At 39.5% G+C, this 119,166-nt stretch overlaps 3 protein-coding genes and 1 pseudogene across 6 annotated transcripts; 3 read left to right on the top strand and 1 right to left on the bottom strand.

Moving 5' to 3' along the window:
- Positions 1-794: 794 nt before the first annotated feature.
- On the top strand, positions 795-1,584 carry LOC126761431 (uncharacterized; annotated as a pseudogene).
- A 1,339-nt stretch (positions 1,585-2,923) lies between these two features.
- Positions 2,924-10,038, bottom strand: LOC126761425 (uncharacterized). Of its 3 annotated transcripts, none has more exons than XM_050477562.1 (3): positions 9,854-10,038; positions 3,774-3,979; positions 2,924-3,551 (listed from the first exon to the last, which is right to left on the bottom strand). In XM_050477562.1, the coding sequence occupies exons 2-3, from the start codon at positions 3,928-3,930 to the stop codon at positions 3,076-3,078; spliced, it is 633 nt and encodes a 210-aa protein (XP_050333519.1). In that variant the 5' UTR covers positions 3,931-3,979; positions 9,854-10,038; the 3' UTR covers positions 2,924-3,075. The 3 variants fall into 3 exon arrangements, with proteins under 3 accessions (XP_050333519.1, XP_050333518.1, XP_050333521.1); XM_050477561.1 differs by having other exon boundaries at positions 9,920-10,038; XM_050477564.1 differs by having other exon boundaries at positions 9,827-9,926.
- On the top strand, positions 5,259-7,231 carry LOC126761430 (uncharacterized). The gene is made up of 2 exons (XM_050477569.1): positions 5,259-6,672; positions 6,759-7,231. The coding sequence occupies exons 1-2, from the start codon at positions 6,555-6,557 to the stop codon at positions 7,145-7,147; spliced, it is 507 nt and encodes a 168-aa protein (XP_050333526.1). The 5' UTR covers positions 5,259-6,554; the 3' UTR covers positions 7,148-7,231.
- Positions 10,039-42,491: 32,453 nt separating the features above from the next.
- Positions 42,492-88,372, top strand: LOC126761404 (uncharacterized). 2 transcript variants are annotated; one of them, XM_050477531.1, is made up of 3 exons: positions 42,492-44,992; positions 85,767-86,006; positions 88,030-88,372. In XM_050477531.1, the coding sequence occupies exons 1-3, from the start codon at positions 42,748-42,750 to the stop codon at positions 88,146-88,148; spliced, it is 2,604 nt and encodes an 867-aa protein (XP_050333488.1). In that variant the 5' UTR covers positions 42,492-42,747; the 3' UTR covers positions 88,149-88,372. The 2 variants fall into 2 exon arrangements, with proteins under 2 accessions (XP_050333488.1, XP_050333487.1); XM_050477530.1 differs by lacking the exon at positions 85,767-86,006.
- Positions 88,373-119,166: the final 30,794 nt, after the last annotated feature.

Raw genomic sequence — 119,166 nt, 5'->3', positions numbered from 1 at the left:
GGCTATATTAAGTTTGCAACACACAAAAGGAACGTCGCAGACCTTATGAAATGTACTAGTCTATAAGTGATCACCATGACGAGTTGAGCCCCTCAGTTTTTGAGATATTAAGCTGAAATTTTGCATACGTCTATTTCTCTCCAAGAAGCTGCTTATTTGCCGAAAAAGCCGAAATCGAACCACTCTAGCATATAGCTGTCATACAAACTGAGCGTTAGAAATCATGTCCTTGTATGGAAAACTTTTTTATTTGACGAGTTACCTTCACGAAACTTGGGAAGGATTATTCTTTAAGGATACGGTACGATCTCCGAAGAAATTGTTCAGATCGGTCGACTATAGTATACAGCTGTCATACAAACTGAGCCATAAAAATCTTATCTTTGTATGAAAAACTTTTCTATTTGACGAGTTATCCCCACGAAATTTCACATAGATTATTATTCAAGGCAAAGTTACAATCTCCTAAGAAATTGTTCAGATCGGACCAGAATAACATATAGTTGTCATACAAACATAGCAATACAAATCTTATCTTTGTATGAAAAACTTTTTTATTTGACGAGTTACCTTCAGAAAATTTCGCACAGATTATTATTCAAGGCAAAGCTACAATGTCCAAAAAAATAATCCAAATCGGAACACTATAACATATAGCTGCCATACAAACTGACCGCTCAAAATCAAGATTTTGTACATGTGTAGGATATTATAGCTTCGGTGCAACCGCAGTTAAGGGGGTTTCTTGTTACAGATCATTTTGCTGATAACCTACGCTCATTTTGCACTATAGCAACAGTTTAGTAGCTGTATTTGCTGAGTTAGGCGGTCTTTTGGCAGCTCGTATATTTTTTACTCTTCGTGCTGGCGATAACAGCGATTCAAGTGCAAAGTTTGTAATGTCGCATCACTTTCAAACACTTTGCACCATTTTGGCTGCGTTACACTGTCTCACTGCGGCCAAATCTTTGCCCGCCATTTCCTACATAGATGACGTGCAACTTTCATATGAAAATGGTAAGCCACTATTTAAATAAAATTTATAACTACTACATAATTATGTATATAATTCACAGGCACTTGGCAATGCGATCACATAACTTGTAAACATGCTGTCCATAGCTGTAAAATTTCGATACGTAACAATCCGGAACACGAAAATGAGTTGATTCGCTGAAATGCCTGCTATTCCGTAGATGGCACCGCTACTCGGGAGCTGAACCAAACACAACGCATGCTGAAACCAAAAACCGTCAATGTCGATATAGATTCTTATATTGGCGCGCAATCGCTATATACGACGGGCTACAGCTTGAGCTGGCAGGAATTGAAGGGCACCGTAGCCGCTGAGGATTGGGCTAGTGTGCAGCAGACCACCAGAAATAATATATGAAAGCGGTCGATGAGTCCAATAGCTCTTTGAAGATGCGCTGATACCAGCTGCGGGTAAATTGGCATGCAAGCAAAACCAATTTCAGCAAGATAAGGAAAATAATGTTAATGTTAGGCGCATGCGATTTATTTTCAATTGAATTTAGCTAAAAAATATACGAATTTATGCATATGTTCATATGTATGTAAGTATATACACGTGTATATAAGAAAACAAGACAAAACGTTAATTTCTGCTCCATCGAAGCTATAATACGCTTCACAGGTGCATTTCATATAGCAAAAGTATATACCATGAATAGATCTTTACCATTATTTTGTTCGTTCAGTTTGTATGGCAGCTATATGCTATAGTAGTCCGAACTGAAAAATTTTTTTGGATATTGTACCGTTGCCTTGGTTAATAATGTCTGCCAAATTTTGTGAAGATACCTCGCCTAATACGAAAGTTTTCCATACAGAGACTTGATTTCGCTCGTTCAGTTTATATGGCAGCTAAATGCTACAATGGTCCGATCTAAATAATTTCTTGGAAGATTGTAGCGATGCCTAGGATAATGATTCGTGCCTAATTTCGTGAAGATATCTCGTCAAATACAAAATTTTTCTATACATAGACTTGATTTTTAGGACGCAGTTTGTATGGCAGCTATATGCTATAGTAGTCCGATCTGAATAATTTTTTCGGAGATTGTACCATTACCTTAGGCAATAATCCGTGCCAAATTTCGTAAATATGTCTCTTCAAATAAAAAGGTTTTCTATACAAGGATTTGATTTTGATCGTTCAGTTTGTATGGCAGCTATGCGTTATAATCGTCCGATCTAAAAAACTTCTTCAAATATTGTAGCAATGCTTTCAATAATAATTTATGTCAAATTTAGTGTAGATAGGTTATCAAATACAAAAGTTTTCCATACAAGGCTTTGATTTTTAGGGCTCAGTTTGTAGGGCAGCTATATGCTATAGTATATATAGTAGCCCGATCTAAATGATATCTACGAAGATTGTAGCAGTGACTTAGATGATAATGTATGCCAAATTTTGTGAAGATATGTCGTGAAATAAAAAAGTTGTCCATACAAGGGCGTGAATTTGATCGATCAGTTTGTATGGCAGCTATATGCTATAGTAGTTCGATCTGTATAATTTCTTCAGAGATTGTACCGTTGTCTTGGTTAATAATTCATGCCAAATTTAGTGAAGATATCTCGTCTAATACAAAAGTTTTCCGTACAAGAACTTAAATTCGATCGTTCGAGACCTTAGTGTACCCAAAGACGGTCGAAATTCATGTGAACCCGTATGTGGACGCCTCAGCAACTTGGGTTACTGTCTACAATACGGAATTCCATACGGCGAATGCAACTATCTACGCCGTTTCATGGCACAAGTTGTAGCAGCAGACGAGGGAAAGTATTAAGAGTACCCAGATAATGCCATACTACTAAATACTAAATAAATAACCAGCGACAGAAAATTCTTTTATTAAAATTTTGTCAGAAAATCTTTCAAAAATCGCAAAAAAGCTTAACAATTTTTTAACATTTTTTTATTACATCCATAACGGTTGTACATAGATACATACATATATAAGGTATTATTATTTCACAGCATTTATTTTCGGGTATTAATTTTTAGCGTCCTCCCAGGCCAAGCTCACTGCCATCCGCAATGTTTCCTCATTTCCTCCAAAGGCCTGCGCTACGGAATGTTTCTTTTAAGTCTTGTTGAACTGTATCAAGGCTTCTTCTCACTTCTTCACCGATCTGCTGGAGAGTTCTGGCAATTTGACGATTAATATGGGCCGTATTCGCAGCAGCATTGGCCACAGCATCCGCAGTAGCTTTTTCAGCAGCTTTTGAGACAGCATCTGTATTAACAGATGAACTCGAATAAGACGTGCCTGTATAGGTATTGGAGTAGGAGTAGTCTTGTAGCACAGACGAACCGCTGCTGCTCACAATCAGTTTGAAATTGATGTCTTCATTGGATTTTATTGGCTCAGTAACCGACTCATCGACAAGCTGCTGTTTGTTGGCTGACAAACAGATATTTCTTCGTATAAGATCTCTTGGTTCTGTTGGCGACCTAGACTTCGTCACCACGCATTGATCTGTGCCGGCGGGACATAAGACGAGATCGCAACGCCAGTAAGCTACAAAATAAAGAAAATATTGTAGACTAATCTTAAATACTGAATTACAACCAGTGGCGGATCCATGTGAAGCTTTTAGAACCACCCAAAGTCTAAGATTTTAATTCAAATTCGGTAGAATTTATGAAGTAACATCTATTTTGAAAATATGTTGGTGTTAAAATCCCTAAGTAATTTTGGCTCCGCCACTGTTTCCAACAAACGTTATTTATATCTACTTACTGGCATTCAGGTAAACAAGGACATCGCCGGCTATAGTTTGGCTAAATGTATCGGTGACCACCTGACTGAGAGCGCTAGTAGGATCATTTAGACTAAAACAAACGAGCCCAATAAGTAGAACGTGAAGCTGGAGTGATTGTTTTCCGAATCGTTGCATATTGTCCGTTATAACGGTGCTCTTGCGGGATCAACTTAGGGTGTTTGTGCTGAAATGTTTTCAAAATCACGATGCTGAATAATATTATAAATATGCGGCTATATGAATAACAGTCCCTATCTTGTAGCTTTATTAATAGAAGTCCGATTTCCACGCGATCAATGGTTTTTGCGTGGACTTAGTATGCCTTCTTGTGGGGCGGTTAAAGACCAACAAAGGTACTGATGAAGTTCATGCAATGAGATGAATGAATTGGTCGATGAAAAGATAGGAAAAAAAACGTTAACCTAACAAATCCAAAAGATTCTTTATAAGAACTGTTTGCATGGCAACATGATTTAGAGATCCGATCTCAACAATTTCTTCGGAGTTTTCACCATTGCCTTAAGTATTAGGTAGGTTGATAGTTGGAGTGGCTGTTTGAGGACGCACCTAGATCTTTAAGCTATCCACTGTGATACCACTGGCCATAACGTCGCTTCATTCTATTGTCTCCTCTCAGAACCATCCCGGGTTTCTGATGAAGTTCATCAGTACGAAAAGTTGTATCTATGCAACCTCAGGAATATCATCAAGAAACCCTCGACCGATAGTTGCGATTATTTTTTTTATATAAAACCTTACGTTCGCTTAGAATAGATAGGCTCCTCTTCTTCTACCTGCCGACAGCTTCTACAACAGCCGTTCTTTGGTATCCCCTGTCTGCTAGCATGTCTGTTAATAAGGCAGTGACCTGTTAGAACTCCTACCAGATTTGGCATATGATTTCTCTCGAATTTTAGTAGTCGGTATGTACGTTTGTCTGATTGTTGAGCATATTAGAGATTGTTTCCATCGAGACTTAGTTATATCTATAATATGGATCCAGCTCTGAGAGTAATCGACGCAGTACACGACGGGGGAAGCAGAGGCAGGCGAAGATCTTCACTCCGTTTAAAATACCAGGTGGAGAAGGACCTGGCTACAATAGGAATCTCCAATTGGACAGTGAAAAGGAAGGACGACTGGCGCGCTGTTGTAAACTCGGCTATAACCGCGTAAGCGGTGTCTACGTCAGTAAAGAAGAAGAACTTTAGGGTAGTGCCCGCTCTGTCTAGCTCATCTGCTTCACAGTTTCACAGTAATCAGAATATCACTATGTTCTGGAATCATTGCAGTTTTATCGTGAAACAGGTTGTTAGATCCACTAACAGATCTTGGCATACTTTCACTATCTTCGAAGAAACTCTTAAAGACTTTAGTGGTTTAAAAGCTGCTTGGCTATCTGTATATATAAATATATTCCCTGTCAGCACAAGAAGACTTTTTCATTGCTGTGACCTTCGCTTGGCAGGAAGGCGTTTTTGGCATCTAATTTTGCAGAAAAGACACCACTTTCCACCTATATCTAGTTCAGCTCGTCCATTTCCCACTCTTTTCTGCTCGGAAAGGCAAGGTCTGTTAAACGGAAGGCGATTTTGGTATTTAATTTGGGTGAAAATACACCACTTCCGCCTTATATTTAGTTGGAGCCATCCGTATAGATGCTAATCTCTGCATCCCTGTCCAGCTCGCCCATTTTTCACAATTTTTTGGTCGGGAAGGCAATATTGGGGACCGAATTTAAGTTGAATTCTACAGGATTTCGAAAATTCGTCGTATTGGGTAGAAACGGAAGTTTACTAAGTATCATAGAACGCTCGTTATTACAGGCGACTAAGAGGGAGGACTCTGTATACAAGTACCGATTCCGATCAATGCTTTCAGATATATGCTATTGTGGTGCGATAACGGCGATACTGAAAAATGAGCAGCTTCTTGGAAAGAAAAGAACGTGAACTCTTGGTCTTCTTGAAAAGAAAAGGAGATGAGCAAAATATCAGATCAGTATCTCAAAAACTGTGGGACTAGTTCGCGTATATACAGACAGACGAACGTCGCTAGTATATATATTAGAGGGTCTCCGACGTTTCCTTCTTGATGTTCAGGGTATAAGAATTAAGAGCAACCAAAAGACTATAATAAAAAAGTCGGAAATGCCTAATCATCTAATTGATTTTCGGTTGGTGGCCAATATCGATAAAAAATAGCCAATAGTAGGTGCTTATTAGTTAAACTTATCAACGGCGGACGATTCGGTCATTGGCGCAAAGCAGACCCAATAAAAAAGCTTCGTAAAAGTATTATTTTGTTAACAAATCTCAAGTGGGTCCGCATTTAATTTATAGAACCATCGAAGGCCAGAGATAACGGGTTGCATGAATGACTAAGTATGAGTCACAATTGCTTGTTTCACAATGCATTGCTTCTTAGATCCATCGATTAGCTTATGGCAGATAATAAATGTTTACGATTATTTATACCGTTTGGACAAGCTGAAGTGGTGGCTATCTGATTTTGGAGCGTGCAAAGTTTTAGGTGCCTTTCTTATCACAAATTCTATTGCGAAAAACTCGCTTATAAAAGCAATTGGCGAAAGTGAAGAAGGCATCAGTTAAAGTGTTGAGCAAACATCCGAAGAAAGGTTGTTTGCATTTTAACGATTTTTGACGATTTCGACGATTTCGACGATTTCAAAATCATTTTAAAGTTACGGAGGATTCAGTACGATCTTGTTCTATACTCTTATCACATAGAACATAACAATGACCGAAATAATTAAGATTGCAAGCATCGCTTTCTTGGCCTTTTGTTGCCTAGTTCAAGCGAAGTATGTGCCCGGTGTTTCCTACATAGAGAATGTAGAACTCGCCTACGACAATGGTGAGCTCTCTGAGATGTTTTTGGTTAAACGAGTATTTTTTCTAATACTTTAACTTTTTTAATACTTTAAAACATTTTTTTTTCAGTGACGGACATTTGGCGTTGCGACCAACTCGTTTGTCCCACCGGCACACACGGCTGTAAAATCATAAAGCGCAACAATCCCAACAAAGCAGACGAATTGATTTGTAACAATATTTGTGTTGACAAGCTGGGCGCGAATTTGCTGAAGTTCACACATACCGAGTCCATGGTGCAAGCGCAGACGACTGATATTTATGTAAACTCTTATGTGGGCGGCGATATATCGCAGTGGAGCGCGGGTTACAGTCTGTCGTGGCAAGGCGTAAATGCCACTATCGCACCCCAAGATTGGCCCAGTGTACAGGAAAGTATGAGATCTCTTATAAAGATGTTTGACGACTCATATGGCTCTTCGCAGAGAGTAATTAGCACATTTAAGGGCGCTCATTAAGAAACTTATTTTCAATTTACTTTTCCTTTATGAAAATAAATATATAAAGCTTAAAGGAATAGTGTACAAAGCCTACATTTTTAAGTCGAACTTTTGTGTCATTGTAAGTTTAGGACACTAAAACACATTTTAATTTGAACTCAACGAAACATTTTAAGATTGACTATGTCGGCAAACTGGTACCATTTTAATAGATCAATTGAAAAGTCTCTGGCTCACAGATGGCGCTATTAGAATTAAATCCATCGGATTTTTAGTTAGTCCTAACCTTCAAAATATTGTTTTTTGAATGGTCAAGTACAGTTACAACAGAACCTTCCTGTGATGTCAAGTTTCCGGAAACTGCCCTAGGAAATCAATCATCAAGGATTGGTATGCTAAGTTTAGACGTGGTGAAATGAGCATCGAAGACGATGAACGCAGTGGCCGCCCAAAAGGGTTGGTTACCGACGAAAGCATGAAAAAAGTCCACAAAACAATTTTGCATGCCCGTAAAGTGATGTTGTACGAGAGAGCTGAGATTTTCAAGATAGAGCTCAGAATCCATCAAAACAAAAACGAATTGATGATTCTGTGAAATGTTTGAAGCTCTTTAATCGTAATTAAGCCGAAATTTTGCTCCGATATGTGACAATGAATGAAGCATGTCTCCATCATTTCACACTGTAGTCCAATCGACAGTCAGCCGAGTGAACTGCATACTATGAACCCGCACCAAAGCATGAAAAAACGAGACAGTCGGCAGGCAAGGTTATGGAGTTTGAACTTTGAGATGCGCATGGAATAATTTTTACTCACTACCTTGAAAAAGGAAGGGCCATCAACAGCGACTATTACATAACGTTATTGGACCATTCAAAGGACGAAATCGCCGAAAAAGTGATGTTTCATCGAAACGATGGCAAAAATCCATGAAATGGCCTTCGAACCATATCGGCAGATTCTTCAGATCTCGACCACCATCGACTATTTACTGTTCTCAGATCTTAAAAGAATGCTAATTGGGAAGAAATTTTCGTCGCATGAAAAGGTGATCGCCGAAATTGAGGTCTTTATGGTATCGAAAAGTTAGAGGGTCGCTATAATCAGTGTGAAGCGAACTATGTTGAATGAAACAAACGAATCAAAAAAATGTCTTTTCAATTGACCTATTAGAAAAGTAGCAGAGACCCAGTGACGCTCAGCAGTGTCGAAATAAAAGAGCTTGTGCATTTCCCTGCTGGGTTGCGTTAGAACAAGTTTCTTTATTTAGTATTAAGCTCACTTACAACGGAGAAAACTTAATTGGTCTGCGGTTGAACAGTATTTTCATAACCTATGTGCATACATATGTGATTTATGATGAATTTATAAAACAAAGCTCGAGCAACGAGTGATTTGTTATTTCCGAAGAAAATGCATTTTTCTCATGTATTGATATTAGGTGTAAACGGAGATTTGCATGAGAATACTAAAGTCGTTAATAAGACACAATAATAATAGCGATGATGGAGGTGTGGACAACAAAATTCATCTTCTGTGAACTACCAACTTTCTTACGAAAACGAAATATACTGATAAAGTCGTACAAATATATTTTTTATTGGTCTTCTTCTCACAGGTGCTATGTACTTGCACTTATATATACATATATATATATGTATATATATACAAATGCATTGTGTGCTCAACGCTGTTGAGAAGATAAAATATACATATAAATGAGCACCTCGATGCATTTGAATAGATAAATCGTATTTATTGATACAATTTCACGATAATTTGTTCTGACGAAAAACATTTTGCACTTTCGCTCACACACTACATTCATTCACTTAACTATGTATGTGAGTATTTACATCAGAGCGGGTCGATTTACAGGGAGTCATAAAACAAAAAAATCGCGTATGCGGTAAATGTCATTCTGAAGACCTTTCCCTCGGACACTAAGAGACTATGGGTCTAAATGTCATTCTGAAGACCTTTCACTAGAAGACTAGGAGACTATGGGTCTAAAATGTCATTCTGAAGACCTTTCGAGCCGACTAAAACGATTTTTAAGGCGAAGTATTTACCCATTATAAAATTTTGTTGTTCAGTTTTTGAGATATCCGAATGAAATTTAAGCCATAGATGCATTTTGATACCGTATTGAACATTTCTCGCATTCGGTCAGATTGGACAACTTTTTCACACAGCTTCCACACAACCGATTATTCAGATTTTCTAAACTTCGTCTTCAAAATCGCTGGCTCGAAACCTGTTTTGGAACCATAACCACCTTGGAAAAGTTGTTCATAATGATGCGTCGAAAATTTGCCGCATACGCGATTTTAAAGACAAAAATCGAACCGCTCTAATGTACATAAATATTTATATGCCGGCGAATATTTGAATATTTTTTTTTGATATTCTTTTGATCAGTTGAAAAAATCGATCAGTTCGGACAACTATGTACATATATCACACAGCTCCCACACAACCGATTATTCAGATTTCTTGAACTTCGTTTTAAAAAATTCTAGCTTGAAATCTGTTTTAGACCCATGGTCTCTTGGAACCATAGCCTCTTAGGCAAAGTTGTTCATAATGATACGTAGAACATTTTTAGAAAAAAATCGACCCGATCTAATGTAAATACATATGTATGTATATGCCGGCGAATATTTGATTGTTTTTTTGGTTTGCGAAATAACTCACAAATCTTCTTTGAATGCACACACTCACTCTAGTATCAAAAGTCAAAAAAGTCTTAATTTCGAACTCTAAACTAAACTCTAATGAAATAGTTACAATAATCAGTTAATTTCTGCGGCACTGAGTATGTAAGCTTTGTATTTGTTTTTATGCGCGCGTTGCAAACTTTGCGACAAGTCGTTATCGTATCTCTGCTGTGACTGAGCTCGCGACTGGGTGGCTTGCCGCGAAATTGTGTAGAAAACCCCAGCAATTTCAATAGAATTCAAAACAAATAATAATAAAAATGGCACGAAACTGCAAAGAATTTCAATAAACACGTATGCACTATATTAGACTTATATAGACAAGTATGTACATATGTATATTTGTCTGTCTGTAGGTCTGGTTCATTAATTTTAACGGCGACGTAGAGCATCGCGTAGTTTACAAGTGCGGCGAGTGGCGAGAGACAGGTGAACGGTTTGTATTTCACTTTTAATTATTTTCTATTGTCTATTCTATACAGTCTGTACTACAAGCGAACATATTTACATATATTTTATTTAAATATTATAGTTGCTAAACTAAAGACCAATGATATTATTGTAATTAGTGTAATGATTACGTAATTTCTTAGATTCTAGGAAATTTTAACGGCGACAACTTTAACTGGAAGAACTTAGAACAGTCAAAATGCATTAGGTTCGGTTGGAACGTCGCTATAATACCCTTCACAGATAAAATAGTTTTTCACAGAAAGAATTGATTTTGATCAATCAATTTGTATGGCAGCTATATGCTATAGTAGTCCGATCCGAATAATTTCTGCGGAAATTATACTATTGCTTTGAAAAATAATCCATGTCAAATTTCGTGAAGAAAAGTCTTCAAATAAAAAAGTTTTTCAAACAAAGACTTGAGTTTGATCTTTCAGTTTGTATGACAGCTATATACTATAGTTGTCCGATAGCGACGGTTCAAACAAATGAGCAACAGCTACGAAAGAAAAGAGACGGTGCAAAATTTCAGATCGATATCTCAAGAACTGAGCGACCATTCGCGTACATATAGACAGATGAACCGACGGATATGGCTAAATCAATTCAGCTCGTCACACTGATCCTTTATATATAATTTATAGGGTCACCAATACGAGGATGTTGTTTCCTTTTCATTGGGACTGGTTTAAACGTAGCGAGTCTCTTACCCAGCGCACAACTTTCTGTGATTAGTATGAAGCTTTATACACATTTATATAGCGAGCTGCTTGCTTCAAGACCGACGCCTGTTCGTAGCCGCACCTCTTGCGAACAGATGCTGCAATTAGACTTCAGCGAACCCTTAAACAGAATATGTCGGAGTAGGTCCGCTGAAGCTTCCTCTCTTTTAGCCGTGACCCCAGGCTAGTTACCCATGTTTCCAGGGTGCGCGGAGAGAACGTAAGAGTAGGAACTAGATATAGTCCTACAATTGTAACTGCTTGCCCAGAGGCATAACTATACCCCATTACACCCCCTTTGCGCATTGGCAATGGCGAGTATCGCAGTCGATGGACCGATGAGCTGTACGAGATATAAGGCAACATTGACAGAGTTCAGCGAATCAAGAGCCAGCGGCTCCGCTGGCTAAATCACGTTGTCCGAATGAATGAAAATACTCCAGATCTGAGAATAATCGACGCAGTTCCCGCCGGGGGAAGCAATGGCAGAGGAAGGCCTCTACTCCGTTGCAGAGATCAGGTGGGGAAGGACCTGGCTGTACTTGGTATCTCGAATTGATTCTAAACAGGGAAAATAGGACTTGACTGGCGCGCTGTTGTTAACTCATGTATACCCGCGTATGCGGTGTCTACGCCAATAAAGAAGAGGAAAAATATTTTCTTCTGTGTATTACAAACTTCGTGACAGAAATCATTTAAAGTTTTCAATGTTTTGAGGCTGGATTGGCGCTCATAATCAGGTTTGTGTTATTATTTCATATTTTCAAAGTTTTCAGCACATTCTGCCCATAAATTTAGCTTAATATATGGTGTGATAATATGGGTAAATTACCGTACGAGCTTTAATCTTTTGTTGTCAATGTTTTGTTATTCAACTAAAAATGTGCTAGAACAATAAAGTAAATATATCAAGTCTTTACTTACTAAAAAAATTGAAATTTTGCTTAATGAGATAACCCAAATTGCTTTTTGAACTACTAGCACTCGTCCGCTACTATTGAGCTACTCACTTTCGTTGCTATAAATTAGATAAGATGCTTAAGTTTTTCTTCAAAATCTATGACGTACCCCTTGGCCTAAATACTTTATTGTTCTATTCTTGAAACAGTTTTTAAAGAAAATTTCCGGAATAGCCTGCAATGCGATTCACGTTTAATGTCTTCAATTGACTTCTCCGGAGCGGTCGTTTGAGTTTGGTGATATTAGTTGAAAATTTGGCGAAAAACTCACGAAGAATCAATGCAGTATGCGACGGTGCATTATCGTGGTGCAAACCAAGAGTTATCGGCCAATATTCCGTCCTCTTTCCACAAAAAGCTTCGCGCAAACGACGCTTAACACTCAAATAGTATTCCTTGTTGACATTTTCGCCGGTCGTTAGCAATTGGGATCTCACTACACCTCGATAATCGAAGGAAACTGTCACACAGCCTTGATTTTTGACCCGCTTTGACGTGTTTTTTCGCCTTCGGCTCATCTTTGGAACGATATTCTGCCGCTTGATCGTCTATAGATCCAAGTTCCGTCGCCAGCAATACTACGCTTCAGGACATACCGGTGGTCCAAAAGTATTGTTTTACAGACGCTAATGCGACACTGTTTTTCAAAAAAATAAAGTGATTGTGGAACCAATCGTGCTTTCACTTTTCTTAGGCCCAAATGATATTTTAGAATGGTTTTCACTGAGCCTTCCGATATTCCTACTATGTCGGTAAGATATCTGACTGTTAATCGTCGATTCTCAAGCATCAATTCTTTAATTTGATTGACGTATTGATCATCAGTTGTTGTTCATGACTGTTCTCCTGAACGTGGTTCATCGTCAACGCCTTCTCGACCCTCTTTGAATAATTTGTACTAATCAAAAACACTTGCTCGCGGCAACTTTTCCTGGACCTACTTAATAAACCTTAGTTTTTGTCTCAAACTACTTTGGCCTTATCTTCTTCGCTACTTAGCATTTGGTTATAAATTTTCAACTGTTCGAAACTTTTTGTTAAAATTGTATCTTGAGCATCCTCTTGACTGTTCCTCTTGATTGTTCCTGGTGGACACGATATTAACTTCTCTTCGGTTTTGTTTAGCGCGGCCCCTAACTTGGCCTACTCGTCTGTTTTTTCGTTACCGAAAATGTTCCTGTGACCGAGAACCCAAATTATGAGCAAGTGGAGTTGGCATGGCAGTGAGCTTAAAGTATTCCTACATTTGTTGCCATAGCTGGCATTAATCTTTGGCGATGAAAAGTTTAACGATGCCGCCTGGTTATCTGTGTATATGGTTGCTTGCTGTATCCTGCCGTTGCTTTTCAGTTGAACTCCACAGGCTTTGTCTATGCATAGTCATTTCGTTTGGCAGTTACTAGCTGACTCTGAGAGAGATATATCAAGTTGATCGGCGTATACCCTGGTTCTACTCCGCAGTGTATTATGATCGCTGCGGTATAGATTGATACGGTGTTCTCCTCCTCTACTACACCTCTGCTCCATCCACTAAACATTTCAGAACTACTGAACTTGGTAGCAAGCAGTCTGCTTTCTTTTGATTTATTTTGAGCGTTTGAGTTCAGCATATCGCTATGTTCATTATGTCCACCGTGCCAGGGTTAATTGTTAAGCGTGTGCTACGTCATCAATACAAGCGGTAGCTAAAAATTTGGAATTCCTACTGTACGATTAATAAATTGCCGATTAAAGCAGCGTGAGAACAGCGCCGCCGGTAATGAATTATTCCTTTTGAAACACACAAATCGAAAATGAATTATTCATAAAAAATGTGTTTGTTTGCTGTGTTTCTGTGCGCTAACATTTGCTAACAATTGCGACAATGAACATGAAAGTTATATAAATAACTAAAATATATGAATAACATTATTAAAAATAACGCTAAAAGCCAAAAATAAATTTTTAAAAGAAACATGAAGAAATCTGTAAAAAAAATTATTTAAAAAAAAATTATATTAAATAAAAAAATTAATTTAATTTTAATTAAAAAAAAAATAAATTTTTTAATTTTTTTAAATTTTTTTTTTATTTTTTATATATATTTAAAAATAATTTTATTTTTATTTTTATTAAAAATTATTATTTTTTTTTAATATAAATAAAATAAAATTATAATTTAAAATATATTATAATCAAAATGATCTATTGCTAGCTTCTGCTAATTCAGTGGAAATTCACAAACTGGTTGCCGTTCTTAAATATGTTTGTCTGTGTGTATGTGTTGTATAAATGCGGATTTTAATTTATTCCGATTGAGTGAAGATTTATTCAATTTGATTATGGCATCATTTATAGGACGGAATTAGTGCTGGTCGCACATGAGTTGATTGATATTTGCAGTAGCCCTAGATGACAGTTATTAGAGCTGTAAACAACTGTGCAATGTATTTTATTTATTTTTGTAATGGCATATTCTATTAAATCTTATATAGATATCAATCGGTGCCACATGAAGTAGTGCTGCTTGCCTTTTATTTATTGTCATTTATTGCTCATATAATAATTAAACAGACTCGAACACTTCGCTTCATATCACAGTACGTTACAAAAATGCGTATATCATATGATTTTAGATTAGATAATGTGATATCATAACGTAAGCATATTAAACTACATGTCAGCATATGATGTCGCACCTTAAGAAATAATACGACTTCAAATTATCACATGATAATAAATAATATTCCTACGCTTCGCTTCAGGTAGCAATATAATATGTTTAATGGTGTTACATCAGATAATATCACATCGTAAGCATATTATTACTAAAACGCATAACTTTTTGTTGAAAAAAACGTATTAGGTGACATAACATCATATGATTCCACATCACAAATATGTATAAAACACACCATATAATGTTCCTTAACATCATTTGATATCACATCGTAATATATATTATTACCACAACGCATCCCATGACGTCATATATCATCATATGATGCCACAGAATAAAAAAAATTATTGCATAACACTGTATATCGCTTTAAATCATCACTTTCATCAAATTTCAATGCTTCGCTTCATATCAGTTCACATCACCAAAATATGTATTAGCCATCACATGACGTGATGAAACATCATATGATCGCAAATAATGTTAATTTATATTATCGGTTTGCATCAATTCTTGATATTATATAATATATATATGACGATAAATTACATAATGTGCTCTTACATCACATGATATGAACACATGAGATTTTAGAAATATTACATCATATGGTAACATGTCACTTGGTTAAACTCATATTATGCACATATCACATGACATTGCATCACAACTTAGTACATCCTATCTTAACAGGTAGCAGACAATAAGACGGAAAATCACATATATCGGGTGATTTTTTACGGGCTTGATAACTTTTTTTTAAAAAAAAACGCATAAAATTTGCAAAATCTCATCGGTTCTTTATTTGAAACGTTAGATTGGTTCATGACATTTACTTTTTGAAGATAATTTCATTTAAATGTTGACCGCGGCTGCGTCTTAACTTTTTCGAGCATTTCGGCCGGAATAGCCCGAATTTCTTCGGAAATGTTGTCTTCCAAAGCTGGAATAGTTGCTGGCTTATTTCTGTAGACTTTATTATTAAAAATAGTCTAAAGGCGTTAAATCCCATGATCTTGGTGGCCAACTTACGGGTCCATTTCTTGAGATGAATTGTTCTCCGAAGTTTTCCCTCAAAATGGCCATAGAATCGCAAGCTGTGTGGCATGTAGCGCCATCTTGTTGAAACCACATGTCAACCAAGTTCAGTTCTTCCATTTTTGGCAACAAAAAGTTTGTTAGCATCGAACGATAGCGATCGCCATTCACCGTAACGATGCGTCCAACAGCATCTTTGAAAAAATACGGTCCAATGATTCCACCAGCGTACAAACCACACCAAACAGTGCATTTTTCGGGATGCATGGGCAGTTCTTGAACGGCTTCTGGTTGCTCTTCACCCCAAATGCGGCAATTTTGCTTATTTATGTAGCCATTCAACCAGAAATGAGCCTCATAATGGATTTTCTGCCAACTTTTCTAGGGCCCATTCACTTAAAATTCGACGTGGCAGATCGTTCGGCTTCAGTTCTTGCACGAGCTGTATTTTATACGGTTTTACACCAAGATCTTTGCGTAAAATCTTCCATGTGGTCGAATAACACAAACCCAATTGCTGCGAACGGCGACGAATCGACATTTCACGGTCTTCAGCCACACTCTCAGAAACAGACGCAATATTCTCTTCTGTACGCACTGTACGCATTCGTGTGGTTGGTTTAATGTCCAATAAAGTAAACTGAGTGCGAAACTTGGTCACAATCGCATTAATTGTTTGCTCACTTGGTCGATTATGTAGACCATAAATCGGACGTAAAGCGCGAAACACATTTCGAACCGAACACTGATTTTGGTAATAAAATTCAATGATTTGCAAGCGTTGCTCGTTAGTAAGTCTATTCATGATGAAATGTCAAAGCATACTGAGCATCTTTCTCTTTGACACCATGTCTGAAATCCCACGTGATCTGTCAAATACTAATGCATGAAAATCCTAACCTCAAAAAAATCACCCGATAGTAGATATATGTACTCATTAGTTCAGACAATTAAATAATGTTTAATTCCATCAGATTTGCAATATATATATTATTTATTTGCGGTCAAAAGGCCTGTATCAAGCAAAATAATCAATTTACTTGGAATTCTGCTATCTCACTCGATCGTAGCACTGGGTTGTGTGCTTATTATAGTTATATATTATAGTTAGTTATTTATAGTTTCCAAACCGTAGTCGCAACAAATATACTATAATATCAATAAACTGTAATTATAAGAAATTATATGAGAGTTGACTATACTGGACCAGAGTTGGGCAAAACCAGATAGAACGTGATACCTGGATGTAAAACTGCAAAAGCCATGTGCAAAATGGTAGATCGGAAGTACAAAAAATTCCTAATGACACAACATTCAATAGAAGAGACTGTAGGAACATGATGGGAATACTAACTGGTCACTGTCTGGTGGCGACACACGCACGCAGGATGTGACTGACAGATCGAAAAGACTGTAGGAAATGTCTATAGCAGGGCACCGTGTAAATAATGGGCAATGGCAAGACTACGCTGTAAGCATCTGAGGTCCCCACGATATGATACACTGGAGGAGGTATCGATAGTGATGCCGCAGAGTATGTTAAAAATTGCGGAAAGCGCAGGCATCCTAAAGGATGATTACTCCTCTTGGACCTAGCAACTGAACTCCATCTGGTATCGATCAAAAATGGCCAAAGCATGGCTTATTAGCCTACCAGATTAACATAACTATACTGAAGCTCAGGAAAATGAATTTTTGATTGCGTCTAAGTTAATTCAATTTAACATCTTTTCACTTTCTGCGCTCTTGCCCGGCTTTTGTCAGACTGAGTTTGGAAAACTGCAGAAGACATTCCTTTAGCGAAGCTAGGGAAGTGGCTGGGACTGATATTGAAGACATTAATGAATTTCTGTTGAGCTCAAACGCTTTGTTGATATATTAAGTGATATACTGTAGGAAGCTTTTTGATAACACAAAGCATCCATCGGTTTCTGGTTCAACCCTATGACCTAACCTACCCTTGTATAATTAATTAACTAGCGTTTTCTTTCATAATCCGCGAATTTCTCTCCTAAAATTTTCAGTTCACTTATCTCTAATGTGTACAAGCAAACCTAAGTCTAAATACACTAAGTCTTCATTGCACCACAAAATGACCAAGTTTCCGTTTAGAATCTAAAACAGTTTGGCATTTAGTAAAATCCACAAGACATTTGTTAGTGTGACTTTAGTGAGTTATATAAGCGCCGATAAATTCCCTACTTCATGGTGCATAAGTTACGCTAATCACCCTTCGGCGGCGCCCGCCCTCGGCTGGACGCGCAGACTTGATGCCGTCAAATGTAAGAGCACTTTGGCTGACTGCCAGCTCAGGCGGCGAATCGATGTAACAAAAGTGCAAAAATGCATTAAACGACACCTTAGCGCTGCGACTAAAGTAACAGCAACAGCAAGAACAACAATAATAGCAACGAATGTGGCAGCAATAGCATGAGCTTCTGATTGGCGAAGTAACGTAAGTTCTAAAGGGTGATGCAGTTCGAAGTTCCGTACTTTTTTTTATAAGGAAAAAATGGAGGAATGTTTATTATCATTCGAAAGCAAATCCTTTGACAAATATTTTTTGAAAATGTTGGCCTCGGCTACATCTCAGCTGGTCCATCCGTCGAGTCCAATTTTCGATGACTCGTTCGAGCATTTCGACTGGTAACTGGCGAATGACACTCGCGATGTTTTGCTCTAAGATCTGAATCGAAGCAGGATGGTTCGCATAGACTTTAAACTTTATATATTCTCACAGAAAAATCTATCTGCAGCATCAATCAACCGTTCTCTCAATAAATCCATTGATGTGTGGGAAGTGGCGCCGTCTTGTTGTAACCAAATGTCGCCGAGATCACGAGATACAATTTCAGGCATGAAATAGTCGGTTCTCATGGCGCGATATTGGTTGCCATTGACGGATACATTCTCACCGGCATAATTTTTGAAGAAATATGAACCAATGATTCCACCGGCCCACAAACCACACCAAACCGTAGTTTTTTCTGGATGTAATGACAGCTTTTGAATCTCTTTAGGTTGCTCTTCGTCCCAGATGCGACAATTTTGCTTTTTTACATACCCATTGAGCCAGAAATGGGACTCATCGCTGAAAAAAATTTGGCTCGAACAAGTCGGATCTTCATTCAACTTTTCAAAAGCCCATAGAGCGATGCGATGTAGCTTGGGAAGGTCGCGCGGCGTCAGTTCTTGCACAAGCAAGCAAAGTCGGATCTTCATTCAACTTTTCAAAAGCCCATAGAGCGAAGCGATGTAGCTTGGGAAGGTCGCGCGGCGTCAGTTTTTGCACACGCAAGCAACGTCGGATCTTCTTTTAACTTTTTCAAAGCCCATAGAGCGAAGCGTTGTCGCTTTGGAAGGTCACGCGGCTTCAGATCTTGCTGAAACTGCCAATTTAAGATCTCGATGTCTTTCCATATGCCATTCTGAGTAGCTGCGAACGGGGCCTAATCGACCCTCCACGGTCTTCATGTACACTCTCAGCTACGGCTGCTATATTTACTTCACTCTGTGCTAGGCGTGGTTTATTCGGTCGAATATTATGCTATAATGAATGCTTTTAAAAAAAGTGCCCCCACTTGGATCACCCGTTACAAGCGCACACACACACCGAAATCGTGTTATGTAAATGGCTTGGCTTGTCAATGGCGCTATGTGTGTGTGGGGAGGTGTGCGCGTATAGGCTCAGTATTACATATAAAGGTAGATAATTTTATAGTAGTAATAACAACAACATAAATTCGCATTTGATATGAAATTATGTGGCAGGCAGCATAAAAAATCATAAATTACGGATTTTTATTAAGGTGCCAGTGTAGCATGCGTCGCTGCGGCATGCCACAGCAGCGGCGACATTTCGCGAGGTGTGAATCGTGCTTAAAAGTGCTTGTGGCAAAGTGCGGACGGTACTAAAACTTAACGGCTAACATTTGTAGTTGAGGTGTAAGTACATATTTATCGCTCCCACACACACACACACACACAACACTTGAGCTGGCTATTTATTAAACACATATTTACATTTTCACGCGTATTTGCAATTGACTTCGCACTGAGTGAGCCGGTGGTCTCGCTAGTCGCTGGCCGTTGATGTTATAAATTGGCATTAGTTAACGATTTAATGCATTCTTGGAATTTCAATTGTTGCGCGCACGTTTAGTTACGACAATTTCTAAGTGATGCCGAATACATAACCGCGCAGCTTTTCGTGCCAGGGCCACACGCCAGCTAATTAAGGGTATCTGTAGGGAAACGTTGGTAGGCTTGGTTGCAATTATCATTATTACTTGAAGCAGTGTAGGTGTTGGAGCTAGAAGCTTCTGCGTCGTAACCTACCATATGAAATGCAGTTATTGTTTTGAGTTGGTAATAAGCATAGATTAGTCTTGGTAAGCCATAGACCAGTTTTGGTCTTTAGCGATACCAGTTAAAGTGTCGTTACATAGTCCATGACCAGAAGTTATCCTTTAAAATGACTGATCTTGAAGCGACTTACAGTTTTCCTCCTTTGGTTTTCATGATTATGGCGGCAATTTCAGACTCCGCATTCCACTTATCTTTGGTTTGAACCATTTGGTCTACTAAGTTGTTTGCTTTTCTTGGTCGAATTGCGGACAGTGGCACTTTCTTAAATGTATCGCTTAAGTAAAAATCTATGTTCATATCGACAGACTTCCCATTGTCTTTCCTAGATTTTCACCGTCTTTGCTCGCGCATTTTCTTTTAGGGTTCTGAGTATTGCATGCGTTACAGGCTTCCTCATCTCTTTGGTTAAAAAATCTAAACGCGACATTAGCGATCTAAGACCAACTCGATCTACTGGAGAGATAGAGATCGAAGCTCAAAATTACAAGGACAACATACCCTGAGTACACAAATGGCGTAAATGAAAAAAAGATTTTATTTCTAGTGCTTTTTCCCACACTCCAGCTTCGCGACAGACTTCAAAACTCCGGACAGGAGCCTTCTACTATTTTACTTTGTTCCACAGGTATTAAGCATCAATTTCACATCATCATTTGAAGTTTGAATATTCGGTAATACGGCCCAAGTATATATCCCTGTGGTACACCATCGGTGACTTATATTCCTTATAGACTTTGCTTTTGTAATAGTTAAGAATTATTTGCTTGAATTATATAATAACAATTATTTTATAAAGTTATAGATCCAAGAACCTGAGTTAGCAACAGTTTTGACGTCAAAGGTAACAGTATTGTTAGGTGCCGTCCATACACCGTTTTTTTCTAATAGCCCTTACAGTCAGTGCCTTTTCTATGCTCACCGCTTCGATTGTGGTTCTTGCATTCCTTAATTCGAATTTGTTCGAGGTTGGGCAGCCGGCGGTATATAATCCGCTCGTGGACTTCTCCAGCTGAAACATGCAGAGTGACCGAAAATGAGGCGGATCTGTCAAAAGCACTTCGTCGTGTGTTTAGAAGTACATATGTGCTTACTAAATTTTACGTAAGTTTTTATATATAAGTATGTACAAGTATATGCCTACAGATTACAATAACTAAGCGCATTTTTATAATTCCTAAATGTACGAGTGCATATCTCCATGTGCTGACAGTTTTAATCCACGGCAGCTGCGGCTGCGCATGTCATCGTGTCACCCACCAGATTCGGCGTTGACAAAGCCCAATTATACTTGCAACGCGACATATTGCTGTGAGTAGCAGTAATGTGCAGCTGATGTTGGTGGTCACGGAGGCCTATTCAAAGCATATATAGAAACTATTGACTTTCATGCTTTGTTGTTGGGGTAGTATAAATGCGAGCAGAAAGCGTTAATTTTTCAACAACAAATGGATTTTTTATCAGCAAGCGGATGGGATTTGTCAAAATATTTAATTTTGAGTGCATTATGGCTGAAGTATTGGGTATCCACGAAATGAGAATTAATACTATGGAAAACTATATCCGTGCTTGGAGGTATTCTTTTGGCATACCTTGACACGTTTTCTTAGAATTCTCATTGAAAAAATTAAGTACCTAATGGTATGCATTGCCTACAAAGCAAGCTTAGAAACTTACTATTGATAGCACTAAAGTAGCTCAGTAAGACACACCACGACCAGACTCTAGGTAGCCGGAACGTACTTGGATTTTTTCCGTACAAGCAGTATCAACTTGCCTCCACTTTGGCTTTACTACAGCAAAACCACACCAAATTAGAAGATTTTTGCGACGCCACTGGAAATGTCAAAAATATTTTGGGACAAAGGCAAGCTTTAATGGTAAAAAATATTCTAAGATCCGCTGTCGCAATTGGCTAACCCCAATTATGATACATTAGTTCTCCACCACTATGGATCCCACAAATCTATCTACACAAAAGCCAAAGTCGTTGGAACACATCAGTCAAGGAAAGATGGACGCACCGATTAAGCGGAGAAGGCTGAAACGAAAGCATGGCTGGAACGAAAGCACGGCAAAACAGATATTTATTTGATGGCACGGTTTTTACAGAGAGTACCAGCAAAGTATGGTCATAACATTGGAGTAACTTGTACCTTTTTTGATAGTAGTAGACTCAAAGTTTACAAAAGAGCGGACGAAATGATTCTTAGCCAGAAATTACTCTTTTCTATATGGCTCAAGCAGCTCACGACTTCCGGTCCTCCACTAAGTATCCTCTGGATAGCCAAAAAAAAAAAAAAACATCCGTTTAAGGGCGAGCTAAAGTGAGAACCCGAAACATTCCTCCCCAGGGTTGTGCGCTAGATTGGAACCCGCCACGTAAAAAACAACTCCAATGAAAAGAAGAAAACAGCCTCGGATGTGAGACTCCTCTTTTGATGACGATCACTGCAAACAATTTAAGGGCAAGCACCTAGAATGTCCGGTCCCTTAATTGGAAAGGTGTCGCTTTTCAGCTGATTGATGCCGTCGTTAGACTAAAGGCTGACATCACCGCCGTCCAAGAAGTGCGATGGACGGAACAACGACTGAGAATAGTAGGTCATTGTGGCATTTACTACAGTGGCCATATTAAGGAGAGCAAAATCGGTGTGGAGTTTGTGGTGGGAGAAAGACTCCGTCGCCGAGTCCAGGCATTCACTGTGGATGGATGAACGTCTAGCCATAATCCGCATCAAAGCGAAGTTCTTCAACATATCGCTCATTCGCGCCCACGGGCCGACGGAAGAGAAGAACGTTGTGGCAAAAGATATATGTAAATCGTACAGTATTTATAGAAGATGTCCCATTATGAAAACAAAAAAAGGAGGTAGTATCTATACCTAATCTTGTTTTCAACCTTCATATTGCAAAATCTGCTTTGAACTCTTCATCGAATTAATGAAGCTTCCACTAAGCAAAAAATGAACTAAAGGATCTAAAAGTATCTATTCAGACTGTTCAGAGAGCAATGGAGCTGCTTGTACTTTTCATTGTCATGTAGATGGATCGCTTGCACAAATAAAGCTAATTTAACCGCCACAACGTCTAATTTACTAAACATTTTTGTCTACTTGCTGCTCGACTCCGTCCAAAGGAGTAACCCATAGTGCGCGAAGATCTGCCATGCCGCTGCCATCCACACTTCATAAATTCCACATACGGCTCAATCGTGTCTACTGTTTGTCTGCCCAGCTGTCATAATGTACAACCCGCCGTCAACAGAATGCCGCTGTCGCTGCGGCAGCCGCCGAAGGCTCGGCGGAGGGAGACGTGGAACCGCGGCGTGCTGGACACATTGCAAGATTCACAAAGCGGTAAACGCCCATTAGCACTTTGGCACTCAATCGATCGTGTTTGCAGCATAAAATTTAAAATGTTGAATTACTATGTGCAATAATAATAACAACAACAACCACAATAATAGACGTAATAGCAACACACCCAGATGGCAGAAGGCAACACCAAAGCGACATGCCACAGATACCTACTCATCTGCCCCCAACGCAAGGAAGGCAGAAAGTAAGGAAGGCGGCACGCAAGGAAAGAGCCGCAAGAACGCGAAGCAGGTTGACGCTGGAAGTGTTGCAGAAAATACTGTCTCACAGCCGAAGCCACACGTAACTAACAATTTATTTAATGCGACGTACGTGCGCGCTTTGATGTTACGGACCAATGCGACAGAACGGATGAACGGACGGACGGATAAATGCGCGGACGGCTAGCTCAGACACACAGGCGGACAGACAGCGCAGCAGATGCGCACAGTGTGAAGAGATGGGCTGCGGAGGGCCAGCAGACTGTTATGAGGTATGAGCTGTTTGCAAGCCAAACAGTATCCTTCTGCGTTGGAACACAAGTTCGCGCTTGCGCAGACACTGTGGCGAATTGCGTGCATCTTCGACTCCGACGCCGACTTGCATAAGGTGCGCGGGTGTTGCAACGCTTGCCGGCAAAGGCGTTGCACTAATGAAGCCATAAAGGCACGTCTTCGTTATGTCGTCATCATTGTCGCGGCCAATGCCACACCGCAATTAGTTAGTCAGTCGGGCGAAACGTCATTCTTTGGCGTACACGAAATTAAATAAAACCGTGTAGCAACGCCCACACAAACGCTCACGGGCGTATGACAACAGCTTGCAAACACAAAGTGTTTATTTATATTTGGCGTTAAGTTTGAGTAGCTTTCGAGAAATGCTTGGTAAGTATTGGGAAGCGCTCTTCTAAGGCGCTGAGGCTGCGGTTAACCGGTAAAGGGTCCCACGTAGAGACTAAACTATGGCAGGTAGTGTTCGAGACCCCTTGAAGGGTTTGCGAATGAGTCGTTCGGTCCATATATGCGCGGGCTTTATTCTCCATTCGTCTCCCTTTGGTCCTGTGCGAGTCTAGTGTTAACATTGATCTTTAAGGGGTATACCTCATAGAAAGGGCCCTTGACACTTCCGCCAAGATGGATAAAAAATGCACACTTCAATCTCCCCTTTTACGGGGTAGAACTATTGCACTCTCGAAGTCTGTCAAATATAATATGTCGGAGGTATCTTAGATAAAAATCTTTTCTAGAGTGAACACATTGAGAGCAGAGCTTCGAAGGCTTTTCGAATCTGGAACTCCTGCAGAAGAGCCATTGCTCTAGAAACAGGTTTACGACCGCACATAGCCTATTGGCTCCACACAAGTGTCATCCGTCTCATACTAACATGGGTGGTGTGGTGAATCGTATTATCGAAAGAGTCATGTATCAAACCCCTGGAATAAGTGCAACAATCCTGATTGATAGGGAATAAGGGCGCTATGGAAACTGCGCCAACTTAAAATCTGGATGGTTATCCTCGACATGCGGCCAATACATATTCAAATGAAGTATGATGTAATGGTTATAGCCAGCCAGCTCATGATTTTATGACATGGGAGTCAGACTTGGCATCACTACGGGCATGATATCATACTGGACCTAGTTAGGGAATTCGGGTTAAATTGACAATGCGACCGAGAGAAGGAGACCAATGAGGACTTAAGCACAACGTTTTCATTCCCCTGTACAGTAGAATCGACCATTGGTTCTGTGAGCGACAGTTCTAACGACGAAATATAACAATTTATCGACGTATCAAAGTGTAAAATAGGAATGGGAGCGGGACTCCTCTGTATTAATACATACGCAGATGGTAGCTTCAAACTACATGATTTCAGTCTTTCGGACCAAAATTGTGAAAATAACAGAAGGCGTCAAGTGGATTTCAGCTCTAACCAGCAAGTCCGTAAACCAGCTAGTGGAGAGCCAAGCGGCAATTAAAGCTCTCCGTAGAGCTAAGACTAAGTCTGAATTCGTAAGCAGCAATGAGTAAACTCACAGTTAGTAACTCGGTTAATATCATCTAAGTACTCAGTCATATAAGTCATATAAGGATAGAAGGAAAAGGTAGATGAGCTGGCTCGCTTGGAGGCAGCTAGGAATACAACTCTCCTAAGTTCCTCCAGACCATTCAGCTTTCTCAAGGCTGGTTTGAAGCAAGCCAGTCATATAAGGATAGAAGGAAAAGGTAGACGAATTGTCTCGCTTGGGGGCAGCTGGGAACACAGTTTCTCTAAGTTGCCTCAGGTCATCCAGTTACTTCAAGGATTGTTTGAAGCAATGGATCCTAGAAGAACTCATCAGGTCTTTGAACACTAACAAAATAGGGCACAACACAAAGTTACTTTGGAATAGTGTTGTTGGTGGACAGACCAAAAAGCTGCTACTTCAAGGCAAAACGAAAACTTAGTAATATTGAAGGGATTATCACGGGACATCGAAGATTCTGCCTACACAAAATTATAAAAGTGAATTCGACGGAATGCAGAGCATGAGTGACGCTGGAATATTATTTTTGCGAGTGCCCAGCGTTCAACCGTATGAGACGGGATATATTCCACTGCTCCTAATGCTCCAACTTAAGAGACGAAATGGGCAGTGGGGTTGGAAAAAAATCGAACCGACTAAGTTGTTGTATAAGGATTAATTTGGTTATACCACTCAGGAGCACCATGGGCCTAATGATGGCCTAAGTGCTTTCGGTCCATGGCTCAAGCGCATCCCTTCTGAATCAACCTATCAAGTATTTTTCGGGTACTAGTAGTAGATTTCGGAGTTTCTAAACTCTCAATGACCACACAAAAAACAATTTTAAAGCCTTTTTCGTAAATGTGGAGCGTGAAATGGTTTGTGCGCGTACTCATACACACATATACATATATATTGAATGTGTTTGGCTATATGCGTTGCTCTCCTAACGAGGTGTCAGTATCAGTGAATTCTAATCGCCGACACAATGGACCGATGCGACCTTTTTTAGAAGCGCACCAACATAAACTTAAGCGAATCACCGTAAATCAGCGAACTTGGCCTTTGTCTTGCGCAGGCGCGCTGCATAGGCTGTGATCCACGTAATAAGTGGAAAATAAACTTCCAAATATACTGGTTAAAATAAAAGCACGTTGTGTGCCTGAAATAGCAATAGCAATAGCAAATGCAACAATAACAATAACAATTGTTCGAGCGTAGCGAAAGAAGGATTCCTTTGGTGATGTGCGCGCAGTGATTAAAGCGTACAGCTGGCTGGCCAAATACAAAAAAAAAAACATACACACACACACATATGCACACAAAAGCGATATGGTGCCGCTTAAAATGCCAAGTTCGCTTCACGCATGCGTGCGCATTGCCCGCTAACCAGCGCGAGCGGCGACGGCAAACTGCCCTTTTCCACCAGCCGTTTGTTTTGGCGCTGTTTAGCCTGCGCTTGTGGTTGCTATTGATATGGTTTTTGTTTTTCTTGTTGTTGTTATTTCTGTTGTTGTTGTTATTGATATAGTTTTCGCTGTTGCTGTTGCTTTTGTTGTTGTTGCTGTTTGCCTCGTCGTTTCGCTGATTTACAACGATTCATTGGAGTTTTATGCACAAGGCTTTATTTTTTGCTGTTGTTTTTGTTTTTGTACTTGTTGTTGCGATTTAAATGCATCGATATTGACACCTTGTTAGACCGCCGCGTCCAAATCGCGCGCATTATGCTTTGGAAAATTCTTGAGCTGCTTCGATTTTTCCTCCTTTTTCTACTTCTTTACTTCCCTGCTTTGCTCGTCACTATGCTCGCCCGTCGCTGTCGCTTGTTTTGCTCGTGTAATCGCGTAAAAAGTGCAATTTCGTGATTAACGTTGAATGATAAAACGTTCGCGCGCACTTTTATGACTTTATTGAAAAAAGCCAAAGGTGAAAGTACTAAAGTATTTGCTTGCAGCCAATTGTGGCATTGTTAAGCTGCGCTTTAGCTATACTTTGGCTTTGCTTTGTGCTGAGAGCCAGCTTATGCGTGTGTGTGTGTCTATGTATATGAAAGTTGGTGAATTTGCAAGTGATGGAAAGGAATATATCTTTCCAATAGTAAAATTAACCACTTTGTTTTTGCACATTAGGGTGGGTGAAATTATAGAAAACGCTAAAGAAACTCCTTGGAACATTAGGGCCGCAGCGCCTCCTGGAAGCTTGTGCAAGGCGCAGCACGCAATTACGGAGGGCAAGTCAGGTGAGACTGTTCTCAATACACTGGAATTCAATTTCGAAAGGGCTCTTGAATATAAGCAATATGCTCGTTTTGCATTACTGGACATTTCTGGATTATTCAATGTCTCTATGTAATCTATTCTGAATAGCATCCAGTCAATAGATGTGGATCCTGCTATACAACGCTGAATCAGAAGGCTTTTGACCTCTAGACGGATAAGAGCAGAATGAAAACAACGCTAAAATGACCAAGGAAGTCTGTAGCGATACTTCTCAATGTGGAGTGCTATCTCCGCTTCCCCTAAGCCCCTAAGATAGTGGCATATATGGACGACATTACCATCTTAATAACGTGTAGGTGCCTACAGATCATTAACAGGCATCGCAGGCCGGGGTTGAACCCGGAGAAAACGGATCTGCTTGTCTTCACAAGAATGCAAAAAATTCCTTTATGAAGGTTCGCTTCTATAAATGGGACGCAACTCTCTCTCTCTCACGGACAGGACCAAACCTTAGGGTAGTCTGTAGAAGCACAACGTGGAAGAAAGAGTGACGAAAGCCACCAATGCTTTATATGCGTGTAAGCAGATGCTCGATACAACCTGGAGTCTCTCTTCCTCTCTCATACACTCGTGCTACACAGCCATTGATAGACCAATTCTGCTCTACGGTGCAGTAGTATGGTGGACAGGCATACGGAAATCCATCTAACGGATGCCAATGGGAAGGGTTCAGAGGCTCGCTGCGCTGTGCATAGCGGGAGCTTTAAAAGCAACTACAATGGTGGCTCTTGAACTTGTATTAAAGCTGCCACCAATATACCGCTTTGCTGAAAACTGCGCAGCAAAATCGGCGGGACGACTACTGGCTGCAAGAGAATTTATATATAGAACTTTCGATGGCCCGAAAATGGATGATGAAGTTGGTGTTGGTCTATACTGTGCAGAGTTCGGATCACTTCAGTATATTTTAAGCTGAGCTCTTTGCTATTGCGAAAGCTGTAGAGCTGGCCTCTAATGCACCTGCAGCGCAGCCAAATCCAGAGTCAACATCTACGTAGAAAGCTAAGCAGCAATCATGGCAGTAACCTAGAAAATAAAAAAAAAGCAACCAGGCAAGGGGTCAAGCTGAAAACTTGTCAATTACTTAGTGAACCACCCAATTAAACAACTCTTGTTGACGTCCAAGCAAGCTTTTACCACATTGATTGAATCAACTCCAGCAAAGTGTTGTAACAGATCATGACACAGTCAGGATTGCGGTAAAGCAAAGGTTATGAAAACACAACAAGCTTAATCCTTGAATAGTTTCTCTACACTGTTTAGTAGGCGAGAATTGTATATCATCCTATCTATTGTTGTGGCAAAGGTGATATCACTAGCTTTCCTAGTCATAAGTCGTGGTCCCTGCGTTCGAAAGTAATGTAATATGAGTAAATAGTGTTTAAGTTAAACGCTGCCCCTTTTCATGAATGTTAATAAATTAAAAATGCCATAAATGGTTCAAAACCTTAAGGCATTGTGGGCACTTGGTGTGGCACATCCGCAAGTGCAGTGATAATTACCACATCTATGCACAACAACATGAAAACTGTGTAAATGTGCTTCCGGCTTAGAAAATGGCGAGAAAATTTGCTTCCTCAAAATGCATAAAGTTTAATTATACCCTATACAGGGTATTTGACATTTGCCACGAAGTTTGTAACAGTCAGCAGGAAATATCGAAGACTCTATAAAATATATGTATATATAAATGATTAGCTGGTTTGATTTAGCCGATTTAGTCCTTAATTTTTAAGATATTGATCTAAACTTTTGCACACCTGCTTTTCTCTCCAAGAAGCTGCATATATGTCGGAGCCGCAGATATGGGACAACTAAAGCATATAGCCACCATACAAACTGAACGATCCAAGTCAAGTTCTTGTATGGATAACTTTTTTATGTGTTGAGATATCTTCATAAAATTTCGTACAGGTTATTATCCAAAGTAACGCTGTAGTATCTGAAGAAATTGTTCAGATCGGTCGACTATAGCATATCGCTGTCATAGAAACTGAAACGTCAAGGTCATGTCTTTGTACGGAAAGCTTTTTTATTTGATGAGATATCTTCACGCAATTTGGCATGGATTATATTCCAAAGCATCGCTACAATTTCCGAGCAAATTGTTCAGATCGAACAATTATAGCATATAGCTACCATACAAACCGATCGATCAAAATTAAGTCCTTATATGGAAAAGTTTTTCATTTGACAAAATATCGTCACAAAATTTGGCAGGAATAATTATTTGCAACAACAGTATAATCTCCGAAAAAAAATTTCAGATCGGCCGCCTATAGCATATAGCTGCCATATAAACTGAACGCACAAATGCAACTCCTTATATGGAAACTTTTTTGATTTGACGAGATATCTTCACAAAACATGACTCAAATTATTTCCACAGGCATCGCTATAAGCACGAAAGAATTTGTTCAAATCGGACCACTATAACATATAGCTGCCATATAAAGTGATCAATCAAACTCAAGTTCTTATATGAGATCTTTTGTATATGTAAAGGGTATTATAGATTCGCATAATTTTTTCACATTTTTAATAAACACAAAATATGAATTCAAGCATTTACAACTAAAAACCAGCAATTAAATGCGTACAAAACACAAATATCAAAGCAAACAAAACAAAAGACTTAAGCAACGAACGCCGCAATTTGCTTTCAGCGCTCCAATTGATTACACTGCGTCCATTTGTTGATTGCTGCAGTCTTTAAGCTATTGTTGCTTTGTTGTTTTTGCTTTCGATCCATAACAATCAAAGCGTTTCTCAATTACTTTCATTTTCGCAGCAAGACAAAGGCGCTTACAAAGCTTACAAAACAAATGAAGACACGGCCGTGTTAACAAATTACTAAAATGTGTGAATAAATATTTATGAATATGTATAAATGTATGTATAAATTAAAAGAAAAATAAACCTAAGTATCAAATGAAAACAAGTAAAGCTTCAAATCGCAGCTGAGACAATACCAAAATGCGGTCGCTTCAGCGTTAATCGGCACAAAGCGTGCGATAATGCTGCCGTTTGCCGCTGCCAATGTTTTAGCGAGCGCTACGAACCGTTTGCGAACGCATACCTTCGGCATTTTGCAGAGCATCCGCATACAATGGCTGCGTGATTGTGGCAGTTAGTTGAGATAAAAAGCAGATGAATGGCGAGCAATTAGTTAATAGTTTAATTAAGTGTACCATTAAAGCGTCTGGACTAACTTGCGTTAACTGTAAGTTTTATTTGATTTTGGCTGGAGGCTGTAGGCTTTCGAGGAATGCTTTGAGATCTGTTGATTGAATTGTATTTGCAATCCAGTGTGATCATGAAATGCGCTCTTTCTTGAAACTAACGTGATCTTGACGCTAGGAATTTGCAGAAAAAGATACTTTTTGGTTTGATTACAAATTGATTTCTAAATTAAAACAAACGAACTAGTCCAAAATGTAGCACGCAGGCTTCGAGATTTCATAGATGATTTGAGCGCCTTTAGTTCAAAAAATTTCCGATATTAAGTTTGAAACATGCAAGATCATCTACGATGTTGAAAACACCCAAAAGGAAATGCTCGAGGCGCCTTAAAATATATATACAAATGATCAGAATGATGAGCTGATCTGATCTGAAACTTTTCACACCTTTTCTCCCCATGCAGCTGCTCACTTGTCGGAACCGCCGAAATCGGATTACTTCAGCTGTCATACAGCTGAATGCTGTACGGAAAGATATTTTATTTGACGAGATGCCTTCAAGAAACTTGCACTAGATTATTGCCTAAAACAGTTGCGCATCATCCGCAAAAATTGTTCAGTTCGGAAACTAATCAATATCAATATCAAAATCTTAACATGTCAAGTCTCAAAAGTTCCCGGCCTATCAGATAGATGGCGCTACTAGAATTAAATTCATATGCTTTTTAGTTAGCTCTAACTTTCAAAAGGCGCGTTTATAAATTTGACTGCTTTCGGATCTTTGGCTTGTGAATTAAATCATTTTGAGCGAAGCTACTTTTTTATTGTGAAAAAACGTAGCGCGCTTAAAGGTGAGGCCTCTGACTCCGAATTTTGGTTGTAAATTGTAATAACTTCGAGTCATTGTTAGATCGTATATATTTCCATGATGAAATAGCAAAGATTACTCGTTTGCTGTCCCTATCGGTCTTCTTTTGTCAAGCGTCCCTATTGAAAACCCATAACAATCGACATTCATCCGAACGCATCAGTCGGCTAGGAGGGTTATTGCATCTGTATATGTCTGTTGATGTTGACTTTAAGCTAGAGGTATTCTCAAATCTCATTTTTGCTTTAGATATCTACATTTCGGTAACTGTTCATCGAAATTTGTTCACAATTCACAAAGCAAATTGCTCTCCAGTTTGCGTCCATTGTTGTCTACACGCACACACATACACAGTCTGTGAGAGTTTTTGTACTTTAACTCAAGTTTATGCACACATAATTCCTACAAATGCGGCTTGTGCCAATTTGCCTGCTCCATATTTCTGCTTTGATGGATTTTTGGTGATTTTTTTCTCGTCTCACTTTATTAGCATTTTTTCGTGGCCAAGAACAAGAAGATTGTCGGCGCAGCAAGCAAATTTCGCTGGCCCAACGCGGCGCCAAGCCATGTCAGCACAAGCGTTGCCGCCGTTGTGGGAAGCGACGGTCAAGCAGCGCCAGTTCCTGGCGTATATAAGTATACGGAATGTTTGCTTAAAATTCGCTTAGCAAAAATCATAAATTAAAAGCAACAAATGTTCTAAGTTCGCAACCGCCGCGCACCCGCACGCTAGTTGTGCGCGCTGTTGGCGGTGTGGCTTTCTATTGTTGCTTTTATGGTTTATTCCTTGCGCTGCGCGTGGCTCATCTCCGGCTTTGCTGGCGTCGTGCGCGCTGCGTTGGCATGGCGTCCTCTTCGGCGGCGAATGTCGTCGCTGTGGGACATCATGAACTGTTAATTTATTTTATACTCGACCGCTATTCATTTAGTGCGCTGCGAAGCGCTTTGGCCTTACTCACGCGCACCCTCCCGCCGCAATGCGCTCCATGCGCGCATTAGACTTAGAAAAGCGAAAAAAGAAAGTCACCGAAATTGTTAACGAAAAAATTCCCTTCGCGGGTAAAAATAGAAATGAGGCAGAGGGTCAGATGTCAGCTTGTTTTCTCGGCCGCATTGTCGCCTTTCGGCGCATTTCACCCACTCGCCGGACAATGTTGCCGCCAATTGTTCTGCATATTGTTGTTGCTGTTGTTGTTTCACGGCGCTAGAGCGCCAAGCGGCCTGCGGCATTTGTAACTTTCCAATTCTTAATTTGTTTTGCCCTGGCAATTTGCGCTCAAACAAAAACGATTAAAATTCATTTTTCCCGAACAAATGCGCACAATCGATCGTTCTTCATCGTTCGTATGCTTCCTCGTTGTTTTCGCATAAACGTTGTTGTTACTTCATTACGGTTGTCGTTTGGGTGCAAGTTATGACATCAAAGACGGCAAAATTTATAGAAATTACGTTTGAGTATTTATAGCTGCGCGCATAATTGATTTCGAGTACTGACTTCCCTCTTGAGTTGTTCTCACAATGCATACTCGTATGTGCTTTATGGTTTCGTGTAAAAACGGTACTAAAGGAAATGTGTGCTGGAATTTAATTTATTAATGAAAGCGACGATGCATAACGGTTCGCTAGAAATATTGCTTACTAGAAATACTGGTACTTACTGAGGTCACCTAACAGTTATGTGGTATGAGCGACGTTCAGCTTGGTAGTTTCTTCTCAGCATTACCTAGTACAGGTGCATGTCTTGGCTAAATTTGCATTATGTGGTATGTAACTTGACTAAGTTTAACAGTGCTGATGATACTTTATGAGGAATATTAAAAAAATAATGGTTTCGTTTGTGTTATTCTAAATTTCAAAAACTCGGGACCATGTGAGCCACAATTCTGTAAGCTCAAAGCCTTGTGAGCATACTTGCAGTACTGAAAGCTCACCAATCGCACCAAACAGTCAGCGTACTTCACTTCCAATCCAGCTGAACCAAAACAACTCCCAGCTTGAGGGCGTATACGAGTAACTGCGAACAGTGAGTGCACAGAGCTTAAGATGTAGGAGCTTGACCCCATGATTTCATCAAAAGTTAGGACAGCAAACAAATGAGTTCAAGCCCGGCGCAAGCCTCTGTATAGACAAAAATGGAAACCTGACAACAGACATCCAGAGTTCCACTGCTGGCCATTGCTAAATGGCGAAAGCAATGCTGAGACGGATGAAGGAGAGTCCGCACCAATAATAAATATACCGTGACAACATTATCGTTCTGCCACTCGACTAGCGCGAGATGAAAATAGCTCTAAGGCGGCTTAAGAATAACAAGGAACCCAGGAACGAACGGATTACCAGCTGAGCTGTTTAAGGGCGTATGTTCTAGTACTCATTGATGGTAATTATCGCTGGATCAGCCTTCCTAATATTGCATACAAGGGAGTATTGTGTGGAAGACTTAAGCTCATTGTAAATAAAACGATTCAACTTTGTCAGTGTGGCGTATGGCCTGACTAGTCCACCATAAAAAAAGAAATTCACATTTACTGGAGAAGACCGTCGACTAACAGAGCGACACCCATTAACTGTTTGTCGATTTCAAAGTGTCTTTTGACAATAGTGACAGGAGTTGCCTCCTCGATACCATGCCTAAATTTGGTATCCCCTCGAAACTCTTTCATTATTTAGAATGATGTTGAGCACAACCATTATATCCGATATCGTAGGACTTAACAGCAAAGCCGTCTGTGCATCCTCTTCTAGCCTAGAAAAAGGAGCAAAGGAGGTTGGTCTTGAGGGTAAGAAAAAGTACCTAGAGGCCACACACAAATATTCGTTGCATCTCAGGAACTCAGTTACTGTAGGCAGCTATAAATTTGAAACAGTTAAGGACTCCGTATATCTCATAACCAGTTTAACTAGAGATTATGGCAGAAAACAAGTCCCAACAGGTGCTATAATGGGATCGTTAGGCAATTGAGAAAGCCTAACCCTCTCTTGACGATTAAAAATTACGCTACATAAGTCTATCGACACTTCTGTTCTATTGTACAACGCAGCAACATGGGCGATGACGAACCGAGATGAGAAAACAATTGGAAAATTTGAAAGAACCGGTGTCCGTAACGTATTTGGAGCCATCCAAGTGAGTAATGAATATCGAAACAGCAAGATTCATGAAGTAATGATCTTTAGGACGCCTTAAATATAATTAAGCTCGTAGAAATCCAATGAATTCGATGGTTGGGCTATGTTGTTCTTGGAAGATTATGCTCCAGCAAACAGTTCCATCGATTCAAGATTCATGGTGGACAACGGAAGTAAGGGCGCTCACGCACCCAATGAAAGGACTAAGTATTTATCACTTAGGATGTAGAACTGGTGTGGCCTCGTGGCGCTTGTAGTGCCAAAGAAGAATTTGAGCTTTAGGTAGTAGAGACCTACAAGATCGCTGACTATTGTCAAATAAGCTCAGCAAGTTCATTAACCTTCAAAGCCAACATGCAGATAAACAAACTCGAAAGCATGGAAAGATCGCTTCATCTCAAGTACCGTAAAGAACAAAACCAATTGTTTCATTAAAATGTTGTTAACCTTCTGCTCTAATTATGACACAACAACAAAGACACAATATAAACAATGAAATTGTTTTATTATTAATTTACTTTACGCGTCAAAGCAAACACTTGGCTTTTTACACACACACACACACATAAAAAATGTACTGTTAATTGTGTGGTCATCCATGGTAAATTGTGATCATCAAAGCACTCGGCCTCTGCCCACATAAAGTCTAGACAAGACTAAAATGAGCAACACTACCCTGCCACCCCGCAACATTTATCAACTGTGCGTAGACAATATGCTTTCTTTACAAGCGTTGGCATTCTAGCCACTTGTCTCTCCGCATATGCTGAAGATATGTGAGCCAACCCGCTAGGAAAATTTCAACTTAAATTATGAATTTTTGTGTTTTTTTTAGAGTTGGACACCGCGCTGTCATATTTGCAACAAATGTGCAATGCGAGTGTGAATTTTTTCAGCAAAAAGTGCAGTTCTCACCAGATTTATAAAAATAGTTAGTGAATATTTTGCTTTTAATGTATATTTTATTGCTTAAAAAATAGAAAAAATTCTCATCAATGACGTATTTCCACGCTTGAAGAGTTCCATAAGGTCCTCTGTTCACATTATTCATCGCTGTCATGACACCACGAAGAAAACTGTTTCAAATTCCTACAGGGACACTACATGTGTGTGCTTACATAGCGAATTCCATGGAACAAACACATTTGCTACGCCGATAATTTATCAAAAATATCTCGTTTTACATTCGTACGCATTTTGCGGTAAATTCACTGCGGGGTAACCCCGCCTTGTGTAACTGTCGTGATTATTGATTATTATACCCTGAACAGGGTATAACATATTATTTAAATTTGCTAAGAAGTTTGATGCATTTGGAAAAAAATATCGGAACAAAATTTACTATATAAAAAATATATACATATAAATGATCAGCATGAAGAGCTGAGTCTCTTTAGCCATGTCCCTCTGTGTGTCTCCCTATCTGTATATACGCTCAATAGTCCCTCTTTTTTGAGGTATTGTTCTCAAATTTTGCACACGTTCTTTTTTCCTTAAGCAGATGATTATTTCTCGGAAGCGTCGATATCTGACCACTATAGCATATAGTTGCCATACAAACTGAACGATCAAAATTAAGTACTTGTATGGAAAGCTACTTTATTTCACGAGATATCTTCATGAAATTTGGTATACATAATAATCTCAAACAAAGTTATAATTTCTGAAGAACTTGTTTAGATCGAATGGCTATAGCATATTGCTACCATACAAACTGCACGATCAAAATCAAGTTCTTGTAAGAAAAACTGTTTTACTTGTCGAGATATCATCACGAAGTTTGACAGAAATTATTATCTGAGGCAATACAAGAACTATTGAATAAATCGTTCAGATCGGATTACTATAGCATGTAGCTGTCATACAAACTGGTCGATCTCAATTAAGTTACTTTATGGAAAGCATCTTTATTTCACGAGATATCTTTGTGAAATTTTGTATGTGTTATAAAACCAAACAATGGTATTATTCTTGAAAATTTTTTTTAGATCGGACCATTATAGGATATAGCTGTCCATACAAACTGATCGACCGCAATTAAGTTGCTACAAGGAAAACTATTCTACTTGTCGAGATATCTGCATGAAATTTGGCACGAATTGATATCTGAAGCAATTGTACAATTACTGAATAATTTATTCAGATTCGACTACTATAACATATAGCTGCCATACAAACTTAACGATCAGATTTAAGTCCTTGTATAGAAAGCTTCTTTGTTTCTCCAAGTATCTTCGTGAAATTCGGTGTGCAATATTATCACAAACATTGGTATAATTCCCGAAGAAATTTTTCAAATCGGATCACTATAGCATATAGTTGCCATACAAACTGAACGATCAAATTTAAGTCCTTTTAGGGAAAACTCTTTTATTTGTCAATATATCTTCACGAAATTTGGCATGCATTCTAGTCCAAAACAACGGTATAAGCTTGAAGCAATTATTTTCAGATCGGGTCGATATAACACATACATAGCTGCCATACAAACGGAATGATCAAATCAAGTTCTTGTAAGGAACTTTTATATTTGTGTAGGGTATACGCAGTTTCGGAGTCAATATTTTTCCTTGTTTCTATTTTAAATATTGATTGTTCTATATTAATTTCATTAGCGTTAGTTTGCTTTGATTAATGGTTTTAAGGCAACTGAAATCTTATACTCAAACAAGCTTTAGATAAGAAGAAAACTAATTTTATAGTCTAAATTATATAATTTTTATTACAATAGAGTGAAATGTTTCAATTATTTCTTGACATATATATACTCGTGTAAATATTGCGCATGACATATGCGCATTTGCGCTTCAGCAGCAATTATAAGCAATTTTTATATCTCTCAAATAAATTTGCTTGGCATATCATGTTTGCGCTATGCCCGCGGCCCTTGACTTCCTAGACAGCCCATTAAATTGGAAAATTACCTGCACACTAATCCCGTAATCCCTGACTTTGCCGCCAGCGCCTTGCCATCGCGCAAGCGTTTGTAGCTGCGCAGCCGTCAGGCAGTAATTTCAACAATGTCTTATTTGCGCATAAATTTTCATTTGGCTTCACAGCTGGGCGTACAAGTAATAACTACATTTTCTAACTTTTGCTTACTTTTCTCACTTTTCCATGCCTTGCGCTCATTTGAGGCAAGCCTGCGTGCGAATAATTGTGTGTCTCAAAGTTAAGCACTTTTAATTGCTTCGCATATTTTGCTATGGCAATATGTGTTAGTTTGGATTAGAATTTGCATTTGATAATGGAATGGGATTCTTTTAAGCATATTGGCATAACAGAAGGCTTGCAATGAAGTACAGCGTTTTTACTACTATTTGTTGGCTTAATATTAATCGATAATAAATATAAGTTAATAATGAATAATAAGTAAAGAGCTTAACCAACAAATGTAGTGTCCATTTTTAGCAAGCAATTTGCCAATCTTGCCTTGGAATGTTATAAAAGAGTCGTAAATTTCCGTCGCAAATATTTAAATTAATATGCAACAACAATAAATTTGACTTTATTGTTTCGTTAATTTTGTCAAACTACTAATTTATTTCAGCTAGTAGCTGTTACAAAGCCTTTACTCAACCAATTATTGCAAAATGAAACATTTGGCCACGCAAGTTCGTTGCTTAAGTCTTTTGATCTCCTTTAATTAGTGCAACTTTTGTGCGCGAGACAAAAGCTTTATTTCACAAATTCGTTCATAAAGACAGTGTGCAAGCATAAACACAGTATAAAGCTTTATTTGTAATGTTAAGTATCCTTTGCAAACAACAAATTTGCATATAAATGCTAAAACAAATGTTTGAATTCAAATAAGAAAGGCGAGAAATAGAAAAAAATTGTAACTAAAATAGTTGTGAGCTCAAGCTAAAGGGAATTTGTGATATATAGCTACAGGTGATAACAATATCATTATATAAAATTAAAAATAAATTAGTGATAGGCTAAACCAATCGTAATGACTTAAGCGGACAGGTGAGCAAACCAGAAACCAGAAGGAAATACACGCGAACTAGTGCTTTAGTTTTTGAGATATCGAAATGAGATTTTGTAAAAGTTCTTTTCTTTCAAAGAAGCTGCTTATTTGTCGGAATCGCTGATATCGGTTCAAAATAGCATATGGCTGCCATATGAACTGAACGATCACAATCAGGGCTGTGTATGAAAAACTTTTTTATTTGATGAGCTATCTTTACGAAATTTAGCATGGATTATTACCTTAGACTATGCTACAATCTCTAAAGGAATGGTTCCGAACGGATTACTATAACATAAAGCTGCCTTACAAACTGAATGTTTAAAATCAAGTTCTTGTATGGAAAACTTTTTTTATTTGATCAGATATCTTCACGAAATTTGACACAGATTACTGCCTAAGACAAGTTCGTAATCTGCCAAAAAAAATTGCAAAACGGATCACTATAGCATATAGCTGCCATACAAACTTAACGATCAAAATCAAGGCTTTGTATGGAAAACTTTTTTATTTAATACACTATCTTCATGAAATTCGATAGGAACCATTATATAAAGCAACCTTGTAATCTGCTAAAAAATTATTCAAATCGGAACACTATGGCATATAGCTGCCATACATACTGAACGAGCAAAATTTAGTTCTGATATGCAAAGTTGATTTATTTGTGCAGCTTTATTGTTTTTTGTTTGTCTCTAAAGTGGCATTTTTTCAGTTCAGTAGAATTCCAAAAAAAAAAATAATTTATTTTTGCAAGTTTTCCTCCATTCACTCTGTATTACAACTGTTTCTTTGAAGATTCCAATTTTTTCCTTTTCCCTTTTTGCATACTTTTGTTCTTTGTTATTGCCTTACACATGCTCTTCGGCGTTGTTATTTGCATTTTAATTATTCGCAAGCGATTTCGATCAATTTTCACATGAATTGATGAGTGACTGTTTCGATTCACAAACTTATAATGCCGCTATGTGACTCGGCTAGCTGCCACCTGCGCACGTGCTGCCTTAGCACGCGTTGTGCTGCAGAGTACATTCAACTTCCGAAATGTCTACTGCACGCACATATAAATATTGACTCACATTCGTGCATACATACAAGTATTACACAACTTCACTAAGTGCTTTATTGCTTAAAGTGCTTCTGTTATGTCAGCTAATCATGATCAAATGTCTTATATAAGACGCAAGTACTTATGTAATGCAGCAGGAACGTCTCATCAAATTCTCTCAACACTGTTGGATTGGCATATGCTGGCGCGCAGCAGCGATTTTGCGCTGACATGCGGCGGCGGTGTCATTGCCATGGCCATCGGCGTGCCTGGCGTTCATCATAATCACGAGCGTCATTATCATCACCTCCGCACTTGCTCGTACTCAACACACATAAACCACAACATTTTACCACCTGGCGTGGGACATTGCCATTGCTACCGGCAACGTCAACGCCCAACGCCGTAGTAGCGTTAGCACGTAGCGCTGAGCGACCGACCGACCGTCAAGACGGCCACCTGCTTTGGCGGCAAAACTTATGCGTGCGACTTGCGTGCTGCAACGTTTTTTGCTTTTTTCCTACGCTTGGCCACACGCTAAGCGTCCGTTTACTGTTTGTTCTTGCTGTTTGTAGTACGCCAGTCGAGCGCTTACTTGCTTCATTTAAATTTTTGGTAAATTTGTGTTTGCCTCCGCATATTTACGTACCGATCTATATGTTTGTATGAGTGTGCGCGCTGTGTCTGTAATGAATCAGCTAAGCGCTAACGTATGTCCCTATAATTACAGTACATATTGTGCCATTGGTTTTGCACTGCTTTCTCGTTGTTTTTGTTGTTCTTATTTGTGGTTGTTGCTGTTGTTTATACGCCGCTGGTGTCGACTTCAAGTACACGCTCGCTTATTGCTGCGCTGTGTGGCTTGCGCGCGCGCTTATTCTAGTTTGCCAGCGTCTTTCGCGTCGCCAATTTTCGCCAATTCATGCTTTGCCCGGCTTTTAACAGTTATTAATTGCTTGTAGCCAATAAATTGTGTACATGCAAATTCCGCAATGTCTTTGCTCGCTCCTATCTCCTGCGCGCGGTCGACGTACGTCCACAGTTAACATTTGCAATTCGTTTAGTGCGCGGTGTTCTGGCAAATTTACGGTTGGTGACGATCTTTATTTGGTCGCCGCTGTGCCAAATTGCGTGTTCTTCATACCCAAACGGCAAACATTGTGAGGTCATTAAAATTTTGATTCATTATGGATTCAAGCACATTAGATTCGTTGCTATTTTTGACGCGGAAACGTAAGTAAGACACGGCGCTCCACGCGGGGCGTTTACATATTTATGGGGATCATAGCGAGACTCAAGTAAATTGAAGTGTTGTGCAGTTCTAAGAAGGGATTGTGAAGTATTGAATGCGTTGTAAGTGAACAAGGTACGGGTTCGAGAAACAATGTAGGATGAGCTTCGGATCCCCAAAAATAAAAAATACCGTTTACAAGTGCATTTCTTATAGCATAAAAGGGTATAAAAATATCTTTACCTCGATTTTGAGCTATACGCTATAGTAATCCGATTTGAAGAATTTTTTTTTTGAGATTGTAACATTGCTTTGGATAATCATCTATGGTGAATTTCGAGAACCTATCTTGACAAATACGAAACTTTTCCTTACAAGGACATGATTCAGACAAGTAATTTTGTATGGCAGCTATATGCTAATGACTTCCGATCTGAACAATTTCTTCTGAGTTTATACCGTTAGATCGGATAATATTGCACACCAAAGTTTGTGCTCCTTTATTGACAAATAAAAAAGTTTTCCTTACAAGGACATGTCTTTGACCGTTCATTTTGTATAGCAGCTATATGCTAAAGTAGTCCGATCTAAATAGTTTTCTGGAAGATTGCACCATTAGTATAGAAAATAGCAAATGCCAAATTTGGAGAAGATTCGTAGTCAAATAAAAAAGTTTTCCATACAAGGGCTTGATTCCGATCGGTCAGTTTGTACGGCAGCTATATGTTGTAGTGGTCCGATACTCGCATTTCCGACATATGATTAGCTCCATGAGAACAAAAGAACGTGTGCAAAATTTCCGATCGATATCTCAAAAACTAAGAGACTAGTTCGCGTATGTACTGACTTGCGGAGATGGGTAAATCGACTCAGTTCATAATGATCATTCGGAGTATAAAAATAACTCTGCTTTTTAGAAGTTTTAAGGTTAATTTAGGTTAAACTGGTAGGTCAATAAACCAGGAAATATAACAGTTTTGGTCCTTTGCGACACCAAATTTAGTTGAGTTCCTAGGAATAGTCATCAGTTAGGACCTCATAGATCACCGAAGCGTTTTGAGCTCACCACAAATTTATTAAGTCGGTCAATTTCAACGCAGCCACTTCGAATTATAATATAAACTCTGCATAAATATTACAACATCAATTAGGACTCATTAGCTACAAACTGTTTTCCAGTCGAATTTCAAAAGAAACCACAGCAACAACCCAAACGTTATGAAACTTGGTTCGAAACAGCCAACTGCAACACCATACAAGTTGCAACACAATTGGCCAAACACCAAGTTTCGACGACAAGACACCAAAGTTGCTGGCCACAGTGCAGTCGTCCAAACGCGCACAACACGCAGACAGTCTGCGGCAGTCGAGCGAAGTGAACGGACGTGTTAAGCGGATTGCGTACGAACGTTGGCGGTTAGAGCGCAAGCAATTTGAACGCGAACAAGTAACGAGTGAAGTTAAATCAAGTTAAACGGTGCGATTTACGAAAAATAAACGAGCGTTAAAGTAAAAAGAAAAAAATTTATTCTAATTGAGTTGGCAAGCGAATTTAGTAGCTGACAACCGAAACATAATATTTTCTTAATAAAAAGTAGTGTAGTTCAATTGGGCTGTGTCGCTTTGTATGCATGCAACCGATGCAACGACAGACTGTGTGCGCACGCAGCAACAGTTGGGCATGCTCCGTCGAGTGGCACGGTCGTTAAACGGCTGCCAGCACGAGAACCTGAGTGAAAAGCCAACGCCGAGCGCGTATGTGAATGTGCCAAAAGAAAATGTGTGCAAAACCGCGCGGCATGCCATAAAGAAGAAAGTGACTAGCCGCCAGACGGTTGAAACGACAAAGCTTAAGATGATGCACGCGATAAATGTGGTTCCGCAACGCGGCTCATGGAAGCGCGCCATATGGCCCATGACCTTGCTGTGCTGGTGTTTTATTATAATAGTCAACGCGCCAGCAAATGGGCTGAACTACGTCGATGACACGACCGCGAGCGCTGAGTTGAACACGCAAGCCGGGGCTCGAGCCATGGGCCTCTATGGGGCACGCGAACCGCGTTTCGGTGATCGTTTGCTGCCGTTGCGTAAAAAGTCCGGTGCGATAGCGAATGTGGCGGCGCCCAGCCAAAGGCAAGTGAATAGTATTTTGAGTAAAAGTAATTATGTGGTCAGTTACGCGAGTGCTAATACAAATAACGCGGCTACAAGTGCGAAAGTTATGGCACGTGCCGCAAACACAAACACGACTGGCGAAGTGAATGTTGCGCGTAATAACAAAGTTGATGTGAGTGTTAGTGTTGAGCCCAAAACTGATTTGTATACCATGGAGGTGCACCAAGCTGACTACACAGCACCGCCAGTGACCGCAGAACGTCGCGCCAAACAGCTGAGTCGACGCGAGGATACCAACATCGCAGGGCTGTTGCTAGACTCGACTACTTTCAGCAGTAAGGACACGAACATTTCGAAAGCAGATCGCCTGGTAGTCATGTCCACCGAGTTCTTCGTAGTGCCAACAAGCACACCACTACCAAGCAACGCGCATCCAACTAGAGCGCCAGCACGCACGGGCGCTAAGGCAGCAGTACTGCCTGACTATATACAGCCACCGCCTGCAGGTGTACCGACTGCTGGACCACGTTCGGTTTTAATCGTAGCGCCGCGGCCGTTGAATACCTCGAATGCAGCGAATAGCGTCAGCGCGGGTTTCCCACCATCCATAGTGCCCACACATCTGCCATTCACTGGGCTGCGGAAGGAGCCTTGGGTGGTGCCCGTCCTGGTGTTGGCCGCACTCACAATGCTAATGATGACAGCTTTTGAGATTTTTGTGCTGTTCAAGGCGTGGCGTACATCACCTTCGCGCCGTCATCTGTTTCTCGGACAGATGCTACTGTTGGGACTGTTTGCTTGTGCCGGGCTGGGTGCTGTACTAACAGCGCAGCCCTCATTGCTCAGCTGTGGTGCAATACGTTTTGGCGTGGGTGTTGCCTATGCGCTTGTCTTTGCCGCGCTACTCGTCAAATGCGTCTTCCTCATTAGTCTCAATGGTGGCGTGTACCTACCGGCACCCTATCAAGGTTTACTGTTGCTCTTCGCCGTACTCATACAAGTCGCCATAGGCACACAGTGGCTACTCACACAACCGCCGGAGATCTATACGCAAAGTGTACCCATACTTGGTAATAGTCTGTTGGCACCTACCGTAGCTTCCAGTAGCGCCACATCTGCGGCGCATACTTTCGCAGCGCTTTTCCAGCCACACAGCGCTACACCCAACAATGGGCCGTCCGCAGCAGCGCTCGGCTCCAGTCTCGGCTCGGATTTGTATGCACGTATTACTGCAGCCGGTACGATGCTGATACCGTTATGCAAAACACAATTTTCGGAGCTGCTCTTTTCGCTCATCTACATTGTCTTTCTAATTGTGTTCGTCGCCGTGTTGGCCATCAAATCGCGCGGCATACGCGACAATTATCGCGAGGCCACCTACATTGGTTTGGCTATTGGCGGCGCTATACCCATTTGGCTGGGCTGGATGCTATGCGGTTTGGCGGTGGCGGATCGCCATAAGGATGCTTGTATTGCTTTCGGACTGATAGCGACATCAGCAACTGTCTTTCTAGTTATGTTTATGCCGAAAGGTCGTCAATTGGCGGCTATGGGCAAGGAGGGCCTCTATGTGGAGGATCGTGAGGAGCAGTTCAGCTCGCTGAGTCGTGCTGGCTCCGGTTACTCACCCTCATTCTTCCACTTTAAGCCGATCAAGTACGGAGTAATGGGCGGCGGCATGCAGAATTCGGCAACAAATACGGGGAACGGCGCCAGCATGAAGCACTGCTCGAATGGTCTGGGCGGAGGCGGCGGAGGTGAGTGATATGTGCAGTAGCAAATTTTTAGTTTAAGTGTAGTTAATTATGTGTTTTGGGAGCACGAGACTCATCACAGCAGTACGTGTGTTTGGAGCATACAAACAATATTTTATTTTACTTTTAATGTAAAGAGTAGTAAGTGGTTGTCTCACGGGTTGGGTTAGGTTAAGTAAGGTTATGCGGTCGATCCTAACAGGAATTTCATAGAACGCCGGTCAGTGTTTCCTCTAAAAGGGTAAGGTGAGGTTAAGAGGTGACAGGGATTTCATAGAATGCCGGTCCGTACGTTTCCTCTACTAGGTTATGTTAGGTTAGATGAGGTTAAGAGGTCGATCCAAAGAGGGATTTCATAGAACGTCGGTCCGTGTGTTTTCTCTACTAGGTTAGGGTAGGGCAGGTTAAGAGGTCGATCATAACAGGGATTTCATAGAATGCCGATACGTGTATTTCCTCTACTAGGTTAGGATAGGTTAGGACAGGTTAATCGGCTGGTTCTAACTGGAATTTCGCCAGTCCACAAAAGCTAATGTCTGTTTTGGCTATGTCTCCTGGTTCTTTGAAGGGAAGACTGCCGACAGGTCTCAACCTCAGCCTTCCAAAGGCAGTTCAATGAAGTATAAAGTGATTGAATGTTTCCACCTCAGCTTCCTCTATATAATTTTGATAACTAGGATCCAAGAAGTTTTTGGCCTACTGGACTAAGTTCAGTAGGAACCCCAACTACTGCGGTAAGATGAATTTTGCTAAGCGCAAATAGTTCAGAAGGTTTTCTGCGTTCAACTTTACACCAAAAAGGTATGTTGTCGTACTGGAACTGGGCGTGGACAGCCAATTCGGTACCATACTGATGTAAGCGAGATAAGGGTGCTCTCATTGGCGAGCTCATCGACTTTGCAGTTGCCAGAGATTTCGTTATAACCAGACGTCCAAACGAGTCTGACGATGAAATAGCTTGATGGTATTTCTATTGAGAACAGACACTCCTTGACTAGCTTTGAGCACACTTTTAGCGAGTTAGCTGTCTACTAGTTTAAAGGAATGTTCTCAGTAATAATTCGTTAGCTTTCGGCGCTATGCGGCTTGAGGGAGAGAGATCATAGGTGAGGAGTAGAGGACCACAGTAACCGCCTGTTGGTTTTACCATAATTATTTTCATACTCTTAGCTTTCCGGACATAAGTACAGCGAAGTGAAAAATGTGAAAAATGAAAGTGCGAGCAGATCTTTACTTTCCAACAGTAAATCGCATTAGCGGAAAATGATTTTAACATACAATGCTTTCGCGTAAGTGGCACGTACTCGCCGCAAATCTACAAACTACCGAGCAAAGCCTAAAAAACAACGCGAAGCTATGAATGCAAAGCAAAACAAAACTTAAAAAAAATAATCAAAAGCAATAATAACAACAAAACAAAATATTTGCAAATTGCATGGCGCATTTTTTTGCTGCCCCTTTTGGCCTAACTGCAGCTTTACTTAATTCCGCTGATGCTTGCATTATTCAAATGCGCCGCGCGCATAGGAAACATGTCACTCACATGTTGCGTCTACGTCACAGCGTAGCGTCGGGCGCCTCGTCAAACGAGAGATTTTGCTGTCGGCAAGACGGCAAGTCAGCAAGCAACAAATGGTTTTGTTGTTGTTGTAGGCGCATGCATGCGTTTTATTTACATGTGTCTTTGATACACACACTGCTGTTGTTGTTGACTGAATGCCGCGTTGCCAGCGCACCGAAGCATGGCCGAGCGGTAAATGCCTGCGCATACGCGTGTGTGTGTGTAGTCACAGCAGTGTGTAATTTGTATGCGTGCCTGCGTTGCCTGGAAATGCGCGCTTTTCCGCATTTTAAAGCGTTTTCCCACTCCACACACACGCCCATGCACGCTCCAACGAGGCTCAGTGTGTTTGACAAAACCATTGCCAAGACGCTGAGTAAGTATATACATATGTATCTATTTATCTAACATATGCTTTGCTTGCATTCAAAGCGCGTCATTTCAATTCCGCACACAAATGTACCACTCTCCACTTGCCTTTCAGTCCGTTGCTTGGCGTGCGTACAAGCCAATTGCGCATGCGCAGTAACCTTTAATTATAATAAATGAAAGTATATACATATGTATGTACGTGTACATGTGGCTAGAAAAGAAAATGATTTATTTTTTTCTATGCGTATTTAACTAGCGTTTTGTGCGCGCAAACATGACAGCTGTCATGTTGTTAGCCGTTTGTTTTAAATTTTTTTCTTGCTTTTTAGCATCACTCTTTCAATAAACTTACGCTTTTTGTGCATTTTTAAGCTTAAAATAAATATAAATTAGAAAATCTACTTATTTTATCAACGTTCTATATGCAGCTTGTGTTGTGCGTAAGATAAACTGCGTTGTTGTTGACTTTTCTTGTTTTCTTGTTATTGCCAACTGCCTAAGCCCGGTTAATGAGTCAAAGACACGCATGAATACCAGAAAAGCAGCAAACTATGTATGCGTATATCAAAATGGGATTTACATATGTATGATTGTGCAACAAAATAAAAAGACGGCGCTTAAGCTTTGTGTTGCGCTTGTTTGCTGTCTCATTATCTGATTAAGCTCAGAAGCTATAATATGCCTCAAAAATAAAATGGTTTCCCTACAAGCGCTTGATTTTGATTGGTGAGTTTATATGGTAGCTATATGCTATAGTGAACCGATCTGGATAATTTCTTCGTAGATTGTACCGTTATCTCAGAAAATAATTCATGCCAATTTTCTTGAAGATAACTCGTCAAATAAGAAAGTTTTCCATACAAGGATTTGATTGCGATTGTTCAATTTGTGTGGCAGCTATATGCTATAGTCGTCTGATATCGATTGTTTCAATAAATAAGCAGTTTCTTGGGAAGAAAAGGACGTGTGAAAAATTTCAGATGGATATCTCAAAAACTAACGGACCAGTTCGCGTATGCACACACGGACAGGCATACAAATGGACATGGCTAAACGGAAATAGTAATTAAATTCCCCGGGTAAATGATATTTCAAAAAAACAAAGGAATTTCGCTGACTTGGTAGGACTATCCTTAATTACTATCTAAAATATGAGCTGTTAGCCAGTTTTGTTTACAGCAGCTGCTTAAGTCCGTATGCCTCAGTTGCGATTTTTAAAATAGATAAAAATTTCGAAGAAAGAATTTATCTCAATTTTTGTATTCCTAACCAATTTCGTGTGCGAATGTTGTAATAGGCATACGGTTAATCAGTTTTGTCAAAAACACAAGTCTACGAGTGGCACAAAGCCTTCAAGGACGGTTAGAGAAATCGTTGAAGACATGTCTCGTTTAGGACGACCTTCGACCTCTTGAACTGAAGAAAATATTAAAAAAAAGGAAAGGATATGGTGCTTGAAAATCGTCAGGCAAAAGCTAGAGTGATGGCAAGGGAACTCGACATCTTTCATGACTCCGTTTGTATGATTTTGGTGCATATTTTGTGTATAAAACGCGTTCTTGCTAAACTCCTCCAAATAAAGCTGAGTTTTTTTCAAAAAGTGCACCGTAAAAAGGTTCCTTTGGTTTGCTTGATCGTACGAATTCCGATCCCACATTCATGCAGAGCATTATAAGTGTTGATGAGACATGGTTTTATGAGTTTGATATGCAAACAGGTCAACAATCATCGAAATAAAGGGAAAAAGGAGTCAAACCCAAAAAAACCAAGACAAAACGCTCAAAAATCAAGGTGATGCTAATTGTTTTTTCTATATTTGTGGTTTGGTGTATTATGAATTTGCTCCGGGGGGCAAGACGATCAATAAGGAGTTCTATTTCGCCGTATTGAGGCGTTTGCTTGAGAACATCCGTTGAAAACGACCGGAATTATAGAAGAGCAATTCATGGATTTTACACCATGATAACGCACCATAGCGTTGAGCCGCGATTATGGCCGAATCAAAGCCAAAAACGCAATGAATACCATCGATCAAGAATCGTATTCACCAAATTGGCGCCGCGTGATTTTTTCTTGTTCCCCAAACTGAAATTGCCGCACCGTGGAACCCGTTTTCAGTCGATCGAAGAGATAAACAAAAATTCCAAATGCCATCCCAAAAAGTGCTTATGAAAAGCGTTTCGAGGACTGCAAAATCGTCGGCATAAGTCCTTCACATCTGGTGGGGATTACTGTGAAGGCAACAAAATAAATATTGATGAATAATTAAATATTTTGCGTTTTATTTACAAATTCCTGGTACGTTTTTGTCACAATACATATTTTAGGTATGATAAAGATTCTAAGCTGTCCAAGTACGATTCACGTTAGCATCGACCTCTTAACTTAACCTTAGCTAACTTAACGTAACCTAAAAGCACGCTCTCTCTGTATGAACAACGGAGCTATGTTCAGAGCTATGTAAGCAAGGTCTTTGCTAGGATCGATCGTTCTCTTAACATTACCTCATATAACCTCACCTAACCCAACGACCTCTCTTTAGTTTTAAGCTCAAAGTGAATTTTTCAATTTATGAAGGTCTCATGAACAATTACATAAATTATATATGATTTTTAGTTATCATAAAGATTCTAAGTCTCGTGAGATCCCTGGAGGTATCGACCTTTTAACCAAACCTCACCTCACTTAACCTAACATAACGTCATCTATTTAGCTACATTTGAACAAATCACAAAGCTATGTGCACAACGGAGCAGTGTTCTCAGTTATCCAAGAAAACTCTCTGCTAGGATCGTCTTCTTAACATAACCTCACCTAACTCAAACTAAATTTTTCTCTTAAGCTCGATTTGAAGCTTTGTACGAAATTGTTAAAAAAAAAATAAATAAAAAAAAAATTAAATTGGGCACGACTTCAATTGAAAGAGTAGAACTGGCGCTAAGCAATTTCACAGCTTTTGATTTATTGCCAAAGCCGCTTGAATTGACTTGCTGACCTTGAAGTGAAAATGGTGCAACAACTCAAAAATTCCAAAAAAAAAATATACAAAATAAAACAATTCAAAATAAATACTGTTATGAATCGCTAACACTGCTTTATGTCGAAATAACTGCGGCACAAAGGCTTAAACAATGCAGCGCGCTTATCTGGCAACAACAATCGTCAGCGTCGCTTCTTCGCTGTCAAATTAAACATTAATTGCTATTCTCCATTGACTACAAACTTCAACTTCAGCTTCAGCGCACACAAAGTGAAACGCGCGCTGAGCTACATGGCGTGGCGCCTGTGAAAGTGAAAACTGCATTCGTTCAAGCGCTCACTCGGCGCGCAGAATTCGTGCAGTCGGCATGTAGCATGCGGCCAGCAGCTAAAATTGAAAATGTGCTGTGAAGAGTTAGCCGCCAAGCCGCAAAACGCTTAGAAATCAGACGCATTCATTGACCCACTTTTCACGCCTCACCAAGTAGGAATTTCGAAAATTGCACGCTTTGTCAGAAACGTATTAAAAACCGCGCGCGCATAAAGGGTGTAAAGCGTTACTTCTTCGCTTCGCCAAGTTTATTGATTATGTTTTCGATTTTATTGCTTTACATACAATGCTTGAGTTTCTTTGCTAACAATGCCGTGACGCACGCAAACACAACAATAACAATAGGACTGCGACTGCGACTGCTGGCTAAGACAGCTTTCTGATTGGCACGCTAATCCCATGGCACTTTTCAATTCACAATTCACGCCAAACAATGAACAATGCGCAGAAAATAATAAATTAAAAGCACAGACAAAGGTTTTATGTTGCGCCCGTGTGGGTTTGTGCGAGCTAATGATGTTATATTACTTGTTGTTATTATTGCGCTGGCGTCTTTATGTGCAAATCGTGCAAATGTTTTCTTTGCAAACAAGGAATGTGACAAATCGCTGGAGATGAGAGCACTTTCTTTTGTTGCTTCGCTAAAAAAATGAGATCTAATGAGTCTATTTGAAGTGAAGTAAGTCTAGGACGAATTAACTGTAATTTTGGTGGGAGCTTAATTAGCACAGCTCCAGCTTAGGTTGGGGTCTAATCCAGGAAGCTTAGTTGCTGTGCGCGTTCCAAGAGTTGAGGCGAAAATTAAGCACCACTTAAGCTGATTTCAGAACAAACTGCGTGGTAAACTTAAAGTACCATGTTCAGGATATAAAATTTCAAATTTCAGATTTTTCCGAAGAATACTTGATGCATGCTGATGGTTCAAAATATCATTTACAACAAGTAAAAAATTCTTTGCTCCAACTAAATAAGCTGGACTCAAGCAGCGCTGCTAGAAGCAAATCCAATTTTGTTCAGCAAGCACAAGGACTTGCTCTCGCTCTACTTTTAGCCAGTTTAAGCGGGTATTCTACACTGGAAAAAATAAATAATTTATTTTTCATGTTATAAAAGCTTAGATCTCCAAGAGTTTTCAAAACACAAATTATTTTCGTAGTTTCATATTATATAAAATTGTTCATAAGACCCTCACAAATCGACAAAAGTATTTTGAGCTTTGAAACTTCGGTTAAAGAGCGCCGTGGCCCAATGTTGGTTACATAATTGTTATGTATTTAAATTTTAAATTATAAATTTATGATTATTTTGTAAAACTCTAAGTCAACAACAGTAATAGTCTAATTAACGCAAATAAAGCACACCTTGACCCCACAGTTTTGTAAGCTGAGCATAAATTATTTAACTTTCAGAAAAGATAATTTCAACGCGGAGTTATTAAAATTATTAAAATAACTTAAAAATTCGACAAACCTTCGCAGCAACTCATAACAGACAATTTATTTTATGATGCTTTTAAGTTGGCGATTTGAGGAAATAATAAACCGAGCTCCAAGCAAAAGTGTTGAAAAGGCGCGTTCGCTATCTTTTCACAGCAACCACAAGTAGGAAATTGCTTGATCTCTAGCAGCAAGCCTTTGCGAAACTGCTTTTGTTTAGTAAATGTGTATGTTTTTATGTTTTTTTGTTGTTTCATATACCCTGAACAGTGTATTTTAAGTTTGCCACACAAAGAAGGAAACGTTGGAGACCCTATAAATTATATATAGCCACACGAACAAGTCACTCAGTTTTTGAGATATCGATCTGAAATTTTGAACACGTATTTTACTGATCAAGAAGCTGCTCATTTGCCGGAACTGCCGATAACGGACTACTATAGCATATAGCTGTCATATAAACAGCCCGCTCAAAAGCCAGCTCTTGTAAGGAAAACTTTTTTATTTGTCGAGATATTTGCACGAAATTTGGTCTAAATTATTATCTTATGTTGTGGTACCATCTTTGAAGAAATTGTTCAAATCGGATCACTACAGCATATAGCTGTCATATAAAGTGGCCGATTACAAACCAGTCCTTGTTAGGAAAACTTTTTTGTTTGATGAGATATCTTCACAAAATTTGGTATATATTATTATCTTAAGCAGCGGTACAATCTCTGAAGAAATTGTTCATATCGAATTACAAAAACATATAGCTGTCATACAAACTGAACAATCTAAATCCAGCCCATGTATGAAAAACTTTTTTATTTGTCGAGATATTTTCACGAAATTTGACAAGGATTATTTCTTAAGGCTGCGCTACAAACTGCGATACTTGTGTTTAGATCGAGCCACTATAGCATATAACTGTCATACAAAGTCATCGTCCAAAATCAAGTGCCTGTATGGAACCTTTCGTATTCGTTAGATGTATTAAAGGTGCGATGTAACCAAAGTTAACATTTTTTATTGTTTTTTTTTTATATTTTTGCTCGGTTTAATTATTTTTTCCTTTTTGCATTTTCACAGTTATTTCAGAGTTATAATGCTGAGTCTCTGTATTTGTGTTGCTAAATTGTTTCCAACATGCGGCCATACAACCTCAGACAATTAACAGCAAATGATGCGTATATAGCTCTATTAAATGCTCATATTTTTCACTTATTACCTTTCTTCACTTTGCTGGAGCAAACGCAAGAAAAACTTAACGCAGCATGCAACAACAAAGCGGGAGACGCTACATAACTGATTGTGTGCTGGTTTTAATTAACTCAAATGTTGTATTGTATGTATATGGTGTAATTTTTTGTTTGTTTTTGTTGTATTTTTTTTTTTGAGTTTTCGTTTTTTGTTGTTTTGTTATTTGTAATTTTTTTTTGTATTTTTGTTGTTGTTATTTTGCTTTTATTTTTTGTTGTTTTTGTTTTAATTTTTTGTTGTTGTTTTTTGTAACTTTTTGGCTTGCGGCATGCGTTGTTGTTTGATTTGTACTTTTTTCTTCGTATTTGTTTTTGTTCTTTTTATGAGCACCTTAGCGTTTGCTCGCTAAATAGCACAACAATTAACACGTAATTGTGTTGGCTGCCCTCCTGTCGTAGAGGAATTAAATAAAGCACACTTTTGAATTAAAAAAAATTTTAAATAAATATAAAAAAATATCAAAGCAATATGAAAATAATATTATAATATTTTTGTTTTTTTGTTGTTGTTTTAGTATTTTCTTCTGACATCTCCCATTTGTTAGGCAAGCAACGGCATGTTGTTGGTTTTGATGTTTTTATAGTACAACAACTCTGCCATGCTTTTCCATTTATGTTAATTGTTTGTTGTTATTGCGCTGTGGTCCTCAATGAAATTATACGTTTGCGCATGCGCAGCCACCAGCGCACATTATTTGCTCTCTGGCTGCCTTAAACGTCGCAGCAATTAATATTTTGTCCGCATAATTGCCGTCTATTCATAGTTTACTGTTATTTTTTGATTTTATTGCAAACTCATTACGTCACATTTGTGTAGTAATTATATAAATTAAGTTTACTAATTTGGAAATAACATTCCGAAGTATAGCATGAGTTATAAAGGGAAGGGTAGACACTTTGTGACTCTGTTGACAAGATATCATCATGAAATTTGGCACAAATTATTACTTAAGATACTGTTATAATATTCGAACATATCAATAAGATCGGGCTACTATATCATATAGCTGCCATACAAACTGAACGATCAAAATCAAGTTCTTGTATGAACAACTTTTTTGTTTCACAAGATATCTTCACAAAATTTGGTGTGTGTTATTACCTGGAGTAGTATTTTAATATCTGAAGAAATTTTCTAGATCGGGCCACTATATCATGGAGCTGCCATACAAACTGAACAAACAAAATTAAGTTCTTGTATGAACAACTTTTTTATTTGACAAGCTATCTTTAAGAAATTTGGCACAGAGTATTGTCTAAAACATTGTTACAATATCCCAATAAATCATTAAAATCGAGCTACTATATCATATAGCTGCCTTACAAACTGAATGCTCAAAATTAAGTTCTTGTATGAACAACTTTTTTATTTGACAAGCTATCTTTAAGAAATTTGGCACAGAGTATTTTCTAAAACATTTTTACAATATACCAATAAATCATTAAAATCGAGCTACTATATCATAAGCTGCCATACAAACTGAACGATCAAAATCAAGTTCTTGTATGAACAACTTTTTTATTTCACAAGATATCTTCACAAAAGTTTGAAAATGTTAGTGATTAAAGCAACGCTACAATATATGAAGAACTCTTCCAGATCGGATGACTATAGTATATAGCCGCCATACAAACTGAATGCTCAAAATTAAGTTTTTGTATGAACAACCTTTTTATAGTACAAGATATTTTCCCAAAATTTAGTATGTACTATTACTTGAACCAGCGCTTTAGCTGAATAAATTTTTCAGATCGGATCAATATGTATACCTGTATAATGTGACTATCATACTAAAAATTTAACAACCACAAACCAGTTCTGCTATAGACACTTCTTTATTTGTAACGGGTGCAACCGAAGATAATGCTTTTACTTGCTTTTAATTGTTGTTAACAGTTATATATTATTCGTAGAAAAACTGCCTTGACGTTTGCCACGAAAACTTCAAACTCCAAAGGGAAGCTTTTACGTGCCTTAATGTGTCGCCATTTGCTTTGCCAGGAGTTTTTTTACCTTTCAACCACAAATTATTTACGGTTGACATTAAGTGAGGGCTAATGTTTACACAAACATACATACATATATATGTATGTACGAGCAAAAGTTCGCGTTACATAACCGTTTTTATGCTCAGTGCTTCACAATCCGGCAAGCAGCGCAAATAACTTTACATTTGCAGCAAAAACACCAAATTGTTTCTCATACTTATGTTCACACTTCGAAATTAAGCCGACCGCGGTAGTGAAATAGTGCACAGCGTGGAAATGGCGAAGAGTGCGCAGCAAAAAGCATTGAATGCATGTAATGCGCATGTAGTGGTGCGCAGTGAATTTGGAGTCAGTGAAGTGCAGCGCAACAGGAAGACATTTGAAATGCATTTTGTGCGCCGCTGATGCATTGCAACGGTAATAATGTAGCTGCTAGCGCTGCCGCAGGCACTTACGCAATTTTCGAAACTGAAAACCAAAGAAAAGTCTTCAGACACGAAACTGCCGCGGCCAGCGTACCAGCTGGGAGACAGGCAAATGCACTGCGCTGCATGAGCGAGCGCGTAGCCATTGCGACACAAGCAAGACAAACAGCAGACTGAATTACGAGCAGGTGGGTCGGTGGGCGTTCAACTCAGTTGCCTGCGCATTAAGCTGCCATTATAGCTCATTTGAGCATGCAGACATGACAGTTATGACGGTTTTACTTTCCGTCAGACAGTTATTGTTTGCTACAAACAAATTTACGTGGAAAGAGCAGCGAAATAATAATATAAATAATAAATAAATTTGTTTGGCTGCAAGCAGCAAGCGCTTAAAAATATGTGCAGTAAAGCGTGGTAGTTGTAGTACAACAACAATTTAAATAAAATATATTATTTGTGGCACATTTCTTTGTGAGTTGTTGCAGTAACAGCAGCATTCTATTGCAACTGTTGTGAAATTGTAGCTATTAGCCGACAAGGAATATTCAATTTTGTTAAATTGAGGGCTGAAAATAGTAAATGTCTGGACAAGGTTGTTTGTAGAGATATCCTGTCATACGAACTGACCGATGAAAATCCAGTTCTTGTATGGAACACTTTTTTATTTGAAGAGATATCTGCTCAAAATTTAGCATGAATTTTTGTCCAATATAACGGTGCAATCTCCGAAGAAATTTTTCATATCGGACCACTATAGCATATAGCCGCCATACAAACTGAACGATGAAAACCCAGTCCTTATAAGGAAAACTCTTTTATTTGAAGAGATATCCGCACAAAATTTAGCATGAATAATTTTCCAGTATAACAGTACCATCTACGAAGACATTGTTTGGATCAGATCACTATAGCAATCCAGATATCTTCCAGAAATGGATTATAATCATGTTTTTTCTTATTTGATATCAAAATAAATTTCAATCCCTTACCTTGAGTGATTACGTGGTTAGAAGATAATTTGTTGTGCCTGAAAAGAAGTAGTTAAATTATTAGTGTCATTATATATGTAGTAAAATTCAATAAAATCATACTAATCGACTTCAACATAACGTCGGAGACGATTTTCGTGCGCAATACTTTCGTTTCACCGCAAACTCTCAAACCTCTAAATTCATGTAAAATATATTTCACAAACTTATGATTCTGCTACTTCTCGTTTGTTTCTACTTTGCGACAATGAGAGGTGAAAGCAAGATTCTGCGTATACGAATTTGTGTACGAAGCCACCCTGTAGAAATATTGTGGTTACTAAGTAATTAAAAGTTATGAAGCGTGCCTGCATTCTATAGCTTTTATGCCTACGCAGCCAAATAATGGATCATAGCTACATACACAAAATAATTAGTGATTATTTGAGGGATTTTTCCTGCTCATAATATAGTCAAATTGCTTGTATAATGTCAAGAAACTATTTTTTGGCATAAAAACCTTCAACCCGTGTAGTTTGTTACCCATCAATTTTCCTACTGGGTGCATATTGTATGACATTGTGCTCATGTATGTGGAAAAAGAATGCTATGCAGATACTTAAGTGGGAAAACATGGTCGTTGAACTAGTTAAAATTGCTGTTGCATGCAGCAAAATAACAAAAGCAGCAAGATTGTTGTCGGTTGCGATAAACATGTGTACAGCAACATGATGCTAAAAAGAAGGCAAAAATTGACAATAGTATGAAAAATGAAATCAAATAAAATATACATACAAGTATGTTTGTATGTATGTAGGAACGTTATGGAAAATGAATAAGGAAAGTCAACATGCTCTTTGGTTGTTGTGCGGGATTATTTGTACCACTAGCTTGATGTTAAGTACAGAGAACGTCAGATGTAGTATGAAAAAAAGAAAATATGTTAACTTGGATCGAAGTTAGAATACCCTTCACAATAAAGTAGTCTCCCCACAAGAACTTGATTTTAAGACTTCAGTTTGTATAGCAGCTATAACATATAGTGGCTCGATCCAAACATTTTTTCAGATATTGTCCAGAACGGCCATCAACCTCAACTGATTACCAACAAGTCAGTAAAATTGTGTGAGAATCGACGATTAACAGTCAGATATCTTTCTATCATCGTTGGAGTATCGAAAGGATCAGTGGAAACCATTTTCAAAGATCTTTTGGGCCTAAGAAAACTGAAAGCTCGATTGGTTCCAAAATTTTTTCGAAAAACAGCATTGCGTTAAAGTCTATGAAACAATACTTTCCGACTACCAGGATGTCATGAAATGTATTACTACTGGTGTTGAGTCTTGGATCTAAACGTACGACCAGGAAACAGACGATCAATCGATCAAAAGTGAGCCGAAGCTGAGAACAGCAGGCCAAAGTGGGTCAAAACTCAAGGTTATGTTGATAGTTTTCTTCGATTATCGAGATGTGGTGCACTCCGAACTCCTTTCAACCAAAATCTTGCCACGAATCCCCCTAATTCGTCTGATTTACATAGTTTCGTGTGACTTCTGGCTCGCTCCGGGGAAACCGTTTTGAGTCAATTGAAGGCTATACTTGAAATTGACTTTAACAACTGTTTCGAGAATTGGAATTGGCACAAGTGTATTGGGGCCATAGGGGATTACTTTGAGGGGACGACATAGATTTTGAAGAATAAATTGAGAAGTTTAAAAGTATAACCGAAGTCTTAATATTTTTTGCTGATAGTAGTATATGCTTTATAGAGTCCCTGACGCTTTTTTCTGGGTGTTACAAGCTTCATGGGATCTTTAATATGTTCCATTAACCAACCAAGATGTTCACAATTGTCCACAGCTTCCAGCGAAGCTTAGATTACCGACCCTGCATGTTACATATAAGTAACTCATGCGCATTTCCCGGCTTAAATATAGTATAGTTTACTCCTAACAGCTGTAGTGCCACTCCTCAATTGCTTCAGGCTGTTTAATAAACCGCTTTGCGCGCGGATGCATTTCAGTGCGATTGCGCCTGCGTGGGCGCCGACTTTCATTGAGCACATCAAATTTGACAGCACGCTTTCAACACATACACCTTGGGTACCTAATACAGTTTTTCTTGCGGCATGTAAGCTGCTTACACCATGGCACACACCTCGGCTTTTCGAGGGCCTAAGCCCATTAATTCAGCGTTTGGCAGCTTCTTATCACGCGAGTGCGATCTGAAGCCGTCACTTTGGCTTGAAATTAAATTTTTTATTATTAATTATAAACATATAACAGTGCAACGCGTACGCACGACTTAAGCGTGTGTGCGGCTCGTATAACGGTTATTGGCCAGCGCATAAAACGTACTTAACATTTTTGCGTGATATGCTTGTTTGGCATGAAAAAGCATAAGTCTGATTTGAAAGTATGAAAATAAAACATAATTAAACCGCGCGCTCTCATTGTTATGTGGCAGGCGATTGCGTGTTGAGTTTTTTAATATTTTCTAAAACCATTTTTGTCGGTTTATTTTGTGGTTATTAAAAATTTTATAACTTTTTTTTTAACTGCTAATACGCTTAAGCAACATTTTGTAATCGCATCCGCTGGATTTCGTAATTTCAGACACTGTTCGGACTTGTGTAGCATAAGCAGTAGGAGGGAACTTTGCGCGGCTCAGCAAAGACGCTTACATAACTTAATTTTAAGCTTAAAAACTTAACATTCTTGCACTCTAAACCCGCTAGTTATCAGCGTTGATAAGAAAATTTGTATAGTTCTATAAAAATCTTACTTATCGTTCGTTAGTTAGCAAAATCGTGTGTGATTCCCACCAAGGGGATGCCCACACTGTGATTTTTTGCAAAGTTTTTAAGTGCTGAGTGTGCATAATAGAGCTAAGGTCGCGATCCATTCCTCGTTTATCAGGTCTGAGAAGGAAAAAGGTACACATTTTTGAATATAATCTTATAAATAATAAATATTTTGGCCAGAAAAAAGGTAAGTTAGGTTAGGTTAGATGCCTGATCCCTCCACATGGCGGTGGGATCACACTTAGACTGTTATGTACAGCGCTTTGTGGAGACAAACGAAAAAATCCCTGTAATCGCATATCAGCTATCCACATAACGCGCTAAAGCTATCCAAAATCGACTTAGGCGCTTTGTATAAGTATATATCCATTTTAAGGTTCCCTACTTTTTTAAAGAAAAAACACAAAATTTTCTAATTATAATTGGGAATGTTTACCATCATTTCGAAAGAACGTTCTTTGGCATTTATTTTTTGAATTATCTCCTTCAAATGTTGGCCTCGGCTACGTCTCAGATGGTCCATCCGTTGGGTCTAATTTTCGATGACTCGTTCGAGCATTTTGACTGGTAACTGGCGAATGACACGCGTGATGTTTTGCTCCAAAGTACATAGTATCACAGGAAAGAGTCTAACGGTGTGATATCACATGATCTTGGTGGCCAGTCTACCAGCTTAAAAAGTGAAATTATGTGTGGGAAGTGGCGCTGAACATCAGCTTCAATTTCAGGCATAAAACAGTCGGTTATCGTGTCGCGGTAATGGTCGCCATTCACGGTTACATTTTCCCCGACACTTTCTTGTTGGTTCGGTCTTCCCATTTAAGTGTTTCTAGGTAGGTTTTAACTGCTTTGGCGTGACGCCGAGCAATGTCCCCCAGCATTAAGCGGGTGCCACTCAATTTTGAGTCTTCGAAGTTTTTGACCTCCCTTCACGCGGACGGTCGTTAGTATCGAAATTGCCGTCTTTCAAGCGATGAAACCAATCACAGCACATTTTATAGTTCTGTTTTTTCGAGCTTTTTTACTACTTTTTAATAAGCACTAAGTTATATCCTTCCCAGAACAGTCCCATCTAAGTAACCGACATGAAACGTATTTTAGCTGTCCTATCCACTCGGCACCATTCAACGAAATTACTACAGGTATGTTTTCTTCCGTTACAACAACAACAACATGGTACGATAAAAACACAATCGTGCATTCTTCTGCTGCCCAGCGGACAGGCCACAAAACATACGAACGGTCCATTTAAATTGTCAAATATTGACAAAAGGTTGCTGGCATGGTCAGAACAGATATGTCAAATTGCGTATATTTGTCCAGTTTAAATGGACGGAATGCCTGAATTGACATTGCTCACATTTTACTTGCGACCACTTGCAAAGTAAAGCGCAACAATGTCAGCTGCTGTTGTTTTCCTTTATAAAGATGGATAAAAATGCTATAAAAATACCACAAAAATAAAAGAATCGAATTTACTTAAATTGATAAAAAAAAAAATAAAAAAAAATGATGAAACGTTAACTGCGATTGCACCGTAGCTGTAATACCCTTCACAAGTAAAGAAGTTTCCATACAGGAATTTGATTTTTGTTGTTCGGTTTGTATGACAGCTTTATGATATAGTGGTTCGATCTGAACAATTTCTTCGGAGATTTTACAGCTGCTTTGGAAAATAATCTTTGCCAAATTTTATGAAGATACCTTTTCAAATGAACAAATTTTTCATACAAAACCTGGACTTTGATCTTTCGGTTTGTCTGGTAGCTATGATATAGTTTTCCGATCTAAACAATTTCTTCGGAGATTGTACCGTTATCTTAGGCAACAATTCATGCTAAATTTCATCAAGATATCTCGCCAAGTAAGAAAGCTTTCCATACAAGGGTTGGATTTTGATAGTTACGTTTTGATGAAGATATCTCGTTAAATAAAAAAGTTTTCCATACAAAGATTAAATTTTGGCAGTTCAGTTTGTATGGTAGCCATATTATATAGTGGTCTGATCTGAACAATTTCTTCGGTGGTTGTACCGTTGTTTTGGACAATAACTCGTGCCAAATTTCGATACGATATCTTGTCAAATAACGAAGTTTTCCATACAAGCACTTGATTCCGATCATTCAGTTTGTATGGCAGCTATATGCTATAGTACACCGATATCGGCTACTCCAACAAATAAGCAGCTTCTTAGAGAGAAAAGGACATGTGCAAAATTTCAGCTCAATACTTCAAAAACTGAAGGACTAGTGCGCATATAGAAATTTTAGAGGGCGTCGGACGCTCTTCTCTGTGTGTCAAAAACTTCGTGGCAAACGTAGTAAACTCTCTTCAGGGTATAATAAATACCAAAAAAGTATATTAAATTAATATTTTTTGCCTCAAATTGGCTTGATTGTTTGACCGATTGCTGGTAGTTGTCAACAGAAACGCAGCTTACCTACGCCATAGCCATTGTCAACACCACTGACCAAGTAGCCTGCAAACGCGCTGCGGCAACTTGGAACTGGCTAACCAGCCATTGTGCAATAAGCGCGAAAACGAAAGCGACATACACCAACATACGAGTTTAATGCAACAACATATAGCAACGTTGCAAGAGTTTGTGACAACGCGACCGACCATTGCCCGCAGCAGAACAAATGTCTACGGCTCGCCGGCGGCGGAAGTTGTTGAGCATGTCTTGCACGCCGCTGGCAGTGCGCAGCAGCCGCAGCACTGCCACATACGCGCTACATGTTGCATGCCAATGTTGTTGCAATTGTTGTAATATCGTTTGCTGCAGCGCATGTTTTGTTGTAGCAACGTTTTTTGCTCCATTTTACTTACAAGCAGGCAGCCCGCATGTAAAGGCGGCAGTTGGCGCTGTCGCCATGCAATGCGCAATGCAAGTTGTAGTCATCAATGCTTGTGCTGTTGTTGTTGTTGTTTTTGTTGTTACTGTTGCTTGCAGTTTGCTGTTAACCTTGAACTCTTTTGTAATGATTTCGCTGCTTTGCTGTTCACTTTGACTTTTGCACACTTTTTACCCGCCACACGGCTTGTATAATTTTTGTTGTTGTGTTTGTTGTCATGTCGTGTTGTTGTAGCACCAGTGTGATGCATACAACCTGCCGCACCGCTTGCTCAATCACCACAACGCCATCCGTCCACCTATCGCTGTACGTCAGTCAGTCACTCAATGCTTGCCGAGTACGTCTGTTGCCTTCGTTTTGCCATTTTTTGTCTACTCAACGCTCGCGTATATTACTCACTATAATCATCAGCATGTCATCAGCGGGCAATAGCATTCAACATTATCACCTTCAGCGATTTCATCGGCAACAATGTCAGTGCCGTGTGCAGCACTTGTTGTGCGCTGTAATGCCGTTCCAAGTCATCAGCAACCGGCCCCACAACTGCTCGGCTCGTCTTGATATCAATAATTTTTGATGTACTCCCTTAAGGACTTACCGCATACACTTTAAACACTATAAACACCATAAACACTTAAGAGTTCATTCGCTTTAATTATACGCTTTAATTTTGTATGATTATGGGGCGTTGTGGCCACGGCGAGCTCTCGAGCTCAAGCACCGCCTCGTGCATACTTATGCGCTGCTGAGCTTCAGTCTCAGTTTCTGTGTGTGTTGTGTGTTGGTGTGCAGCGCTATCGCCGCATGTTGATTTTCATAAATACTCACGTTTGTTGGTGAATTCGTTTTGCTTAGGTTTTCTTTCTTTTTTTATTCGGTTCGCACCTAATGGGCGCGCAGTTAGTCGGACGTGCCTCGTTTTGCTTTGTGGCGTTAATTTTATTTCTAGCAAAGTGTTCATTTAGCGTTAAATATGCGGATGAGCGTTGGATGCAAATGAGCAACAACAACAGCTTTTATTTGTGCTGGGCACAGCGGTGGGTAGGAAAATGGAAAAAGTAAAGCACGCATTGTTTGGAAAGTAAATTAAGGCAAACCGGTTTGTAAGAGGTGCTGAATTACTTCACTTTTAATATTTGGTTTGAAGACGTTTAAACGGTGCTTTGATTGGTAAAAGAGTGATGCAGCGGCTATAACTCTGATAAAGAAGAAGATGCAGCTGTTGGAAATTTTGCAATCGATTGAGACTGACTTGATTGACAGATACTATTATTATTGAAAAGTCGCGAATACTTGCTTAGATGAGTGGAGATCTCGGATATCCACTCTAATAAACTCCTTTAAGTTCAAACGGTCTTGCAACGGAACTTGGTCGTCAATGACCGGCTGATAAAACTTGAGGATCGTTGGTGCCGAGTGTCTACCTTTGCAGACGATCTAGCACTCGTGATCATGGTCAAAAGAAAGTTTTTGAGTATCGTGTATGAGCTAACACAAGGGTATCTCAGCATCGTAACTAGTTGCGTAGCTGCAAGTGGTTTCCCACTGAACCCAAATAAAACAGAGATGGTTTTATTTACTGGGAATTGCAAGCAGCCGTTCCTACACCGTCGTATGATCAATTTGACCCAAGATCGATCGTAAGGGATCCTGTGAGTTCTCTTTCCTTAGAAAGGCTGGTCTCCACCTAGTTCTGGTGGTTCTAACAGCCCATTGCAAAGTGAAGAATCTTATCGGTCGCAAGCTGCACAAGCTATAGACGAGCTGTTACTTCGAGAGATGTGTACATCAACACTTAATTCTTAATTGTACCGCTCTTGCGAGGTCAAAGCTTAAACACTTGAAAACTTACACTTACAGATATTTTAACGGGCTGGTGGGTATAGAAAGTAAGCGCCTGGGCAAATTTGTATTGGGCACAAGGCGCTTTGCCGTTCCCACGACAGTCGGGTCTGCGTAACCGGAACGGACCCGGATTTTTATTCGGCCAAGGACTGTCAACTCGGCGGAATTCTGCCGCTACAATAACAAAGAATTTAAGAATTCTTTTTTGTGACTTTCCAAAGCGTCGTCTATAATAAGTCCAAGTAGAGAAGACTTCGTGAACTCGGCGATATTGGTTGTCAAAAATTCGAAGGGACTTGGGTTTTTTGCGTTGCATGTGGCAGTATCTATAAAGGTTTGAAAACATGGAAAGAAGTGTCTGTTGTACCAGAGATTTCAGTTCGAATCGTATGGTAGCGAGAGCTATGAAGATTATATATATTCAATCAACATTATTTGTCAATATTTCGCAGTCAATGTATTATATTTTCGACTTCTCAGTTGTTCCTTATGCCGACCTTCAAATCTTAGTCTCAACCAATAACGCTCACCAAGTCATGACCGCCAGAAGCGAACTCTCAGGTTCATATGTACCCGCTTAATAGACTAGCAACTGTGAAACTCTATGCCAATTAAAATAACTCACTTTTTAAAAGTATCAAATTCGCTATAAATAACCGAAGCCGCAGCAAGAAATCCCTCAATATCACGTATCAATCAAATTAAGCAAGAAAAATCTTAATCACCGCAGCAGAAAGGCCGCAACACACCCAACTCCACATACAGATATACGGTTACATATGCGCCGGGCACTGACAGTAAGCGGCACACGTGCTGCCAATACGTTAAAATTTGTTGTTGTTGCGCCTGAGCCGGTTGTGCGTTGCTAGCACATACCTCAAGCTATAAAATCAGACGCATCTGTGTATGTGTGTGTGAAACTATATTAAAGCTGCAGCAACTAAGTGGCAGGAAACTTAATACTTGCACTAGCGCACATCGACAACAACAAAAACAACAAAGGCAAAAAACCGCAGCCTAAACACATACACACCCACAAAGAGGCAGCGGGAAAAATTCACAAAATGAAATTGAAAACGCGGCCAATAGCGGTGATTGGCGCGCATAGCGGCAGCCAGACAGTCAATGTTGACAGCGCTCTGCAGCAAACGTGGCACTCAGGCGAACAGGTTACACCGGCCAACAGCAACCGCGCTTGCCGCTGACGCTCTGTCGCCCATTTACAGCTGCTTTTACGGCACACAAAGCGGATCGGACGAGCGGTGATGCGCCAGCAAATCGTCTGTGCAGCCAGACGGCCGACAATGTCATGCGCGCATGCGCAGCAACGAAGTGCTATCGCGTAACCAGTAAGTGGTCGATGCGCTCATCGCCGCATAGTCGGCCGGTGGAAAGAAATTAATGAATGAACAAACGCATTGAATGACGAAATAAAACGGCAGTTGGCGATCGGCGATCGGCGACCGGCAGCGCAGCAAACTAAAAATAAATTAAAACAACAACTTGTTATTGCTGTGGTGTTTGTTTTTGCTATGCGGCGGTTGCATGTCGGTGTTTAAACTTGATTTATTAATTTATGATTGCCAATTGATAAATTGAATTCAAAGCATGGCAACGGCGGGCACAACCAGCACAGGCCTCAGAGGTGTGGCGCGGCGCAGGTTGCAACTTGCAAGTTTCTTGCAGCATTTGTGCATGCGAGTGTGTCAGCGTGCGCAAAATTCTCGATAATATCGTTTGCTGTTGATGAGGAAGAGGATATCGCTGTCGTTCAGTTGGCAGCGCAGTGCCGTTCGCAGCGCCGTAATATTGGCGCATCCCGTCAGTCAGTCATTGGCACTGCTGGCACACATGTTGCAGTTGCCTGCTTTGGCCGGCACATGTGTGCGATCGCCAATCATTACAACCGGTTGGTTGGGTGTCTTCGCAGCTTCGCGCCTGCCCGCCTCTGCCGCTAGCAGTCAACAGCTGCCGTGAACCGGTCGCGGCTGCTGGTTCGTTGGCTAAACGTTTGCAAACAATTGGAATTGCTGTTGCAATACTGCTGCCAACGCTACCAGAAGCAACAACAACAACACCATCGACAACAACAATGCTAAATAAACAGTATCGACATTTATGTCATTGTCTAATTAAGCGCAGCGGCCACGGATTAACAGTGTTTATATTCACAGGCTCGATTTGACGACTTAGGCGCTTGCCAATCATAATTTGACGTTGCCATATGCAGTGATTGAGCTGCCATAACGGAAGTGTGTGTGCGCGGGGGGTTAAAGCGGTGTATCTTGGTTGCCGCTGCAGTTTGTGTATATTTGTTTAGAGCTGCTCATTCGCGTTCAAATGTGTTTGTGTGTGCACCTAATAGCCATCTAACGGCAATTGGTCTATTTTATTCACGGTTTTTATGACATTTTTATTTGTGACTGCAGCCAAATTTTGTAAATGGGTTTTGAGCCAAGTTGGCCCACAATTACTTAATGATTTTTGAAGTATTTGGACACACAAATATTACTGTTACATAATATGATTAAGACTGGCATGAGCATTTCGACTGGTAACTGGCAAATGAGACGCGTGATGTGTGACCGAGATCACAAACTTCAATTTCAGGCAATAAATAATCGATTATCATGGCGCGATAACAGTCTCGATTGACGGTTACGTTCTCACAGGTATCATTTTTGAAGAAATATGGACCGATGATTCCAACGGCCCACAAAGCACACCAAACCGTTGTTTTTTTTGGGATTAAATGGCTGCTCTTGAATCTCTATAGGTTGCTCTTTGTCCCAAATGTGGTAATTTTTCTTGTTTAGGTACCCATTGAGTCAGAAATGGGCTTTATCGCTAAGCAAAATTTGGCTTGGATCTTCTTGGAACTTTTCAAGAATCCATAGAGCGAAGCGATGTCGCTTGGGAGGGTCGGACGTTTTCAGTTCTTGCACAAGACATATTTTGTACGCTTTTAATTTAAGATATCGACGTAAAATGTTCCAAGTCGTTCCATACGTCAGTCCGAGTTGCTGCGAACAGCGTCGAATCGACTCTCCACGGTCTTCGAGTACACGCTCAGCTACGACAGCTATATTTTCTTCACTGCGTGCTGGACGTTGTCTATTCGGTCGAATATTATACAATAATGAATGCTGGGTCTCAAATAGGTGATGGTGTATGACCTAAACTGACAAGCACTATCTCATCTAGTTCCAGCGCTTTAAGGAAGCCTTGTTATTTCTCTGCGGTTTCGCCAGTGATATACTGCATATATCGTATGCGGTCTGGTAGAAGGTGGGTACACTTAGTTACACTGGCCAATAGCTAAACTTGCATTAAACACGACTAAGCCCGATTCTCAAGCGACTTTTTGTCCTAAATAAGTTAGTTTAAGTTAAAAGGTCAATCCTAATAGGCATTTGACTTGGACAGCTTGAACCGGCGTTACTTTGTGGTACATAGAACATCTATAAAATTGATTATAAAAACCCTCATGCATCATGTCTTCCCGTTCGCTGAAGGTAAGACTGCCGATATGTTAAAACTCAGTCTTTCGAATGCAATGAGGAGCAATGGAGAGGACAGTGCTTGTATATTTTCAGTTTTATTGTTTCATAAAAGTTTGACAACTTGCGTCCAATAAGATTATTAGTTTTATTGCGTGAAGAAACAGCCACCACGATTAGCCTCTGCGACCAAGTGTCAAGTTTTCAGTTTTGCAGTTGAAGGAAGAATGAACTTCAGCATAATCCTGTTTGGACCCCTTCATATACCCACCATTTGAGCCTTGGAGCAAACTACAGCTGCAATTGCAAGCTGCTCTCTGAGCACGTTCGAGCTCTTAGCTAGTGTAGCTTTTTCAAGCACCTTCAACCAGACGAATAAATTATAGAATATTATTACCTTGAGTACGGTTTCGTAGAGCCAAAACAACAAATTTGATGAAGTCCTCACCTTCTCCTTCCAGCTTCTCTATAGCAATATAAAGCAACCGCCGACTTTCTTATTCTTTACTCAATATTTGGCCTTCATGAAAGTTTTCTATCAAGTATAAGCCTAAGGTGTTTCAGCATATTAACTGATAGAAGACGTACGCCTCTGAATAACGAGGAAGGACTTCCAAGATTTTATATCAGTTTATACCATTTTAGTTTTACTTGGTCTGACTGCTAAGCCTCTCTATTTGCCTAGTTTGATACACTAGTTGAGGTGGTCCTGGGTTATGTCTTAAACGGTAGCTATTCGTTTTGCTTTAACCATAAGTGCAACGTCATCACTGTAACCTCGTTCTTCCAGCACCTAAATGAGTTCTTTACACTCAAAGCACTGAGTTTGCGTAACTGTTTGTTGTGGAAAGCAAGAACGCAGAGTAAACAAATAAAGAAATCGACAATGAATCTTTAATTAAGAGTATTGTCTGACCCTTAGGCATGTAGTTAAAAGTTATGGCAGACGAATGTCGTAAAAAGCAAAATAAAATTTAGTATTTCGAACACAAGCAGCACTTGAAATCGGTCAATCAAATCAGTTAAAAGAAGACACATAAAACTGAGTTAGCCTGTGGAGCGTTAGGCTTTATCACATCACTTATTAAACCGTAATTAAATCGCTGTACACAAATCACCGTTATATTTGTGGTGAATTGTGGAAAAATACTTTTACAACCGCACGCTGCTGGCATCTTGCCTTGCCTTCTTCGCTGGGCTTGTACACACAACCGCAAGCCGCTTGCCATTTATTGTCTCAAACTATTTATTTACTACAACTTCGCCACTTCTTCGCTTTAATGTTGATATGAACTGCGATAGTTTCTATTTCGTATATTCGACTTAGAGATCGGCCGCTCTACCGTTGAAAAAGCAATGCCGTTCAATAGAAAAGCGTTGAGCACAACGGTTGCAGTGCAGCTCGCGTGTTCGGCAATAAAGTTGTTAAATGCATGCTGTGGCCGCCGAGCGCCCCGAACGTCCTGAACGCTGATTATACCTACCACGTTGACTCCGCTTTTGATGGTAGCGCCCTCAGCTGTTACTACAACACATTTATTTTTCTTTTTATACCCTTAACACCGTATATTAAATGTACCATGATACACAAAAGAAGATGTGATAGACCCTATTAGGTATATATAAATGATCTACACGACGAGCTGAGTCAATTTAGCCAACTCTAGCTGTCTCTCGGTTTCTATATAAGCGATATACTAGCCGCTCAGTTGTTAATATATCGGTCTGAAACTATCCATACGTTCCTTACTGCTTATGAAGTTGCTCATTTGTCGAAACCGTCGATATCGTACCACTATGCTATAGCTATGTGGCTGGCGGATGTAGAAGACTGCAGGAAATGTCTAGAGCAAGACACTAAGCAAATAATGGAGCACTTCTTATGCACTTATCCCGCATTGGCAAGACTACGCTGTAAGCATCTGGGGTCAAAACGGTATGATACACTGGAGACTCTGGTCGACCTATCGTTGAAAAAGTCGATGAAATTATGGAAAAGATTGAGCAGAACCGTCACATAAGCAGCCATGACATCGCTAAGGAACTGAAAATTCATCATCAAACGGTTTGGAACCATTTAAAAAAGGTTCGCTACAAAAAGAAGCTCGATGTTTGGGTACCACATGAATTGCCTGTGAAAAATTTAATGGACCGAATTAACATCTACGATTCTTTGGTGAAACGAAATGAAATCAAACCATTTCTGAAGCGAATGGTAACAAGAGACGAAAAGTGGATCAAATATGACAATAACGCGCGAAAAAGAGAATGATTCAAGCGTGGTGAAGCTCAACAAATGGTCGCAAAGCCAGAATTGACGCCTCGAAAGGTTATGCAAAGTGTTTGGTGGGATATGGAAGCAATCATGCAATATGAGTTGCTCCAGCCTAGGCGAAGGATTGATTCTACATTTTACTGTCAACAACTGATGATATTGAAGCAAGCAATCGAAAAAATGGCCGGAACTGATCAACAGAAAGGGCTTCGTCTTCCATCAGAACAACGCTAGACCACACACATCTTTGATGACTCGGCAAAAACTGGGAGAGCTTGGCTGGGAAGTTTTGATGCATCCACCATATAGCCCTGACCTTGCACCATCGGACTACCTTTTGCTTCGGTTAATGCAGAACTCCCTTAATGGAGTAAAGTTGGCCTCAAGAGAAGCCTGTGAAAATTACTTGTCGCAGTTTTTCGCCGAGAAACCACAAAAGTTTTACACTGATGGAATAATGTCTCTAGCGGAAAAAATGGCAAAAAGCGGTCCACCAAAATGGTACATATTTGGTTCATTAAAGTTCATTATAAATATAAAAAAAATAAGTTGATGTTTGAAATACGAAAAGACTTTTTGGACTACCCAATATAAGGAAGTCTTCGTATGAATAACTTTTTTTTGCGAGATATCTTCACGAAATTCGGCACAAATCATTATCTGAAACATCACTACAATCTCCGAATATATTGTGCAGATCGGACTATTATAACATATAGCTGTCATACAAACTGAACGATCAAAATCAAGAAATGGCACTATTTATACCCTTTCATGCTATAAAAAATGCTGCCTGTGAAGGGTATTATAGCCTCGATGCAGTTAATTTCTTTTTTTCATGTTCCTCGTTGTAATGCACACTGATCAATCGCATGCAAATAAATACTACAAGCGTCGGGCAGTATCGTCGTTCATCGATTGGTGTGACGTTTGGCTGGCTGGTCGGTCGGCCGCGCTGCTGGCACCGATGCGCATCGTTGGCTGGAGAAATTTTATGCCGGCAATGGCCACCCATTCGTTCGGCACCCAATACAGGCGTCGGCTTATCGATGCGCAACTGGGTTAATTTGCTCTGTATTTTCCAAATAATTACCATTACCATTTATTGATGGCGTGCAGTAGTAAATAAAGATGCGATTTGCTAGCTACGGTGTTGCAATAAAATTCGATATGTTTGAACTACACGCGAGTACGCTACGGTGAAATGCGACGAACTGATTATGCTTATTATTCGAATTTTATTTGAGGTCAACAACAAAGTGTAGAAGACGACTTGACGCATGGTGGCGAGCAGCGCAAAAGTGACATTATTGTAGTGAGGAATCAGAATCAGATATTAAGGCTAAGCACACAGTGATGACAAGGAAGCAGAAATCACAGATTTCTTACCATTCATGCTTTGGGAAGCTCAATGACTCTCATGACTTTGATGAATATTAGCAAACTGCTCAATTATGTTCATTGCTTAAAACATACGTCAAAAATCCCACGCGTTTGTAATGCTACCCGAAAATATACCGGAATCCTTAACTCATTCTCGTTGTAAAACCAGTAACAATGTGCTTTAAATAACCAGCAACAGCGCGGCGATGACATTGCTAATTATGCCGCAAACTGCAGCCGAACTACAAGTATATCAACAATGAGGCGGAGAAAAAAAATTGTAAAGAAGACCAAAAGTCGGCGCAACTTCGAAAAAGCACAATAAAAAAATAAAAACAACAAGTAAATACAATTGTCCTTGGCAATGAACTCCGCTGCTGTTATGGTGATTACCAGCAGTGACGGTCAAGTACGGCAAAAAAGCGAAAAACAACAACAACAACAGCAATTATATGATACTTGTTTAAAATTCGAAAAACAACAAAAATTAAAAAAACAAAAATAAATAAAAATTAACTTTGTCATGCCATTCTCGAGTAACGTGAGACCACAACCGAGATATATCGCACGTTACCACAGGTTTTGTCTGCACCACTCCTTCTGCTTGGCTGCGCGCCTCACCGCAACAACGTTTAATCCGAAAAGTTCGATAAAGTCGGTTTTTCTTCACTTTGTTTTCTTTATTAAGCTGACTGAGGCGCGCTTTAAAGTGTGTTGGTATTCCCAATAAGAAATAATTATAATCACAGGCAAATAAGCTGTCAACAAAAGTAAGCGGTCCGCGGGAGATTCGCGTATTGTTTACTTCATTATTTGATTGTTTTTTTGATTTTATACCCTACATATATATGCAGGGTATATTAAGTTTGCCAAGCAGTTTGTTACAACCAGCAGGAAACGTTGGAGACCCTATAAAGTAAATATATAAGTGATCAGCGGCAGGAGCTGAGTAGATATAGCCTTGTCCATCTTCATCTGTTTGACCGTCTGTAATACGAATTAGTCCCTCAGTTTTGAGATATCGTTCCGAAATTTTGCACACGTTCTTTTCTCCCTAAATAACTACTCATTTGTGGGTATCGGATTACTATAACATATATGTAGCCGCCATACAAACTGAAGGATCGGAATCCGGTGCTTGTATCGGAACGTTTTTTATTTGTCGAGTTATCTTCGCGAAATTTGGCACAACTTTTTTTCCTATGCAACGGTTTATTTTCCCGAAAAATTGTTCAAATCGGCCCGCTTTAACATATAGCTGCCATACAAACTGATTGGTCGAAATCAAGTCTTTGTATAGAAAACTTTTTTATTTGACGAGGTATCTTCACGAGACTCGGCACGAAGTATTACTATAAGTAACGGTACAATTTCTCAAGAAATGGTTCAAACCCGCTCGCTATAGCATATAGCTGTCATACAAACTGAACGATTAAAAGTAACGTCTTGTATGGAAAACTTTTTTATTTCATGTGATAACTTCACGAAACTTTATTCAAGTTATTATTTAAGATAACGGTGCAATCTCCGGAGAAAGTTTCTAGAATGGTCCACTACAACATATAGCTGTCATACAAATTCATGGGTGAAGGGTATTATAGCTTCTGCCTGTGCCTCATTACCCTACTCTAAACTTCTAAACGTGCCTAGTTTTTTTTTCAATATCAGTTAAACAAAAGTTAGGAATTATACACACTGTAGATCTCAAAATATTTTCGCCTCAAACAAATTTTTTTTGTTTTATTTTTAAGCCCTTTAGGGTACCCAAATTCGCTGGTATTAGAGTAACTGCTTGGCTTACAATCGTATTGCTTTGATTCAACTGAATAAACAATGTAGTTTTTCATACAATCACACGCACACTATTTATCAATGGATCACACAATTATTTATAATATTTTTTTTTGTATTTGCTTTTGTAGTGATTTTGATTCTAAAGTGTTATTTATAAGTTTTGCGTATTCAGGCGTTTTTATTATAGGCTCAAGTGTGATTTGATATTAAAAATGTGTGTATAAAAATTGGCAGGCAAGGTTGAATGAATAGCTGGCTCTGTAGAATTAAAAATTACTTAGAGTATACATCTCAAAGTAGCTCAAAATTGTCAATTAAAGTCTAAATGCTTCAGATTTGGTTCACAAAACATTTTTAACCAAAATTTGGACGATAACCCATCATCGCCCTCACCCACTGTGCGTGCTGTAACAAATAGCAGTGCAACAAACCACAAAAATTAAAGTAAACTTGAAGTAAAGAGAGAACTATAGTCACGTTCAATTACTCGCAGCAGCAAATGAACTTCAGGCCTGCGCCTGCAGATGGCAAATGACATTATTTTGTTGTTGTTATGCGCTGTTAAATTATTTTGTTAGACCAAAGGCAAGCAAAAACACCAGCAAATACTAACTTTGTGAGCAGCTCCTGTTGTCCCTTGATAGCGGCGCAAAAGGAGAGAAATGATGACGACGGCGACCGCGACAGTAACAACTAACATACACGATGGCTACAACGACCTTAAAGCGTGGCCAATTAGCTGAGTTGCTGATGCTGCAGCTACGATAGTTCGGCTAGCACGAAAATCGTTTAGAAAAAATCGCAAGCGAGGGTGCAAGTTAGAAAAGTACGCTGAATCGTGGCAATGGGGGAGATGATGTTGGCGCAGTAAGAAAAAACCACCGGTCCACTAGCTCAGCACGGTGGCGAAACGAAAAGAAGAGAATATTTTTGGCAAATCTAGACTATTTGTGCCACACTAACAACGTCTTGTCTTGTCATAAGAAAGTATAAGCTGAAAAATAGTTATAAGGAGAAAAATTAAACTTTTAGCATGAGGATGGTTGCATAAAATCTTTATTAGTAATGTTGCCACATGACAACCCAGCAACAATTACAAAATTTTCACTTTATTTACATATACATATAAGCAACAATAGCGTTGTTGTTAGTTTGTGGTATGCAAATAAGTTTGAATTCCTTGACACTAAATTCCATTGGTTTTTTCTGTTTTCTCTTGGCCACCCACGCCCAACGAGCATTTGAATTGCAACATAATTGAAAATTGACTGCAATGAAGCCATAATACCATACACAGTTGCATTTTATAGCACAAAAGGGGAGACAAAGATTTTAACTTGATTTTTAAAAAAGTTTTCCATGATTTTGATGGATCAGTTTGTATGGCAGCTATATGTTATAGTGGGCCGATCTTAACAATTTCTATGGAGACTAAAGCGATGCTTGAGGTAATAATCTATATCAAATTTCGTGAAGATATTTCGTCAAATAATAAAGTTTTCCATACAAAGACTTGATTTCGATCCATCAGTTTGTATGGCAGCTATATGCTAAAACTGGCCCATGTAAATAATTTCTCTGGAGATTGTAGTGATGCTTTTGAAAATAAGCTGTGTTAAATTTCCTGAAGATATCTTTTCAAGTACAAAAGTTTTCCAAAGAAAAACTTGATTCTGATGGACCATGTTGTATGGCAGCTATATGATATAGTTGTCCGATATTAACAATTTCTGTGGATATTATGGTAATGCCTGAAATAATAATCTGTATCAAATTTCGTGATAATACTTCTTCAAATAAAAAAGTTTTCTATATAAGGACTTGAGCTAAAACGGACAGTTTGTATGGCAGCTATATGCTATAGTTATCCGATCTGAATAATTTCTTCGGAGATTTTAGCAATATTGTAAATAATAATTCATAACAAATCTCGTGCCGATAACTTGCCGAATATAAGAGTTCAACATATAAGAACTTGGTTTTCATCGGTTAGTTTGTATGGCAGTTATATGCTATAGTGGTCCGATCTGAACAATTTTTCGGTGGTTGTACTGTTGTCTTGGAAAATAATAATAAAAAAGTTTTCCATATAAGAACTTGAGTTGGATTGGTCAGTTTGTGAGGCAGCTATATGCAATATTGGTCCGATATCGACGACTGTCTTGTTCAGGGCATAAAAACAATAAAATAAACAGTCTTACCGCTTCTTATACTAAAACATTCGACTAGCATGCTCATCCTGCCTCCACCTAACCGTGCCCGACATGCTTGCTGCTGCCACAAAAGTGCACTTCAAATTGTTTTCCAAGCAGCAGCAATTTTCAAATTGCAATTTTTTCAACCCATTTATTGTTACCAGTTGTTGTTGTTGTTAAGTTTTTGTTATACTCATACTATGCTATGCAAATTGTTGTGAGTTTGTGGCAACTCATTGTTTGGCTGTTAATTTCCTGCTTTCACACAAATACAAACACACCTAGTATACATGGATGCAAAGGCGTCCGGTCGCCGCTCAATTGTCAAACTCCCACTCACCGGAGTTGCAATAGTCGAAAATTGCCCATTTCTGCCCTGAGGAAGATCAGCGCTCGCCGGACAACACTCGCTGGACAGCGTGACGAAACTAGCGACAACAGCAGCACTGCGCCGACGGCAGCAGCGGCGGCGGGGGCCAAGCAAAGCAGCAGCGCGTTCGGTCAACCTGTCCGGTTGACTTTGACTTTGATGTTCTAGCTGATTTGTTACATGCTAGTTGCACGCCGCTGCCTGCTGACAGGCCTTGTAGCTTGTGCAGCAGCTCACTTTTCCTGCTACAGCCTGCGCCGCCGCCGCCGTTCTTTGGCATCGGGTTTTTCGCATCAATTTCCATGAAAATGTTTTATGTCATGTTGTTGATGTTCTGCGACTCTTCATGATGTTGTAGTCGTGTGTCTTTTGTAGTGCAATGTCGTTGCTGTTGCTTTTGTTGTTTGTTTTTTGTTTTTGTGTTTGCTGTTAGTTGTCACTGCTGACGTTTTGTAGACAGCGACAACTGCTCCAACTGACAGCTACAATTACACGCGCACGCGAAGAGCGTTGACCACTACTGAGACGGACAATCGGACAGAGTCGGCCGACACTCAAGCGGAAGATCAACATTTGTTGGTTTTATGCAATGGATCTATAACAGCTTACAGCAAACGAATGAGTAATTATGTGTTCAGTTTGAAACAATGGCATTCGAAAATTAAATCGACTGCAAAAACAAAAAAAAAACGGAAAAGCAAAGCGTGGAAAAGCCACTGACTCGACTGAGTTCAGCACATAGCAGTAGGAGCGGTGTGATAATTTCTTACGCTTGAGCTAGATACTAGCGCACTCCTGAGTGTACTAGTAGGATAGAAAGGTCTCAAAACTTCAGTGCAAGAGGAGTGTTTTACACATTTTCTATAAAATAACTTAATTTCGTTCGTTCAGTTTGTATGGCAGCTATATGCTATAGTGGTCCGATCTAAAAAATTTCTTGAGAGATTGTACCGTTACTTTTAATAATGATCCATACGGAATTTCGTGTAAATAAAACGCCAAATAAAAAAGTTTTCCATACAAGGACTATATTTTGATCGTTCAGTTTATATGGCAGCTATATTCTATAGTAGTCCGATCTAAAGCATTTTATCAGATGTTGTAGTAATACTTTGGTAAATAATCCATACAAACTTTCGTGAAAATACATTGTCAAATAAAAAAGTTTTTCATACAAAGACTTAATTTTGTACGTTCAGTTCGTATAGAAGCTATATGCTATAGTGGTTCAATTTCAACAATTCCTTTGGATATTGTACAGTTGCTTTGGATAATGATTTGTGCGAAATTTCGTGAAAATACATTGTCAAATAAAAAAGTTTTCTATACAAAGACTCAATTTCGTTCGTTCAGTTTGTATGGCAGCTATATGCTATAGTGGTCCGATTTCAACGGTTCCAACAAATAAGCAGCTTCTTATGGTGAAAATAATGTGTGCAAAATTTCAGCGCGATAACTGAAAAAATTATGGCTCAAAAGTTGTGCAGAGTATATGGCATCGCCAGCAAAGCCAAATCGATAAAATTTTTATTATTTTTTCCAGCGCTTGAGTTTTACCGGAATTGCAATCAACATATATTTGCTTTGCTTTTCATTTCGCTACATTTCTTTGCTTTATTTTCGATCATGTTTTGATCGTTCGAAGTTGTGCGTGCTCATGTGTCAAGTTTGCTGTCCAAGTCTGCTGTTATGTCATTGAATTACACGTTTTTCTGCACCCATACGAATTCCATAAGCATTTTTGACCCACAAAATAATAAATCTGGTTTTCCGCACTGACATAACGATTTAACAAACGCGAACGCGAACGGCAAACAAACAATTTGTGGCATATGCGCGAATGGGAATGAAGCAATCAAAATAAATGCGGCGAGGCAGCAGCGTGCAACATTGAGCATTTAGTGCTCGAAACTAGTTCGCATAAAATACAAAAAAAAAACAAAAAACACAATAAAATACAAAAACAACATGTATGTATGTATGTACATGCATTTATGTGTGTTTATATGTATGCATAGTTAAACGCTATTCTACATGTGGCAAGCAAGTCTGTGTGTGACGTGTGCGTTGTATGTGTGTCGCGCGGTCAGCAGGCCGTTGGCGCTAGATTTTCATTTTCTGACACATAATTCCACATACGGCAGCAATCAACGGAGCTGCCAAACACGCGGCTGCAGGCGATGCAAGCGCTAGGCCGCAGCATGCTGCAAGAAAATGCACAATGGAAAGCGCGGAATTGCCAGAGAATTTAGCTATGCGGTAGCATTGGCGTTAGCAGCGCGCAAGAGAAGTGATACACACACGCACACATACTAATGTTTTTTTTTATATAAAATGTGAGTGTCTCTACTTGTATGTGCGCATGTGTGGCATGCAGTGTTGGCTGGAAAATGTCTGCGGAAAACTGTGCTTAATTGCGTTTGAGGCTTGCGGTGGGTAGTCACTCGGCAACGCCACAGCCAGTCAGCACGTAAGCTGCCACACACAAACACACACACATGTGTCTGTTTTTCTTCTGGCTGTCTGTGCCGGTTGAGAGTGTGCCGCGCGCGCATAAAGTCATGGCGCACGGCGCTTGCATGCCGCATGCCGCACAGAGGTGCTAATGACTGACTTCAAAGTGAGAATGTGAAAAACAACGGATTTCAGCGAAAAGTGGCAGTGTGGCAACTGCTAATCTCGCCTATGAAAGCCAGCAGCAGCAACGTTCTTAAGCGTGGTTAGCGCGGCAAGGCGCACGTCTCAACAGTAGAGAAGTATATCTGAAGGCAGTGTATGTGTGAGCTTGGCGTATATGTATATGAGCACATGCTTATACTTAAATATGTGTATGTGTGTGTTGGGTTGTTAGCGGCCGCTAAATGTGCCATTAACACAATTTAATGTAAATTACAAAATTTCACTGCTGTGGCCTTTGGCATTTGGCACTACGCCGACAATGACATCTGCGGCTGTAGCTGCGCACCGCCAACCAACAACAACCACAACTACTGCAACAAAAGCAATTATGTATTTACAGCTTGCTGTAGGCGCCTAAATTGGCAACTGTTGCCGTCGCTATTAGTATAAGTCATTATTTGGTCATAACAATTACGGACGGTGCGGTAAAGTGAAGGCGAAGGTAAGGTGAGGTTAGGTGCAAGGTGTTGAGTTTATGCGTAAACAGTTTTTGGAAAATTAAAAACTCATTTTCATTGCACACACATTGCATATAATTACATAAACGCTGCGCATATGGGCACATATGACCCAAATAGATTGCCGCCTTATTAAATAATTAAGTAGCAGGGAAGACGCCATGAGCTCATTGTGGTTGGTTAGAGACTTGAGACATTGAGTGGAGCCAGAGACTTGCATTTGGAAAAGTTAAGAGATAAGGTGAAATATGATAAAGTGGAAGAAAGAAAGAAAAAGTTTCCAATTTAAGCCATAAAAGATTTAGCAGCTCGGGTAAGAAACAGCCATTTTTCAAAACAAAATTTTAATTTTTTTAAATGAAATATTTTTTTAGAATTTTTTATTCTAACAAACATAAACTCAAAAAATTCTGAAATTTTTGGGCCAAAATACTTTAAACTCGGCCATTGCGAAGCCATTTCCGGGGACCCCTCGGAAAAAAGATGAGGCCGCGTTGGCAGGATAACTCCTTACAAGATCAACTAAAGTGAAAAAATACGTGTTTTAGCCAAAACCTTAACTTAGAACTAAGACAAAGGAAAAAAAACTAAAAATTGGATTTTTCGCAAACATTTTTACAAAAAGAAATAAAATTTTGCGAAATTTTTTTTCAATTAATTGTAGTCAGAAAAAAATCCTGCTCTTTAAGAATTGTATCTCAAAGACCTGTGTAAAATTTCACGAAGATCGGTTGAGTAGTTCTCGAGAAATCGTACCAACCGACTTCAAAAACACAGTTTCGAAAAAAAAACGTGTTTAAAGAGGGCGCACTTAGCCTAGCTAGCCTCGAGCGCACTAGTTTTCAAGGCTGTATCTCAGCAACTATTAGTCGGAGCAACTTAAAAATTTAGGACAATATTCTAGAGGTGTTGTAGAATTTAATAAGACAATTAAAAAATTTGATTTTTCGAAACTCGTAAACCTAAGTTAACCTTTAACTACTGGTTCCATTAACGATCAGCTGTTATACTTGCTTATTTTTGGTAATATTAAAATTCATCGGCTGTTTGCTATTTTATCAATGCACACAACCAAATTTATAGCCTCGACAACAACCCGCAGAGTTAAACTCAGGCAAATTTACAGTGTGGACAACAACCTGTAGAGCTTTAACCCGATTTGAATTCGATTAAGAATTAAGGTAGTAAAATCAGACTTCGCGTAAACGGCACATAATATTTAAATAATATTCCATGTTGATGGTTTGGCCGGTCATAAGGAATTCGGAGAGCACTACACCTCGGTAATCGCAGAAAACTTTCAACATAACCTAAATTTTTAAACAGCTTTGACGTGGTTTTTTCGGCTCACCTTTGCCACGATATCCCAGGTCATAAGCATAGATCCAAGACTCAACGCCAGTAATAAAACATTTCATGACATTCTGGTGCTCGGAAAGCATTGTTTCATAGACGTTAACGCGGCGCTGTTTATCGAAAAATTGGAATGATTTTGGAACCGATTCACATTTCTTAGGCCCAAATGATCTTTCAAAGTGGTTTTCACTGATTCTTCCGATATTCCAAGGATGCCAGTAAGATCTCTAACTGTTAGTCGTCGATTCTCAAGCACCGATTCCTGTATTTTATTGACGTGTGGATCATAAGTTGATGTTGATGGCCGTGCTGGACGTGGTTGGTCGTCAATGCGTTCTCGACCTCCTTTGAATAACTTGTATCAATCAAAAACACTTGCTCGCGACAAGCAATTATCACCGAAGGCTTTTGCAACATTCTGAACTTTTCGGCACCAGAAATTTGATTCCGCACACAGAATTTAAAGGAAGTTCTTAGTTGAATAATTTCACTTATAGTAATTGCAATTGATGTACTTCAGATAGACAAGCGTATACTAAACACTAATGATTATTTTAATGTGACATTTGTCACAAATCTCACTGACAATCATACCAATCTAGAAAAAAATATTTCGACGGATGCGTTTCCGCGCGAAATTTAAATTAAAAAGTCTTACTATTTTTTGCCCATGGTAGTATATAGAACTAACGGCAGTATTGGCCAGATTTTATCAATTTTTCGCTCAAGGGCACCCCTCATAACAAAAATATTCTCTCAAAATTTCAAAACAAGATTTCAGAAATTGAAGGATGTAATCAGTAAAAATTCAGTCAAATGCTCTAGATTTACTTATTTCGTGTGTGTAGGCTCTTTTCAAAAATTTGGTGTTAGATGAAATAACTTGATTTTTAAAATGTGATGCGTTTGTCATTTGATAATATAAATTCAATATTATAGTAATCCCAAAGTATTGTGTTTCAATGATTCGTAGTAAATTTGCCAATTATGAGAAAAAAAGTTAAAAAATTACTAAACTTATAAATATAAAGCGCACAATAAACCTATCGACTAGAAGCAGATAGGTTTCTAATCTCATAATATTTCTGAATTGTGTTGCCAGCTGCAGAAAAAATTATAAAATCAGTGACAAACACTTACATCTAATGAAAGCCTTCGGTGAAGTAACTAATGAGCTTTATTTTAAATGTGATTTGGGCAAGGTTGCTAGCTTGTAAAAATAAAAAGTCACAAAATGGCTTCAAATGAAGATTTTTAAAACTAAAAACAAAAACATGCGCTTATATAGGAAACATCCACACACACACGTGAATAAATTACGGTAAATTACTACCGTGTTGAGCAAACCCTTAATATTTTCCCACAAATTCTAAAACTCTTTGGCGCCATGACTCAAATAAATATTTAATAAAATCATAAATCAGCATTAAGCGAACGACGCGGCTTGTTACAAACTTGCTGCTAGCAACTTAAGAGCAACACTTAAATTGAGGAAGTGCAGAAGAAGCTGCGAGGTGCCTATTTTTTATTTATAATCTTTTTTAATTTTTTTTTTTTTTAATTTTTTTGTATTTTTGATTTTTTTTTATATTTTTTTCTTATATTTTTTATATATTTTTTTTTTTAATTTTTCTTAATTTTTTTATTTTTTTATGTACATATCTGAACTACAAAGATTAATGATCTTGCGCTGATTAAAATATGTTACGATAAATACTCTTTACTCAGCTGCTGCCCATGTTAAAGCTCATATCGCAATTAAGGTATTGTTTGCTTGTTTGACTTGTGTACGAATAGTGTTGTTGTGCTGCTTTGTAGCTGTCGTTTGTGAATCGACTAAACTTTACTGAAGCTAGTTTCATCAATAACTACATTTTCTGATTAGAATACGCTTAATTTTCATGGTAAAAAGTAAACAGTGCTTTGAAGAACAAAGCTGCACAGTTGTGAGTAAAAAAAGAAAGTGGCCCTTCCACAGCCGTCGCGTTGCTCAGTTAACCACATTTTAACACTTTTACCCACTTTCCCATATCCCCCATATTGAATTGCTAAACCGTCACTCAAAACATTAATCTTCGTCAAACTTACCGGCTGTGCTCCATTTAACCAAAAACTCCATAAGCGTTTGGCTGCTAGCCTTGTTAGCACTTTCCTTCATCAAGCAAGCTCGTAAACCCATTTCTATTAAGCGCTAACAAATAAATAACTAATTGATCAGCATTTGGCTATAATCGAGTGCAAACATTTGACTTGCTTCTTTCATTATTCCCGTGCTGAAACAACGAATACGCGGTCAGTGTGGCAGTGGGCCCGTGTGTGTCCCACACCATTAACCCAATTTCCTAGCGCCGATTTCTCTGCGTTAGCTACAAATTACAATAACAGCGAGCTGGCGGTTTTCCGCGGGGCACACACTACGCTTGCAGGGTGTTGAAGTGGGTCTAACGGACTCGCGAAGCTTACATATTAGTTTGTTTTAACAGCGGCCTTGCTTAAGTGGCTGCTTAACTTAAAGCATTAGTTGGTTCAGTGAGCTGCTGAGTGGTTGCTAAGCTGCAGCATTTAATTAAAGCGAAATTATGTTCTTGTCTTAATCGCTTGCGAGCTTTGCTGTTTGAAATTCCACAGCTACTAGCGTATGGTTAGCAACGTTGGACAATCAAAAGACTTAAGCAACGAACTTGAGTGGTAACTTTGCAATAAGTGTTTGGCCGCAAAGCGCACGTGGCAACTTATACAAACACAAGCGCTTGAGTAGATGTCAAATGTTGGACAGTTCTGAAGTAAGGCTTGACCTTAAACTTCTTGAACTTAAAAACTTCTTAACTGAAAGCTGAAGCGTTGTGCAGCAGCGTCAGGTTTCAGGCCTGAATTAGTAGTGATAAAAAAGACGCTTGTGCAATAAACAAAACGTAATTAATTATGATTCTACAATATAATTTCATAATTATTTAAATTTGCATTTACAAACAACAAAAGCAAACATGAAGATAAGCATTGCGCATTAGATTCGACACTTCCTACTTTTGACAAGTGAAGCAGCGCAAACGGTTGTACGCTCAAATAAAATTAATCCGGCTATTTACCGCTTGCTAGTCAATGATTATTATAACACGCATTATTATAATAAAATACAAAACAACAACAACTGCTGCTAAATACCCTTTACGGATAAAATACAAAATGTTTCATAGAGTAAACTGTTTTTGATCAGTCGGTTTGTATGGCAGCTATATGATATATCAGTTCGATCTGAATAATTTCAGCAGATATCTTAGAAAATAATTCACGTAAAATTTCACGAAGATATATCGTCAAATAAAAAAGTTTTCGATACAAGGACTTGAGTTTGATTATTCAGTTTGTATGGCAGCTATATGCTATAGTAGTCCGATCAATTTCTTGGGATATTGTATGGTTGATAAGAACAACAAGGCATGCTGAATTTCGTGAAGATATCTTTGTAAATGAAAGAGCTTTCCATATAAGAACTTAATTTTGATCGTTCAGTTTGTATGACAGCTATATGCTATAGTTATTCGATCTGAACAATTTATACAGATATTGTAGCGTAGCCTTGGAAAATAATTTCTGCCAAATTTCGTGAAGATATCTCCTCAAACAAAAAAGTTTTCCATACAAGAATTTAATTTTTATAGATCAGTTTATATGGCAGCTATATGCTATAGTGGTGCAACTATATCAGGGATTCTAACAAATGTGTAGCTTCTTGAGGAAGAACAGACTTGTGCAAAATTTCAGGTTATTATATCATAAAATAAGAGACTAATTCGCGTATATACATGCAGTCAGACATTACTAAATCGACTTAAATCGTCTTGCTGATTATTTACATATATGTAGATACATTTATATGTATATTTATTATATAGTATATTCGATACTTATAACGTATTAAAAATTTAATAGCAAATCTAGTTAACCCTGTAGAGGGCATACAAATCAGTGCCAAAAATTTATTCATTAAGAATATAACAGAAAAGCAGCTGAAAAAACTGCTGTGATGAGTTTCCCTACCCAGCGTTTGGCAATTTTTTGCGCATATATTTTTAAGTAATTATGTTTATAAAATCAATAATCATTTATCATTGCATTTGTATATTGATCATCAGCATTTTTTTCTCATTTTCTTACATAATTTCATACACACCATTAATTTTGCCACCAATACCAACACCAACATCACCAAACTCCCTTACAATCATTGCTCACTGGTTTTATGTGCACCGCAACCACAACGAAAACATAAAATCACGTAACATTAATTAAATTGACATATGTCAACTGACAAAAAAATGTTTGTATTCATTAAAAACATCATTGTAATCATTAAACGGAAACTCATTAATAAAATTAATTTGAAAAATCAACACCACAAACGCTAATCATTAAAACAAACGTTCATGATAATAAAAATAATAAAAAACAATCGAACGCAATCATAAATAAATGCATTAAAATATAAAAAAATTACAAAATTAAAAATAATTATAAAAATTAAAATAACATTAAAAAATTAAAAAACAAATTTAAACAATTTTTTTAAATATTAAAATAAATTTTGGAAAATTTAAAAATATTTCTAAAATTAAAAAAAAATAAAAATAAAATAAAAAAAATTAAATTAAAAAAAAAAAAATTAAAAAAATAAAAAACCATTAAAATAAATTTTAACAAAAAATTATGCATCTTTTAAAAATTTTAATAAAAAAAAAAATTCAAATAAATTTAAAAAAAATGTATATACATTATTTCAAAAATTAAATTAAATAAAAAAAACAATAAAAAATTAAAAAAATCACCAAACACGCTAATATCCAAATTAAACACTCATAATAATAAAAACATCAACCACAATCACAACTTCATTCAACACAATTTGAAAAAACTTAAAACAAAATAAAACAAATGAAAAAAATTTTAAATAATATGAAAAAAAAATAAATAATAAAAAAATATTAATTTAAAAAATTATAAATAATATTAAAAAAAATTATTAAAAAATTTAACAAAATTAAAACAAACCATCAAACATGCCAAACACTTATAATAATAAAAATCAACCACAATCACAACTAAAAAAATTAAAAAATATTTTAAAAAATTTATAAATAAAATAAAAAAATTAAAAACATATTTAAAAACTTTAAAACAAAATAATAAATAATATTAAAAAAACTAAAAAAATTAACAATTAAAAAAATTAAAATAAATTAACAAATAAAAATATATCTTAAAAAAATTTAAAAATTAAAAAAAAACTATAAATAATAAAAAAAAAAAATTTTTTTTAAATATTTAACAAATAAACAAAAAATTAAAAAAAAATTTTAAATAATATTAAAAAAAAATAAAAAAAAAATGTATGATTAATCTTGCTTCTATCACCTCCACATGGTTAACACGCATCACAAACGTAACAACAAAAACGAAATCAATTTTTGTAATAAAAAAAAACAACATGCATTTGTACATAAAAATCCACTAAATTTTCCCTCACCAAAAACATCAATCACCCATCAATCAAATTGTGTATAAATATTTATGTTCGTGTGTTTGTTTGTTTTTTCATATGTTTTTGTACCACCACACCCCGCAAATTGCTTTGGTTCACTGGGCGCGCGCGTCTACCCAACATAAATATAATTAAACTGCCAAACAATATAAATAATTTTAAAAATAAAAACAAAAACAAAAAACATGGTGTTTGTTGTGGCGGTGTCATTTCGTTGGAATTTATGTTTTTTCCTGGTGTTTGCCAAAAATATAAACAAAATTGTGTATAAAATTACAAAACCAATAAACAACAACAACAAAAATAACACGATTGCTTTGGTGTAATGTTACGTAATTGAAAAATACCAAAACGTATAAATAAATAAATAAATAATTGGATGTGGAACATTGAAAACGGCAATTATTTGCATGCAACGTGCAGATCGCGTTGCCTTGGTCACCGCAGCACCACCGAGCTATACACGTATGTATCACTATTTTCCAGCACATTTATCAGCGCACCCGTTTTGTTTTTATCCACAACCACCCCCACCACCACCGCCACCACCAATTCCACCGCCAACGTTGACACAATTGCCCTCACCACCGACACTCAAACAATTGGGCAACTCACTGTCGTCAATGACACAAGCACATATCGCACAGACACTCCGGTATCCAGGTAAGGTTTGTATTGAATGCTTCATTATTTATTTAACCGTTATTCAATACATATGCTATACATGATTATATAATTATAGAAATGCTCATATATGTATGTTTATTTGTGTTGGCTTATACGCATGCGCTTTCTATATTAATAAGAAACTCTATTTCTAAAACTAAATTTTATAAGAAAACACACTAAAATTTATGATTTTTAGACTAGAAAAGTTAGAAACCAAAAAAAAATGTTAACTTCGGTTGCTTCGAAGCTATGATACCCTGCACAAATAAAAAAAGTTTACATACAAGAACTTGATTTTGATCGTTCGGTTTGTATGACAGCTATATGCTATAGTCGTCCGATTTGAACAATTTCTTCAGAGATTATACCGTTGCTTTAGAAAATTATCTACGCCAAATCTTGTTAAGATACCTCGTCAAATAAAAAAGTTTTCCATACAAGGACTGGATTTTAATCGTTCAGCTTGTACGACAGCTATATGCTATAGCAGTCCGATTTTAATAATTTCTTCGGAGATTCTAGCATTGCTATTGAAATTAATTCGTGCTGAATTTTGCGAAGATATCTCATCATATGAAAATGTTGTTCATACAAGCACTGGATTTTTAACGATCAGTTTGTATGGCAGCTATAAGCTATAGTGGCCTTATTTGATCAATTTCTAGAGATAATGTATTTTTGCTTTGAAAAATAATTCATGCTTAATTTTGTGAAGATATCTGTTCAAATGAAAGAGATTTCCATACAATAACATGTTTTTGATCGTTCAGTTTATATGGCAGCTAAATGTTTTAGTAGCCCGATTGTAACAATTTTTTCGAATATTATGTAATTGCTTTGAAAAATTTTCCACATCAAATATTGTGAAAATATCTCGTCTTATCAAAAAGTTTTCCACACAGAAACTTTAAACCGATCATTCAGTTTGCATGGCAGCTACATGAAATCATAGTCCAAATTCAACGGTTCCGACAGATAAGCAGCTTCTTGGGGTGAAAGGAACGTGTGCAAAGCTTCAGACCTATATCTTATCTAAGAGACTAGTTCTAGACTAGTATATACAGATATATTATAATTGAATTTCTTTTTATGGTCATAGATCTACCATATTAATTTACGGAATTACATAAACTGAGTTCGAGTCCAACATGCCTTTTCCACAAAAAATCTCAAATTTTGCTAGTCTATTGGCTCACAATCTTTACTTACATGCTACTCCGATATGAATTCGATACTTTTCGCGAGAGCTTCATACTCTCTCCTTGCTTACATGCTTCTCGGACATAAATTCGTTACTTTTCACGAGAGCTTCGTTCTCCGCCAGTTGCTAGGGATCGACTTATTTCTCACCTTATCTAAAATGTTTGTAAGACTTCGATGTTCGAGGAGCTTTATAGTCTCAAAGAGCACATATGCCAGTCACACTCGCTGTTTGCTCGCTTACTTATATCTAAAGATCATACCTTATCTAAAAGAAACTCAAACGGAATTTAAGCTTACTCTGCCTAAAGCCGATGAAGCAACACTTTATCAAAACATATTAAACATTATCATATTTAATACAAGCAACATTAGCTTCCTTTACATACATATTTAGGGGCTTCGTAAAGTGTACCAGGAATTCTAAAAAAATGCATGAGTTGCATTAGTTCTATCCATCACATTTCTCTTTCTTATCTAGTTTTATAATAAAAAAGTTATGGGAAATTTTTTATTAAAATGCTCTCCGAGTATCTCCTTCTCAGTACTTTTTTCTTTTCTCACACCTTAACCATCGTGCACATTTATCTCTTTCTCTTATAGTAAACATTTCATTCTCAGTACTTTTTCTCTTTGTCATACCTTTAAAAGCTTGTACACTCATCTCTTTCTCACATACTAAACACTTCCTTTTCAGTAATTTTTCCCTTATCTCACTCCTTCAACAGCTTGCACATTTATTTCTTTCTTCCATAGTAAACTACTCAATATTTTCGTCTAACATTATTTTCGTTTCGCTCTCTCATCCACTCCGCAGGTTTATTTATACGACCCGATGAGACCAATCTTTACACGACGTTGGAACCAACACTAAGCAGTAATCCGAACGTGTACTTCCAACGCGGCGGTGCGGTACATCCGGGTATGATGTACTAGGTACAACCAACAAACTCCAAACGAAAGTTTAAAAATTCACACGAGACGCAGGTGAATTGAGAAGAAGACGACGATATTGGCTGCTGACAGTGGTAACAAAAAGCCGCGCGACAGTCGAGCACTGAGCAACTCAAAGTATAAAAGTATAACTTATTGCAATACGAAACGCTAAGCTAAGTTAAAAACTGAAAAGAAATTTTATTTTTTATTAACTTAGTAATATGAAAAACATTTGCTCCCAGGGAGTGTATTTTAATATAAGAACTCACTATACGTATTACTTAAGTTAAGCTGTACTTAAACGCTTAAGCATCTAAGCGAAAACGAAAGGAAAAAATATGAGTAAGCATAAATGAGAAAGCGAAAACGTAACGAAAATAGAAGCATGAGCACGAGAAAGACTTAAACTGTATTTCAAACATAAAAAATAAACTAGAGACTTAAGAAACGAACACTCATAGCATATTAAGGGCAATTAAGGCCAGTTCTACTACGAAAATAGAAAAACAGGGTGTTGTTTTTAGACATGTGGTTTTCAAGGAGGCATACAACGGGCATAAAACTTAAAAAGTTTTATGTGAAATTTAAAACTATTGCCAAAAGTTTAGCTTTATTATAAAGACAAGGCTTTGCAACTAGGTTTTGATAATGATTTCGAGCAAGTAACCGCGGTGACAGGAACAAATAAATTACAGCCGAGTGAACCAATTTTCGAACATTTTTGCACCGATTTGGACCGTATACAGGATGTTAGCAAGACGTGCTGATCTAACGCTTCCAAGGCGTTAATCGGCTCAATTTAACTACATAGACAAGCAACTTCTCAAAATCCCACAAAAAAGGGTCCAGCGATGTCACAACGCACGATCTTGGAGGCCAAGCCGCAGACATACGACTCGAGATAATGCGCTCACCAAGTTTTCTTCAAATAAATTGAAAGTAGCTTTGGATGTAAGGCATATTGCGCAGTCTCTTGTTGGAACTGATTTTCTTCCACATCAACATGCTCCAGTTCAGTCATGTAAAAGTCATTAATCAAGGCTCTATAGCATACGACACTGATTAAAACAGAATGGTCGGCTTAATTTTTGAAGAAATATGGTGACAACAATAATTTTTTGAGGATGTAATGGCATCGCAGTCGTCCGCGGCTGTTTGTTTCCTTTTCATTGAGGGCCTTTTTAGCGTGGGGAGTCCAAAACCCAACGCATAAACAAGGGGAGGAATGGTTCGCTTTCTCACCTTCAAACAAATGTTCTTTGGCTACACAGAGCATACTTCGTCTGAGACCAGAAGTGGTGAGCTGCTTGAACCATATGTAAAAGAATCGTTTCTGGCCACTCCCAAGTGAATGGCGCTCAGAGAACTTTCATCACTTGCGTGAACTTCTACACATGACTCCATCCTCGTCTCAACAATGACTTTTGGATTATCACCATTCTAAACGGGACACTTTTGTTTATTAAGCTACTCATTCAACAAAAAGTAAGCTTCATTTCTAAATAAAGTTTTCTTGCAATGTGAGTTATACACTAGAGTAAACGTATTGCGACACCGATCCATGATTGCTGTAATACGAGCACTCTGCTGTGCGATTATGTTAACCGAATATTATTTTGCTAATAATTTTTACCAAACCAAACTGGGTATAAGCCAAGCAGCAGCTGTCAAAAAGATCAAAACCGTAAAAGTATTGCTTCATTGAAAACCACAAGTCTAAAAAAAAACACGCATTAAAATCTGGAGAATATTAGCGGCACAACCACTCCATATATGGTAGGCAACAAAACACAGTGTTAGAAATGAAATTACGCTCACTTAATGTTTGCACAATTTGCACGCGATTTTCGACGCGCCACGAAATTGATAGCAATGGGCCCGTTAATGAACACCCGTTGCAGTGTTCAAGCGCGCTCTTGTAGTTCAGTGGCGCGCGGCTAAGCGCATGAAGGCGCTCGGAACGCGGCTCTCAGGCTAAGTGCTTGCTAGCGCGCTATGTAAAAGGGTTCATTCAGATCAATTCAAAAATAACAAACAAACAAAAAATTTGGAGCAAGCGTCAAGGCGTTGAACGCGTTCAGTGCGAGACATGCTGCGCTCTTGCGCGCAGTCTTAGCAACACCTGCCGCCATGTGCGCGCCGCAGTGAAAGTGTTTCGTTACGTAAGTCGACGGCCGACAGTCGTAGGAAAACAGAATTGAACAAAGGAACAAGCAAGTGTAAGCCGAAGAAATGTTGTGTGACCGTAAGCTTTTGCTTTTTATTTTGATTGCCAATTTCTATACACACACTCGCCACACAACAGCGCCGACATGTGTTTTGTTGGCATTTTTTTTGTAACAATAACGCGTTTTTGTGTGTTTGTGTGCCTCGCAGCGCGCCGCCAAGCATAAGTAGCAAAATGCAGCGCCGCCAAATATGGTGCGCGCATACACGGAATGCGTGCGGCGCTCACTTGAAATGTGTAACGTAAGCAACACACGCATTGTTGTTGTGCTCTTCAATAAATTTTATGCGCCGCTTAAATTAGTCGAAAGCATTAAGTTTTGATTTTTCGATTTTTTGAGTTTTTTTTTTAGCTTAAGTACCAATGCACTTACGTAAGTTTAAGTCTATTTTAATTGCTAGTAATTACTTGTAAATAAACTCTAATGTTAATAATTACAAAAATATTAACAATAACGTGAAATTGCATGTAGCTGTAAGTCCAATACATATACATATGTCTAGTGTTAAGTAAGTTTCTTAATATTTACTTACGCATTACAATAAGCGCTTCCATATTCGTATATTTGTGTGTTTATCTTTTTAAGTATTAGTTGTAAGCATGTAAGTGATGTAACTGTGTATTTGTAAGTATTCAACGACTTGTCAATACGAACTCTTTATACTGTGACAATGTATGAAAAGCGTAAAAGTTTAAATAAAATATAACGAGATAACGGAAATTTTTATGTAAATACATCGCTGACTTTTAACTTAGTTTTAAAAATGATTTCAGCAGGTAAGTGACTAAAATCAAACGCCATAAAGGAATTGCACCTCACGAAGGAGAAAGTGGGGAGAGAAGGACACTGGCGGCAGACAACAGGAATGGGCCACGCCAAGCTGCTACTAAAAGGTTACAACCCGGCAAGGCTTAGAGATATGATCAAACTCATCTGAGTTAAATTCCGTCTACTTGTCACGCTCTATAAAGGACACTAAAGGTCAGATAGCACTTGTCCAACATGAGCAAGGGACTATCTTGCGCAAACTGACGGTTTTGCGACATGGAACAGGAAACTCCAGAACTGATTCTCAATTGCCTAGCGATTTGCAGAAGCAGACTCAAAGCCTTAGAATTCATATACATGGACAGGAATCAAATCACCTTAGTCGCGCCTAGCGAGTTCCAGGAATTATTCAGAGCTGGATCTTTGTGATCATATGTGATATAGGAGAGGATGCAATAGACCTTAGTTCGCAGTGCAAAAACTCAGCTATTATCTTACTTCTTTCTGGGTTGGGATAGGTTAAGATCCTAACAGGAATCTCACTCGGTTGGCTTAGAACGCTGATCCGTTACGGTACCTAAAACTTCGATATAATTGTTCATAAGACCCTTACAAATCGACAAAGCGCTTTGAGGCTAACACAAATTTATTGAGATCGCTAATGTCGGGTTCGGCTATGACTTCTGGTTCACCGAAGGTTTGACTGCCGAGATATGGACAATTTAGAAGAATATTGGACGAGATGTTGAGTAATTTTGCAGAAAAAGTCTGGCTGTTTCTAACACAAATTCTTCCAAACAACTTAGACATATTGCGTCCGACAAGATTAGATTTTTAGCGAAGGTATTACAGAGATTTTCAGCGTCAGTCTTGCAAAGGCTGAACAGTGAAAGTCCCTGGATGTGCCTGGTTGTGCTTGGATGTTACCATCTCACCCTCTGCCATACAACTTTGACAACTTGCGTACGACTGGATTTTGTAGTCTTACCGCATGATTGTCTTTTACACAATGTCCTTTTAACACTTTTAGAAAAGGAAAAAGTTCAGTAGATCTCCTGCGTTCTATTCTAGACCAAAAGAAGCTCACATTGCTAAGCGCACGCGAGGTTTATGATTTCAGTGCTAGAATGCAAGAGACGCCAATAGAGTTCCAACTCGTTCCTACATCGGTTTGAGCTCGGAGCGCATTGGCTTTTCAGCGACTTCGCTATAATCGTACTATACCCCAACCAGTTTGTTGACTATTTCACTATTTCTAGCGAGGACAGCTTTGAACTAAGCGCACGCGAGGTTTATTGTTTCAATGCTAGAACGCAAAATAGAGTTCCAATACGTTCCTATTTTGAGTTCGGAGATCATTGGCAGCTTCTCTTTTCGCTGGAGTCATTTACCACCGGGATCCAAGACAGTGGTTACAATACTCTAGCCTGCAGGTTGACTCTGTTAACCCTTCAAGATATGTTTACATTATTCTCCACTAGGACCATTCTGTCGTAAATAATACTGTTTATGCGGTGTTTTAGGTTTGGTTCCAAAATTTGGAGTACTTTAACCACCGTCTCTGGTCGCACCTTGTTGAAGGCACGAGAAAGGCATCTTCTGAAAATGCCTTTGAGCTCTTTCCAGCCATGACACCACAGCGTGAAGTCTAGTATCGACCGAGTACCTCATTAAAGATATGCTAGCGCAGGGTTGCACTACAAGTGCTGCCCGTTTTTTTGAGCATCTGGTATAGAATGTTCGATTCGCTACACTCCAACGCATGATGGAATCGATTCTCCGATTCAGTAGTTTAGAAGAGAGCTGCATTAGTAAAAGACCAAAGCGAATATCACAAATATTCAAAATCCCAAACGTACATTTCAACAATCTACACCGGCCTCTTCGTATTTCATTCAATTGACACTTCCAATTTTCTATAAAGAAATGGCGCCAGCAAAGCTATGCAACATTCTACCGCTATGCAATATAAGTTACCCAACAAGCTCCGTTATACTCTGATCGTTCATTTTCAACCATGGTATTTGCAGCTTCTGGCATTCAGCTGAAAACTGAGACCAACACGCCAGTCAACTGGTTCTACCGCGCCATGGCAATGCAAACCGCGACAAGGATGACAGCGCGCAAGACGTGCACGCCCTTTAGCTGTTACGACTAGAGCAGCGCGACTGGCGCTTGCATTGCGACATACAAACAAATCGTTGGCACGCCATTGCCGTTACGAACTTACCCAGCGAAACACACTTCATAATTCAAGAAATGGTTGAAGGCGTTACAATGGCGCCAATGCGACGCGCAACACCCAATCTGGTCAAACACGCCACAGCGCTGGCATGTAACTGCTACATTGAGTAATGCAAAAGCGGCAACTAGAACGCCTGTCCTGGCTCCAATTTTTAAACGCGCACACAGCGCGCTGCCGCCAGCATCCACCCACTGTCAGCGCGTGCCAAAAGTGTTGTGCCAATGTCATGGATCTATGTTGTGCACATTCAAAAATAATTGAAATCGATTGCCTTAAATGGTAAATTTAACGCATGCGCCACAGCCAGTGGACCTGACGGTCAATGCTGGCGTATTACCATTTATTGCGCGCCGCAGATTTGTCTACTTAGCGCCACTATTGCGCACGGACTCATGTTATTGCATAAGTTTGTATTACCGGCTTGCAGCATGCGACTCCATGATGAATTGTGTCCATCCGCGCCGTCTTAAGTGGATTATGCGCCGCCGATAAAGTCGAGTAGTGAAGTTGAGGCCGCAAAGTGCGTGCGACATGGTCGTTGTGGTTATGCCATCGCGACGCCGGTTCTTCCGTTCCAATTATTAGCGCGCCGCGCGTTGCTGCCCACTCAATCAACCTCGAATCCAGGTTGCCCCAGTCAGTTCAGTTTGTATGTAGCAATGTGTGTATGTATTAGCTGTCAGGTTGCCTTAATTTGACATTTGCAATCTCCTTGATTAGTGAGGCATAATTAATAGTGATGCTAATTTGCTATGACGGCTGATTTGCTCTTTACCCTTTCCAGCAACAAATCTGCCCTTAAGTTAGTAGACTCTTTTCTGATATTCTACGATCTGTGTCTCCGCTTGTATAAGCCATTTCAGTGCGGACAACTCAATCACTTGCCTCCTTCTGATCTCTGCTTCAGTGGTTAAGAAGCCGAGATCGCGGAACCCTATTGTGACTTTCTACTTTAGCTCGGTTACTGAAGTTATACCACGTAGTTTGTTCCATTCTTCTCGTGACGTCTGCTTCGGCGGTTAAGGAGCCGAAGTCTCAGATCTCTATTGTGGCTCTATTTTCTATTACTCGTTCTTTACTTGGCTGGACGCAGTTCGTTTCCAGGTGCATGCCCAAAATTCGTAGTCCTTATTTCGTTTGCCATGGTCGTCATCAAAAGGGGGGGCTGGTTATACCTATTCACTGGGGGTGTTTTTTTACGTGGCGGGTCCCAAACCCAGCGCACAACCCTATGCAGGGGATGTTTCGCCTTCTCACTTTAGCTCGCCTTCAAACGGATGTTCTTAGGCTACCCAGAGGATACTTGGTCAAAGACCGGAAGTAGTGAGCTGCTTGAGCCATGTGTTTAAACGCAGTTCGTTTAGGAAGACGTAAAAAAATCTGCATATTTCTAAGGATCTAGTTGTTTTCTTGGGTCTTGCATCTCTTTGCGTTTTTATCCAGTTCAGGTGCAAACTACTAATAATGTCAAAGAACTCGTGTAACTCAGATAAACCAATTTTTACTTCGGTACTTTTGTATCTCTGCTTTGAATTACTTCATCTTCATCTTTTTGGGGGTCGTGCGACCATCATCGTTTAGGTGCGCCTCATCCGCTTCTGCTTCAGAGGGAGGAAGCTCCTGCCTTGGAGAGTTGTGTCTTTTCGTGAGCTCCGTTCGATAGCTGGGGTTCTATTATCTGTTTGCCTGTTTCCATCCACAAATTCAGGCGTAGGGGAAGCAGTTACTTTCGGGCAAACTATTTGGATTGCCCTCTTGTTTCTCAGCTGCGACTGCGAGCTCGACCGAATTTCAATGATTAAGCCAAGTTTTTGAAAGTAATTCTCACATAACCTCAATTTGAAGTTAACAGAACTTTGCACATTTGCACTATTTCATAACTTGCTTCTAGAATTCTCTTGAAACGGTTGCCTTACACCTCAAAAATAATATCGCATGAGTTACGGCAATTAGTAATTGCTTATGCATTCGTTCAACCAGCTAATACTTGTGTAATGAATATACTAATGAGCCTTAGAAAAACTGCAAAATGTTATAATTCTTCTTCTTCCAAAAGGAAATGCATATTTTTACTGCTAATTATGCATTTTCGAAAAGCAGTCAAGTGTAAATGTTATTAGAAAGTGCTAAGTAGTAAATCTCTGGTGGCTAGTTTGAGGAATTAATTTAGGTTACGGCAGAAATAACTGTCTTTCTCTTGCAATGAAAGAACTAAAGCGTTAGAAGTGTAGAACCTGCAGTTAAAGTACGGCAAATTAAAGATTATCAAAAAATTCCCCGAAATAATTTTGAGGTCCGCAAAGTTATAATGTTCGAGAGTGCTGAAATTCTAAAGATATTAAAGCAACGTATTCGATTTTTTGCGAATGAATATTTGGATATGTGAAAGCTCTGTGCAAAGTGGACACCACGCAAGCTCATCAAAACAAAAACGAATTAATGATCCTCTCAGCGTTTGAAGCTCTTTAAACGTAATAAAACCGAATTTTAGAGTCCATATGTGTATGAACTACGGCTCCATCATTGCACACCGGATTCCAATCGGTAGTCAGCCGAGTGGACTGCACATGTGGAACCTACCGCAAAGCGTGAAAAGACATAACAGTCGGCTGGAAAAGTTATGGCATCAGTATTTTGGACGGTTTGAAGGACAAAATCGCCGAAAAGGCCGCTTTGATGCAAAAAAAGTGATGTTTCACCAAGGCAATGCACCGTGTCAGAAGTCAGACAAAACGATGACAAAATTCCATGAATTTGTCATCAAATTGCTTCCGCAACTACCATATGCTTCAGATCTGGCTACCAGCGATTATTTTCTGTTCTCAGATCTCAAAAGACTGCTCACTAGGAAGAAATTTTCGTCGAAGGAAGAGGTGATCATCGAAACTGAGTCCAATTTTGAAGCAAAGTACAAATTATACTACAAATATTGTAACAAACATCAGCATATCTTTGAAAGGAACTATGTTGAATAAAAACCGCAGCCAAAATGGATCAGAACGTGGACACACTCTTCAACACAAACGAAAAAAGGGCTAGTGATCCAGAACACACTCTAAGATTTCTGCAAATCCCCCAGTTTACCCTCAAAGAGCTGCAACTAGCTACTGGCAAGCTCAAGGCCAAGAAATCACCCGACCAATTCGGGATCACAGCAGAAATCCTGAAAAGAATCGCTGATGAGCGACCGGCTGTTGAATATGCCCAACACCTGCCTTGAAGCCAAAATATTGTTTGAACCCTGGAAAAAGCAACGGATGGTGCTAATCAGTAAGGGCAAAGGAGATCCCAACTTGTCATCAGCAACCGTCCACTATGCATGTTTGATACAGCAGGAAAGCTCTATGAAAGACTACTTAAATCCAGAATCGAACCGGCTATCAACGAAGCTGGTAGACTCTCTCCTAGACAACACGGCTTTAGACACAGACTCGAAGCGGCTATCAACGAAACTGGAGGACTTTCCCCTAGACAACACAGCTTTAGACACGACAGATAAACTCTTGAAGCCATAAAATGCCTCATTGAAAGTAGAAGCTGCGTAGATGGCATAAATACAAAAGAATATTGTTGCTGTCGACTTTAGATGCCCGAAGCGCCTTCAACAGCGTCAGATAGGTGGATATGACCGACGCTTTCGAAAAAAGCTTTAACATCCTCGATTACCTAAGAGCTATATTGCGGAGCTACTATAGCAACAGAAAACTGCTGTACCAAACTAGAGAGGGATCACGACAAATGGCAGTCACGTTAGTAGCAGCACGAGGATCCAGTTTACGCCCAGACTTGTGGAACATCAGCTACGACGCTATATTAAGTCTCGAAATGCCAGACGAATCGTACTTAATTGACTACGTGGACGACATTGCAGTGGTAATTACACAGAAGACACAGAGACGCGCGAAGAAAGCTTAATCACGGAAAGCTTAATTAAGGACGCGTGGTTCGATTCACACAGCCTCCAGCTCGCTACTGAAAAAGCAGTGCTACTACTGCTAACAAATAATCACACACAAGTATTCCTGGAAATAAGTATGCAAACGACTACGGATATTTTGATGAAGCGGAAGGTATTTTCCACCTCTCTACCAGCAAAAAAATATATAATAAAATGTTGAATAAAAAAAAAAGTTTTGCTAAAAACTGTGTTTTGCTAGGGTAGGTCGGGAACTTTTTAATTAACACCAATATTGGTAAATTTTGAGCGAGTCCTTTTAAAAAACTCAAAGTTACACTACTGAATTTCTTCCCATACATACATGGCATTGTGCGCAAATATTCAAGGTATTTTCACACTTTCGAATGCGAACATTTCTATGAAACCCATTAGTGGACAACAATTCGAGCGCCCGACACTTCTTTGATGAATTCCACGATCGGCGTAAATGAAATTGTTACACCGGCCAAGCCACTCACTAATTGTTGCCATAATGAGATTGCAACGGCCGTGACTCAAGTGCTGTCCAGACGCAAGCTGTGTGCATGTATGCGTGTGTGTTTGATGTTGCTAGGCGTCGGTTTCAAATGTACGCGCCGCTTGTAATGTTGCAGCGCGGCAAGTGAGCGCCATAATTGAACGCTGGGGAGCAGCGACGAGGCGCGTCCAAAGCGCAGATATGCGGCGCATGTGGCGGCAAACGCCTGCTGGCGGGTAGCTGAAGCGGGCTGAGTGAGCCGGCGGCAGTCAGTCATACTACGTACAGCGACTAGCGCAAAAACCTTAAATGTATGACGCGAGACGCACTGTGCAACAAAGTCGGCGTAATAAACTTCGTAGAAAATGTGCGATCCCCAGCGACATTTGCCCGACTAATAATGCGGCGACATTGACGTGCTGGCTGATTTTTAGAATACAAGCGTGTAGTTGTTTTTGCAACAAGACCTGAGAGTGCTGGAGTCTGTTGGCGCAGTAGTTGCAATTACGACAAATATGGAGTTGGCGCTGACTTTCGATGAGTAGTGTTAGTTGCCGCCGTTATTGTGGTTGTTGTTGCCGTTGTCGTTGCCGTTGCCGACGTTGATTTCTTACCTCACCGCCAGTTTGTGAGAGACTAGCAACAAACCATTTCACGCTGAGCTGTCAGTGTCACACAATAAATGATACCGCAACTGATAAGATTGACAGGGCACAGAGCACAGAACTGAGCGCACAGAGCAGAGCACACAAAGCGTCTGTTCGGGGCAGCGGCATGTAGCATGTACATGTCTAGGAATCGCAGCCTGCCAGCAGAAATGCAGTGATAAAGAAAGCAAACGAATGCGCCAACTAATAGAACTGCCAGCGCTGTCCGAAGCTAAGCGCTGACGACCGGCTCAAAGGGCGGCGCGCGTACAGCAAGCAAAGCGTTCGCATAAATATAAAAAAATATCAAGCTATGTGCGCTGGCAGCTTTTGATTGGCATTTAACAGCCGCAACACCAGCAAAAAACACAAACACATATACACATGTGCGCGGCAATAAAGAATTGTGAAAAGTGTTCAAATGTGTAACAAGAGCGGAATTTCTTTTGAATGCATTCTGCCTGCAAAAAGGGCTGCGGCGAGTCCAAGGATAGGGGATCACACTAAAATTTGATTGACTTGTGATATGTGGCGCGGCTATGTCGCTATATTGCTGTGCAACTCGTCCAGATCGCAGTCTGCCCGACCAAGCTGCAGTTTTAACACAATCAGCTGCTTTGCTGTCGGACACTCTTGCTTAGCTGCGGGTGTTTCTTTAATTGAACGAGTCAGCGAATTTACACAAAGTCCATTAGTGTTGCGAATGAAGCGGTTTGAAGAATTATAAATATCAGCCGTGTCCACTTGTATGGTTAAGTTAGGTTCGATGGCTGAACCAGAGGTCGCACATGGATTATTATAACAGAACTCCGGTATTCGATCTTATAAGTCAGCAAAGTATCTCGTGGCAACTACAAATTTGCTCAGTTCTTTAGCTTTTGTTGCCAGCTCGGTGGGATATCCGTAAGTGAGAGTTCCCGAGTTTTTAAACCGTGAACTCGCGAGACTATCATGAAATAAGTATTGAGATATTACCACCAGCTTCTGCAGCTAGCGTCTGGTAAGGATGTATGGACAATGGTGGGTTAGAACCGCCACAACTAGAGACAGGTTAGCCGTACTGAGGTCAAAGAGCTCACTGGATCTCTTACAATCGATCTAAGGTCAAAAAGATTTTGCGATAGCACATCAACGGATAAGGGGATACCGCTGGAAAAGCTCTCGCTTTGCCAAACTATCCAGTAGTAGAACACATGACTATAGAAGAGCTCTGGCCGGTTCCCATTTTACTGAGCGCGGGGCTACGATGCCTTTCCCTTCCAACTCGTTAGCTTTACAGTTACCTGCAATTCCGCTGTGGCCTAGCAAGTGATTCGATGCGGCGAGTTTAGGCATTTCTTAACCAGCCTTGAACGCACGGTTAGTGAGCTCAAGGCTAGTACTCCGTCCTGCTATTGAACTGGGTAGTTACTTCTCTGAAGGCATCAGCACTGCGTAGAAGTAAATCTACTGCTGCCTTAAGGGTAGCAAGCCTGATAATATTTACGAAGAATTCGGCAGGGAGATAATGACAATATACTCCTCCGCCAACCTTCCCACCAATCTTTGGCCCATCTCTAAAGAAACTCACTTCCTCTCTGCTCCTAAGGCTTCTAACCATCCGCAACTCCTTGGCAGATGAATCACCACAAACTGGGGTCAGAGAGAAATCCGTCAGAGTTTGGTTTGGCGCCTCTATAATCCTAAAGATTCGATATAAAGTTAAAGAGGGTGCAAATTCTCGATATTCAGACACATATACCTCTAGAAGCTCAGATTGTCTGAGTCTGACAACAATCTTCGGTCATACACCTCCGGATATGCAGTATGGCCTTCAGTACCATGGTTGGAGTGGACCTACGCTGGTTGAACGCTCTAGAGCCTCCTTGCAAGTGTGGTCTTTTCCAACCCATAAAGCCCTCTCTGAACGCTTCACGTGGTGCTTAAATGGCAAAAGAAAAATAATGTTCCAGCCAAATATTTAAAAATAAGGTGTTCGCGTTGCGTAATCTCTCAAATATCATTGCAACACTCTTCGGTGTGAGGTGAGTAAATGGGCAATATTACTCTGAAATTAAGTAAAAAGAAGTCAAAAGTAAACCTGCTCAGCTCATAAATAATATTTTATCCACTCCCACAATACAATTAAAATTCCATTGGTCGGACAAATCGTTTAATTGCCGCCGTAAGAAGTCCGCGCCGGCGAATTTTTTATGGTCCCTGCGGAGATTTCATTTCAGTTTGTTTCTTTTTGATTTATTTTTTTTTAGCGAAACCGCAAAACTGCGCACAACAAGTTGCAAGCAACGAAGAAAGTGCCAGGCATAAATTTCCTTTTGCGCGCTCGACCTTTTCGTGCCGTTACAGCTGTGCATAGTATATATTGGCGCTGCCAGCCAAGCCGCTAGTAGCTTTTTTGTTCGCTCGTATCTTTGCGCTGTCAAATTGAAATCATAAAAGTCATATTTGGGAATTTACTTGCCACACGCCGCCACATTTTGCGGAAATGGCGAGGAAACAATGAATTCTAGTGTGCAGTCAATGGCTGGCAGCGACGGCCGCAGATAGGGCAGCACCGATAGGCAAGGTCGGCAGCGTCTGGCACTTTGGGCTCCACGTAAGGAAGCCAACGAGCTAATGGAAGGCGTTGGTGGTAGATGAATCATTGTTCATGGCCAACGCAGCAGCCATAGAAGTGCACGGCATACTTGTGCAAATGCGTTACCGATATTGGTGGTGCTGCGAGCAATTGCGCAGAAACGTGACTTCTGGGTAAACGCCCAGCGCAAAGTGTATAGTACTGCGGGAGCCAAATCGAAGTGAATTACGGGTGAGCGCAGCGCACATAATTAGCTAAAGAACATAACGGTGAAAATGATTACACATTGAAACTGAAATAGAAATTCAAAGCAAGTGGTTTAGAGAAAACGTTATATCGCTGCAACTGAATTATTATGCGCATTCATTATTCTATATAAACGAGATATTCTGCGAAGATGCGAAGATCGGGCTTGTTATGAGTTATACTACTTCTACTTTTACCGCTTATAGCCTTCGTTATGGTGTGTAGCGTATATTTATAGCAGCAGAAGCAAAAGCGTTAACTTCAGTTGCACTGGAGGTATTCAAGAATTTGATTTGGATTTCGTTCAGCCTGTTTGTAAGGCAGCTATATGATATACTTTAACAGTAATTTAGTCCCCGTTAGGGTGGTAAGGTTCACATAAGTTGTCATCGAGGTCATCCAATGGTAGGCCCAGGAAACGTGCTGTTTAGACAGGGTAGGACGATGGGGTGAGGGGTGTCAGATGTGTAGGTCTAACTGGGCATGCACAGAGGTGGTTAGAGTTATGCCGGGACTCGTTGTATGCTGGACTCACCCTCGATTCTCGCGGTAAATCGAGCTTTTCGCCTGCTATGGGTGGTGGTTTGACTCCAAGTACCTAAGTGAGAGGGAGTCGGTGAAGATGTTTACGGCACCACTGTGCATAGCAATCAGTGCATGGCTAAACTTAGTTGCGTTCGAAGTCTGGTCGGCGTATTGTCTTCTGTCGTCGATATAGTGGAGGAGGGACCACGTGATGCCCCTAGGAGGCGGTTCCGTTTCAAGCAGATAACTGCAAGGATGATTTCTACGAAAACACCACAGCAGAAACTACTTGGAGAGGATTTCATTATGCTTCTTAACTGGGACCCGTAATAGTCCGGAGTGCAATGTTTTGACATATTTGTAAGCTTCTCGTCTGTGTATCGCTATATCCAGACAACATTATTGGAGCGGCGTGGTTACGAACCGGCCGGCGGATTGCCTTTCCCATATGCTAACGGATTAAAGAATTTGTTGCGGCTCTGTATTTTTGCAATAATCATGGTCGTGTGAGGAGTGTAGAAGCACGGGTGTCAAAAGTGTCAAAAGCTTTCCACAAGTCCAACGCCTCGAGGATCGTCCTCTTGCAGGGTGGTTTTTGTTCATGGACTCAAGCATGGGCGTTTATGACGGTAAGTGCTGTGGTGATGTGCACTTTTCGGAAACCATGCTGGTGGTTCGCTAGACTCAAGAAGACTAGTGTCTTCATTACTGGGGAGAGAAGAGTTATCGGGCGATGGGAATCCCATTCGTTGACGGGTTCCCCAGGTTTCAGTAGTGGGACCACTCTTCCGATTTTCCACACATCGGGTATTTGAAAAGTGGTCAGCGATAGGTTGAGGACCTTGGTGAGGAAACTTACACCAGTCGAGCCTAGGTGCGTTAGCATCCCAATATTGATTCCATTAGGCCCAATAGATTTGGAAGGTTTGCCTTGTTGATGACACTCTGAACCTCCTCATCGGTTAAAGTAATTGGTGCACAGTCTTTTGGTATTTCGCGCAGCCGTCAGCTAACACATCGTTTGGCTTTGTCTGCCGATGGTTGCAGTGTAAATTCCCGGCTAAAATAGCTCGCGCACTTCTTCGGGTCTGAAGAAACATGGCCAATGAATTGAATTTCAACTCGATCATCATGTTTCTTCGGGTTAGACAAAGCCTTGACCGTGGTCCAAAGCTTACTCTCGCCCGTCGAGAGGTTGCAATACTTCTGATGCTCCAACCAATTTGTCCATTTTTGTAGTTCGATATTGACAGTTCCAACAAATTAGCAGGTTTCTTGGCAGAAAAAAGACGTGTGGAAAATTTCAGGTCACTAACTCAAAAACTGACGGACTAATTCGCGTATATACAGAGGATTTGACTCCTTATGAGGTCTACGACGTTTAATGCTGGGTGCTACACACTTCCTAGCAAAGTTACAGGGCATTAATTAAAAAAACTAACCTAGCTTTTAGTCTTTGCTTATTTGGGAGTTTCAAAAATCATATTTTTTGGTTCTTTCGCAGAAATTCGATCAGAGTGTCATGCTCTCTTATTGAAACAAATTTCATTCCTGGAGAATTGTGATACCCATTGAAATCTGAAGGATTTTGAGGTAATACTAACTTAAGCACATATACTTCCTGTTATCGCTTGACACTCCAGCCTGTGCCACCGCCTACGCACTAACATGCATACCACCGGCAAGCACCCGATTCCACCCGAAATTCTACGCTGCAAATGATTTATGCACAGAAATGTGTGTCCATAAGTAACATGTAAGCGCTTGTTCGACGCTCACCAGCTCGAGTGCAGCCTAGTACAAACCTAAACCATTATGGCTATACATTGTAACTCAAGTGCAAACTTAATAAATTTACGCCACTGTTATCGTAAATTCACTTTTGCTGAAAAATGCAATTTTTCTTTCTACCACAAACGGACGGACAACTAAATGGATCGAAGAGGTACAAAAATAAGGAATACCATAAAATGCTAAGTAGGCACACACACACATGGCTTACACATTTATGAACATTTGTAAGCTTGTGGACGGCTGTTGTAGCCCGTTGCTCTGCGAGTCCAGCGCTGACGGCTCCTCATTCGGCGCGCATTGCGCTTTGTGGCACGGTGCACGCTGGGCTTTAATCACGAAGTGTCAACATAAAACACCCAATGCTATAAGTAATATGTTGCAATAGTGAAATAGCGAAAAATATAGCAAAGCAGTAGGTATCGTTCGCGGCCCTTTGCGCTTGGACAACCAGCAGACCAGCTAGCTGTGCGCGATTGGCAACCCACAGCCGGCCAAGCGGCCTCTGCGCAAATGCGTGGGATTTCCGTAGCAGCTCGCTGGCGTACATTGAAAGGCTTACAACATATATGTGTATATGTGTGTGTGTGCCTCTATGTTGCGGTGTATTTTACTTTCGTTGCTGGGTAGATGGTAATCTCATTACGCCTCTTCTCCTCTTCTCATATGGGCTTCTAAGAGTCTTTTTTTTGGAAGCTTCTTTTTATTTATGCTCAATAGTTTGGCTACCTTTTCAGAGTTTGACATATGTGGAGCATTAAAGGCACTTTTGCTTTTAAATAGCTGAGGAAATGAGAAAGAAACGTGTTTCTTATAAAGCAGTGACTTGTGCGGAAAGCTAAACCTTTTTGGAATGGAGACATTGGCATTACCTGATATATGTATATAGATAGATGCGAAGAAAGCATAAGCATACAACCGGCGGAACCCAGAAGGAAGAAGTAGGAACAACTGGAAGCTCACTATTCGAGTTCGGTATGAAAAATCGGTAAAATTATTGGAAAAGCACATGAGTGTTCTTCTTCTTCTTGAGGATTAAGAACTTGTGCAAAACACAAGGTTCAGAATAGAGCGTCTGCCTTCTGAAAGGATCAAAAAAGCTTTCAAAAGCTACCCAAAGCCAGGTAGTCAGATAGGTAGGTTGGGTTTTCTTCACAAGATCTTTGGAGCCATCCACGTGAGCGATGTATATCGAAAAAGATGATGCCACAAACTGTATGAGCTCTACGGCGACATGGATATAGTTAAGTGCATAAAAATTAAGGGGATGCGCTGGTTAGACTAGGTCCATATTAAACTTGTTTGGCCACAGCGGAATCCCCGCAAATTATAAAGGCGATAAGTTTGCAAAAAAATGCTTGCCTATCCAAATTCAATCAGGATGTGGACGAGGGGTTCGTCTACCTTCGAGCCTTAGATTTATGGATCTATGGACCTCTATGATAATTTGGACCCCTTCGTCGCGAAGCTTACTCCTACCAGCATCGGACAGGGTGGAGTCGCTGAAGAAACGGCGCAGTTAGCTTTTCACGGATGGATCGATGCTGAAGGGGAATATTGGAGGGAGAGTTTTCTGGCGAGAGCTCTCAATCAGCGCTTTTGTGGTCGCGGAAACCTGCTGGCGCAGAGTGGAAATGTCTATTGAATTGCTAGCTCTTAGCAAGACTGACATCGTCACAATGATAGGTATCCTAACTAGGCTCTGTCCTATAGGCACTCACTCGGCTAAAGATTTTGAATAACGCCATTTGTTACAATGAGTACAATGAGGATGATGAGATGGAAACAGCTAAATTTTCACCTCTATTATCCAGCTTTCACCAGACCAAAGTTAAAGCATCTCGATTGCCGTACGTTTTACAAACCCGGCGACTTGGCAGGAATTGATATTAGACGCCACAAAAGTATTTGTAGCAGGCTCAAAGCATTTTGTCAATACATATATGACGGTCTTTTTGATCCAAACCGAGGAGTTCTGGGCATTACCACGGACTGGCGTCTTTAGCTGTGCAATTCTGAGACAGAATGTAAAGACTTTCTTGAATTTCCATTATCTCCGCTTGGAAGCACTGCAAGAGTCTTATAGTCGAAAGGCGAGTCGGATATCAAATTTTGCTAAAAAGACACTAACTCTCACTCGATTTTCTAGCTTAGAAGCATCCGTAGAGATACAGAGCCGGGCTAAATGCCTAAGCATTGTGGTTCAACCGAAGTTCTTACATATTCACATATAGTATGTTAAAAAAGTACACGGTTTAGAGCCAGCTTTTGTGTTGCTAATTTCCAACTACTTCAAAAACGTATTTGTAAGGAAATTTGCATTGTCAGCGTCATAAGTCCACTAAGTTACGGCTATGTTATATTTGAGTGAAAATTTGTTGCTCCGCGATTACTACTGATCTGCAAGTAAAGACTTTTTTCGACGTTTGTGGCAATCGGCAATCATGTGATATAGCCAAAGCAGCTGCCGCTTGTCTCTAGGATTTGAATTCCTTTTATGGGTGTCGGCGACGATCGCTATTGGTGTTCGGTTGCAATATTTTGGCAGGCTGCTGGTTGCGAGTCTTTCACCGCCGTCCTCCCAGCACCATGTCAGGTATTTATGGAATTTATGTTTGTTTGTTACAATAACAGTCACATAAAAAGCACACAATGCAACATGGAAAGCTTCAATAACCGCCGGTATAATAAAACACAAAAGACTCGGTGCATTGTTGTACCAGTACAAGTTGTCTACTGTGTGTCGCAAGTAACAACAAATTTATGTTCAGTTCGGTGGCATAATTCTAACATGACTGGCTGACGTGTTTCTCGCTTGTAACAGACTGTTCTTATTGTTGTGGCTACGTTTTGTTCAACAGAAATGCAATTTTGTGTAGAAATTTGCATAAAATTCACTTTTCCGTTCCCTTTCAAATTCCGCCTGACTCATTTTCAGGTTCCTGGATAACGGGTTGTTAGGTTAGGTTCGTCTTTCGGACTTTAAGGTTAGGTTATACTGCCCGGCTGTAACTTTTTGCAGTAAACGAAATTCCGCCTGACTCATTTTCGGATATCTGACTTTGGAGTTGTTAGTTTGAGTTAGGCTTTCGAATTTTTAGGTTAGTTTAGTTTTCACAAACTAATCCTCAGTAATAACGGATGGAGATTCAGTTTAATTTGAGCTGAAGTATTCGTCATACAGAACATCAATGTTCTTTGCGAGCTTTAAGCGCGATTTGAAATCTAATTTTGTTACCACTTGAACTGCAAAGCCCTTTGATATCTAAGCCGAGTTCTAGTTAATGCTGGACAGAAGCATAAGAAGTATTTCAGGGTATCTTTCATGTATCGTCGTTATTTATGCCCATCCGGCTGGGATATGATACCAGTAAGTTTCAATCTGTCATTAGACCAACAACTGTACTGCAGTATCTTCGAGACCATGTGAATAAAAAGCGTGTGCGGGTTTCTTCGAAGCTCTTGCACATGATCATGGCCATTCTGCATATATTTAAGGCATTCCATTTTGCTCTGATCCTTCAGTTACCCCTTAAGGAATCTTTATTATGCACCGTTTTTTACGACTTGCAAACTTTTGGCAACGTCATCAGCGATTTCGTTTCCCGGAATTCCTTTGTGACCAGGAACACAATATACTCGTATTCATATGTGCTCTCCACATCTACTGTCACCCTGGTCTTTCTTTTGCATTAAAACTGAAAATCTTTTTCTGTTGCGTACTTTCTAGCAAGCTGAATACTTAGTACATTTTGTTTTCTGCGAGACCAAATACCTGTTACTGCAGTAGACTTTTATTACGCAAAGAAGGAAACCATTTAATTAGCATTTAACTGTTTCATATATTATTTCCTCAAGTTTCTGACATCATTGCATTTCGCTATAACGAAGTCAATAAACTGTCACTCTCGTATGCAAGTATAATTCGATTGTTGTAAATTAGGGTGATCCTTTTTCCACCTTGTGCATCGCACATTCACCTAAAGCTTGGCCCACACGTTTCCTTTTCCGATGCCAAAATGTGTCAGTAACCGGGAACCCAAATTATAGCTTTCTTGCAATTGTTAACTGCGCTGAAATTAATCTGTGGCATCGACAAGGCCAGCAGTGCCTCCTGCTTATCTCCAACAGAACTCCACAGTCCTTCTCTATACCTAATACTTCCGCTTGAAAACTGAATTTGCTAGCCGGATAGAAAAAGAAAGAGAGAGAGATGTCAAGACCATTGTAGTGTACCATGGTCCCTACTCCGCAATCCATTTTGGATCTTCTTTTTCATTCACATATAGAGAGTAACCTCACTCCAAAGTGATTTTTGAAATATAAATTTGACCGGATTTAGTCTGGTTTACTTAGTTTTGGCTGGTTCTATGCTCCATATGTAAGGATTGGTCTAATTATGGCCGTAGACATACATATGACCATATCCCAAATATGCTACTTGCTTCACTGCTCCTCAATTGAGTTGAAGTAGTAGTGCTTTCGATAAACTATCTTCTAGGTTTGCTCCTAAATGTATGTATATTTATTAGCCTTTCTAGAACCCTCAGCATGAAGAAGGTAAGACTTGTTGTCTTTTGCGTTATCGATTGTTCTTCTGCCCGATTTTGGAAGGAATACCACTTTGTCGCTTTTCCAGCTTCTTGGTATGTAGGATAGTTGGATGCTCGCCTTATATATCTTGGCATGGAAACCACTTATTCCTTTAGTTTTTTATCATCATGGGAATAATTCCAGCCTTATCCGTGATAAAATTCTCTTTTAAGCATATATAATCTTCTTCTTACTTATTATGATAACTGATTGATCTGCTGTATTGGAAAGTAGTTGAGTTTGTGCCTTCGCTTCGGTATACTGACAACCAAAGACGTGCGTTTTCAAGAGTTCCACTAGGGATTTTCATTCAGAGGAAGACCACCCTCACGCGCCATAATTCGTCTTTAAAAAAGATACATTGATATGTACCTTGGGCAATATCTTACTTATGATGCTTTCTATGAATGTGCAGAACTCTTCTTTTGCTTTTTTGACTGCTTTTTGTATTGCCTCAAGATAGCTTAGGTGACTTGGGAGGGGTATTGACAACAGCTCCAAGTTGCTAATGTGTAGCTCAGGCTACTTGTCGCTTTCTACACTAGTCGTTGTAAGCTACAGAAGCACTTATGTAACATGGGCCTAGCTACTTATGTGAATTACCATTTCCGCGACTTGGAGCCTGAAACTCCAGAACACCAGCTAATTGACAGCAGTCTGTAGGCGCAGGATAAAGACCCTTGGATCCATGTTTCCAACTAGGGATCACATCGCTTCAATAGCAGCTAGCAGTATATTGAAATTTACCAATATTCTAGGGCTAAGTGAGTAGTGGAAACTTAGGAAAGGGCACGATAGACCTTAGGTCGCGGTGCAATACTCATTTATTTATCTAATCTAATCTAGCTTAGTAGAGTTGCCGAATTTTCGTCCGATAACTATCATTGAAGTGATTTCTCTTATGTATTCTTAGGTTCCTGAGGCCAACCTTCCACCAGGGAGTCGACTTTTTCTTTTTGAGAACCGTAAACAGTGTCGATTGGTTGCAAGACGAGGTTAAGATTTTTTCTAACTTTTCCAAATTTCCGTCTAATTCTTGAACATTATTGATTTTCTTTTTATATATTTTTAGCTTTTTGTTGTTATTTTGGTAAATTTATGGTTTACTGTTCTTCTATGGTTTAGTTATTGGAGGAGAGTACTGGATTTCTTGCGACTGCTGAAGAATATCCGGGAGTGATCCGGCATGGATGGTTTCTCGGACACTCTCTAGTCATCATTTCTGATTCTTCTTTACTTTCTGATTAATGTTTCGATTTTTAGGGCTCGTTTCGTTCTTTGCAGGGAAACTCGGAGTGGTGGTGCCAAACTTCAAAGTGCGCTTTAAGGTCAGCTGCATTCAGTTATATATCTTACAAAGAAATTATATGCGATCGTCCACCCTAGTGTACTCATATATGCTGTGCGCAAATTGATACAGCTTCGGGCCATAAAAAACAAATAAAAAATTAATTACATCCGTGAGACAACTTTTTTGTCACTTTCCTTAGCGTGGAGCCCATCTACGAAGCTTACGTGTGCATTTTCTTCACTTTACACGTACAAGTTCACTGTTACATTGCAACGGAATAGGCGCGTATGTGTGTGTATGTGTCATTCTGGTTGTGCAACTAATAATTTCCACTTTATTTCTTACTCTCACTACCGGTGACTCTTACTTACCCGACTGCTTGCTGCCTGTTTGCCGTTTGTCACTGCTCTTGCAGTTGCTGCTGTTGTTGCTTGTTCTTTTAGCACTCACGTTATTGTTTTTGGTATTGTGGCAACAGCTATAATTTCTAATTTACATACATCAACGTCAACGAGCATACAAAAGTTGACTAGTTACGTGTATGCCACTTACGTAATCCTATCCGTAATTGCTCCTGTTCGAAACCGCCACAAGTCCGCCGTGGCGGCTGCGGTTCGTTCTACGTCTGTGTTGGCGTCTGCGTCTGCGCCTGCGTCGGTTATAATCGTGCCACATTAACTCGCATACCCAGTTGCTTGTAACATTTTCATCTCACAGCAACAACCGCAACGCACGCGTTATGGCCGCTGGACAGTTGTAGCGTCGAAATGGCGCGCTGCTTTGTGCCACAATCATCCGTTCGTATGTTTCAGCTACAAGGCTGCAGTTATCGCTTTTTTCCTTGATGCCTCATGCGCCAGTTTGCTGTTACTAATTTCAATCCTGTTTTGCGGTAATTTCAATTAGTGAGCCGAGGCGCGCCGCTCTCACTGGGCATTGCGCCATGCGCAGACGCACAACCGTTCTAAGACCTCGTAACTTAGAAGTAACTTATGCCAGCGACCATGGACTTGCGGAAGTCGATGAATATCGCAGTGGCGTGCGCAAGTGGGGGTATTTGTTTTTTTAGATTATTAGTCTTGGGCTATATCAAAGTTGTCGATTTGTAGACCTTTAAACTGCTTAATTTTGTAGGAAAACCAAGAAAGAAAATCTGGACGTCTTAACCCTATGACCGGTGCCATCTGATCTCTACTTACTTAAGTATGCTCTGTGCTTACTTATTCCTTCTTGCAAGTTCTTCTTCTTTTCTTTCCATTTATTGAATTTCTGTGATTGTCCTCGGTCGCCAAATAACGGACTTTGCTTTTTATATTAATCTGTGATGCATCTAACCTCATTTCCTTGCTGTCAACTGGATCTATTAACCGTAAGAGCGACCGCCATTTAAAGCTAGCTTTGGTTGTTGTAACCACACTCTGGTAGCTGTGGCTTAAATTACAAAATGCCCAACAGGAATTTTGATAAAGCTTCATTAACTAATTTCCATAGTTCCTCAAACCAATAGGGTTTGTTTTGTCAAAAAGTCTAGGTTTCCTCAAAAGGACCGCATTCCAAGTTCCTGTCTCATAAAAACCTCAAACCAATAGGATTTGTTTCGCTAAGTAGACTGGGTTTCGTCCAAAGGATCACATTTTAAGTTCCGGTCTTATAAACACCTAAAACCAATAGGATTTATTTCGTAAAGAAGACTAGGTTTCGTCAAAAGGACCGCATTCCAAGTTCCCGTCTTATAAAAACCTCAAACCAATAGGGTTTTATTTTTTCGACAATACTGAGTTTCCTCAAGATAACTGCATTTTAAGTTCCCATCTTATAAAAATGAAAATAAAAATTCTACCGCTATTCAATACAAGTCTAAACTATGAGTATTTCACCGACCAAGGTTCACGAGATCGCCATTGAACTAGACTCCAGTTTTAGGTAACGCTTTCTTTACCTTCACAGTTTACTTAGTTCGAAAAATAAAGGCATCTCTTTTAAACATTCCTATGCGCCTATTATGCAATCGCTTGAAAATTAACAGTTTATCCCTGTAGTGGCAATATTAGCGTACGCTGGCCAGTATTAAAGCCACCGACAGTCCCCGAACGTCTGCGGCCGTTGCAAACCGCCATTGCACGCAATCCTTGCCGTGGTTCAACGGGTAGATTCGTGCAATTGGTACTTTCAGGCTGCCTCCATCATTTGTCACATCATAGCGGCCGTTACAGTGGACAAACATGACACGTTCTCTGCGTGCTGCGTACGCAAATGCTTAGCGCCGAAATGGAGTAACAGCGGCGTAACAGCTTTAGGGGTAACGCCTGTCGCAATACGTTGCACGGAGCTACGTTTTACTAACACCTCCCAATGCCAAATGCACACTTTTTGCAACCGCACTGTGCGGCAACAGCGGTGTGGCCACTAATTGTCAACTGGTTCCAAAGTTACGAGCTCCTTTGCCGGGTAAGTGCGTTTGTTGGGCAAAAAACATTACGTGGGGTTCCAGTGCGTGCGTGAAAAATGTGCCCATCGCTTGCGTACATCAACGGCCAACGGCATTTGGCAGTTGGCGAACGGCAACCAGTAACTGGCCACAGCGGTAAACAGCGAGAACCGCCGCAAACCGGGCACACACTCAACTTATATGCATACTCTACCTTATGCCGAAGGAAGCTGCAGGTTTAACTGGCTGGCTGGTTGGCTGACTGGCGGGTGTTGAAGATTTTGCAGCGCGAGGGGTGCAAGGGGTGCCGGCGGCCGTCATTTATTTGCCTTGCGGGCCAGCAGGCTATGATAATAATGGATGCACGGTTGGCGCAGCATCTATGTTGTGGGGCGTGTTGGTATTCAACAGCTAGTTTACATCTTCGCGCTGCCCTCAGGCGTGCAGCTCCAGCAACAGGCAATTGATGATAGCGGATGCGTAAACGCATTTTGTAGAAAATGCCGTTAGGCATGATCATGCACCGCGCACACCGTCCTAGACGTCGCCAGTGTTACCGCGCGGCTGCCCAGCGTTACCAGACCACTTCCAGCACACAATTCAATTAAAAGCGTTCAGCCAAAGCAGAACCAGCGCCAGTGCTACAATGCAACACTTTATTGCGTAATGTTGCATGCAACAGCGCATTGGTTAACCAAGTATAGTGTACAAAGTAGTTGTAGAGCAAGAAAGGGAGTATCAGAACCTTGGCAACTGGTTCGTTTGATTTGGTTTTTACGCGAGTTGAGCGGAGGCATGCAACGAACCAGTTGTTGCTTGCAACTGAGCTAATGCACAACTTTCAGTTGCGCCGAAGCGAAGTTCTTTGCGATGTTGTGTTTTGATAGTCGCCCATCAGCGCGTATTTGTTGGCTGTCTTCATGGCAGAAGCAACTAATTTTAGCATAGCGGAAATCGTATAAATCGCACTTCGAAATGAGGTAAGTGTAATATAATTTGTTAAATTACAGTTATAATTTGACAAATTAGGCTAAGCGAACTTTTGTTATTTCTTTTTTAACAAAAACATTTTTTTAACGTTCACTTTAGCCGTCAAGATACCATCTAAGCATATGATTCTTTCCGGCGTTAAGTATTTGTGAACTCCATCTCCAGACTCTGAATCGAATACTTTCAAAGCTGGGCAACGTGCGCTAGCCAACATAACTTGACTCCCTGAACAATATCAATATCGCAGGTAACTGTAGAGCTGATGAAACAGATTGGAAAAGCATCCGAGTTCCGGAAGGGTCTGTGCTCCCATCTCTTCGTGTGCTCTACGACTAGATAGCTGGGTTTCGCGGGATCTTGATCAGTAAGAGTCGATAGTGAGCTCTTTGTCCTCAGTAAAACTAGCCTCTTTCTAGTTGTTAGAGTTCTAATTTGTCATTGTCCTTTCGACTTCATGCTGTAAAGTTAAGAATCTTACCGGACGCCAGCTGGAGAATCTTTTGCTAGAGCAAAACTTAAACACGTTGGAGCTCGCACTTAAATTGTTATACAACGCAGTAATTCTATTTTTATGGCTTCACAAAAGACTCTATATAGCAGTCCAAGTGAGATCTCTGGATCAGCCATTAAACTAATCTAACATACTGCTTGCACAGACTGACGGACAGGGAGTCTCCCGAATTTGAACTCGTTTTGTCATCCTGAAAATTTATATATATATATAAGTCTATGTCTATCTCGACTAGTTTTAGGTGACCAAGTATCCTCTCGGTAGCAAAAAACAACAGTTTGAAGGCGAGCTACAGTGAGAAGGCGATTTAAGGCAATACATCTGGTTGATGTCCTCGTAAGAGTTACCCAATCGATAACTTAATCGAGCAGCTACAATCTTTTATAAGAGTGTACAGTTGCTGGCGTACGCCGATGATATTGAGAGCAACAAAGTTGTTAGCCTCGAAGTACAGCTCAGAATAATTCTTGTCACCAGGTGCTACTTTGGACTGAGTAGGCAATTGAGAAGTAAAGTCGTTTCTCAACGAACAAGAACCAAACTCTATAAGTCCCTCATTATTCCCGTCCGGCTCCATCGTTTGAGGAAGACCTCAACTTCGTTGCAAAGACCAGGATGAGAAGAACTTGGCTACACTTGAAATCTCCAATAGGCGCCAAACAGGGAAAAACCTATAACCGCGTAAGCGGTGTATACACTAATAAAGAAGAAGAATATAAAACAACCGTTAGGTGAACTAAGCTATTACAGTCTGTAGCAACTTGTTCCTACTTGTTGTTGAACTCATAGTTTTGGATTTTCGCCTCTGTTTTGAACTTATCTTGTTCTTGCTGAATAAAAGTCAGAACCCTCTGAGCTTTGAGTAAAATGAACATACATATTTGAGGGTTTATTTTGTGTGCTCTGCTGCGCTACAGGTACATTTACTAAGGTCAAATCAAATATTCTAGTAAAGCACAATAACAACGTTTTCAATACGAAGTTTACTTCAATGCAATTCATACCATAACAATGTGCACATCTACAATTACGAGTTTCATATGCAACAAAGCAACAAAAAATGTACAAATCATCCTTCAATTACGCGCTCAAAGAAACAACAAAAAAGCGTGTGTGTGTGTGTGTAACAATAGCAGCGTTAACAAAGTTTCTCGACATAATGCCGCATTAGTGGGCCGAACAGTGTGGCAAGGCACTTGAAATGAGCCGCATGTTGGTGTTGATGAAGTGTCTAACGGTATAAATGCAACAAAGTGCCATTAATTGTGTGATCATCATGCAGCTGCCTTAAGTGAGCTATCTTGGTCAAACAACAACACACACTCACACATATAAACATATCATGATGCTGCAACAAAAACAAAAAAGTGCAGCAAAAAGCAACATCACCAAAGCATTTGTGGCATCGCATAAAGCAAAATTAAAACTATGTTTTGGATGTTTGAAATTACACATATTCTGAGGAAAAAATTTCCATTAGCGTTTTGGCGTGCGCAGCTGAGCTTCTTCAAGATGTGCGGGAAATTGGGTCAAAAGCGTTTGAATGGCTTTTAAAAGTGCGCGGCCGAGTTGAGGTCACCACGATGCGGCGGCAAATGCAACGCCTCTACAAAACGTTGACTTTCGACATGAAACCAGGCTTTCCACTGTGACGCGGCACGCAGACACACGCACATGCATACGCACTTCGAAATATGTATGTGTGTGCGCGTGTTGCTGTTTACGCATATGTAACCGACAAGGTGGCTGCTTGCATGTTAGACATTTTCGATAAATTAACTGTTTCAAACACTTTAACGAAGTTCGAAATTTTTCGGAATTTATTAAAACAAGAAAACCGTTAACTTATAATGCACCGCAGCTAGTGTAGCCGTCAGAAAAAATGAAGTTTCCATAGAAGAACTTGATTTTGATCGCTAACTTTGTATGGCTGCTATATGCTATAGTCGTCCGATCTGCATATTTTCCCCAGATATTATAGCGGTATTTTCAAAAATAATCTGTGCCAAATTTCGTGAAGATAGTTTATCAAATAAAAACGTTTTTCATATAAGAACTTATGTAATTGTGATCGTTCAGTTTGTATGGCAGCTATGTGATATAGCTGTCCGATCGAGATTTCTTCACATATTGTAAAGTTGCTATTACTAAAAATTAAAGCCAAATTTGATGAAGATAACTTCTCAAATAAAAAAGTTTTCTTTATAAGAACTTGAGTTGAATCGGTCAATTGCTTTTGGAGTGGTTTGTATGACAGCTATATGCTATAGTTGTCCGTTCGGAAAATATTCTTCGAAATTTATAGTATTGTTTTAAGCATTAAGCCATGTTAAATTCGATGGAGATAGCTTCTGAAAAAAAAAGTTGTTCATATAAGAACTTAATTTTGATCGATCAGTTTGTATGGCAGCTGCATGCTATATTGATCCGATCGGAACAATTTCTTCAGAGATTGTGTCGATGCCTTAGATAATAATTCGTGCCAAATTTGGTGAAGATATCTCATCAAATAAAAAAGTATTCCATACAAGCACTTAATTTTGATCAATTAGTTTGTATGGCAGCTATATGATATAGTGATCCGATAACGGCGACTCCGACAAATGAGCAGCTGCTTGGAGAGAAAAGCATGTGTGCCAAATTTCATAACGGTAACTCAAAAACTAAGGGATTAGTTCGTGTTTATATAGGTACAAACACAGTGGGTCGTAATCGCTCTGTTCGGGGTATAGAATTTTTTTGCGGGATTTTTTTGTATTACACCTTGTTACTAAAGCAAATCTGTTGTAAAATTTCAGTTAAAATTCTATATGACATTTCAAAAACCGAAATCATTTGTTTTACTAAATAACCAATATATAGGTTAGGTTGCTGAATTAACCGCCGAGCCTGACAAATTTCATCTATTTACAACGCTTTACTTCCAAAGAGTTTTGTGCTCTTCTTAAATATAAAAAATGCAAATAAATTTTTTTTCTACAGAAACGTAAAAGAAGTGCCAGCAAAAAAGTTCCCTTCTTTGTTATTGCTTCGCTTTTATCGCGTGCTCACGACATTTCACTTTCGCGTTTATGGTACTAAGGCGCTTTTGTACTATATATTGCATACTACACATAAACAGCAACAACAACAACACGCGGTATATGCGAGTTTAGCCCAGAAAGGATCAAGGGTTTGTTGCAAGCGCTGTGGCACTACTTATGCGCGCTTATAACGAGACTATGTATAATGAACTATAAAATCATAAAAACAATCACCGCGAACAACAGCAGCGTATGCGATATTTGTAGATTTTGCACTATAAAAGAATGGAGCTAACTCATAACAATGGCATTGGCAATGAATGGCGAAATGTTGTGATCACGCTGATCATGCGCCATTTGGCATTAAGTGGCGACAGTATGAAGGTAATAAAAACAAAACTAAACAAGTAAGGGAGCGCTAAGTTCGGGTGTAGCCAAACATTGTATGCTCCTGCAACTCGCAAGAATCAAAGCCAGGGAAATATCTTAAGTTGCAAAACGTCAACCAGAGGATCGGAATCCCTAAATCGAATCACCTCTTAACTTCGAGAGAGACTATGAAAACTCGATGGTACGAGCTGCATGGGTTCAAGACTGCAGAAGTCATGTGCAAAACGGTAGATCGGTAGTACACAAAATTTCCATTGGTTCTCGAAAAAAGAGACTGTAGGAACATTATCGGAATACTAACTGATCACAGGTGGCGGCACACGCCGCAGAATGTAGCTGACTGATGGAGAAGACTACAGGAAATATCTAGAGCAGGGCACCAGGAAAACAATGGAGCAGCTCTTGTGCACTTTTCCTGCAAGACTACGCTGTAAGTATCTGGGGTTCCCACGGTATGATACACTGGAGGAGGTATCGGCCGCAGAGTTTGTTAAAATTCACGTCAAGCGCAGACATCTTAAAGACCTCACATACAATCGCCAATCAGATGAAGTAAAGTCACCCAAAAGTTTGAAAATCCTGACTTTAGTTATGTGAGGGCTAGGTCAAGTTTTCGCCCAATTTTATCCATTTTAGACACAAAGATACACTTTTATCAATAAATCCCGCTCTCTCATTTTCATTGAGATAACTCACTTATTGGGCGATAAATGCGGTAGAGAGAAGTTCGAAAATCTGTATATTAGGTATATGGAGTCTCACGGAAGTATTGACCCGATTTAATTAAGTTTTGATACACAGAGTAACTGTTTTCAGAAAAGGATTATCTCTTCATTCCAATTATATACCTCACACATTGACCGATATGTTCGATCAAAAGTTAACTATAGATACTGTGGTCCACATATCCGGCACCTTGCGCCTTGAACAGTTTCGCCTGATTTTGATAATTTGTGGAAATAGTTTGGCATACTTCAAAGGAAAGTGTAAAGTCTTATCGCGTTATATTAACTGCGTCCTTATTTATATACTAAAAAGTGAAGAAGTCAAATGGAATTTAAAATCATGTTATATGGGATGGAGGCATGCTTACAATCCGATTTTGCCCACTTTCGCACTGTAGCATAATAATGTCAGATGAATATCGCATACTGAATTTGGTTCAATCGGTCGAGCAAGTCCTGAGATATGTGATTTTACCTAAAAGTTCGAAGCATATCCCGCCGCTTGCTTTCACACCCTGTATATTTTCTACGATTTTTTATGGCAAAGCGTCTGTGTCTTGCACTTTGTTGTTGTTTCTATTATATTTTAGCGCTTTTTCGCCCGCTGCTGCACTTGCTAAAACATTTGTGCAACACGTGCAGATCTTTGAGGCAATTTAATATGGAACTTTCTGCTCAAATTTGGGCAACACGTTTTGCCGTAAATCGCGACGCTCATGTTTCAGCTGGGTCTTGTATTGAGCGCAGTTTTTATTATTGCACCGTGATTTCTATTTTAATGCCAGCTCATTTGCTTTTCTCTTCATTGGGTTTTTGCAATGGAGAGGCGAAGAAGCGTGATCTGTTCTTATTTTGAATTCTAATGCAGCGCTGCATTGCACGAGAGTTTGGTTTTAATGAAATTTGTAATGGCAAAAATCTAGATTAAGTAAGTAGGAATGAACGAAAAGATTGGAGCAAATTCAACTCTGTGACAGAATATACTATAAAGTGGTATTTCCCTGGCTTCGATTCTTGCAAGTTGCAAGAGTATAAAATGTTCGGATACACCCGAACTTAGCTCTTCCTTACTTGTTTCAGTTTAAACACAACATCCTTACAAACATGAAGTTTATGTATGTTTGGAAACTTGATATGTACTACTGTGATCAAATTGAAAGGTAGTATAAACAAAATTTTATATTTATTTTATATAGTATAATTACATATATAAAACATCACAGAGCATCATTCAGTACTCACCAAAGAATTTTTCCATTACTGCACGCATTTTTCGCTTGTGGAAATAAAGATTATCCGCCTTTGGGATGATATTGTGATCAATTCATTGCAAAGTGTTCATGGAACTTAAAGTTTACAACGATGGACGAACGCATACAACGATAACCGCACTTCACACTTTTACCACTCATTCATTCTTATTTGATTTTTCTTTTTTTAGTTACTTATACGCTTCTACATCTTCCGCGCACTACCATAGGTTATACCGATATACGCATAAGTCAAAACGAACCGAAACCGACGCGTATTCACATATGTACATAGTATGTACATACTTAGTACACGAAACGATGCCCATTCATTGATATTTTTGATTTGTACGTCACATTTAACATTTTATTAC

Source organism: Bactrocera neohumeralis, chromosome 6 (assembly GCF_024586455.1).
Source record: "Bactrocera neohumeralis isolate Rockhampton chromosome 6, APGP_CSIRO_Bneo_wtdbg2-racon-allhic-juicebox.fasta_v2, whole genome shotgun sequence".
In the NCBI taxonomy this organism is placed as follows: Eukaryota; Metazoa; Arthropoda; class Insecta; order Diptera; family Tephritidae; genus Bactrocera; species Bactrocera neohumeralis.
Note: the sequence above shows the minus strand (reverse complement) of the source record. Positions and strands in the feature narration are given on the sequence as shown.

Coding starts and splice junctions, on each gene's coding strand:
- LOC126761425 (XM_050477562.1), bottom strand. CDS start 3,930: ATGCAACGATTCGGAAAACAATCACTCCAGCTTCACGTTCTACTTATT. Junction 3,552..3,773: donor CCTTGTTTACCTGAATGCCA/GTAAGTAGATAT, acceptor TTTATTTTGTAG/CTTACTGGCGTTGCGATCTC.
- LOC126761430 (XM_050477569.1), top strand. CDS start 6,555: ATGACCGAAATAATTAAGATTGCAAGCATCGCTTTCTTGGCCTTTTGT. Junction 6,673..6,758: donor AGAACTCGCCTACGACAATG/GTGAGCTCTCTG, acceptor TTTTTTTTTCAG/TGACGGACATTTGGCGTTGC.
- LOC126761404 (XM_050477531.1), top strand. CDS start 42,748: ATGCATGCAACCGATGCAACGACAGACTGTGTGCGCACGCAGCAACAG. Junction 44,993..85,766: donor TCTGGGCGGAGGCGGCGGAG/GTGAGTGATATG, acceptor TGCAACGTGCAG/ATCGCGTTGCCTTGGTCACC. Junction 86,007..88,029: donor ACAGACACTCCGGTATCCAG/GTAAGGTTTGTA, acceptor TCCACTCCGCAG/GTTTATTTATACGACCCGAT.